The sequence below is a fragment of the Eschrichtius robustus genome, chromosome 12 (genome assembly GCF_028021215.1).
Source record: "Eschrichtius robustus isolate mEscRob2 chromosome 12, mEscRob2.pri, whole genome shotgun sequence".
Lineage (NCBI taxonomy): Eukaryota > Metazoa > Chordata > Mammalia > Artiodactyla > Eschrichtiidae > Eschrichtius > Eschrichtius robustus.
The window spans coordinates 90,345,787-90,489,965 of record NC_090835.1 but is presented as its reverse complement, the minus strand read 5'-3'; positions in this window follow the sequence as shown (position 1 = coordinate 90,489,965).

Genomic DNA, 144,179 nt, shown 5'->3' with positions numbered 1-144,179 from the left:
AACAAAAAAAAAAAAAAGGAAAGAAAAACAACAAGTGTAGGTGAGGTGGAGAAATTGGAATGCTTAGTTATTGCTAGTGGGAATGTGAAATTGTGCAGCTGCTGTGAAAAACAGTTTGACTGTTCCTCAAAACAGTTAAACATAGAATTACCATATGATCCAACAATTCCACTCCTAGGTATATACCCCAAAGTGTTAGATACTTGTGCTCAAACAAGAAGTTATACACAAACATTAATAGGAGCACTATTCACAAAAGCTAAAAGGTGGAAACAACCCAAATGCCCATCAGAATGAATGGCTACACAAATGGTGGTATATCCATACAATGGAATATTATTCAGCCATAAAAAGGAGTGAGGTTTTGAAATATCTACAAAATGGATGAACTTTGAAGATACCATGCTAACTGGAAGAAGGCAGACACAAGAGGCTACATACTGTATGATTCAATTCACATTAAATATCCAGAACGAACAAGTTGACAGAAGCAGAAAGCAGATTAGTTGTTGCCAGGGGCTGCAAGTGGGGAGGATGAGGATTTAAAGGATATGGATTTTTCTTTTGGGATAATGAAAATATTCTGGGACTAGATAGTGGTGGTGGTTTCACAATATTTAATGCCATTGAATTTACCCTTTTAAATGGGTAAAATGCTAGTTTTTGTATGTGTATTTTACCAACCACAATAAAAAAATTAAATTACTGTGTATAAACAGGATTTGCTGATTCATATAATCAGATAGAGCGATAACTTTTTTTAGCTGGTAAAGGAAATATAATGAAAAGATTCTCAACCATACTTAGGTAACACTGAACTCTTCACACTATTGTTTATTGTTCATGATATAAGATACTAATTTTTTTTACAAACAGCTCTAGAAATAGGGGAGGGTCCCGGAGTAGAGAAAATAAAATGTGTTCAAGGTTTATATCTTGCAATCACAGAAAAAGACACTACAATATTTGAAAAAATATGAATTGTCAGACTCTCTTTGAAGTGCTCATGTTCATTTAGCTATTGTTTCAATATTTATACTCTACTATTGAAATGAAAACTTTAGTGATTTCCTAGGGCAAGGATTATGGGTGTATGATTTGGAATAAGGAAAAGAAAGGAGCTATTCAGCAAGATATATACAGTTTTTAAAATATAGATTTATAAACAAAAATCTTTTTTTAAATACATGAAAGACATCTTCTATGAAATGAACATTTTATTTTCTTGCAAAGGAAGGCTAAAATGTTTCATTCCTTGTAAAACATATTGAGAAAACATTGGTTTCTGACTAACTGTTGATTAATTCCTGCATAACATGCTGACTATTTTTAGGGGGAAAAACCCTTTTTTAAAGAACAAGTTGAGTTCATATTAATTAGACTACATCAGTATGGCTTAACCTCTCATCCAGTTCTGCTCTTTTAAATTTCAATAACTGCAGTTTCCCAATCGCTAACTCCATCTTTTAAACATGATATGTCATACTCAACTGCTGTCGTGAATGAAGGTTTCAGGAACATTCTACTCTTGCAGAGGTGTCTTTAATATTCCCATTTCTACCTAGTGGGCATAAAGGCTTGTGTTTTCACACAGAAGTAAGCTATGTTCCCCTGTTTAGATAACATTTATAAAAGAGAGGTGGAAGATAGAGGCTTTGTATCAGATTTGCTTGATATAAATATCTGCATTTTAATTGTAGATATCAGATGAACCTAGTACAAAAAGCAACATTTAGCAACACATTATTGATATAGATTACAGAATGAAATACACTCAGATGGTATATGTTATATGTATATTAAATACAGTATCTGTGTTTCATGAGGTAGAAAAAAAGATCTGGCCCCTCTGTACTTTGGGGCAAATGGGAGGATTGTTCTAGTAATGACCATATGCCTTGGTTTAGCCAATGAAATTTGAATGAACATAACATCTAGATGAGAACCAGTGGACAATTCTTCATCAGCCCTTTCCACCACCATGGCAATCAGAAATGCTTCATCTGGTGGAAACCCCATCATCATGAGTTCTTATTTGAGAACAGTATAAAACCAAGTTTTGACTGAATCAAAATGAACATGTTGCATAAATGAGTTTTAAATCATTAAGACTCAGGAATTGTTTGTTACAGTGGCATAGCCTTCTTTTACTAAAACAATGTATTATAGACTTAAGAGGTATATACAATGTGATATGTAACATATGTAATATGAATGCATTTAGAAATGTATATGAAGTGTTATAATATAAAATATAGTAGTATATGTGTATTCATATATTGTTGTTTCAATGGTAATTTTCTTCTCTCCAAGAAATCGGTGTAACCCTATACTAGAATAGGGATGTGTTTGCTCTGGGTCCTGTCCGTGTGCTCTTCTTTTGACATCAAGTTCAGGATAATTCATGGCTCTATTTCTGTGTACTAGGCTGTTTCATACTAATCAACATTAGACATTAGACATATTACTTCTTGGTACAAAAGCTGACATGTATTATAGAGTGTTCTCATTCTTTAAGTCTGAAATTTTGGGATTTTAAATCTATAAATTATATCTTCAATATTTTATTGAAATTACTGGGGCTGTTTTCTGTTTCTAATTATTGATTTTTCAGAAATTGAAAAATCCTGGAAACATGGCTCTGCTGGTGTTTCTAAAAGTCAGTGGAAGAATGCTTCTTGTGGTCTTTTTGCTGTCTCCTTAGGGTTTTGCTGTTTTCCTGGGATTTTTGTTGCAGGTTGCATTGTCATAGAACCCTGCAGTTTTCCTTCTCTGAAACATCACAGTGGTGATTATATATTTATATGTGCAATCACTTTTTTTAATATGTCTTTCAAGAATTGGGCTGTCAGTTCTAGGAGTATCTGTTTTTAGTTTTTTTGTTTTTGGCTGTCCCACGTGGCTTATGGGATCTTAGTTCCCCAACCAGGAATCGAACCCATGGCCTTGGCAGGGAAAGTGCCAAGTCCTAACCACTGGACCGCCAGGGAGTTCCCTAGGAGTATCTGTTTTGTTTACTCCTTTATCCCCAGAGGCCAGCACCAGGCTTGTCACATAGTAGGTTTTTAATAAATATTTATTAATAAATGACTGAAAAAATTTTCCAAAGTTGATTTTTTTCTCAGCTTTGTGGGTTTTTTTCTCCTTCCAGGGCCACTTTTGTTTACATGAGACTTAAGGGAAAACCTATGGAAAAATGAATTTTGCATGATTAGTGTAGAGGTCTATTGTCCCTCCCTCCATCCCACCTGATTTCATCTGGTACATGATAGCGACATAACTGAAGCATGCGTGTGGTTCTGAATACAAAGCATGTAAAACCACGTAAATCACTTCATTTTTTAACTTTTTATGCTTGTGATTTATGGTGTTGATGGTGAGCCTGGGTGTCAGGAGGGAGTGTTGCATTTGTAATTAGAAAGCAAAACAGATGTTGAAACCTTCGTTTGAAATGATGTTTCCATTATAATAGTCCTCATTGCTCACTGATCATTTTCTAGTTCACCTATTGAAATTCTCACTGAAAAGATCTGGGTCTCAAGACAATGCTCACCAGATGAGGGCTTCCCTGCAGTGGAGCACCGAAAAAATTTTTGATTCATTACACTTATAAAACAGGACCCCCAAAGATCCCATGTGTAAAGGCGTAGAAACAAATTAACACATTCTTTTTTTTTTTCTCTGAGTCAAAGTATTGGATGTATAATCATGTTTACACACTGACTTTTGGACTCTGAGTTATTACAGAATTTACCTAGCTTATTATCTTGATCAACATCCACTTTTTCCAGCTGATCAAAGGACAGAAGAAAGAAACCTGCATCCTCAATCAACCTAACCCTGTTAGGTAAACATTGCTAGGGTAATCAAGTGTATCTCAGCACACTGAGTTATGTGATGAAAAGTACCGTTCATGCTCTCCCTATGGTGCTCCCCAGTCAGAGCGTGGGTCACACAAGGCTGCTCTGACGGAGGCTGAGATGCTTCGGCGTACTTCTGCTTTCCTAACACTGACACCTGGGCAGTAGAAAGGATGTGATACTGTTGATTTTAGTTCGGTTAGGATTTATAAGAGAATGGTGTCATTGAATAGGAGTGGATGTGAAAATAGGGGTGAATATCATAAATAGCTTTAGGCCTATTCATCTCTCTCTCTGGTTCCTTCATGCAGCTCCCACCCCCACGTTGAATATAGGGCAGTATAGACACATCTGGCTAAGGTTGCAAAGAACTTGAGTGATCAGAAATATGGCTAAATGAGGAGACTTGAGAACAAATGCATGCCTGTCTGACCACCTAGAATACGTCACAAGGGCAGGTGCTCGTCTTTCTGTTTGCCACTATATCTGCAGTGCCTAACACAGTAAATGGTAGGTGGTAGGGTCTTAGTAATTGATTATTATTAGACCATCTAACATGCCAGCAATGTTACTCAAAAATAAATGGTCTGTTGCTAGTTGTGAACATTGAGTCAAGTAGACCCAGATTTTAAGCTCCATAAAGCACTAAAAATATCTAGAACCAGATCTCAGATGCAAGTCTGCAGACAAGCTTCTCTTGCCTTGAGGTAGAAACACTTCTTTGTCTGGTTTCACCAATGGAAATAATTGTCCACATCTGAACCTGAACAAGCCAGGCTGCTCCTTCTTCAGATAGAATGCTGCTCTTAGGAAGGAATAAACATCAGCCAGTGAGCAAATGGAGCTACATATGAGATAGGAAATTCAGGTAATGAATTACAGAGCTGCATTGAACAAATCTGCTTTGATGTGACATAGGCACATAAGATGGCAATAAGATGTTGGCCACACCCATTTGATAAAGCACATGGAAAGACAAATTTAACCTTCTAGTGTAAGAGCTTGTGTAAAGTGTATGTGTGCACACATCACTCTTTGATCAGTTAATGGAATCCCCACTAACATACATTTTCATCCCCAAATGGCTGTTAGTCAAGTTTTTCACCTTTTGCTTTACATTCTTTCACAATGCCCCTTGACTTCACGCAGTCACTCTCTATTCTACTTCAAAGAGAGTTGTCTGTTTATTATCCCTATTGTGTACAGAAGAAGAAAAAGAAAAACCTTTTAAATAGAGCACTGCAAATTTGCCCAGAATATATATCATTGTGTAGAAGAATGATGATTTGCAGAGAGGCGTTCTCAATTAGAGAAATGTCTCAAGCTCTGTATCTTTCCATAGGGATGAGCGTTATTCTTCCTCTGATAAAGAGATGTTTGTCAGGTGACACATCAATTTTCAATTAATTAGTACTCCAATTTTTTAGACAATTAGGGCTTCATTTTATTTCAATAAATAAATCCCTAGGTGACTCAGTAAATCATAGGTGACTCAATGCTGTAAAATATTTTAGTGTAAACTACATGAAGCCTGCCTCAAACTTGATAAAAATCAAGGCTTCTTCAAATTAGGGTACCGATCTCGTTCTTCCCAGGCATTGGCACTGTCACTTTATTTATATTTAGATGCTCTAATTGTAACTTGGGAATAGCTAACAAGAGTAAAGGATCCAGCATCGGAGTACTGGCTGTCGATTGAGGATGGTAAAGACTGAGGCCCTGGTTTCCAAAACCCTACTTTTGAGTTGATAGAATTCAGATCAAAAGAGAGGCAGGGAGACTTGTCATTGTGGTTCTGAGGGACCACCTCTGCTTACATATACCACTTAGGAAGAAAAAGCAAAATTGAGTTATTATTCACGGATGTTTTTTGCTTCTCTTATTCCTATACTCTCATCTGAATTTTTGAATAGTCATGGTGATCAGATCCGGACAGGCAGTGTCATTTTTGCATGAGACAATCTGGTGTCTGTCTTATTTGTTTCACCTGGTAGGTCAATGGCTTTCCATCAGCGCCCGCACTGCTGTGCAGGGTACAGCACGTGGCAGCAGGACCTCTGCAGGTGATGGTTTCCGGGTGTTAACCTACAGAAAAATCACTGAAAGTCAGTGCAGATGTCAGAGCTCTAGACATTCAGCTGCAAAAGCCTTTGCAGGCAAGGTCATGGTTTTGGTACTTGTAGGAGAAGCCAAAGAGAAACTCTGAAAGTACTGCCCCCATTGTCCCAGAGGGAGAGCTGACAAAAGTTTGCTGCTCCGTTGCAGAAAAACATTGCACATATATAAAATGTCCACTGCTCCCTGAGACAAGAAAAGAGTTTAAAGTGTGAGTCTGAAGGAAAACAGAAACTACCTCTTGAACGTTGTCCGCACGTGGCAGGTAAATGAATCTTTTCTAAGTGAAGGCCCCTTTGTCTCTTGGGAACCCAGCATTTATTCCTTCATGCTCAGTGATGAGAAATTTCCCCCTTCCAAAATTCAAGCCATCTGCACTATTAACAACATAATCAATCCTAGCCAATAAATCACCCCACCCACTATTCTTGACAACACAAATTCTGTAGTACGTTAAAACACTGTAATAAATGACAACATGGTATGATCTATGAGACCTCTTAACGTTATCCACTTCATCCAGCTGGGAAGATTATGGCTTCCAAAATCTTCGTAATTTTGAGCACTTATGTGTGCTGAACAGACTTTGAAAAATGTGTCAATTTCGTGGGATTTTAAAACCATTCACCCATGGAAGACACACTCAGCTTTTCTTGAAAGAAGACATTGGGATCAAAATGTCTTTTCTGCGGCCAAGCAGTCAGAGAGTTAATAAAAATCAACAATCTGGAAGCTAGTTAATAATGCAAAATGGCTTCTTATAGTAGAAAGTAAAACTGTTTCTTTTTTGGCTTGGCTTATTTTGTATATAGTTCTATTTCTTGAAGTCATGTTTTACAAATGAGATAGGTTGTCTTTTGCTGTGAGAATATATATATATATATATATAGTGGCTTGCAAATATTAAGCCATTAATGTCCTCAGTCTCCTTAGGGCAGACACATTGGGAGCATTCTATTTCAAAAATCCAGAATCAATGTACTAAGCCTCCATCCACGACTTCCCACAATTAAAAAACAATACCTTGTGCAGATTTGCACTGAATGACTCATTATGAATCTTCCTGATTATTTCTTTACCAGGTAACTTTTCTTGAGAATCTACCAGCTTCTGCAATAAAAATAATGTATGGTGATTCCCAACACCAGAAATGATATCCTACGTACACTTATGAAAACCCCCCCGGGGAACTTGTGGATTAACTCTTATCAGTAATAGAGGAGCTATGAAATATTTAAAGGGAGATATAAATAGGTACCTGGAAGCCATCACTAGGCACATAATATAATAGATGGCTTGAAGCTTTGTTTTAGTCCAACTTTGGCATTTCCTCTGCCAAAGTGACAGAGTGTCAATTATGTTGTACAGGTATGCTGCATCAAGAAAACATTATTCAAGAGAGGGATAAAGCCCAACTAGTATGCAAGATGTTGAAATAACGAAACTAGGGAGAAAATTTTAAAACTATAAAATATAGTACAAGTGGTAGAGCTGAGAGGAAGCTCTGTTCTTATGCAAGACTAGTAAATATTTACGTACTGAAGTCAATGTAATTCGTATGCCATATATTATTTATTGTCTAAGGATACACAAACACTTAGGTCATCCACACATAAAGCCATTTTGACAGTTCAGAGCACTAAGATTCAATGCATCAGTCTAGAGATCTTTCTCTTGAGTGACAAACTGTCTAATTTTTAAAATATCTTCAAAGGATGTTTCTCAGAATAGCCCTGCCTGATTCTCTCCAGCATGCTTCATCACTTGTCAATCAATAGATCATTCAGTCAATCAGTCAACCAGTCAATCAATCAGAACTAAATAGTCTCATAAACAATCACTCCAGGGCTTTTGCATTTCGTCAACCAGTGAAATTAAAAAAAAAAAATACAAATTGAGAATTGACATAAGTTGCCAACATTTTGTTTTCCAAACAGGGATTTAAATAACAGAAACTACTAGTATTGTGTGCTTTTACCAGTGCTCAATAAAAGAAAGTATGTTTTAACACCAAAAAAGAAATAGGGGTATATTTCAGATTAAACTATAGTCCTTTCCAAGAATGAAGAGTTGGGACCTTACACTGATATATATGTTTACCCCTGCCCACACACAGTTACACACAAACATACATACATACATATTTTATAGATTCTAATCCACCAATCATTCCATATTATCAAAATTTTATGGATTCTAAACCACTGATCATTTTTTATATTATCAAAATTTGGTTGATTGGTGGTGAGCGGGGTGGTCTGGACATAATTCCAACCTGGAATAGTCTTCTATACGGCCATAGAATGATACTGTAAGAGATTTCCCAGTCATAATTCAATCCTAAAACATCAGCTAAAAGAGAATCTTGGGTTTTGACATGTGCGCCAATTAAGCTATTGTGTCCCAGCTCCAAACGTGCTCTTCTACCCATGGTGAAGCCTATGCTGGGAGTCTGCAAAACTGAGTTTCTGCTTTGCCAGATCAGCCAATAAAGAGCACAAAAAGGGTCGATGGGAATGCAAGGCTACAGAAGCAAAGACAAAAAACTTGTGAGTTCCTATTTGTTTCCCCATGAACTTCCCATGGGCTTGCTGACCACTTGCCCTGAGCATCGCGCCAGCAATGCGTCTTCATCTGGGAAGTGGCAGTTCTGTCCAGTTGAACCTAGCCTGCTGTTTTTCTGGTATTTGCAGAACCAACTTGGTCACACCCCTAGCAGCCGGCTGGAGCCCCTTCTCAGGTGACTCAGTCTCAGGCCCATGAGGCCCCTCTTCTAAGCTTCCAAATTGTAACAACCCAATCTTGTCTTTTTGTTTTCTCAATCCTAATGGAGGCTGCTTCCTGCAGTTGCCACCTCCATGATTAGGACAGGAGTAGGCAAACTACAGCTTGTGCGCTGAACCCTGCCTGCTGCCTGTTTTTGTAAATAAAGGTTTTGTTGGGGCACACCCAGGCTCAGCCCTTGCATCTGAAGCTCCTGCTTTCTTGCTTCAACCATAGTCTCAAATAATCATGACAACCTACTGAGTCCGAACTATCGTCTATCTGGCCCTTTATATAAGTAGAAAACATTTGCTGATTTCTAGAGTTCTCTTTTAACCTTTTCAGTTACCTAACAGCTAACAGCTTCATATCTAATAAACTTTTTTTTTTTTTTTGGTATTAACTTCTCATTGTTCAGACAACTGGGAGAGGTTTCTGTTTTCAAACTGGTACAACATGAAACATTTGCAAAGTTGCAAGAATTTGGCAAGTAAGAGGATTGTAAAAGAGACCTGGGCGGGGGTGGGGGGGTTGGGTGGGAAACAAAGAAAATAAACATAGATTAAAAGGACCTCCCTAAGATTTATGTATACCTATAGCTGATTCACTTTGTTATACAGCAGAAACTAACACACCTTTGTAAAGCAATTATACTCCAATAAAGATGTTTAAAAAAAAAAAAAAGGACCTCCCGGAAGAAGCCAGCAAATCACCAGATTCCGAAATTAGCACATTCCTAGTGCTAAAGAAAACAAAATGAAAGTTTTGTACCAAGGAGAAATGATAAATGGTCAAGAGAAACTTTTTAATTGCAGATACTAAAATCAGATAAACCTGTGGCAAGAATATTTGTGAACAAAACAAGTACCATTGCCATGGAGACAGATACCAACAACAGATCAAAAGAACAACTGAAAATGAACTACAGGTCTACTGAGCATATTTCTTCACCCTAGTAATTTTAGTAGGTCTTATGAAAGTTGGAAATATGGGCTCAGATTACACCTCCATACAAGTCTACATTCCTTTTCTTTATATGGCACTTTTTTTTTTGGTTATATATTTAAAAAGCTATATGAAAATGAGAAAAGAAATATTGGTATCTACTCATTATTTTTATTCCATCTTTTGACAGGAACCCATTAAGGTATAACTAGTGGGAATAGAGTTTCAACATGATATTCCATTAGGCAACTTATTTTGGGCTGCTTATTAAGAAGAAGTGTTGCCTAATGCGCTGCTCTAATGACTAAATCAGGTTTTTCCTACCTGGTACACAAAGAAAGCTTTGTTGGCTTTCGAAAGTAAATGTCAGTCACTACAGAGAGATATCAGTTTGTCTACCATCTCTGGAGATTTTGTTAGCAATACTTCTTTTTATTAGTAGTCACTTTTATAAGACATTAAAACCTTATTAATGTTCTTGGTCACTAATTATTAGAAGGGCCAGCTAGCCTATCAAGATTTTCCACCAGAATTTGTAGTTGTGCCTTACATTTTCTAAGAGGATGTTGTTTTATACATATACACACACATAGGCACACATGTATGTACACACACACACTTCTCAATGGAAAACAATTATTCCTCTTTGATGTTTCTTAATACATGTTTAATGTAAATTGGTAGCTGCTTTGTATTTGAAGCCTGCCATAGTCTTTAATTATGACAAAATATATGTGTATGGTAGAAATTTGCATTGAAAAGAAATATAACAATTGGAGGAAGCTTCCAACATGCCTTTGGTATTTAGACAATTGAAAAATGATCTGATTTAATGATAGTAAAATCCCAGAGAAAGTATTTCTTATAGTATCCTTTCTGTATCAAGGCTGCCTCGCGGTATCAGGGGTTGATCAACTATGGATGGCCCATTGCCTGCTTTATAAATAAAATTTTATTGGAACACCACCAGGCCCATTTGTTACATAGTGTCTATGGCTGCTTTCACACTATGATAGCAGATTTGAGTAGTTGTGACAGAGACTCTAAGGCTTTCAAAGGCTAACATATTTACTCTCTTGCCTTTTGCAGAAAAAGTTTGCTAACCCTGAACTATATAAATCCAGTATTTCTGATTGTATTATTTGACCTCAAACTGTATCCTGCCTTCTTTCATTAGTCTTCAAAGAGCCAAAGATGGGAGATGTAAATTTATGTCTTCCCCAGTTTCAACGTTTCTAACATGAATGCGTTACATTTCATTCCATTTCTGATATTCTGCTGCTGCTGCCTGTCTTGACATCTAAGCAGACTCATTCCCTTCTTCTCCCTCATCATCCATACTCCTTGATGAGCAAGTCTTTCCCTGTCCACTCCCCATGCGTCTTCCTCTTCTCTCTCTTCAAATGGGCGTAACTTCAATTCCTTCTCTAAACTGTTGTAATAATCTCTAATACACTCTACCTCCCTCCATGCTTTGCCTTCTTCACTCCATCCCCCTCCTTATAAATAGAGCAATCTCACCGAATGCAAATTGAACATATCACTTTCTTTATGCAATCCCTTGATTGTTTCTCATCATCTCTAAGAGTAGCTCTTAACTGAGTTATCATGGCATGTTGATATGAGGAGAGCTGTTCCATGTTTGTTTATTCTAGACAGCTAGATAGCTAGGTCTCCCTGGAATTAAAGAACTGAATTTTGAGATTTTTTTTGTTTTTTTGATGAATAAGAAAGAATTCTAGATTATCTCTTTGCTTATCTTCACTCCCTGGGATTTAGACACGTTTTGATGAAGAAGGAGAAAATGGGATGAAGTTGCAATTAGCTCCCCTGGAGTTCTGCATTAATAAAGGCTCTGCCTGTGGAAGGATGGAGCACATGGGAATTCTTATGAGAACCAGTGGTCTATAGGATAAGGCCCAGAATCTTAGCCTGTCATGATCAGATCCAGGACAGCTTTCTCCACGGAATCTCCCATCAGTTCATCATGTGATTATTCTGCCTGGGATGATGATCTATCCCTGGTTCCTTGGCTATCCTTTAGTCTTCATCACGTCTGTGCACTTGGAATGCTGCTTCCTAGGCCTGCAAAGCCCTTCCTCATCTTGATGCTTTAGGTACACCTATGTGCTTTCCAAGACTTGGTTTAAATAATTCCTATTCAAAGGCAGCCTTTTCTGATTTCTCCAGCCAGAGTTATACACATCCTTCCCTGCTCTTCTCAAATACCATGTTTATACTTTGGTCACAGTGACTGCCAGATATTCCCCCTACAAGCTGTGTGCACAATATTCAATTATTAGATTGTCTTCCCTCTAGAGGGCCTCAACTGTTTTTTTCCTGTCTTCTTTACATCTGCCGTGCCTGGGACCCTGCAGTATAGTGGGGTGCCAAAGACTTACTTGTTAAATGAGTGGATCTCTTTACACTATTTTTAAAAATCAGAGAAAACATGAATGACTACTCCTGTAACTTTGCTCTAGCCTCTCCTCAATAGGACTAAAACAGGTGAGAAACTTCACTCACACCCAAGAGTTACGAGTTGAACGCTACATATTTTAAAGCATTGATGGGTGAAGAGCCTTAACTCAAATAAATGACTTCTCAAAAGATGTGACTTCAGACTTCAGTAAGAGAAGTCTTTTGGAATAACATCAATCCTAGCATCATTTGCATTGAGCTGTATCTTCCACCAACCAGGAAGGCCTCTATTCTATATGGATAGAGTGGAAAATTGAGGAATAATTTTGGAGAATCCCAGAAGGTTACATTGCCATATTTACACAAATTCTGAAGTACAGCAGATGCCAGATATAGCAGAAGGGTTTCTCAAGAAAAGTTCGGGAGCTTGTCTTAAATAAAACACACCACCTCCCTCTTCTTAATCCTACACGTATCAGTTGATGAAAATATCATGCTTAAAAAGCATATAACCAGTCACAAGCCAGTATTTTGAACTTTCAGGAATTTTTTTTAAACCAGAGGTTTTGTCTGTCTACATAGTTATTATGTCAACCAACTGATAGTGAAAATTCCAAACAACAAGCTTACATACTGCAATCTTATATGACTGTCTTTATTTTTTTTTAATTGAATTGACTAGCTATATTTTTCTCATGAAGTCACAGGGTTTAATTAGAGCTCATGACCTAGTAACAATGAAATAGCAGGTTTTCACCTTAGAGTAGTTGTCTTAAAAAAAGACAGACAAATCCATTATAGAAATAGTTTAAGAAATTTACTATGAGACAATTCAATCTGAACATGGATTGTGAGTAAGTAGTTGATTCCTGAGTTTTCAATAATGACACAGGAAATAATTAAACTTGATCAGTGGCAAGAATCCTGGGAAACCGGCAATGCTGATGGGGCTATTTTGCCCTCAAAATTTCCCTGAAAACATAGGGTAATGCCATTAGTGCTGAATTTGCCCACCTGTAGCAAAATCGTTTCCTTAGGGTAGAGTAAATGTGAATAGAAACCACAGTGTGATGAAGAAAAATTCTGGGTTGATTTATGTGTGTGGTCTGGCTTGAAAGTGGGTGGCAGAGGTAAGGGGAAAAAAATTAATGACCTTTCCAGGGCTCTTTTATTCCTCTAATTCTATAGCAAGAACTGGAGTGGTAAAATGAGGGCTACACGAAATCATAACAGGGAGTATTATTAAAACGTTCTCATAGAAATGGACGAAGGATGGGAGATTCTGTAGCATAATTTCACTGGAATGACATATATTATATAAATTGACAGTTGGATAGGGGAAAATAGGATAAAGAAAGGCAAACTCTAGAAGTATTTGCCCAAATCCAACAGCTGGAAAACAACCAAATAAGTAAACCTTATTAATTTTATTTAACACAGTGTTCCCTTAGTGCTTACTATATGTGTGACACTTTTCTAAATGCTTTACAAATATCAACTCATTTAATCTTCATAACGATCCTATTTGGTAGGTACTATTCTTATCCTCATTTTCCTGGGGCCCAGAGACATGAATTAACCTGTAGCGGGGCACAGCTAGTAAGCAGTGAGGCTAGGATTCAAACCAATGCAGTCTGGCCTCTGCTCTTAACCTCACGGAAAATGGACTTCTCCAGAGAGAAAAAGAGTGAGATATCCTGGGAATACACACCTCACAAACTGTGCAGAGTGTTGATCTTAGTTAAAGAAGCACCAGATTCATTTTTTTCTAGCGCTAGAGCATTTTCTGTAGAATCCTTCCTCATTTCCCCCACTTGCCATCCGCCATTGATTCTTCTCCAGGGTAAAGAAAATAAAAGAAAAAAGAAAAAGAGAAGCAACAGCAAAGTGATCCAGACAATCTGGTGAGAGTTTTCTTGATTTAGATATTATTTATTAGTGCCATGGCTCTACTAATAGTGTTGAAATGAGAGTTGCTTTAAACAGTTTTTGTGTTTCACAAAGGAAAGTTTCTTCAATTTTTTTTTTTTTTTTTTTTTGAAAAGCTATCTGTGATCGCCCTTAAGCCTTTATCTCAGCAAAGATGCAGGGAAATGAGAGATGATTACCCTTTAGCTGAGCCTGTATATGACTAAAATAGTGCATGGCTCTCTTAATTATCTATTCCTAGGGCTGCAAAATTCTCCATTATAGTGGACAGTGTAACTTCCTTCAAAGTCAACTGGAACTGATGGAGCATTTTCTGTGTGTGAGTGAGGTGGAAACCTGTACAATGTCACTGACATTCTCTTGGTCACCATGCAAGGGACAACTTTCCTTTGTCAGCAAACTTGACACCACTTTTCCCTGTCCTCCTGCAACTTCTCTGACATTTTGTACCTGAGTTTTGGGAAACTGAACTGACTCATTCAGTATAGGGTTGACTCCACTCCAGGTTCTCCATTGATACTGAAGGATAATCAGTTCCTATCATTTCAGGCAGGGTTCTAGTAACTCACATTTTTGAGCCATTCTAGTCTGTATCGTCAGCATGCCTTGTACTCAGCCGCATTGAATGTTGGTGTGGTTCCCTGTCCTTGTGGATATAGCACATAGCAAAGCCACTTAAATGTGTGGCAAAATAGACAGCAAGCTGTGCGACCTAGAATCTTAGCTCTCAATGCAAAGTCAAAATGATTTCTCAAGCAAGGCGTAGGACAAGTACCTTGTAAAGGAAGATGACCGCTCTGTCAGTTTCGTTAGGTAAGGAGTACCTGTGAAAACCTGAGTCTTCTCTCTACTAAAGGAGACTTGTTCAAGGCCCAGTTACAAGGACAAATGTCTCTGATGTCTTGCCTCATCATACGGCCTGAAATGATCCCTACTCTGCCATGAGTGATGCACATCAAGTGCTGTAAGGGTGCAGTTACTGCATACTAAATTTTATTGCAAGTTTGTGTATGTGCGTGTGCATATGTGTGTATATATCACAGTTGCCCTTTGAGTTGATAAATATTGTATGTAATATTTGCTAATAGTTGTTACTATGGTATATAACTTATATGTTAAGACCAGTGCCTATTACATAAAAGACCTAAATACTTATTTATCAAATGCCTGATTGATCTACAAAGCTTGTCCTGCCTCCAGGTATGTTTTTTGGCCCACGGGTGTACTGACATACTAAGCAATACTATTTAAGCTGTTTCCCTGGGTTTAAGACCAACGGTCCATCTTGCCTGCTTCTCTCATTTGTAAAGTGAGGCATTTAGAGAGTATAAAGTTATAAACAACTATAAAGGCAGTCTCTTGCTTGTGATTAAAGAAAGTCACACCTTTAAAAATAGAGAAGATGCTTCAGATGAGTTGGGTATCCCATGTTACTACTCTTTTGTAGCTCTGAAGAATTAAACCATAACTATCTAAATATAAACCTGTTAGATAAGTAAAGATATAACTTTACAAGACACTCGAAAATTTCTAATCTTTACAAATCTCTTTCTCTGTCTGTCCTTGTCAGTGTAGCTTATCATCTCCTGGCTGCATAGTGTAGTGAGAAAAAAAGTGACCTTTAAGGCTAACAGATCTGAATTTCCATTCCAATTTTCTACTTCCTAGCTTTCTGGACTTAGGTAAGCTGCTTATTCAGGGGCTTGGCTTTTATATCTGTAAATTTGATGTAAAATGATTTATTAGCAAGGATATAACAAGAACAGATGATGTATGTCTATACTACTTAACACATAAAAACACATTAACTATCAGTGTCCCTTCCCTTTCCAGTTGTAAATGGCAAGTAGAGGCACTACTCTTAAAACAATTGGGATCTGATTTAAACAACCTGATCACTCTGGAAAACTAGTCTCCAACAAGAGCAAATTCAAGAGAATTTCCTCTCACCCATATTTTCTTATCTTTGATAACTGAGAGACTGAGATATTTGTCCTCAAAGGCAGGAAGTTTGAACAATACATCTGCTGTACTTTGCACCGGGTCTTTATTGGATTATGCGGCCTTACCTAAATAAACAAGAACATACCAGACACATCCTCCCCATTGAGTGCAAAGCCAACCGAGTCAGAAGATCACTTCTTTGTAGTCTGACACACCTTCAGGAAGATCAAATACCAAACCACTTTCCAGCTGCAAGTCCTAAATAGAGCTGACTTTCAGGGTGTGAAAGACTTTGAGTTGAGTCAAAACCTCTTACAGGCTGGGGAAGGGATTAATGACAGTGAATGATCTGACACCTGCTCAGTTCCCAGCTATAACAATACATTTAATGTATTTTTATATAGTTATATTTATTAGTATGTAATTATGATATATTATAATATATAATTTGGTATATAACATATAATAGGATCTGTTTTATTATATTATACAAACATAATTCTATGTTAAAATATATTTAAAAGTATATATATTTATGTTTGTATAGAGATGTTTACACATCTATACACACATACACTTTTTGTTGAGTTATGTATATCCTGGTAAGTTGAATGATCATACTTAAGAAGATGTAATGTAGTATTGTGGTTCACGAGATAAACATCTGCCTATACAATGCTTCTATATTTCAGAACACAAGTAAGATTTGATTTTTCCCTTTCTTAACCTTTCTTGTTTTAGTTTATCGTCAAGTTTTATGGATTCTGTCTACAAAGTGTATCTCATCAACATGAACACCTTGGTTGAGGCCTTAATTTCTCACCTAGCATATCGCCATAGATTTCCAACAAGATTTCTTGCTGCCATTCTTCATTCTCTTCAATCTATACTCCAATTGTAAAATGATCTTTTCAAAAAGTAAAGTTTAGAATAAGCAGGTTAAAGGTTACTTGACCCAAGTTATGGAATTCTCCATCCTCCACCAGAAACATAGGTCCTCAAATATCAAAATGTCTCACATGCCTGGAGCAGAGATGGGACAAAACCCAGCCTTTCCTCCCCATCCAAGGCTGATCCAACATGACAGCAGGGACACTTAGAATTATAGTCAAGAAACATTTTCGTCTCCACAATAATATCCCCATGACCATTAGCTGTTACTCTCCATCTTTCCCCCTTCACCAGCCTTATATAATCCGTAATTTACTTTCTGTCTCTATAAATTCCGTCTTCTAATTTGGGCATTTCATTTAATTGAATCGCATAATACGTGGTCTTTTGTGCCTGGTTCCTCTCATTTACTGTAATGTTTTCAAGTTTCCCCTATGTAGTGGTATGTATCTGTACTTCATTCCTTTTTATTGCCAAATAATATTCCATTGCAATGATATACTATATTTTATTTGTCCATTCTCCAGCTGATGGCCATTTGGATTGTTTCCACTTTTTAGCTATTGTAAGTAATGCTACTGTGAACATGTGTATACAAGTTTTTGTGTGGACATGTGTTTTCATTTCTCTTGGGTTTATACCCAAGTGGAATTGCTGGGTCACATGGTAAATTTAAGTTAAATTTTGAGTAATTGCTAATTTTTTTTCCAAAGTGACTTTATCAATTTATATTCCCACCAGCAATGTTAAGAGGGTTTCAATTTCCTCACATCCCAGCCAACACTTGTTATTGACTGTCTAGTGGGTATAATATGGTGTCTCCTTGTAAGGCTCCCCTTCTTGAAAGGAAAAAAAAAAAAGTTAAATAACTATCCTTTGCTTTGCCACATGCAACCCAACTGCCATCAACAACAATGGTTTAGAGGGTGAATTCTACAGCTGATAGTAGAAGAAAAAGATTCCTAGATGTGGTTGGTGGTTTTCCACTTTCGGAATATATGACATGAAGAACTGAAATGACTAAATGGGAGGCACCTTGTATTTTAAGAATGAAGTCTGCAGCCGAGCCTGATGCATGAATAAACCCTTGTGTTCTTCTCCATGTGTGCCTAGAATGCCTGGGTCTGTGGCTTTGAGCAGGCATATACCTGGGACCCTCATTATGAGAAGAATGATTCCCTTAAGGACAGAAAGCAGAGCAACTTCTTTCATTCCTGCCTCTTCTGTATATTCAGGAAAGCTGCAAATATCATGGAGCACTGTGAAATGAACAGCTGAAGCTGCATGGAAGCCAAGCCACCCCAGAGCAAATGTCCATAGTGGTAGGCTGAGGTGGAGGCTTCCACTCAAAAATCCTTGCCACTCTTGTGTCATGGGTTTCCTATTAGGCCCTAGGATGGGCAGTAGTCAAGAACACCAACAATTTGACAATTTGCTCCACCTATGGACACTGTTCTATGCATGACAGCTTCTTTCAACAAAAGGTTAAACTAATGGTGTCCATTTAAATTAGGGCATAATTCAAATCTCTTGTTGAACCACTACTCAAAGAAAATTACCCAATGTGGATAATTCTTAATGAACCCCAGTTCTTTGAAGCTTCAAGAATAACCAAAACAGGCTTAGGTTAGTGGGTAGCTGCAGAGGCGGTGAGTATTCTAGCTTGGCCATGTTGGAATGTTTCTCAGCATCCAGATGGGCCACTCCGTAGACCCATATTTAAAGTAGCCCAGCACTCTTTCTTAGTCCATATTTTCTGGTGACAAGGAATTCCCTCAAAACTGTACCACTAAGAGAGGATATTGTAATAATACAACAAAACATTGGAACTGAATTACATATGGTCAGTCAGTCAGTCGTCGTGGGAACATAATATGAGAAGACACTGAAACAGCTACAGTCATCCCTCTGTATCCTCAGGGGATTGATTCCAGGACCCCACAGATATCAAAGTCCGAGGATGTTCAAGTTCCTTATATCAAATGGTGTAGTATTTGCATATAACCTACACACATCCTCTCGTATACCTTAAATCATCTACAGATTACTTATAATACCTAATACAAAGTAAACGCTATATAAATACTTGTAAATGCAACGTAAATGCTATGCAATTAGTTGCTGGTATGTGACAAATTCAAGTTTTACTTTTTGTCACTTTCTGGAATTAAAAAAAAATATTTTCGATCCACAGTTCTTTGAATCTACAGATGCAGAAACTGTGGATACAGAAGGTTGACTCTAATGTTCTTTTCATGTTTCTGGACTGCATGTTTTGCTGTCTCCCTTCTCAATGGAGTTTGAAAGCTTTCTTTCCACTCTGCATCTTCTAAGCCTCTATCTCAGTATGCAAATGGGCAGAGACATTGATGTGTGTACAGAAAACAAAAACAAGAGACCAAAGGGAAGCCAATTGAAGTGTTAGACTGGGGGCAGTGGACACTGAGAAGGAATCTAAGGACGAGTAAGAACTGCTAATAGCTTGCTTAAGAGAGAGAATGAACCGTAACAGGGGCAGTTTTAGAACAAATTACACAAGTAGAGAAAGTCTACGGGGCTTTCTTTTCGTATGTAGCCAGGTATGTTTTACCAAACCAGGAGCAAACTCTTAAAGGGACTAATCTAACCTTAGAAATGCATTCTCACTCTTCATTGTTGGTGTTACTATTTAGGCATAAGTGTTCTCTAGCCTTAACGAAATCACTGGGTGTCACTTCTAAGTAATTGTAGTGGAAATACATGACATCCTCCTTAACTTTTACGAAAGTGTAAGACTCTTCTGTGGTATAAAAACATATTGCTTATTTAAGCTGGAAATGAGAGAGATTTAACCTAAATGAATAAATATATCTTTGCAGTTTTATTCAATATTAAGATTCTATATGAGACAGAACTAAATGCTTTCTTCAGAATTAGAGCTCTTCTTGAGGGGGTGAATTCACTCAAGATCTACATTAATACTCTGGAAACACATTGCCTGTCACTTCTTATTGCTTGCTGCTTAATTAAAAGAGATGTCAGACACTTCTGAAAAGGCTCTGGTAAATTGTCAAATTCAACAAAAGAAAGAAAATTTTAGATAAAAAGCACCTTATGTAAATTATGCCTTCCCCCAGCCCAATTTCCTTCCTTCTTCTAACCACTGTTATCGTCATTTTAGGTGACTTTTGTCTGGCATTTAAAAATGAAATGTGATTCTCTGATTCACTCCTTGGCAACATTCCCTGAAATAGTCTGTTAAGTGTTTTCAATTATATGCCAGTCCCAATAGGATCCTGGTAAGAGGTTTTAAAAAGAAATCTAGTACATTGTATTTTGCAGTTTGAATGCTATTCATCTTGCAATAAATATAGATAAATTAAGCAATGTTAAAAAATCTGATCACTTGAAATCAATAAATTTGTATACAGCTGAATATATATTTCAAAAAGTTGAAGATTTTAAAGGGTCATTTCAAATCTTTGCATTATAAATACCATCAGATTTATAAGCAACTACATTGCAAACTATTAAAACTAAAATTATCACTGTAACAACTGGGTTCTTGGTATATTTGGTTATGTGTATTTATTTACTGTTAAGTAGAAAATGCGTTGCTTATTGGCATTTAAGTTGTTAAAATTGTAAGTAAAAAAATTGTTACATAATTGAGGACCAGTGTTATTTGGTGGAAACTGCACTAGTATAAAAAAGAGAACTCTTGGGTCCTAGTGCAGGCTTCACAATTTTCCAAGATGTGTGGCCTCTCACAGAGTATTTAAGTATTTCATACTTCAATTTCTCCATCTTTTAAATAGAGATTATAATATGTGTCCATCTTATGGGACCACAGTAATATTCAAATGAGAAAATTTGAATATTCAAATATTCAAAGGCTTTGTAAATTATAATATGCTGCATAAGTGCAAGGCATCATTGTTTTCCCTTCCAGTTGTGATAGATCCATTGCCACTCTTTAACAAATGATGCTTTAAAACAGATTGTCATTTTCAACTTTTCTCCAACTCTCTTGGCTATGAAGGTAAACAAAGGAGAACCTATCAGAGTCCAATTTGGTTGGTGGTGACATTTTAAATTTGTTGTCATGTTTTACTGACTTCATAATGTGTTTAGAGATATATGACCCAAGGCTTCAGGAAGTAAAACAAGTAGGGAATGGAAATAAAAGGTTGATGGTAGAAATCTAAGATTGAATTAGCATGAAATTAATTAGAAAGTGAAGATTTTTTTATAACTGCATATCTACTTTAATGATTCCTGAGATGTTTATAATATTAAGGCATCATTATACAATATTTAATAGAAACATAAGTGAAAGTTTTAAATGAATTTTTAGAATATTAAAATCAAGAATTTACAGACTCTTACTGTAATTTGTGAAAACATAAATTATCTAAACAAATCGACCCTTGTCAAACTCCTATTTTGATAGATTAACTAGACCGGGAGTGTTATTGCTGGGAAAACACCCTGTTTGGTTAATTTAAAAGAAAGGTAAAATCCTTTGTTATTTGCCATCAGGATAAATGCTGTAATAAGTAATAGTTCTCTGAGTAGTAGCTTCTCAAAAGTGTCATTTCATTCCTTTTTTGCATGTTTCACAAATTTGAATATTTCCCAAAGACAGTAGTATGCCTTCAGCATGAATAAGATGATTATAGGATGACAGGATTTTTCTTGAGAACCATTTCAAGAGTCATTATATATACTTTGTCAACTTGCAGTTGGATGCCAGATGCATTAGGCTATGAGACTACTACTTAAAATAAAACAGAATAAGATAATTATGGAAATTGACCAGTTGCAAAATGAAAAAAGAAGTCTGCACTCCATGTTTTAAGAAATTTATTCTTGCATCCAAGAGCATGTGACAGAAGCTCCACGCTCTACCCGTTGACTTTTCAGTTCTCCTTCAGGTCTCTTATTGATTTCCAGGGTATGAAGATTAGGCAACTGTGATGCGATCTTTGCTTTCATTCCTGTGTGGGTCCCAATAAACAAACCACAAAAATGTGGGGAAAAAAATGTTACTAATTGATGTGCCTTTAGTGTTCAAGTTGTTCATAAACACAAACATTTTATTGCTTTGGTCAATAAAATGAGATCATTAGGTGACTATGGATGTGGATTAATTATTTTTTCAACGAGCAGAAATGAAGGAGAAAGTTATGTTATATTGTCATATGTTCTAACTCTCAGATGTGCTTGAAAGTGGCAAAAAGACATGGAGAACGTTGTTGATTATTTATTGTTTAGTTTATTATTATTGATTAATGAATTATATTATTGTTGATTTATTTATGTATTTATCTTCCTATGACTCCTGAGCTGCCCAGCTGGACTGCTTAGGTTTGGAGCTAGATGAGATCTGGCAAAGCAGGGAGATTATTTATTTATTCAACAGATATTTATTCAACAAATACTATGTGCCAGCCTCTGTTCCACACACAGGTGACAGGAAGTTCATGAGACAGGCAAAATCCCCAAAGTCCCTGTTCTAATGGGTTTTATATTCTAGTATTTATATACTAGAGAAAGCCTTCTCTGGGGAGGTGACATTTGAGCTGAGTCCTGGACAATGAGAAGGAAGAGTTGCTGGAGAGAGAGCTCAAGTAGAAAGCCCAGTGGGAGGAAATGAGGTTGGTATATTTGAGGAACTAACGTAAGGCCAACTTGGCCATAGTATGAGAGTAAAAGGGAGAGTGTTATAAGATGAGGTCAGAGGGCAATTAGCATGGGTCTAGTTGTTTGTGGGAAATACATATTCTTTTCACTTTAAAAGTATGAGTGAAAATATAGTAAAAATTTAATGTAACTAACAACTCATGCCATCACTAGATATTCCCAGCATGCTTTGACCAGCTCCCCTGACATTACCAGAAGATGAAAATGGCCAGTGTATTAGCATGCTCTGCCTGATAGACACTGCTCTGCTGGATGATGTATGAAGTTAAGGGAAAGAAAGGTCACTTGATCTACGTGTTGAAGATATTGCAAAAATTCTGACATGAAGACATATTAAAAATTTTTATTTTCTTTAATATAGGAGAAATAAATGGTGCCTAGAAATTCTGAAGATTTGGTTCTTAAGGAGAGATTACTCCATCTAGACGTTTTTCTATATTAGAAACAGAATGCGAACCATCAGTCTGTTCAACTTTTTTTTCCCCTCAGTTCTTTCTTTTAGGTAGAACTAGATTCTGATTATGGCATCATATTTTTCAAATATTCTAAAATAGCAAGTGTTGCCAAACGGCTTCTAGAATGAAGATTTTTAATCTTGAATTTAAGAGTCGAGGGAAACTTTTTGAAATTGTATAGATAATTTTTTATATACCAATGTATATACGAGTGTAAGATACCAGAAGATTCTATAGTAGAGTAGGCTATCAAGCCTAGTAGATTCTGGAGCCATGCTACTTAGGTTTAAATCCCAGCTCTGCTGCTTATTAGCACGTGACCTTTGACAAGTTACTTCTCTGTGTCACCATCTGTTCATTTCAAAAACGGATATAATAGGGTTACCTATCTGATAGAATTATTGTGATGCTTAAATGATTCAGTGAGTATCTAGCATATAGTACAGTGCCTGGAAACATAATCAACATTTCTTACTATGTGAATTTTTCTGGGAAGAAAGTTCACGCAAAACCCTCTCACCCCTCACCCCAAATAAAGAGAATTAAGAACAACCGTCAGAACACTTCAGGAAAGATGATTTTTTTAAGTGGCAGTAGGCTAACATGTGGAGGTAATTAAAATCCCAATCTGTGCTTGTTTCCTCTCTGAGGATATACTCATTATCCTGATCTTGTTTCAGAACCACTAAAGTTAACATCTTACCTTCCTTTATTATTAATTTCTTTCAGTGTCATATTCAAGATTTTGTTCCAGTAAAAATAGTAATAACTACTTAACCTTGAAACCTACCTCCAATATGGAATTATCTCTCATGAAGGAGAAAAACATTATAGTTGATTTAAATAGAATTTTAGAAATAATCTTTAGTTAAAGCAATTATGGTTCAAAAAGAAGTCCTCTTTTTCCTTTAATTGAACTCCCATGCTGGTATCCTTTTGCTAATTCTAAAACACAGAGCACTCTCCACCAGTAAGAACTACTAACTACTTGTGTCTGTCAGTGTGGTTGGTACATACTGGAGAGAGGGATTTTCAAAACTCTAAAGAGAGAAGTGTTCTGAGTTGAATTTTCTTTTTCCCTTTGACACTTCCAGAGGTGCTCAGGATCATGGCGGGGGTCAGGCGTGTTTCCTAAACCTATGTGAACTGTCTTATCTTTGTGTTGAGTTCTGCACTTGTGATAAAGCTGAAGAGTGCCTGCCTTGGTGCATGCAATAGGCAAAATTTTATAGAAAAAAAAAATGCAGTGAATTGTTGTCACCTCTCAACAGTCTACGTAACATATAATGTAGCCAAAATAAAACTTGTATGCATCCAACAAAAAAAGTCAGAATATTATTTAAAATCAAATGTGGAATATCCTATTTAAATCATAGCCAGAGTTAAATAAGCATTTGTGTGCTAGTCTGGGAGTCTAACATTTATTCATCACAGTTTCTATGAACAAAGGGCTTGCGTTATTCACATCATCAACTTACTAATAAATGTTTAACACACAAACACTTTATAATCAGGGTGATCCCTTAATATAAATCTACATTTCAGCAGGTACTTTTCAGTGCTTTCTCTCCCCGCCCCCCACCCCACCTCTAAATATCCACCTCTCATTTCTATACAGTTTTGGCTTCTGGCAAATCTTCTCATGAGTGCAAAACTTGGTCTCTGATTAGTCTGGCAATGTCTGGCCACATCTGTTCGGTTTGTCTATACAGCATTGAATTAAGGCTATTATCAACAGGGCTCCAAGAAGCAGGATTAAAGCCAATTCGGTACTGACTTCTCCCATGTCCCCCAGTCCTGGTCCTGGACCCAACCAGCTGAATAAATCCCCAAAACCATTAAGGTCTAACTTAGAAATCCATGTGGCTTTCTCTTTGTTTCTGTATTAGCCTTTCCTTTACATCTAAGACAATAACCCAGGTACAGTGGGATGCATTAGTGACGGCACACACTCTGCCTTCACCTACAGGAGGAGGTCTATGCATCATTCATAAAGAGCCTGGTCAGTTAGTTGAGGCTGATCTGGATTCCTTCCAGGACCGAGGTGGTATAATTGATCATTTTAACTAAAGTCAGGGAAGGACAGATTTCATACTCACTTTTGTAAATGGATGACTAACATTGTAGTTTGAGGAGGGAGGTAAGTTAAAGTCTGGCTACTACACAAAACATATCATCCCAAAGCTACACATGGTGACTCTGGAAAAACAGCATTGTTTACAATTGTTGGGATTTCCCATGTGGGACCTACATCAATCAGGGAGTACAGGTTGACAGAGTTCCCAAGGTAGCCTCCCAGCTAGCTAATAGGTATTAGTATTCCTGGTTCTATTCACATACTTGAGTCTAGTCCTTGTTTTTTGAAGGCAGTCAGTTCAATCTGATCTGTCTATCCATGTCACCACCCTGGTGGCATTTGTCTGCCCCATGGAATGACTGAGGAAAGTGAGGTGGGCTGCAAGGAGACAGCTGGAGGTGTTTTGGAACTGAGACCATTTGCTTTTTCCTATAGACTCTCAGCAAGGTGAAAAGGGACCACAACTGAGTCATGGTCAGAGCCTTCTGGTAGAGGGTGATAAACCCATAAGTCAATTAAATTTGATGGATGTGGGACAGTTTGGAAGGGCCATATCAGAGTGTATTCCTTTACAAGGAAGGTTCCAGGGGCAATTTTGAAAGATGAGAAAGATCGCTAATGACCCTCTGTCCCCTTACGTCCCAGATCTATCTGGGTGCTAATTTGGGGGGTAGCCAATATAAAGGACCAAGTAGAATGCACAAGTGAGGAATATACTGTGCAAAGATTCCAGTAAGTTGCTGGGTGGCTTGATGGTGGTGGGTTGCTGAAGAGAGAAGAGTTTGCTCACTGGAGGGATTGAACATTGTAATCCAATCATGGCCCCAATAAGTTTTATGTGGTGAGCGGCCCCCTAAAGTTTATAAAGGTCTATCAGCTACCCCTGTTGGCAGAGGTGTGGTAACACTGTAGTCAAGGCCATGGAAACTGAGGCTTCTGACTTGCCTCCTAACGGGACATTATCTATGTAACAAAAGCTTTGGAAATCGGAGGCGCTCGTGCTATATCTTGAACCAGCTACTGGTGGCAAATGGTAGGGAAGTTTATATCCTTAACACTTCTCTATCTGCTGCTCTTCCCAATAGGAAGAATATCCTCTGACATTTATAGGACAGGAATATATAAGCGTATATCTCATCAGATATAACATTCATATATGGAAACAGCAAAAAATATATTTATATATATTGAGCTGCCATAACAGACACTCATAAGATTACATCAGACTCTCAACTTCACTGTGAACCGTTCCCAAACCACATCAGGTGAATCCAGATCCCTCAGGGACCAGGCCAGATGGTGATTTTGATTTTGGTGCCTGTATCCCATGGATTCATAAAACCTTGAGTCCTTCCTCTCTGCGGGGTTTGCCAACACATTCAGATTCATACGTCTTTAGTCCCCCTTGGAGACAAGCAAACCTTGGCCCTAATCATTTTTCTCCTTAAAGAAGTAAGGTCAGGGAACGGGGTAGAAGGTGATCAGGAGATACTGAGGGAGAGGGTAGGTCTGTGACAGTAAGCAAGTCACAGTGGCTGCTTGTGACTCAACCAAATGAACTTAACAAAGCTTTCTGTCCACGCAAAGCCCAGCATGAGTTTTGGGGACCCCTCGACCCTTCCTTCTCTAGCTTGGAGCTAACCCACTATAGTTTTATGAAAATTGGCAGTAGGCATGAGATTCCCGAATCAGAGACAAAGAACTTTATTGTTCATGGCACAGCAGGCAGCATGAGCTTAATGTTCCCACTGGTTCCTCATGCCCTTGACATCTTACAGGAGTGACTCAGAGGGCCCAGGTGAGTGCTGTGTCCACAGTGGGTTTGTGTCACAGCTGAGGGACCCTGAGCCTGGGAAACCTCAATCAATTAAAAGGAGCTGCATGCAAAGCTGTGTAAACTTTGCTCCAAAAAAGACATTATATTTAGTAAACTAGACAGCAAACAAACTTGCCCCCTGCTCCATAAGGAAGACACAATCTCTATCTTTGAGGGCTCTTCTCTGGACAATCATCCCTGAAAAGACAGACCGTAAGAAAAGGCAATCAGTGAGTCTACTCGCAAAGATGTACAGATAATTCTGAGTGACCCACTGAGAATTATCTTCCCACATACCTAATTCATCATGCAGTTGGGATGATTAAATGAGATAAGATGGCTTTTATAAAGCAATCAATGAATATTAGTTATCGTTATTATGTTGTTATTATAAGTCTTATAAAGGAAGGCTTATTCTTTAAAAATAAAGTTAGTTTAATTTAAAGACATTTTAATCTATTGTTTTATACTCCTTTGTGTAAGAAAAATACGACTCTAAATGCAAGTAATGTTTTGAATGCCAAAAGAACTGTGTATGCCCGGAGAATGTAAAAATGATATTCAAGTCTTAGTAGATAGAAAATTCTAAAGATGGTATATAGGAATTAAAAAAACAGTTCCTGAGCTCTTGTAATAAATGGGTTTATGCATTTTAATATGGTTAAGTTTATCCACAGTTATAACAGTTCTAATTGAATGCTTTAAGTTAATTATATGTTAATAATTAATATATTATTAGTAACATTTTGCTTCAGAAAACTACTAGTTTTTTTTGTATTGTTTCCAGAGCCCTAAGTGGTATTTTTCATGGCCTTATATGTATTCATCCATCTCTTGGATGTGTTACAAATACTTGCTTTTCAAAGTTTGGAAAATATTTTTCTAGACCATCTGCTTCTCCCCATCTCTAACCCAGTCTCCCAGCTTAGTCATAGGACTTAAGGTTTGAGGAAATTTGGGTACTGTTTTTGTAGTACCACTCCTTAAGTGGGCTTAATAGTCTTTTTTTTAAGTTTTTATTATGTAAAAATTACACATATACAAAAATAGAGGAAAGAATACAGTGAACTTGGTTTACCTATAGCTCAACTTCAGTAATTATCAATTCATAACCAATTTTGTTTCATCTCTACTCCCATGGCACATGACGCTTCCCCTCCCTGAATTATTTTGAAGCTAATCCCAGATGGAATATTATTTCATCTGTAAATATCAATATATCAGTAAAGTTCTCTAACACTTAAGGACTTAAAGACATAGCTATAATACCTTAATCATACAAGTAACATAATAATTTCTTAATATCATCAAATATCTAGTCAAGTTCACATTTGCTCAATTACCTTGAAATTTAGTTTAGTTTTATTTCAGCTTAGTGGTTTATTAATTAGTTAACAAGTAAATTTGAATTGGGATCCAAATAAAGGCCCTGTGTCAAGATATATGTCTCCTAGGCCTCTTTTAATACATTTGGCTCTACTTGGCCACTTTTTTTGTTGAAGAATTCAGATCATTTGTCCTGTGGAGTTTTCCACATTCTGGATTTTCCTGATTTTATCCCTGTGGTTGCATTTGCCATAGTCTCTGTGCCCTGCATTTCTTATACCTAGAGACCTGATCAGGTTCAGGTTCAGTTTTGCTTTTTATTGGTTTGTTTATTTTGATGAGAGAAACTCAAAGGTGAAATTGTGTAGGAGGTGATGCTATCAACAATGGATGATCAATGCCAGAGCCATTCTTCATAAGGGCTTACAACATGGAGATATTCTAAATTTATTATTTCTCTAAAAAACTTTCCTCTCATCAACGATTTGGTTCTCCTGCGGTACCACTTATAAAGAAAAGGCAAGATGATTGCTTGCATCTTTTCCTTTATTTACTGGTTCACATAATGAAATAGTTTCTTAGCATCTCAAGTGAACAATTAGTTTTATTTTTTTTTAAGCATCCTTATAAAATTCACAAATTTAAGCATATTTGATTTTCTAGCCAAGGCAGTTTTTATCTTTACTAATGGTTAAATTATTCCATTTTTGGCTGGTGAGAATTTATCCAGATTGGCTGCTATGTCTTTTGATAAAGAAGCATCTTCTTTTCTTGTATAATATGATATCCATGCTTATTTTGTATTTTCTTGCCCCAGATCTGGAATCAGCCATTTCTCCGAGAAGCCTATATCCTTTTATGGGAAATAATATTTATAGGCCATAATCATGACATTTTTAATGGGAAAAAAACATGCAATCTAGTTTGGGCAATCCAGGAAACCAGTAAAATACTGGATTGTTTGATACTAGACAAAGAAAAACAGGAGGAAAGATGCTGGAAGAATGTCTACTTTTCTGCTTTATGCACCAGGTCCTACTACTCATGTCTCTAAAAAGCAAAAGAAGGACTTAAGCCGAATTACATCCTTTGTTTTAGATAGGAGAGCATAGTAGTTGCTGTTTGCCTGAGCACCCATTTATAACCTCAGAATTTTTATTAAGCGAAAAATTCTTAGAATTGCCCTTCAGTACCCCTTTAAAACTGAATTTGCTTTAAGAAAATGTTTAAAAAACCAGTCTTGGTTTCCTATTGATGTGACTGATTTAATAATGGTCCTCTTCATTTCATTTATGCAGCCTTATTTGAACTGCTTGCTCTAGCCCGGTTTAAGCTTGAGACCATAATTTGGTCTTTTTCTGTGGGTAGAATACTAAGGAAAGAGCTGAAGTGAGCAGAGATGCACATTATCCTCTGTGATCCCCAGTGCTGGGGCAGCTCTGCATTTGGTGACCTGCAATCTCAGAGCCCGTGGATGGGCAGCTCCTGGCTTGGATGTGCATTTTGATGAGGCTTCCATGACAAATCTAATGGAAGACTCTGGCTAGCTGATGCGTGGCTGGCCTCCTGCCCTCATTTAACACACAATGCATTCCTCATTTCACATACCATCGTCTATTTATGGATTCTGTTCAGACCCACTCAGAAAATAAGATATACTTTTGGGCTTGTTTAATAAAACTGGACACAGGAAACGGAGGAAAAGAATTGATCAAATTCTCAGCCACGTTTTAGCATACAGATGGTAACTATAGGAGGTGTTGGTGGCAAAAAAAAAAAAAAAAAAGAGTTGATCAGGAAGATTTGCTTGAGTGAATTTTGATTTTGTTTCCAGCAGACCTCCTCACATGGCATTGTTTATGCAAATAGACCCTCTTTTCAGAAACCGTCTGGCTTCAGAAAACCCCTGTCAGTAGAGCATAAAAGCTAAGTTGTACGGCAGCAGTTAGCAGACCTGAAAGGCTGGCTGAATGGAGCAATGGATGCAATATGCAGGCAGGCTGGCAGACAGAGGAGCCATTCTTCTCTGGGTCCCAATGGTATGTAGAGAGGCAGCAGAGCAGACCCCAGAGGAAGACAGAAGAGGCTTGGAGAAAAGGGGCAGTCACCCTTCTGCTACAGAGAAAGAAAAACCTCAAGTAACAGTAGCCCAGGATTTCATACACAAGTGTACTGAAAAGACAAAAACAGATTTCACCCTTTCTACTCCATTTTTAGTGACTCTGATTTATGGAAATATTTTTTTCTTTCTGTCTTTCCATCTTTTACTCCTCTTAGATAAGATTTAGGGAAAGGAAGAAATGGTGTTATTTAGTCACTTAACAAAAAATGAAACAAAGTTTTGCCTGCATTTTCCTTTTCATTTGTATCCTGACTAGCATTTCTTATCGGAACAAATGAGTCAACTTTATTAATATTGATGGCAGAGGTGAAATGGGAAATCTGAGGGTTTTTTCCCTTGGTAATCCGCATTTGCCCTGATAGTGTGTTGGGCACAAAAAGCAGGAAATTTCCATTTCATTGCAGTCTGCTTGTATTTACATGTGTTTATATGCATAAATAGATAGAGCTGTCCATATATATTGCATGTATACTATTCACAGATTGTTCTAAAAATATAAATACTGCACTAAGAACAATGACTTTATAAAAGTCAAACATCAGGGAACAAGGAATCATATCAATTCTGAAGTATGTTTTGGCTCCCATAGAAGATTATTTTATTTGTTTTTCTCTTTGTGAGGAGCACAGCTTTTCCCAGAGAATTTTCTTGAAAGGGAAGATGCATAACATCAAAGTAACTGAGGATTCAATGGACTGAATAACAGTAGATTTAATTTTTCCCTAACATCATTTGTTACAACTTGGTTTAGAAAAAGCTCAAATTTTCCATTTTTTACATGAATGAATATTTTTTCTTAATTGAATACAGCAATATATGTAGTGATATAGATTGTATAATGTAATATAATTGTGTATAAATACAGAAAACATTGATACTCCAATAACAAATATACACTTTTTACTTCAATATACCATAGTTTTTATTGCACCTATTCTGGCCCTGGCTTTCAGAGTATTATTTATTTTTTTGACTAGTGTAGAAAACTGTGCTGATCAGGGATAAAATGAAAAACAAAACCCTAGGCCTATGCTACATAGGAGAAATCTGCCTCTCTTGCTTCTACTCCCTTTTAACAACAAGTTCTATAAGTATTTTTTAAGGGCATTGTGTGATCACAACCAAGAACTTCAAAAAAGCTTTGTCTTTGTGGGGTTTGGAAATCTCCGGTCATTATGTCCACCTTAGAAGCACATCTTTTTGAACTGCTCAACCTCAAAAACAAAGAAGGAAAAAAGTGGTATCATCTGCCTTTCTCAGACCTTCCCTCTTTTCGAAATATTATTGCCTTTCTCTCCTTTATCACCCACAAGAATAACAACAGACATTTTTGGGGGAAAGTTGGGGGCTCTTAGCAAAGGGTTATTTTCCAACTGTCATGAGTTTGGATTTTGCATATCAATAAAAAATTAATAAACTAATTTCAGGCATAGATGACACGGTTAATATGGAAGGCCTATTGTTAGGAGAGAAATAGTATATTCTTATCAGTGGATTTAAACAGCTATTCATCATTTCTAAAGGGCAATTATTTGGAATCCATTAAACTGGAATTCATAATACCCCTGCATACTGAATTTTAAATAGAAATCTGTATTTAGATGAAGGAATACATTAGTATAAGTCATTAGAGCACTGAAAATCCATGACTTGTTCATTTTTCACTCTTCTTTTTTCAGATAATATGAAGCACCAGGGATGTTGGTCCTTTAGTAAAACCAAACTAAAAGGAAACTAGGCACTCTTTTCAGTAGCATTGCTATGGATAGTAATGTTTTCTTTCTTTCTCTCTCTCTCTCTTTCTTTCTTTCTTATCTTCATGTTCCAGTTTTTCTAATTATTTCATATAAAATGAATAATCCCATGGTCCAATCCCCAGTCATCCATAGAAGACTCCTGACTCACATTTCTCTCTGCAATTGTGCCTTCTCTGGCTGCTTAGGCATCTACATCCTGAAAGTTACTGCTTCAGATGAGCATATCCAAGCTAAGGGGAGATCTTGTGCACAATGACACAAATTCAGTTTCCATTAATGCACATTTAAATTATAGAACACTTAAAAATAAATTTAAGCCCCATCATCTTAAATAATATGAAAATAGTGGTTATTAGACCTGTTTTAATACTAGGGTCGGGAACATTTATAGCTATTACATTTAGGTATGCAGAAGTGTGGCTTTTATTGTTGTGAAGGGAAAGTAGAAAGCTTGAGGACCAGACATCTAACCTAGTCAAGCAATATATTTTACACTGTCAACTTCCTTCACGTCCCCTTTTCCCTATATAAGCCATGCTAAATAAATGACAGCCCAGCCTGTGTTAGAATGAATGCCAACTCTGAATTAGTGTGGATTGATAGAAATTTTTCTGGGTGACATCTCTACTATATTCTCCCAGCTTGGACTTCTGTTAACATTTACTTACTAGTTATTTACATTGACTTTTTCAGTAGATATATTTGGCAAAGGGAAAAATTATCAACCAGCAGCTAAACAAGATGAAGATAAGGAAGACCTCGGTAACCTGAATTATTCTCAACAAAACTTTACCAAGCTTCCCCATCCCCCCAACACACACCCTATTCCTCCATTACAGGCACATCTTAATGAGACAGCCTAATGGAAAAACAGTTAAAATAGTAGTCCTAGGCTCCACGTGTGTTGATATGTGCTGGCAACAAATTAGATTTCTTAAAAACACAGCATATGGCCCTATGACTTGCAGCCTCGTTGGGAATGGTGTGAACACAGTCTGTTCCAGCATCCATACTATTAACATTTTTCTTGACAAGAAACTAGGTTTTAAGTAGGCGCACAAGCTTGTACATCTGCTCATATGTGCATGTACACGCAAGCAACCACACGCTGTATTCACATACCTTACATCAGACCAAACCATACGCTAGTCAACATGTAAGCTGGGTAACATTGATTTATAGGCAACAGTTCCTCTTGAGTCACTGTTTGAAGTCTTGGATAATATACAGTCATACTTAAAATGAACAGCAATGTGCTTTTACATGCAAAGGCAACAGGAAATCCAGACAGGGGCTGGAGTTTGTGTTTGTGGCTGCTTTGGACTTCTTCTAGATACACTTTTATGATGTTTGTTTTTCTTCCTCCTAATCTAAATAGATAAATTTAACCTCACTTTCTTAATTCACAAAATAAAATTAAGCACTTGTCAAGCAACTTTTAAAGACTCATTAAATTGTATTTTATGTATATTGTATATAACTGTATATGTCATATTTTAAATAAGATACTACATATATAACATGTGTGTGCGTGTGTGTGTGTGTGTGTTGTGTGTATTTATGTGTATAAAGTGGTGAGCAGATGACCATAATACCTGCACCTATGTGGAGCCTTGTTCTGGTTTGCTAGACTGCTGTAAGAAAGTACCACAAAGTGAATCGCTTAAACAGAAATGTATTGTCTCACAGTTTTGGAGGCTAGAAGTCCAAGATCCAGGTGTTGACTCCTTCTGAAGGCGATGAAGGAGAATTGTTTCCAGGCCTCTCTAGTTTCTGGTGGTTTGGTGTCAGACTTTGGCTTGCTAAGTTCCTTGACTTGTAGGCACGTTTGCCTGACCTCTGCTTTCGTGTTCACGTGGTGTTCCCCCCATGTTCGGTCTGTGTCCAAATTTCCCTTTCTTACAAGAAGAACAGTCATATTGGAGTAAGGGCCCGTTCTACTGCATATGATCTCATCCTAACTAAACTAATTCATCAACAATGACCTTATTTCCAAATAAGTCCACACTCTGAGGCACTGGGGTTTTGGACTTCAACACACAAATTTGGGGGGAATACAATTAAACCCATAATGGGACCTATAGATGCAACCAAGGAGGATAGCCCAACTTGTGAACCAGGTTTAATTAATGGCTTTGGAGGGGTTGGCTTCATTGAAAGCTAAGCTCTCTAGCACCCCTCCCATTCTCAAGAGTGAAATGAGTCTGTCCAGGTGGGCTAGACCCACAGCTGGCTTTGGCCAACTCATGGGTGTATACTTTACCTGAGGCAAGAAGTCACACAAATCATAGTTCAGCCACCACTCAGGAAAACAGTGAAACTGACAGAGATGTAAGTTCCAGCGTGTGTCTTGGAGTGGGAAGAGTGGAAACGGTCAGACTGAGAAGCTATTCTGAGGCCCGGATGCAGACTTCTTGAATTCTAATACATGAAGGGGAGCCAGACTGTCAAGGCTGTGCCTTTCTCTGGCATAATGCCAAGAAGGCCATTTGTATATGACATGACTACACTTTTTCCAAATGAGAATTATGTTAATATTTTGTAGGTAACTTGTTTTTTAAAAATTTATACTAATACTACTACTACAGTTGAAAGTCTATTAACCAGTATATCTTGTTATAAAATAATGAGAATAGAATGCTTCCTTTTTAAAGTGAGCTTACTACATACCTTGTAAATGTTGTTTAATTTCAATCTGTCCTATTTTTTATAGAAATACAATGGATTATCGTCAGATTTCTAATTTTAAATATACAAAATTTTATGCAAATGAGAATTCAAAAGAGAGTTGCACATGATCTATACTTAATGTTTATGAAATGAGTTTTGAAATTGTATTCAATGTACATTAGGGAGCAGAAAATGATAGATGGCCCCATGAAAGATGTGAATTTTTAAAATACATAGTTATTTGGTGAGAGATAGATAGCGGTTTGGGAGAAGCTGCATGAGAAAAATCAAGAAAATTTTAGACAAAATTAAAACATCATTGGAGTGGGTAGAGCAGATTTAGTCTGAGAAGACCTTTTACTCATTGATTAGAATATCCTCTTCATCTAGAAGGCGGGAAGATTGGGTCTTTCTACATAACTAGGGGAATATGAGGAGCAGAGAATAAGCTCTGAATGAATTCCAAAATACAGAGTTTGAAGGAGCATGTTGAATAGTCTTAGAAATAAAATAAGTGTGTTCAGTAAATTATTGTACTATCTATAATGCTCTTTTTCCCTGTGTTGGAATTTTATTCTTTGCATTGTTAATGCCATAGTTATTAAAATTAATGCTACTTAATTAAAATTTTATATGGTTTTACTTTTGATAAATTAGTTATAATCTCAGTCCTATTTAGAGATAGCTCAGTTCTTATTTAAAATAACCGATTTTTTTTAGATCATGAGGCACTTAGGAGAAAATCAAGGGCATCACCTCACAATAGTAAATAACTGCTGGCTGATTCTCCTAAGGCCTGACTACAAATGGCCACACAATTCCTCAACATTTCTGAATAGAGTGATGTGGTCATATCACATAATTCAGTTAGAAATGAATTGGTTTTATGGGTTGGATTATATTCCCCCAAAAGATACCTTGAAGCCCTAACTCCCAGTGCTTATGAATGTGACCTTATTTAGAAATAGATCCTTGTAGATGTAATCAAGTTAACGTGAAGTCATTAGAGAGGGTCCTAATCCAATCTGACTGATGTCCTTAAAAGAAGAATATGTCATGCAAAGAAAGAGGCACACAGTGAGAACGCCAGGTGACAACAGAGGCGGAGATGAGAGAGTTGCAGCTGCAAGCCAAGGTGTGCAAAGGGATAGTGACCACAGCCAGAAGCTAGGAAGAAGCCAGAAGGAGTCTTAAAGGGACCATGTCCCTGCTGACACCTTGATTTTGGCCTTCTAGGCTCCAGAACTGTGAGAGAATAAATCTCTATTGCTTTAAGTCACCCGGTACTTAGTACTCGTTACAGCAGCTCTAGGAAACTAATATATTGGCTTCTGGGCGTTTGGCATTTTGCATTACTAGCTAATGCTTGCAGTTATAGAAACTAAATGCCTATAGAAATGAAATTGCCAACTCCTTGAAAGAAAGTATATGCTTTTTCTGGTTTTGGTTCTACTTTAAAAATACATATTTGCCCACATACACATATTTTAATCCTTCATGTAAATAAGTCATTTCTGTAGTAGTTAAGGGTGTAACAACCTAAGGATAATGCCTGCCTATATATGGTACAATTCAATAAACGGATCAGGCTTGCATAGTCCAAGGTTGGAGTGTGCTCGGGGGTGATTTGTGTGTTCTTTTAAGTAGACACCAAATCTGGACCTGAAAAAGTTAAGTAGATAAGCAACATCTTTCCTCTTTCCAAACTCTTTCTAGATTTTTCCCCGTCCAAATGATTACCATCTCTTCTTCCAAACCCAGGCATCCCCTATCTGCATGCTGCTCTTGGGATTCATAACACTTCTCATGGTGCCTTCCCAAGCCTGTCCTCACATCAAGTGCGCTTTTCTACCTTCCCATTAAGGGCATAAGAATCTGAATTGAAATGTCTGTTTTCTCAGTGAGGCTTACCTCAGCTGGGTGGAAGCAATTTGATTAAATCAGTTTACTTTTAGGAATGAATGGCAACTTACTTGATTTTCCCAAGGATATTTTGAAACAGGAAAGTTATTAACATAAATTAGTCTTTTATTAATTTAGACAGCAGGCAAAACAAAGAATTGTATGGTGTAGAAAGAAATTTTGAAGGAGATGGTCTTTCACATTATTCATTATATCTTACCATTAGATAATAGCCTACTTTAACATAGCATATATTTCTCCCTTCTGATCACCGTAGGCACATAAGGGGAGACTGTGTTGTGAAGATACCCGACAATTTCAGATGAGTATTTAGATTCAGATTTAACATTCATGGAATTTTTAGGATAAAAACATTTTTAGGATTTACAAAAAGGTAGACCTAGGTTTAAATTTTGGAGTCATCTCATAGGACAAAGCTGAGCTAATTATCTAACTTCAGAGCGTCTCAACCTCCTCTATGTGAAATTAAAACTAAGTGACAAAACACATATAAACTGTCTGGCACAGTGCCTGAACTTCATTCATTCAAAAATATTTATTGTGTGCCTGTTATGTCCCTCACACATAATACATAATCAATAGAAGTTGTTTTATTTCCTTTGTTGGCAAGCACACACACAAAATATGCAATAGCATGACATTGTATAGATTGAAACACACATAATCAATTATGTTCAGCAAACTATCAAGTGTCTGCCAATTAGGTTGTTGCTATTTCTTTTTGCCATACCACTTCTAGTTTTGTATATAATTTCCCTTATATGCAATGTATAGTTTATATTATCACATTAATCTCAAAGAGATTCGAATCACATTAAGTATTTACATGAAACAAGAGGTACTTGTCCCCTGATGGTGGTTGGACTCAGGCAGCACTTCTAACCACTTAGTAAGATTTTAATAATTTTTTTAATACAGAATATTTTCACTTGAAACTTACTATAAAGGAAAAGTATTTTTTATTGTTTTTATTAAGGAAATATCTCATATACATGGTATATAAGTTGGAAAAATCTATTTCTTAAGTTTCCGGAGCAATGAAGCTAAGTTTTTAAAAACCAAGTTTGTTCTGATCAATTAACTGAGCTTTAGGAGGTTGCTTCTTTCCATTCCGTAGGAGAACTGTTCAGGAGCTGGCACTGTCTTACTTCCCAAATAAGCTATGATATACAAAGATAAAGAGTGTTTAAGGTCATGATTTAGATTTACCCTTAAGCTTCTATCAATAATTAAGCTCTGACAACCTTCTAGGCAACAGTTCTTTTTGTTTTCAAAGGTTAATTGCAGAGTTTTTCTGTGTATTTCTATCCTTTGAGCAAATATTCAATTAGCAAATTAGTTAGCTAACTCAGTGGATCTGATTATTTGTGTCTGTTTGCTAGCTATAAAAAAATACTCAGAAATCCATCTTTAATGTTTAGACACATATATAATGTGTCTATACTCTAGTATTATGTGGCTTTGAATATGGTTTGTAACACACAAAAAAGATTATATGGTTCAACCAATGAATACCCTGTCATGTCTTTATTTTTATTTTTTAAGTCTGTCCATCTGCTTGCTCTCTTACCATTTATATGTTAATTTAAAAATAAGATAATCAGGAATGCTGATCAGTCAGCATCATCTCTGTAGTTTTCTCCAGACTCTTTGGTTTACACTAATATTGGTCAGCTATGATTTGGGTTGACCTTAGTCATTTCACTTGTTTAGGCCTTAGTTTCCTCTTCTGTAAAATAAAGGGGTAGGACTCAAGATTTTTTTTTTCTGATTTAATTTCCCATCCCATTATTTGAATTCCTGTACTGGGCAGCACTGCTGCGTTCACAGGTACTCTACAGAGGCTCTGCCCCCAGGGATGTTTATCATTTGGACCCATGTTCAGGTAGTGATGAAATCAGTAACAGGGACTAGTGTGGAAAACTCTCATTGGTGGTGGCTTGGGGGACAGCAGACAGTGGGCTAAAGTTTGCTCTGAAAGTTTGCCTTTGGCAACGTAAACATCTATACAGTGTTTGGGACTATTTCTCATCTATTTATGAATAGGACTTGAGGATCCAGCATAAAGAAACAGTAACTTTCCTAAAAAGGTCTTCTCAGGGCTCACACTGGTTCTGAACTGCATACTTCAGGTTGCTAGTTAGACACACAAGTTTGGATGACCTTATTTGATTTTAATTGTCTCCATTTATCAAATTAGTGAAGCCAACGACTGGATCTTTATTTTGCTACATTTTACATAAAGAAGTTTGTTCAACTCAAACTGATATCTCTGTGTGTGTATGTTTACTTAGTCAACAAATTTTTGATGAGTACCTACTATGTTTCAGAAATTACATTAGGTGGGCCTGGGGAGAGGGACTCATACTTTTATCAAAGGAGAGCTTGACTCTTTCCCAGAGTTTGTTTAGCTTACACTTGCAGCAGAGGAAAAATGATCACTTCTGAAGATAACAGCTTTGAAGCCCCAAATATATTAAACTCATGACAGCACTATGTCTCTTTCTGTTTCTATTTCATATTTGTATTCTCTAAATAGGGGTATTTACAGCTCATAATTTTCTAAGCATAAGTATCCTGGTGTCACCTATTAAGCCAAGGTAACTAAATTAATAAAGTTAAACTGTAATAGGTAAAACTTTGAGATTTATAGACTGAGTGTAATAGAATGCACTGAAGATTCAATTGTACTGTTATTATCTTCTGTTTCTGGACACACTTCTGATGACCCTTATCAAACATTAACTCTGTCCTCTCTGAGTATTACCTAATCTCCACAGGAAGTTGGTGGCACTCTATTTTTGCTTTTTATTATTTTAGCTTTGGTATTTTCTCTGGTTTTCATTTGCTGAATCTGAACAGAGCTCAATTCCAAAAAGATTTTTACTAGGTCAATTGTTAGTCTATAATATAAGCTCCATGAACTAGCTAACAAATATCTCTGCTTTAAAGTACTATTGAGAGCACTTTGCCCTTATGGGCACATCTTAATCAAAAGTATTATTTCACTAAAGTTTCACAAAATTCTGCTTTCTCAATCAAGGTACACTGGTACATAAGAACCAAGGAGGAAAATTGAGAAAATGATACCTAATACCAGATTATTCATTTCTGATCTTTATCCTAAAGGCCCAGGAGTCATATGCTGTTTCTTTCTCCGTTTACTCAGAGGCAGGCCCACTAAAGTTTCTTTCTGCCAAATGATTGTGTTTCAAGCACAACTGAAAATTCTGAAGTGAGTGAGACATCTGGTCAAGATCACCACTGTTTTGCGTGGGCCACTCCGTGAGATTAATCCCTACAAATATAAATATTTCCATAAATATTCCACTTCCATAAATTATTATAATTTTTACATACTGAAAAAGAGGTTTATTGTATTTATTCTAAACCTCCCATTGGGGGGGGGGGCGGTGGGTGTGAAGCAGTGTGTCATATGAATCCATGATATAAATATGTTTTATCCTACTGGCACATCAAATTTACCGAAAGAGTTTGGAAAGAAAATAAATGTACTCCTCTGTGAAGCACATAAAAGTATGATACGTAACAGAGAATGCACTACTCACTTAAAGCTTTGAGATAAAAGAGACACCAATAGAGTTCCTCCGATAGAAGTCCTAGAATTTAATCCCTTAGCCATTATCTCCCTTTCCCATCTCTCTGGGCATATATTTATTTACTTTTGTCCCTGCCATTAGGAGTTCTAAACAGGAAAAGTTTGAAGAGTTTTGTTATAAGCAAAGTGTGTGTGAATGGGATGAGAGTAATAGGAACTTTATTGTAATAGTCATTTTTTTTCCTTCTGTGGTGATACTAAGGTTTATCTATTCAAATTAAATATAGTAAGGTTTATCTATTCAAATTAAATAATGTTCTGATCTCCACTGACTGATTTGAGGGTGACATCAAGTTCCATTCCCAATGTAAATAGAGGAAACAGAAATGGCACGGAGGGATAACATTGTTTACTTTTAAAATATAGGACTGCTAACAGACCTCATATTTTCAAAAGCTGAAGAAGTTCACAGAGCCCAAAGCTTGACATAGAATGATCTGTAAGAATGTTTGCCTTGGCAGGTGACGGTGTAATATGTACCTTCTCTTACTCTGTAGTTTTCTCCTGCTTGGAACACACTGGGTCACTTAAATCTTAGCCATCTGTATATGCCTCGTAACTAGCCAGCTCAGAAACAACCTCTTCCAAAAAGTTTTCCTTGACACCCAGAGGCCATGGTAAACGCCACCTATTTCCCAGTCATTATGAGCAATTACTATCATGCATATTGCCTTTTTAGCTCTTAGAATAGTCTCTATCTTATTGTTAATCATTTTGATAGGTTCACAGCTCATGTGTCCCAAGTCTTGTTATATCATTTACATATATGTGTATAATGTATATGACATACATATATACAAATATATAATATATATACACATGATATATAACATGAGTATTTTCTATATCATATCTATATAATATATTTATTTCATGTGTGCCCAAATATCTGTGTAATTATCTATATTGTCCATGGAATATCGTTCATAGGGAGTTAATGATCAAAATGTCCAATAATACAGATCAAGTTAGAAATACATCCAGTTTGTAATATTCCATAGAGCAGTATTAGTTGGGGATACAGATAGACATCTCTTGAAAAATGGCTACTATGGAAAATTAATTTGAGGTATGCCAAGGAAAATTAATTTCACAACATTTATTACAAAAGATTTTAGAGTCTTTTGTATGTTAAATGTGCTATGGATACTTGAAATGAGGGTATAATGTGCAGAAGTTGTCAACCTTATTTAAAAGTAGTAGGCCATCTCCAGTGGAGTATCTTGATTGATGGGCTAGAATTTGATAGGGTAAATTTCAGGAAACACCAGATATTTGGGAAATACTAGAAGGTCCAATTTTATAAGTTACAGCTAAAGATGCTGTAAAAGCACCTCGGTTGATGTTTTAACTCCTGGTCCTGAGTCACTCCATCCCCACACATACAATTTTGAGAGTAGAGACAGTTAGTCCATATATTTGTAACAAATTAGTCATCCAAACCACCTTCTAGAAAATATCCTCCTCCTCCTTCCTGATTCTCTTTAGATGTTTCTGCTTCTCAGACCTCTTAGTGTTTTGCAGGCTATATATACACAAATGACTTGCCATGGGTTCTGATAATGAATGGTTTTCAATGAGGATGCACATGGTTCTCATCATTACTCAGGTTACCATAGTCGTTCATCTGCCATTGGCACCTACTCTCGTTGCAACAGAGCTCTGAGAGCGTAACCAACACCGTGGGGATTACTAGGTTCCCATGTGTCTGTTAAAGTCTTGGCTGTAGCAGATGTTACCATGCTGTGCTTAGTGAGGATGCTCCCATGTGAAGGGCATGTTTGCACATTGTGACAAAAGTTCAATGGGCCAAAGGCATGCTTTGTTGTTCAGAGCCCTCAATATTCTAAACTCATGTTCTCTCTCAACTATGTTAAAAGGATTCTAAAGCAATACTGTCATGTGCTTCCAATATCTTATTGGGTATTTAAAACAGCCCTCTTTCAGTTTCCACTATGAGTTCCTTTTCACTCTAGGTCTCAGATTGTGAGAGCTGAGCTAGAGGACAAATCTGACAGACAAATATTATAAGTGCAATTAACTCCCACTCAACACTTCTCATATGATTGGAGGCATCGTTTCCACACCCAACGTTTCTGTTGGTATCTTCTTTCTCTTGAAATAATTTATTTTCCAGTTTATTCTTCAGGCTGTCACACACTTTGATCATCAATAAGTGTGCTCCACAAGTCTCTGAGACATATCCAGATAATCTATGTTCTTGAGTGCTTACCGTTGGAAAGAAATTTTTATTTAAACGTTAAAGTGTGCTGTATCCTATGATATTTTCTTTCTTTACTTCCAGTTGAATTAAATAGTGTGACTCATCTAAGGCAGGAATGTAAGGTTGAAAACAGAAGATTTTTGAAGACAGTTTCTTTTCCTGCCATTTGTAAATCTAAGCTCAGTGAAGGGAGTTTACTGAATATGTAGGAAAGAGATGGGCAGATGCCTTCTTTGAAGGGAGAAAGACAAAGAGATTTGGGAATAGACAAAGAGATTTTTCCAAGCAAAAGGAAAGGATAGTGATTTCTGAGATTCATGAGGATTTGAGATTCAAGAATGACTTTCTCATAACACAGAGTGGTGGTTGGATTCCAGGAAAATAACTAAACTGAACTCCCAGCCCTGGAAACATCTATCCTACGTGACATGGGTGCTTCTAAATCTTGATGACTATGTGGGCATGGATAATGGTCTTCCCGGGGTAACTAGGGCAGATAAAAGAGTGGAGGACCCAAATGTTTGTCTGTGTTTAAGATCTCTGGATGATTGGATAATCATGAGGGAGGAGCCCCAATAATTATCAGAGTTGAATTTCCCACCAATCTGGATGATGAGAGCTTGGAGTTGAATTTAATCTTAAAGAAACATGGATCTGAGGTGAGACTTGAACCTGCAAGAACAATTGAATTAACTTCAGAGTGCAACCCAGAAACACTGAGAAACTTAATTAGAATCTTTGACCTCATGAAACTTACATCTGATGATCTTTACACCTAACTTAACATCTTCTAACAATGTGAGGTAGTATAAGTCAAATGCCAAAATGAGTACAGAGTGTAAAAAATTTCAAATTTCAAAGCAGGACATACATTTGAGCATAACATGGGAGGAGTCTACAGAGAAAATAAGTGACTTTTCCTGGGCCATAAACAGTGGGTAGGTGGATAGCAGAGAAGAAAGGAGAACGTTTCCAAGCAGTCAAACAGCATGAACAAGACTGTGGTCAGGAAGGAGAATCATGTTTTCCGGGGAGACTGAGGAGACCAGCCTGGATAAGAGATCAAATTGAAAGGATGAGCTATCATATATTTGTCTTTCTCTGTCTGACTTACTTCACTCAGTATGACAATCTCTAGATCCATCTATGTTGCTGCAAATGGCATTATTTTGTTCTTTTTTATGGCTAAGTAATATTCCATTATATTAATATATATGTGGAATCTAAAAAAAAGGGTACAAATGAACTTATCTACAAAACAGAAATAGAGTTACAGATGTAGAAAACAAACTTATGGTTACCTGGGAGTAAGGGGGGGGGGGAGAAATTGGGAGATTGGGCTTGACATATACTCACTACCATATATAAAACAGATAACTAATAAGGACCTACTGTATAGCACAGGGAACTCTACTCAGTACTCTGTAATGGCCTATATGGGAAAAGAATCTAAAAAAGAGTGGATATATGTATATGTATAACAGATTCACTTTGATGTACACCCGAAACTAATACAATATTGTAAATCAACTATACTCTAGCAAAAGTTTTTAAAAAATAAATATTAAAAAAATTTTAAAAAATTTTTAATTAAATTTTTAATTTTTAATTAAATTAATTTAAATTAAATTTAAATTAAATTTAAATTTAATTTTTAATTTAATTTTTAATTAAAAAATAAAAATTAAAGAAAGAAAGAATGTGGAAGCAGATCCACCAAAGAAATTGTTAAGACATGATGTCGGACTTCAGCAACTCACATTACACCATGCTCTCCAAACCTACCTTAGACCAGAGACTATTCAATTCAGCATGTAAATGAATTAAATGAATGAGCTAACAACAAAAATTCATTTTTATACTTTGCTTCATAGACCAAATCTATATAAGTAATAGATATCATTTATAAAGTAAATATGATGTGCTAGGTTTTGTACTAAATGACTTACCTATATTATATCTAATCCTTATTATAAACAAGCATAGGAGGTATTAGTGTCTCCATTTTACATGAGAAAACAGGGACTAAAAAAGATTGAGTGGCTTGCTTTAAATCAAATGGACTGAAAATGTGAAGCTATGAACTATGAATAATGGTCAGAATCACCTCTGGCAAAAGCCTGTACATTTTATTTTAACTATATCATATTTTCTCTAGCATTAAAATATTTTTATAACATATAACAATTCAATAGATGAATTATTGTATTCTGGGAGAACATATAACTAAAATAAATAATTGAAAGTATATAAATAGATGGCTATTTCTTATTTTCTTTCAGCTAGAATTTCATGTTTTATGAATTTTAAGAATAAGATGAAATTAAGCTCTCTGTTTGATTTAGAGCAATGTCCTATAATCAGGTAGAAGGTGTATGAAATTTACATCTATTAACAAAGCCAAATAAAATCAGAAGAGAGTAAAATCTCACTGTGCAGAGTCACAGGTTGACTTTTATTTAATTTAATATCATGGTCAAAAGGAGCAGAATCAGCTACCCCTACAATGTGAATAACAGGAAAAAGAATAGAAAAATAATTGTAGTGGATTGAATGGTGGAACCCCAAAAGATATGTCCATCCAGAGCCTATGAATGTTTATTATTTAGATGTGTGACCTTATTGGAGAAGAGGGTCTTTGTGGACATAATTAAGTTAGGGCTATTGAGATGAGATTATCCTGGGTTAGGATGTCCCTATAAGAGAAAACAATTGTCCCTGTAAGAGAAGAGAAGGGGAGAAGACAGGACAAAGAAGACAAAGCCATGTGAAAGACACAGAGATTAGAGTGATATAGCCACAAGCCAGGGGACTCCTGGAGCCACCAGAGGCTGGAAGAGGCAAGGAAGGATGCTCCCCAAAGCCTCCAGAAGGAACCAGCCCTGCCAACACCTTGATTTTGGATTTCTGGTCTCCAGAACTGTGAGAGAATACATTTGGTTTTAAGCCTCCCAGTTTGTTGTCATTTGTATGGCAGCCCCAGGAGACTAATACAATGACAAGATGCAGTTTAAAATGCAGTTTAAACCACAAGTGCATTTGCCTTAAAACAATTCTCTCTTCTGCAAGGAAAGATTCTAGTCCTTCACCAAATTGAATAGTTTCCCCATGGACAAAACAAGTAAAACAAAATAAGTGAAGAAAACCACATTGAGGGGTAGACTGGGATTGGGTCTCAGTCTGCTCCTAGAAAGTTTTCTTAACTGAATTTTTTTTTGCAAGAGTGGACATTAAGAGGAAGTACCAAAGTTGCCGTAATTCCCTTTTTTCTGGTCGTCAGAGGATTTTGTCCATTGAACATGAAGCTTTATTTCAAGAACGAGTCACCACATGCTTGAAAGTGCAAATATGTATATTTACCATATCTAAGCTCAGGTTTAGGCTGTCATAGCTTTTAGTTTTCCTTCACTTCAGACATAAATACATTTGTATGAAGTAAGTATTGCCCTCATGCTCATTTGGAATGAATATTTGATGATTCAGTTATAAATCACATACAAATGCCCCACAAATAAAGTGTTTATTATAAATTTAATTACTTATGTGGTTTATTTTGTTTTTATGAGACCAATACTTTCATAGTTTTTTAAAAAAAAAATCATAGAAACACTTGATTATGTAATCATCATAAAAAAGAATTAGTATTTTCATAAATAATAGTGCCTACATTTAGAAATAGAGAATTACCAGATTCTGGAGCTCATCCTTCCATGCTACATTTGCAGACTATAAATCACTCTTAAGGTTCCATGAATATTTTAATTATCTTAGCCATTTATTAGAAGTTTTCCTCCCCTTGGATTTAAAACGTGATGGCACATAGAGCAGCCCTCTAAAATCCAAGCCCAAATAATATATTTTCATGTTCACAACAGAAAACAACTCTTTATCTCCTCCCATCTCCTCCCTACTTTTATGCTCTAAAAATGCTTACTTGACTCTAAGTTCACTCCATCCATGAAGCCTTCTGCTGTCACCCTGGTCAGAAATCATTGTTCTCTAAACAAGCTTTATTGTCATATTACTTTAAAAAAAATTACCACCTGCTGCCCTATGGTATAGTGACTTACCAGCGTTGTGCTACTTCCCTATGAAGGTAAAAGCTACTTAAGCAGAGGTGGCAAGTCACTGTCACTTGATCGGTCACCTCCAATGACTGGCATTGAGGTGCCATGTTGAGAAGGAGCTGAAAGCCATGTGCTGACTCAGCAGGAAATAAACAAAAACGATACCACACACAAGAGGGTGTTCGTTCTTTCTGTCCTTCAAGGTGGGACCATATTGCACTTATCTATTTCCAAAACAGCTTAGCACTGGGGAATATGTTTATTTCCTATTGACCCCTTTAAGTTCATAAGAACTTCACCAAAATTAAGCACACATTCTTGATCTCTGGCTCATGAAATTCTAAAAGTCCATCTTCCTTCAGTTGGCTATAACCCTTCTTATTCCGGCTCCCTCAGGTCCCTGATCTGTTTAGATTATGTTTCCTTTCCTTGATTTATACTCCTTTGGATTAATAATGGGTTTCAGATTATTTATTATAAAAACACTTCCAAATGGATTTCTCAAACTATAAAAACACTTCCAAATGGATTTCTCAAACTATAAAAACACTTCCAAATGGATTTCTCAAACTGTAGTTATAAACTGTGAGATAAGCACCCATCTTAGACATCAGAGATACGGAGTTATTGGTGACCCTGTAGCTTTCCACAGGCTGAGCCCCGTCAGCCCTACACATACAGGGAAGAAGAGATCTTGAACACAGGAGGCTATGCATAAAGAGTGCTCAGCGGATTTTTTTAATCAGCTAATTTTTAAATGCATGTGTATATTTTGAGGACTCATACACCACACAGAGCCTCCTTGCTTTTTGTGAAAAATGTAATGCTTTATACTTGAATTATTATATAAAATTAATGAAAACATTGGATCACTGGTCTGTCTTTACATTTTAAGTGAAACATTTGGTACTGAGAAAAAACTGAACTGACCCTGAAATCTGTGGTTTTGAAAAACACTTAGGTATACTGTTTCAAGGAACAATTTGACCTTCACAAGAGTAAAAGGCCCTGTTTTATTTTTCTGCTTTTATGTTTTATTTTGATGATAGCAATTTTTTTGTGTGTGGCAGAATGTGTCTTTTGAATAAAATCTCACTAGTAAGATTTTAGTAAGTCAAAGAAAAATAGAGATCTTTGTATGGATTCAAGATGTACAAATTTAAAAAGGGAGAGTGGAGTGTTTATTTTTTGTTTTGTTTTGTTTTTACTTTTCCCCGGACTTTCAAAGGTAACATTACAACTGTATTGTGTTTGCAACCACCAGAACTTGTTGATTGAGAAGAAAATATTTTATTCATGAGCTTTAGGGTATTTTGCAGGGCGCCGTATGCCCTGGGATTGGGCATTAGCAGAGCATGGCAGGTTGGTATGTCTGTCAGTCTGCTGGACGTTGTGAGACTGAAAAGGATTAGAAATAAGAGTTCTCTGAACAAGTGAGATGAGTTGTATACAGACACACGCACATACATGCATACACATATATACATATATATACACATTCACATGTGTACACACACATACACGTGTGTGTGTATATATATATACATATATATATATATATACACACTCATATATATATTATATAAAGGTTAGAAAGGCAGAGGAAAACAGATAGTATTACAGTTGCAACCAGGTAAGAGAGTCTTAATAGAAAAAATTATTTAAATCAGGAAGGTATGCGGGGATAAAATATACTGTGGCATGAAAAAGATTTAAAGTCTAGGGTACTCAGCTTAGTCAAATGGAGATAGAGAACTCCCAGTGCCATGAGATGTAGATGCACAAGAACACTAGAGTCCAATGGGGTAGAGTTAAGGGTCGATCCAGGAGCGGTTGTTCTTCACTCCTAAGAGATTAAGACACAAAAGTCTTAGCTTTAAGCTAAACCAAGAAACCAGGCAAGACACAGTCAGGATCTACAGTTTGTATCTTGTAAAAGACTCATGGCACCAAGCAGGGAGGTGCAGGGAATGAAGGTTATGCTGGAAGGAAGGCTCAGTGTCACTTTGTGTGACTACGGCTCAGAGTGAGAGCAGCGGTGCCAGCGGAAGAAGCCCCACAAGACCAGTGTTCAGGGAGTGCTTGTGGCGTGCCATCTCCCTAATCTCTGTGCAGCAATGGTTACGGCACAAGCTTTGGAGTCACACCTGAATGTGAATTTTGACTTTGCTGCTTACGAGCTGTTAAAGTAGACAAGATAATGAACCCTTCTGAGTGAGTTTCCTAAAACATAGAGGGTGCCTACTAAACACTTCAGTGTTCTTAGAGCATTAATTGATATAATGGTAAAGCACTTAGAAAATTGCCTGGCATATAATAAACAATTCCCCGAATAATAATAAGAACACCAAATAGCTAAATATTAATACAAGTCTAGATGGAAATTTGAGGGTCAGCAATTTTAGGTAACTAGCCAAGCCACTCAAGTAGTAAACAGTGAACTAGGATTCTAATCAAATTTGTCTACCTCCAGAGCCTGTACCCCTTCAACTAAATCACACTGAATGTGGATATAATTCAGGCCAAATTAAGAGGCCATAGGGAAGAATGAGTTCACCCTTGACACTATCAGTCGCATGGCTACCTTGTACTGATGACTAAATCTTCCTAAATAAAATCTTCTGTCACTTTATGTCAAGATGGATAAGAAAAAAACCAAAAAGACCAAAAACAAAACAAAACAAAACACGGTCAGTAATTTCTAAATTTTATTTGCTTTAGATATTCAAGTGACTTAAAATAATCACTGCAGCATGTGGCACTATTCTTTTGAAAATAATATTGTATAGTATATGCTTTGGATAACATGCACAGGCTAGGTGCTTTTCTTGGGTTTGCACAATGAGATGGGGTGAAAGGGCTATTTCAAACATCTTCAAACAGCTTTCACAGGAGCCAAGTCAAGACTTATCACTGGAAGTTCTCAGTATTTTGTACATGGTTTAAAAGTCTCCCTTCCACACCTCTCTCCTCACCTACTGCCACTTGCTACTTTTCTGACACGGTGTCACTAAAAGTAAATATGGAATCTGAAGGTGGGCAGTCATGAGTGCATGATGCATTTTTCAAACTCTGCCCAAGATCCGTTGTGATACAGTTCTCTGGAGATTTCATGGAATTAGCAGTTTGCACCTAGAGCCTAGTATTTGCCTATTTGTACAGATCACTCCAATGGCAGCAAAAGGAGTTTTCTGTGTAAAACTACAGCAAGGAGGCAGGTCCTGTAGCTCTTCAGAGTCTTACTTTGATTTATGAAGAGAGAAAAATAAGACAATACAAAAAATGCTATGCTAGTCAGAAACCAGTGACGTGAGATCAGGAGTAACACTTTGTTCTGATCAGCGGAAGGTCAGAACTGATCCTCTCTCTCACCCTCATTTTGAGACCATCAGGGTGTAGTTTTGCAGAGGAACGATGAATTGGGGGTTGTCTTAGCTTGCTAGGTGCTGTAGATCTCATTTATTTTATTTTACAAGTCATTTGGCACAATGGTAATAATGGCAATGAAATTAGATTCTTGCTACTTAAAAAGGCCTTCTACTTTGTGCATAAATACTTTGGTCCATGCATTCAGTTGTCAGGGGAAGGCCAAGATCCAGTTACCACCTCTAGTTATAGTAACTTTAATCCAGTAATTTTAGCGGCACAATCAGGCCCATGCATAAGCAGGAGAAGAATTTGCCTATAGAGTGCTTTTTAGAAGTGTGAAAACGATCTCTTTCCCCAGAATATCTTGTCTACCGACATGTAAAAAAAGCATAGACCCTTCTATTAAAGAACCATTTCTTTTTTTTAAAACTGTATGTCCTTATGTATCTTTTAAAAGCAAATATTCTGCTGTTATAAACCATTTACTTATTAATGTGAACTGTACCATCTCCTCTAGGACAACTATCGAAGATTTTAAGTAACAGGAAAGAAGTATATTTGTCTGATTATTCTCCATACCAGACACCACACCCAGTGCATTCTCAGGCACGTGCATTTAATAAGTGATTTTGAATAAAAATTAGTACCTGATAGTACAGGGGAAAAAATAACTTGCAAAATTCCAGGTAGTATGGGATGAGAAACTTGGTGGCAGATAAAAGAAGAATAATTAGAGAGAACATAGGGACAATTGAGCCATTGACAAAGATGGGCAGGTGAACAAGAAATATATCTTGGGCCTGGATGGGCTGAGAATGAGGGTGACCAAAAGGAAAATGAGAGCATCAGGAAAGAAATGTTAGAAAAAACTTCCAAGAGAAAATTCACAGTCTGCCTTAGAACGATCCTGACAGAAGAATTTATAAAATCATGCAAACTGAAGTTTTTCTCAGCAATGAACTCCATATTGACTATTACAACCACACATCTCTCTTCTCTAAGCTGATTCCACTGTGGTATAGTTGATATGGATTATTTTCAAAAGTATCCCTTCTAAGTTTCACATCTTATGAAATATACCAAGCACACATTGTCCCCTTGAAGTAAATGTGCTTTCCGTGGTTCATTAAATCACCACGTCTCATGCATAATTCAACTCCATCCTCATGTACACCTTAGAACTAAGCCACACATCACTAAAACACCATCCCTCTTAACTATTGTGGAATTTGATAAAGTTATATTTTCTTAAACTAAAAGATATTTCAGCAAAAGTTTGCTCAGTTCAGATCTGATGCTTCTGAGGTACTGTCCAGCTTTAGGACCTTCAATTTATTTAACAGTACTCATTTAAAGAGGGTTTAAATACAACTTTTAATCTACCCACCCCCCCCCCACACACACACACAAATAGAATTAAGGATATTCCCCCTTATCATTGATGACTCTGATGAAGTTAATATTCTCCAAGCTGGCTATTGTTAATATTTGGGGCCAGTCAAAATTCATTTGCCTCAAAGAAGTTGAACCATCAGAGTAGCTGGTTAAATAGGGCCTCTCAGCTTTCTGTTGGGATGCTTCTATGCTCTATCTTCAAAAAGGGATAGTTTAGAAAGTTAAGACACCTATGAACCCCCAGTGCCTTGAAATCATGACAGGCCACAGCACTGCAAAGCCGAGGCTTCAAATGGATATCGTGGAAAGAATGTTTACAGGTGAAAATACTTATGGTTGCTATAAACAATCTACATCCCTACAGAACTTATACATGTTTTTTTCTTTCCAGCTTGAACTCATGCTTTCACATCTTATGGTATTCCATGTATTTCTTATCCTACTATTGACAGATCTGTCATATCATGTCTTTTGGTTGAAATAATATGCCTTGCCTTATCACCAACAAGGAAGAGTATATTTAAAAGAAGGAAAAAGTACATTTCAAAGGCCACACAGGATGACTCATTCATCTGTTTAGCATTTATTGAGTGTGTACCATGTGCCATGCAGTATAAAAGGTGTTGGTGAAAAAGATGGGCAAAGTTCTTGCACCAAAGGAGCTGACATGCCATTGGAGAAAGATAGATATTAAAAAACTGCATCAATAAATAAATACGATAATTTTAAAGTGGGTAATGCTAGAAATAAATCAGAGAACCAGGTAGAGAGAGATGGATGAAGTGGCCAAAGACAGTGTCTCTGAAGACAAGTTGCCATTTGAGTAGAGCTCTAATAATGGGAAGAAGTGGGCCCTGAGTTCTTGGGTAATAATGCTCCAGGCCCATGGAATAGCCAAGGTAAAAATGAGCAATCGATGCAAAAAGACCATTGTGGCTAGAGTGGGTTGAAAGAGAAGGAAAATGGTAGGAGATGAGTTGGAGAGGAGAGAGAGGGATAGGAAGGCAAAACAAAGTACAGCCTTGTGAGAATTCCTGATTTATTTTAATGATATGATTTGGGTTTTCCAAAGATCACTCTGGCTGCTGTTTGGGAGTGGTCTGTCCTAATCCATTTGGGCTGCCGTAATAGAATATCATAGTATGGGTGGCTTATTAACAACAGAAATTTATTTCTCACAGTTTTGGAGGCTGGAAAATCCTAGATCAAGGAGTTAGCAGTTTCAACGTCTGATGAGAACCTGCTTCCTCGTTCATAGACGGCCACCTTATCACTGTGTCCTCACTTGGCTGAAGAAGGCAGGGAGGTTTCTGGGTCTCTTTTATAAGGGCACTAATCCCATTCATGAGGGCTCCACCCTCATGACCTAATTACCTCCCAAAGGCCCCATGACTTAATACCATCACATGAGGGCTAAGATTTTAACATAAGAATTTGGGAGAGACATACACATTTAGTCCATTGCATGCTCTTAGGGAGCTAAGCATGGAATCATGGTCACTGGTTATTTTACTTCCTAAATCTTGTTTTTTTTTTTTTTTTTTTTTTAAAGGCTGTGGGAACGGGGGAGGGTTTTTGTTTTTTTTTTTTTAATATCTACTTTATTTATTTATTTATTTATTTATTTGGCTGTGTTGGGTCTTCGGTTCGTGCGAGGGCTTTCTCTAGTTACGGCAAGTGGGGGGCACTCTTCATCACGGTGCGGGGACCGCTCTTCATCGCGGTGCGCGGGCCTTTCACTATCACGGCCCCTCCCGTTGCGGGGCACAGGCTCCAGACGCGCAGGCTCAGTAGTTGTGGCTCACGGGCCCAGCCGCTCCGCGGCACGTGGGATCCTCCCAGACCAGGGCTCGAACCCGTGTCCCCTGCATTAGCAGGCAGATTCTCAACCACTGCGCCACCAGGGAAGCCCAATCTTGTTATTTTTGAGTGTTGCTTCTTAACTCTTCTTTGATGCATGGATTAGTCTGGCTATGAAAGTGCACCTTATTTCTCTCTTCTACTCTATGTAGGGAAAGGGAGCCCAGCCTGCAGTTCTTACCGGTTTTATGTCAGGGTGACAGGGAAGGGAGAAGAAGGTCTTCCCCCTGTCCATTTCACATGAGCTTTGGGCATGAATCTCAAACAAGAATAACCGTCAGATTACAGATTTTTTTTGTGCATGTATGTTACTTCCTGATGCAGGGTAGTGATGTAGGAATAACAGAAGATTGAGTCAGGTTTAGGGTCTGCTCTCCACTTCTTAGTTGCATGATTATTAGAAAGTCAATGAAAATATCTAGACCTCAGTTTCCTCCTCTTCAAAGGGAATGCACCATTTTTTAGGATCAAGTGAGCTAGTGTATGTGACAGTGCTTTTTCGTTTTAAAGCACTATATAAATGTTCGGCACTTTGATCAATGATTATCTAGGTTGACCTCAATATTTCAAGGGATGGAGATGAAAGTTTATTAAGGTGCATTGTCATATACAAAATTGGGGCTGTAGGGTTGAGCTCCTGCCTCTATCCCAAAATCTCCCACACCCCAAAATCAAAGAAAAGTGGGAATTGGAAAGGGAAGGTGATAACAGTCACATTAAAACAAAAGGTTGGAAAGGGAATTTGAAGGTTCACGTAGTCCAGGGGTAGGCAAACTTTTTCAATGAAGGGCCAGAGAGTAACTATTTAAGGCTTTGCTGGCTCTACTGTCTCCGTTGTAACCCCTCATTTATGCTGTTGTAGCATAAAAGCAGCAATAGATTTTTGTTTAAAAAATGCGTGTGACCGTGTTCCAATATAACTTTATTTGTGGACACTGAAATTTATAAATCATACAATTTTCACTCGTCAAAAAATCCTCCTTTTAATTCTTTTTCCACCCATTTAGAAGTGTAAACATTCTTCTTAGCGTGTAGGCCATACACAGTAGGTGGTGGTGGGCTGCATTAGGACCAAGGGCCATAGTTTGCAAACTCCTGATACAGCCCATTCCTCCCTCTCTTTGATTAACTGAGGAACAACGCAACCAACTAGCTGCTAATTTATCTGTAAGAAATACTTCAAAAGATAGGATAATTAGAACTTTGCATGAGAGCACAGTCAAAAAACAAATAATGAAAGAAATCCACTTATATCAGGAATTTCTAAAAGACTTTAATTAAATAAAGAGGATGACTTACAAAGGCTGTGCCACAGCAAATGAAGACTTACACTGGACCTCCGCTGATAAGAGCGTACAGCTAGATTAAGAAGTTCGCTAATTGACACATGTAACTTTATAAAAGATAAATGGAGCTTCACTTGTAGAACACATAGGCTGTGTTGAGATGCACAGACAGACCAAGTTCAGTGTTGCTAAGAATCCTGTCAGATTAAATCAACCTGCAAATATATAATTGTGACATCTTGTTCTCATTGGTACAATGCACGCCACTGGAGTCATTATCTCAAAGCTCTTTCACTCCGAGGAGCATCAGTGTTTAATTATATTCTTTTATGAGACCTCATTTGTAGACATCGTCCTCTTTCAGAGCTGGCTTTGCTCAGGAAAAGTAGGTTATTATTTTCAAGACTGTGCCCAGTAGTACTGAACATTAGGCCTCTCAGCAGTGTCCTTATAGAAAGAGCATCTTGTAGAACCAACACTCTGTGTTCTTGCTTCAAATTCTTCAGCTGTAAGTTGACAGATGAACTTATTTCCCAGTTCCTCCAGGCCTTCGCTGGCCTCAGCAAGGCTCAGAGAAGATGACAGGTTTGTGGTCTGTCCAGTCGAGCAGGTGGGTCATAGTCTTCATAACAAATGGGGGAGAAACAATATCTTTCCATATTGCAGATAAAAAGCTAACGTAATGAATAATTTGAAAATAAGTTTCTAAGAATCTCTGTGAGGAAAGGAATTAGTTAACGCAAGAAGTGAGAGTTACCGAAGACCGGGGTTGACTATGTCCCGTGGGCCAAATCCAGTCCACTGTCTGTTTTAGCAAATATATTTTTATTGGATCGTAGTCATGTTCATTTGTTTATGTATTGTCTACAGCTGCTTTCTTGCTACAGAGTTGAGCAGTTATAACAGAGACCTACGGTTTGCAGAGCTTAAAATATTTACTGGCCCTTCATAGAAAACTTTGCTGACTACTGCTAAAGTGTTGAAATCGCAAAGTTAAAAATATAAACGCATTTAAGTTTGACAACATTCAAGGATTTTTTCAGAATTAAATTCTAGCATGCCGTTTTCTTTTCTTTTTGGCCACGCTGTGCGGCTTGTGGGATCTTAGTTCCCCGACCAGGGATCGAACCCGTGCACCCTGCAGTGGAAGCTCAGAGTCCTAACCACTGGACCACTGGGGAATTCCCCTAGCATGCCATTTTCAATTTAAAGCGAGATATGGTGTCTAAAGTGCTTTTGCTCCCCTTTGTTCATCTAAATTAACAGTAACTAGCAATGAATTCTATGTATTCGACTGGTATTTTAAAGAAAATCCAAGTAAAGTTCTTTCTGGGTATACGCACTCGTGTGTGTGTGTGTGTGTGTGTGTGTGTGTGTGTGTGTGTGTTTAAGAGAAACAAAGAGATCTGAGTTTTTCATTTTAAATTGAAATAGGAGGTATATACTCATGCTGCCAGACATAACATCCCCAACCTGCATAGGCCTGACAGTTCATCAGTAAGCAGCAAGCATGGGAGGACATGAAGTTTCAAAAGTAAGAAATTCCTCAGATGCTTTAAGAAAGAACCAGTACTTTCCCTTATGTGGGACTTCTTACTTTTCTAGAATCACTTTTGAGTAGGAGTTGTGCTATATACCACACTTGTTTATGTCCCCAAAAGTGGTGTGAGGGCCTACTCAGGAGAGGGATGTTATGGATGCTGGTGAACATGTCTCATAGGTAATTCTAGAAGTTTAAGATAAGTCAAAGTTTAAGATAAATCTGCAAGATTACAAGATAAGTCAAACAGATTTATCCTTTTTTTTTTTTTTTTCCAGAGATGGTCAATGCATACTACAATATACTTAAAGAAAATAATCTGGTTCAATACAAGGTTGATTCAGCAAAGAGAGTACCGATCTTCTGTAACTAAATTCAGATATAATTGTTTTCTGTTACTCTCCCCAAATTATTTTTACATGCATACCTTGTTTAAGAGTACCACCTACACTGTCTCTCCCAGTCCGCACACAATTGGAAAGTGGGACTTCATTTGGCAATTATTAAAAAGCTACCTTTAAGACTGGATGCATATGACATTTTTAGAGTGCCACAGATGTGGTTCTATTTCTGAAAGGAAACTTCCTAACTAGAATCCATTCATCAATGCCAAATTAAACATTGTGGTCAAGTATAGCACAAAAATACAAAAACATATATAAGCATCTTTTCTAGAAATTCTGATTTTTATGATGACTTTTTGAAAGTTCAAAAGCAATCTGAATGCCCATCACCTAACCCACTGAATACTTACCGTTAATTATGATTTACTTATAAAGGTCTTCTGTTAAGTGAACAAGGGCTCAGTATGTAGAATGGCAGCTTGATTTTCCTTCTTTTGACATCTGTTCAAAATGAGCTATGATATCATCAATCATATTAACTCTGTAGTATTGTGTTATTCCTTGGTGTTCCCAGATTTCATCTGACAACTTTTCCTAGGATTCAAACCATAAATACTTCCTCCAGAGACTGTAATGAGAGGTACAGATAAAAATCCAGGGACTGGAACTGATTAAAAACAAAAAGTAAGAGAAACCCATAGTTTTACACTCCCTCTTTCTCCAACCACAAAATTAATTCTTCACCATAATTTCCCACAAGTATAAGAAACCAGTAGAAAAAAAATAGAACCTGAAAATCTAAAGAAATATAAGTTTAGTTACCAGAACTAAAGAATAGAGAAATTTCTGGAACAATATTAAATTTATCCCGAAATGATGCAAAGCACTATGAGAAAATATGTATTATCATCAATTTGAGCAGAATGTAATAATCTGCACAGTGGTAACTAAGTATTATACTTTAGGAATAATGATTTTATCACTTTAAGAATAATGAAGTACATTATTGACAATTTCTAGTGGTATTCCCTTTATACAAGGAAAAATGAATAAAATAGTTTTGTTTAAAACAATGACCTTTATGGGAAAATAGTAGTGTATTTTCTCATACTTAGAACATTTCTATGTCTCTTTTTGGATATCTACACACAACCCAAAAGTACAGAACTCAACTCTCAATTAAATGTCAAAGTGTTGCATGCATTTTTTTTAAAGCTACTTAATGCTTATCAGGATTATAAACAGCAACATAGCATAAGGAGCACTTTGTCATAGTAATTTATCTATATACTGAATTTAACAAATTTGGCTGAGTGATTTTCACGCAGTTTATATTAAATAAACTTATACATTTTTATTATTACTTACACATTTGTATCATTACATTACAAGGTAAGCACTCTAAGATCTTTGTGAGGAAACTAGATCATTTTCACTCTATTTATGTCTTCTTCTTCTTGAGCAGGGTGCAGCTACGCTGGCGCTTGTGCACAGCCATATGACTGACCACTGGCCTATTGAATATGGTTGGGTAGCAATCATGTCCACCATTCCTCGGCTTGGCCCATACAAACTTACCACATGCAATGCTCTACATTCTTTCCTCTTTCATGGTGACCTTGGAAACTATTTGTGGAACATGGTGGAACCACAAGGTGCCATGGGATCAGCTCTCTGAAACATGGAGAAGAGCCATTTAGCAATCAGGGACACTCATTTAGGGCTTTAAGTGAGCGAGCAATAAACCACTGATACTTGCAAGTTTATTTATTACAACAGCTAGAGTTACCTTTGTTACTACAAGTTTAGACTAATTTAGATGTGATTCAGAATTGTTTATTAAGTCTGGATACGTGTCTATGGAAATGTTGGACCAAAGTTATTTACTAATAATTTCCACAAAGGAACTCAAGTCATAGTGAAAAGTCCACTTTCCTATGATCTGCTAGCCAGCTTTGATATGAGGAAATTGAATAATTTGAGAACAAAAATAACAAAGAAATAAAACAAAGCTTAAGGACTGACTTCTACCACCAGCTGCATCATCTTTCCATGGTAGAAGTATGTTGGGAGAAATTCCAGTTACTCACAACCGCTGCTTATATACAAATCTCAGAATTTTTTGAAACTTAGTTCTTAGGTTCAGACCACAGGAAGTAATTGGCTTCCAAAAGAATGATTTCCAGTTCTGTATAACTTTTGCATCACACTTAACCCCTAGTATAATTGGCCTTTACTTAGTTGAAGGTAGTGACCATGAGGGAGGAAGGACGAACTCAAGTTTCATGACCCAGCCCACCATTCTTCTGTTCACATAGAAATACACCTTCTTAGACATGCCAGCATCCTTTTTTTTTTTTTTTTTCTGCAAGCACTCTAGAAATAGTTATAGAAAGAAGTAAAAGTCATAGAAGACAACCTCAACAAATGCAGATTGGCATTGGGAGAAAGATAACAGTGAGGTACTATACTCCAAAATCCCTTTGGAGCATCTGAAGTAGAGTTATCATAATGTAGTTGATAACTTTTGGGCTGGTGGTCAACCCACAACATGCCCACTCTGGGAATGTCCTCCCCATTCAAAAGAGGTTTGTTTCCAGGACTCATGTATGTACCTTGTGACTCTACTCCTGACCACAATGCATTGGATCAGTTAGGCAGATAAGATTCTCCCTCCAGGGATTCTGGGATTTACATACAGCAATAGCATTAAGTCTGGGCTATAACTAGACATGGTGGTGTGTAAACTGTAGTGTCTAATAGAAAGTGGTGCCAGGCTTCAAAGGAGAATGATTCAGGCCTACAGATGACAGAATCTGAGCAGGAGAGAGCGAGAAAGAGTCAGAGAAGGAGACAAGGTGACAAAGACAGAGAATGAATAAATGAATGAGAGGGAGCCTAGATTACTACTGGCTTTCTTCTTCCTGGTTACAGACTCTCCTCTGGAACATGGTTAGCTTCTGGATTGGCCCAGAATAAAGGTGCAAATGAATGGCATAGTCAAGGCTCCCCAGTACAGGCCTGTTCTGGCTAGTGATAAATTATGCCTTTGATAAGCCTTTCTCTTTCAACTCCCCCTTTCCACCCTTATAATGTTTTTTGTTTTTTTTTTTTTTATCTCTGCTTTACTAATTTTTCAGCAAGTCATTTCCTACTTATCTGTGAAGATCTGGATCAAGTATCACCTCCTCGGTGAAGTTTTATCAAATTCTGTTAGACAAAGTTAGTCATTTCTGCACCTGTGTTTTCATAGTACTTTCCACATTCCTGAACTATAACTATTTGCTTATGCAACTCTCAGCCCTCAAACTGGGAGTACTTGTGGGTGAAACTGTAATATACTTTTCTTTGAATCTCTAGACTCTAGCACTGTCTGGCACATAGTAGGTTCTCAATAAATATTCATGAAATGAATGAATCAATGCTGTCGATTTAGTTAGTGTTACTTCCTTTGTGATGTCTTAAAATACCAGGACACTCTTTAAAATGTTGTGTGCACCCTCAATATTTTGAACAGAACCTTTTCTTTCTAAGGAACTCTGGCTCCTTGCCCTCTGTCCACACACATCTTGAAGCAGGAGCTTTTCTAGAATACTTCTTATTCTATAATTAACATATTTTCATAAAAAGTGTCTTAATCCTACCTATAGCAAGTAAGGCTTTACATTCCAAAAACACTACTAGAATTAGTTTACATTTTGAGAAATTATATAGGAAAATTAATTTGAAAAACTTCAAAAATACCTATGATTTAGATTTATTAACAAGAGGCCGTCTACTTTATTGTTCAAGCTAACAAGATTTGTTAGTTATATTATGAAGCATCAAACTGATTTGAAGAAAAGTATGGATTATAATAGAGATTTTTAGAGATCCAGATAAGCCTAAAGTATATTATCAGAATAATGGAGTGAAACAACTTATATATCCTAAGTCTCAGCAGTGTTATGTCTTTATCACATTGGAATCAAGATTTTCAGGCTCACTACTGTTAATCCAGGGGGTAGATATAAATACTTAGCTAAAATCCATGTGTACCTAGCATGGCTATAGGACTTTAGCTTTCTCCTTGTTACACAGAAGCATGAGCTATTGGATCACCAGAGTTTTTAACATCTACAGAGGAAAAAAGAAAGGAAGAAAAGCAAAGGAACTTTAAAATTTCTGCATGTATGTGTCTTTCTGTCTCTCTCACGTATATATATGCAAAACTGTATGTATAATATATACATGTATATATAATCAAGTTTATATGTGTGTGTGTGTGTATATATATATATATATATATATATATATACACACACATATATATATATATATATATCCAAAAGAGCTCTTCTAATTTTTTTCTTCAACCTTTCATAAGGTGAAATTTCATCAAACCCCATCATGTGACTCTCCAGGAACCTCACTGAACGGGTCTGACTCATCGTCTGGGAATTTTAAATAGGCATGTGCTTCCATGAGAGTTAATACTTAAAAATACACATACAAACTGGCAGTGAAAGAGAGAAAGAAAGAAAAAAAAAAGAAACTCAAGTGAAACTTTTGCTTGGCACAAACACTCGGGTCAGACACTGGCCACTCCGTATTTCACAGTTAATTACCAGGTGGTGTTACCGTTAGAGTGAAGGTGGTGGCTCAGTGCTCAGGGGACAGAGGCATTAAATCTACAGTTTATATCGTTAAGTCAGCCAACTCGGATTAAGCAGTGAAAGGAACTGCCCCTGACATAGTTGACCCTGATTCCCCTTTGAGATACCAAGTTTTCCTCAGAACCAAGGGCTGTGTCTGCCCACTAGTGGTCAGATGGCAGAGCTGGTACCCAGACATTCCCTAGAGGGTTTAATGCCAAGCTCTACCTGGATCAGTGTGGGAATGACAGTGGTCACCTAGTCTGATTTTTAAGCCAGGATTTGGGGATCTGTCAACTCAGTTCTGTCAGAGAAGTTAGAATAACACATCCTAAGTCAACTTCAAGCCAAAAGTTCTATTTGCAAGATTTACTTAAAACTCTTATTGATGGCGAGTTTGCAATAGGAACTGAGATTTCAAATCTATTACCAAAGGGATCAATTGTGTCAATAGCACCTAGTACAGTCTAGCGACTTTCTTCTCTTTCTTCCCAGATCTTCATAGAATACCACACTGGGATACTTTCCAGTTTGAATATCACTGAATGTTCTTCCATTGTCAATGGAATTAGTTTGAAAAAATTTTGGTTGGAATTAGAACTCTTCTGCCAACTTATCCCATCCTATAATTTCATCATTGTCTCCATTAAGTCCCTAAACAATATCTCTAGTCTAGCTAAACTCAATTAAACACTGTTCTCAGCAGAATTTTCAGTCTGTCCTCCACACTTGGCTCATTACTGCCCACTTGAACTATCTACCATGTTCTACCCATACAAGTATCACCTTTGATTAAAGTCAAATCCAAGTTCATCATCAAACTCTAAAATTACTACCACAACATGTACTAATTTTGTGGCACTTGTTGTAGCCTACTTTCATTGTTGTATTTGTGTCTTGAATAATCACCAGATATATACCTTCCCTATAGGAATTATGTCATATTCTCTTTTTCACCCTCATAATGTTTAACAAAGGTATTTTCCTTATAATAGGGTATCTACAAATATTTGCTGAAAGTAAAACACAGAAATAAATTAGTTGTTTAATTTCCAAGTCAAGACACAAATCTGGCACCATTTTAGTGTGGTCCAAGACAATGTGACAAAGCTAACTCTCCATGGGCTTAGTTTTCTTTATCACCTCTAAGAACTTCCATCTTACATTATGAGTAGGAGGCCAGTGGATGGTTTACTGACTTCCTGGTAAAGCATAAACTTTCTCTGACCTTGAGTATTAGAGTTTATAATATGCAAAATGTCTCAATGTTTTAACATCTTTTCAAATAAAAATTTGAGTCCTGTGAATATCATTGGAAAATTTAAATACATTTTTTTACAAACATGCTATCTGTTATAAATGTTAATGAATTTGACATTTTTCCTTCTAATGTGTAGCTCTTAGTTCCTCTCTCTGTACCTCAAATACTGATTCAAAGAGTGCCTTGGTTTGCTCATACGCTTGTTTTGTTTTTTTGTTTTAAAACTTTTCCCTAGAGTTTACCTTTAGTCCCATTTTCTTAATTGTTCAAGATGATTTGTCAGCTTTTCTTCCTTCCAATCCTTTTCTTTCCTAGTTTAAAGAAAAGTCCAAGTTATTAACTAACAAAGAAAAAATCTCAAAACCATTTTGCCTTTTTCTCTAAATTTTCTCCTTAAAATGAGTTTGCCTCTTTCATCACAATGAATCATAACAAAAGAATTATGCTCAGAAAATTCCTATAATTTAGTTCTTTCCAAATATAAGATGGAGTACTTCTAGTCATTTGCTTGTTTCCTTTTCTTTCTTTCTTTTTTAAAATCTCTCTTTTTAATTATGTATATAGCTATTCCTTTCTCTTAAAATCAATTCACTCCAGGTACAGCCGTTGTAATATGCCTAAAATTGAAGTTGCCCTCAAACAATTCCACAAGATCCAAGCTATCTTGTCAGCTTCTTCAGGAGCTACACATTAAAGTTTCAAATCCAAACTTGGAACAAAAGAATAAAACAATTCCCTACGTTTGATTATACTGCCTCCAAATAAATTCACTAGAAAATATATCAGAGGGGAGAATTAACTAAACAGTCAAGCTAGGAACTGCCAAGAATTGAGCCATTGTGCTTTTTAATCTCTTCTCTCTAAAATATCACCAGAAATCATACTTCAGACATGGGAGAAAAGAGGTAACTGTTATACAGGGAATAGTTGATAACATACTATGGAGGTGAAGGATTTTTTTGTCATTTAACTCTTTGAAGAATTTATCATTTTGTTATTATAGAACAGTGTTTTCAAAAACATTGCAATTTCTTCTTTCATTCATAAGACATTTATTGAGCATCTTTTATGTTTCAGGCCAGATGGTAGAAACATGTGGGAGTATCTGGAAAATCTGTCATCAGTAATAGCTGTGACTCTTTGCAGACCGAGGGATGTTTTATGTAGATCTTTCTTAAAATATCAACTGTGACCAGACAGATAACCAACTACTACACATTATTTTCTAAATCATTACTTTTTAATCTATTTACTTACTGATTAGATCCATTGTTCACGGAAATATGGTATAGTCATTGAGAAAACCAAAAACACTTGAATAACTGATATGTACATTGGCATCTATCATTGCTTTGTGTGCTATCCATTATACCCATTTAGAAAGAAGGTAGGGTTAGTTAGAAAAAAAACAAAAACAAAAAAATTTTAAAAACAGAAATGATATAAGAAAAAAAGACCATGATAATTTTTCATGATAAATACATAACAAAATCTAATCTTTCTGGCACATTGGTGGCTCAGGAAAGTGAGAACAATTTGAAGGCTCCCATCTTTTAGAAATATTTTATGACACTATCTACCTTAACAGGTTGGAATCAAAAGGAATAAAGTACCTGTGCAGAGATTTTCCTTAAGGCATATTTCTCCAATCCACAAATTAAATAATAATGTGACACAAAAGAAAATAGCGATGACAGATAAGGGCTGTCACAAATAAGTATAATGTCCCAAAGCAGGACATTAAGGTAAAAATTGAGCCTTATTTTTGTATATAGGCCAGAGCAAAAGGGTTCCGTTATCACCCAGGCTATGTATTATACTTTTTCTTTTAAATAAATTCCTATATAAGGCTTGTGTTGCACGTGTAGACACGATACATGCTATGACAATTGTGGAATGGAATAATAGAGACATGCTTTTCAATTTTTCATAATACTTATTTTGATTTGGTCACATGAAAAAAACTTCCAGGAAAGCACTAGAGGATGGTTTTAAATTCATTCTCCTGTTGATTTTGTTGACAGTGATAATTTCTTAACTACATGGTTAAAACCATGGAATTACAAAGCTGGAGGAGAATTCAGTTATCATTTAATACAATCCTCTGTTTTACAAATGGGGAAATAGGGGACCAGCATGTTTCAGTGACTCTCTATAGTGTCCTATAGCTAGCTATAAAAAAATTACAATCTAAAGATTTCTTTAAAGTCACAATCTAATATACTTTCTATAACATCACATTTCCTCCCTGATGTTTTGGTGGTAATGAAGTTTGATTCAGTATTTGGTGTGAAAGATTTTAGGTAATGTTCTTTCATAATGCATTGATTACTATAACATAAGATCTATGGCTTCTAGATCAAGTTCAATCACAAATTGTACCAAATCTTCTTCAGTGGGTGGTAGTTCCTGGTATAAAGGGAAGTTGGTATAGGTTAAAGAGATGGGCAGAGTCACAGTGCCTGTCTTAGCTCAAGCTGCTATAACAAATTACCATAGACTGGGTGTTTTAGACAACAAACATTTATTTCTTACAGTTCAGGAGGCTGGAAAGTCCAAGATTAAGGTGCCAGCCAATTTGGTTCCTGGTGAGAACACTCTTTCTGGTTTGCAGATAGGCATTTTCCTGTATTTTCACATGGCAGAGAGAAAGAAAAATCTCATGACTCTTCCTCTTTTGATGAGGGTACTAATTTCACCATGAGGGCTCCCCCCTCGTGACCTAATCTAACCTTAATTACCTCCTAAAGGTTGCACCTCCAAATACCATCACACTGGGGATTAAGTTTACAAATAGGAATTTGGGGAGGGACACAAACATTCAGACCATAATAGTACCCATAGAAGAAAATTTTCAGCATAAGTCAAATTCAGGTGGATAAAAGATATGACAAAATGCTTAATGTACAAAAGTATTGTGAATGGCTACAAAATTCATACATTCCTATAAAAACACTTCCAGCACACTACCACAAAGCACAAATGACCATGGATTCATAACGGGAAAGAGGACTTTCTTCTTCACTCTTGTCAAAAATTTTAAATTCACACTTTTATAATGTATTTTTAAAAAATAATTGCTATACATTCTTCTTTTTTCTGGATGTGACAGCAATACGTGCTATCTGCAAATGTGTTGAAAACCTGAAAAGAAAGAAGGAAATAAAAATCACCTATAATCTCATCATTCAAAGATAAAAACAATTCTAACATTAACTATTTCTAATATTTTGGGATATGCATAGCATATGTATACTTTTTTCATGAGGCAAAATAAGCGAGTTCTAATTAAATAAGGACTTTATGATAATTTCATTAACATTTCTCATGAAGAGGGTAAAGTTATATAGTAAAGTCTAGTGCTGAGATGAAGACATGTTTTGCTTTAGAAAAGAGATGGGAAATGTCACGTATACTTACAGCAGTGCTTAAGAATTAAATATTTAAGTATCTTAAAGTGCTGTTGACCAGCCACTCCCAGACTTAAGCCTCATGGCTGCTTTTTCAGTGTTGACTGGACAGATCTTCACCAGTCAAGAGCTTTTCTCCCCACTGATTACTAATGAAGTTGGTCAGTAGCAGTGTACTTAGTGTATTTAGATTAGCTGCTCAACTCTGAAGTATTCTCTGAGATAGATGCTTTCCTCCATCCTTCCTCAGGCAGCCAAAAAACTTCCACTGGCTTAGTCAGTCACTTCACCTCAAGTAATCTTTGCACTCCTTAGAATTCCTTTACATCAGACCGACTACAAATTGCTTCAGATACACAAATGAGACACCTTTTGAAAGAGTACAATCTAATTGAAACTGTCTTGAATGTCTTTATTCTAGACAGCATCTATTACAATATCTATTTTTAACTACACTTCATATTTTCCCATTTTCAAGCTGATTAAGATTAGAAGCGTGAAGAAAAATCATACCTTTCATATTTTAAATATCTGGGGTAATGTAATGGACAATCCTTAAGTGATCTTAAATCTTAAAATGGTCAGCTTAAAAGATTTCATAATAAGAAAGTGAAAACACAATGAAAATTTGAGAGCACATGTATTTTCTGTCTCTTGAAACTGATAATATAGAGGAATGAAGGACTGAACATTAAAACATGCATATTTTTTCAGAATATAAAAGGGTTCTTTTTTTTTTCTCTTGGCTTTGTTCAACTTTTATTTTTAAAAGTATTAATTTAAGCCCTTTCTCGCATTTAAGGCAGGATGCTAAAATCACAAACGGTCAGTATTTATTGGAAGTGCTACTATGTGAGTCTAGAATTCAGAATAATTTAGTACAAGCTTCAGAATCAAGTTTCATTAGCAATTCTCAGTTCTCCCTTGTTCTTGTTTTTTTAACACTTTCAACTTGACATTACTGATTCTAGGTCATTCCTCACTTTCCCTCCAGAGAGACCACTTCTCTTTCCTCCAAGCTCACTTCTCCTTACAGCCCAGCTCCTTAGAGGTCTTAATCTTTTGTTGTTGTTGTTTTGAAATTCATTGTTTATTATACAAATAACACATGAATAAATTATCACAGTGAAAGATTCGAGCCATACAGAGTCAGGCAGAATAAATGGTATAAATCACACTCTCGTCAACCATACTATCAAGTTCCTCAGCAGAGATAATCCCTTCTAATAATCCAGGGTGAGGCTTCTTATCTTTTTTCTGTTCATGTATGTATACACATATTGCTTTAAACGTAAGTAAAACCATAGTACATACCTTGTTCTGTGACATGTTTTCTCCCTTAACAATCACCTTTGGAGTTTGGTCCTGATTATTACATAGTCCTCTTTCTTTTTAATTGTTGCATAGCATTTTATGATAATTGATAGTTTATATTTTATTTGAAAGTCTCCTTTTATGGACGTTTTGTTCTTTTCTAATTTTTCAATAGCTTAAAAACACACAACAAAACTTATGTACGTTTACTATTATGCACATATGTTTCTTTGGGATAGATTATCTGGAATCAAATTCTGTATCAAAACATGCATATTTAAATTTTGATAACTGCTGAAAAATTTCTCTGAAATTATTTTGCATACTATAACCACTATATGACAGCATACATTTAAAAAAAAATCTTTATCAACACAGAATATTAATGCTGATATTAGTCACGGTTTCGTCAGGATAATACAAACCACATCAGTTATTTTAAAAGGGAGAATACAATAGAGGGAATTGGTTAAACAGATATTGGAGGAATGAAAAGACAAAATAACAAATAGGAAATGTAAGTCACAGCAGGAAGCAGTTACCACCCTTTTTCAATTGTAGGGAAATGAATGGAAGATATTGAGATTATTATCATCTAAAAGCTTGGAGTGTATGAACCCTACAGAGCTGGGACCCAAACTACTATAGAGGGAGTATCTACCAAGTTGGTGCTGGGACATAAAAAACCCGGACAACCATGTCCAAATTGCAGGGAATGTCTAGATAAACACTAAAAACTAAAACTAACTGCTCTACTGGAATCAACTTCTATTTCTTGGGTGAAGAATTATAGTTGGAGCAATGTTGAGAGGTTCAGGAAGTAAACAGGAAGAAGCAAATCAATCTGAGAATGGCAGCTAAACTGAAGAGAGTTCCACAGAATCTAATTCACAGATGAAATCAGTGACTGTACAATGGAGGAAGGTGCTAGAGCAGACTGAGCCTTATAAAGTCTCAAATCTAATAAACGAAAGCTCTCTTTCAGTACAAAGACTGACATAGAAAAATTTCTATGACTTTAATCCCATTTGAGAAAGACAGAGACAATAGGGGGAAAAGAGATCAAGATTCTGCCAACTTTTTCAGTGAAGAGCCAGCCAGTAAATATTCTAAGCTTTGCTCGCCATACAGTTCCTGTCATAGCTACTCAAATCTGCCACTGCAGCATGAAAGACATCAAAGGCAATAGGTAAGCCAATGGCTAGAGCTTCCTTCCAATAAAAGTTTATTTCTGAAAACAGATGGTGGGACAAGTTTGGTCCTTGGGTAAATGAGTGGGAAAGGGACAGGAGAGATACTTCTCAGGAAGTTTAAAGACAAACCTTTATTAATGTTTAAAGCAACAAAAGAAGGAGCTGTAAAGTACAGAAAAACTTATCTCACTTTAAAAAAGGAAAGAAAAGGGGGATAAAAAAACAACAGAACAGGATTTGTGATCAAATCCTATCAAAAGTTATTATAAGACAATGAGAATAAAGTAGAGAATAATACACCACTAGGCAGTGAAACCCCACTGAATGATATACCCAGAACACCATATATATATATGTATATACATATATATACATACATATATATACGTATATAATATTTTTAAATGAGAACAAATAAATATTTTTAATTTATTAATTCTTAAATATCATTAATTTCTTTGATCACCTTTTAAAATATTAGATTATAGTTCTCTGGGCATATCAATCTGTGGGATTTCATTGTCTAGAGGCATACTGTGGTGATCATTTCATGAATGTATACTTACCTCCAAAACTCATTAAGTTGTATACATTGACTATGTACAGCTTTTTGTATATCAGTCATACCTCAATAAGGTGGTTAAAAAAGAAATTAAGAATAAAAATTTTTTAAATCTATAAAAACAAACATGAGAAAAATTCAGAAATTAGGTATTTGAAAAGGGGAGATTGGAAGAGAGGTGATGGATCCAAGAATAGGATCAGAAGTTAAAGAAGAAACTTGTGAAATAAATACTAAATAAAAATAACCTAAGAGACAATAAACAGAATTGTAATGCAGATCAGAAATAAATGAAAAAGAAATGAAGGAAACCGTAGCTAAGATCAATAAAACTAAAAGCTGGTTCTTTGGGAAGATTAACAAAATTGATAAACCCCTAGCCAGACTCATCAAGAAAAAAAGGGAGAAGACTCAGATCAATAGAATTAGAAATGAAAAAGGGGAAGTAACAACTGACAATGCAGAAATACAAAGGATCATGAGAGATTACTACAAGCAACTATATGCCAATAAAATGGACAACCTGGAAGAAATGGACAAGTTCTTAGAAAAGCACAACCTCCTGAGACTGAACAAGGAAGAAATAGAAAATATAAACAGACCAATCACAAGCACTGAAATTGAAACTGTGATTAAAAATCTTCCAACAAACAAAAGCCCAGGACCAGATGGCTTCACAAGCGAATTCTATCAGACATTTAGAGAAAAGCTAACACCTCTCCTTCTCAAACTCTTCCAAAATATAGCAGAGGGAGGAACACTCCCAAACTCATTCTACGAGGTCAACATCACCCTGATACCAAAACCAGACAAAGATGTCACAAAAAAAGAAAACTACCGACCAATATCACTGATGACCATAGATGCAAAAATCTTCAACAAAATACTAGCAAACAGAATCCAATAGCACATTAAAAGGATCATACACCATGATCAAGTTGGGTTTATCCCAAGAATGCAAGGATTTTTCAATATATGCAAATCAATCAATGTGATATACCACATTAACAAATTGAAGGAGAAAAATCATATGATCATCTCAATAGATGCAGAGAAAGCTTTTGACAAAATTCAACATCCATTTATGATAAAAACTCTCCAGAAAGTAAGCATAGAGGGAACTTACCTGAACATAATAAAAGCCATATATGACAAACCCACAACCAGCATTGTTCTGAATGATGAAATACTGACACCATTTCCACTAAGATCAGGAACAAGACAAGGTTGCCCACTCTCACCACTATTATTCAACATAGTTTTGGAAGTTTTAGCTACAGCAATCAGAGAAGAAAAAGAAATAAAAGGAATCCAAATTGGAAAAGAAGTAAAACTGTCACTGTTTGCAGATGGCATGATACTATTCATAGAGAATCCCAAAGATGCTACCAGAAAACTACTAGAGCTAATCAATGAATTTGGTAAAGTAGCAAGATATAAAATTAATGCTCAGAAATCTCTTGCACTCCTATACACTAATGATGAAAAATCTGAAAGAGAAATTAAGGAAACACTCCCATTTACCACTGCAACAAAAAGAATAAAATACCTAGGAATAAACCTACCTAAGGAGACAAAAGACCTGTATGTAGAAAACTATAAGACACTGATGAAAGAAATTAAAGATGATACAAACAGATGGGGAGATATACCATGTTCTTGGATTGGAAGAATCACCAATGTGAAAATGACTCTACTACCCAAAGCAATCTACAGATTCAGTGCAATCCCTATCAAACTACCAATGGCATTTTTCACAGAACTAGAATAAAAAATTTCACAATTTGTATGGAAACACAAAAGACCCCGAATAGCCAAAGCAATCTTGAGGAAGAAAAACAGAGCTGGGGGAATCAGGCTCCCTGGCTTCAGACTATACTATAAAGCTACAGTAATCAAGACAGTGTGGTATTGGCACAAAAACAGAAATATAGATCAATGGAACAGGTTAGAAAGCCCAGAGATAAACCCACACACATATGGTCACCTAATCTTTGATAAGGGGGGCAAGAATATACAATGGAGAAAAGACAGCCTCTTCCATAAGTGGTGCTGGGAAAACTGGACAGCTACATGTAAAAGAATGAAATTAGAACAATTCCTAACACCATACACATAAATAAAATCAAAATGGATTAAAGACCTAAATTTAAGGCCAGACAATATAAACCTCTTAGACGAAAACATAGGCAGAACACTGTATGTCATACATTACAGCAAGATCCCTTTTGACCCACCTCCTAGAGAAATGGAAATAAAAACAAAAGTAAACAAATGGGGCCTAATGAAACTTAAAAGCTTTTGCACAGCAAAGGAAACCATAAACAAGACAAAAAGACAACCCTCAGAATGGGAGAAAATATTTGCAAATGAAGCAACTGACAAAGGCGTAATCTCCAAAATATACAAGCAGCTCATGCAGCTCAATATCAAATAAACAGACAACCCAATCAAAAAATGGGCAGAAGACATAAATAGACATTTCTCCAAAGAAGATATACAAATTGCCAACAAACACATGAAAGGATGCTCAACATCACTAATCATTAGAGAAATGCAAATCAAAACCACAATGAGGTATCACCTCACACCGGTCAGAATGGCCATCATCAAAAAATCTACAAACAATAAATGCTGGAGAGGGTGTGGAGAAAAGGGAGCCCTCTTGCACTGCTGGTGGGAATGTAAGTTGATACAGCCACTATGGAGAACAGTATGGAGGTTCCTTAAAAAACTAAAAATAGAACTACCATATGAGCCAGCAATCCCACTACTGGACATATACCCTGAGAATACCATAATTCAAAAATGTACATGCACCACAATGTTCACTGCAGCACTATTTACAATAGTCAGGACATGGAAGCAACCTAAATATCCATCAACAGATGAATGGAATAAGAAAATGTGGTACATATATATGGTGGAACATTACTCAGGCATAAAAAGAAACAAAATTGAGTTATTTGTAGTGAGGTGGATGGACCTAGAGACTGTCATACAGAGTGAAGTAAGTCAGAAAGAGAAAAACAAATACCACATGCTAACACATGTATATGGAGTCTAAAAAAAAAAAAAAAAAAGGTTCTGAAGAGCCTAGGAGCAGGACAGGAATAAAAACGCAGACGTAGAGAATGCACTTGAGGACACAGGAAAGGGGAAGGGTAAGATGGGACAATGTGAGAGAGTGGCATGGACATATATACACTACCAAATGTAAAACAGATAGCTAGTGGGAAGCAGCTGCATAGCACAGGGAGATCAGTTTGGTGCTTTGTGTCCACCTAGAGGGGTGGGATAGGGAGGGTAGGAAGGAGACGCAAGAGGGAAAAGATATGGGGATATGTGTTTATGTATAGCTGATTCACTTTGTTATGTAGCAGAAACTAACATACCATTATAAAGCAATTATACTCCAATAAAGATGTTAAAAAATAAATAAAATAAAACAATTGGACAACCATAAAAACAAAATATATATGTATATATATACATATATATATATGAATCATAAGTGTTCCTGAAAAAGAAAGCCAAAGCAATAGTATGAGTACTAAAATGTATGATTCACAAAAATTTTCCTGTCACAAAAAGCAATCTAAAAATACATATTGTAGTGCTCCTTATGTACCTTGGGAAATTGAGCCATATTGCCAGTGTCATCAAGATTCTTGGATTTAAAAAATATTTGGGCACTTAGACCAAAAGCAGACTAAGTCTTTGATAAAAGAAATAAAACTATATTGTCACCACACTTTATACCAGATGTCAAAGGATTTATGAATTTAAGATATTCAAGCAAAGATAATGTGAGCTGGGATTTTGTGTTCAGCAAAAATGACCTTCAGTTCTAAAGGTCATAAACAGGTCATTATGAACGTTCAAGAACTCAAGAGATACTGTTCCCTGTGTCCTTCCTAAGGAATCCCTTAGAGAACAAGCTTCGGAAATGAAACCATTGGAGAGGCATCAACCAAAGATCTGGTGGGTTTTCAAATGCCACACAATTGTAGAACACTAAAGAAAAATAGAAGTTCTTAAAAACAAACATTAAAAAGGCAGATTATTTAAACAATAGTCAGACTAACAGCTGAATTTTCATCAGAACCAATGGATTCCAGAAGACCATGGAATAAAACAATGTTCTAAGGGGAAGTAACTGCAACCATGAATTCTATCCTCAGGGAAAATATCTCTTAAGAATGATACCAAATAAAGCAAACATTTTTAGGCAAACAAAACCCACCAGAGTTTGCCACCAAAAGATCCTAAGTAAAGGGATTTCTAAAGGCAGAAGAAAATGAATCCAGATGGGTAGTCTGAGATTTAAGAAGAAATGACATGTATCTTTTACAAAGAAGGTGGTAAATGTGTGGGTGAATCTAAACAAATACTATCAAACATTAATTGTATAATGTAATGATAATACTATCTTGTTTTAAAAAAATGTAAAACCTCAGGATAACGCTAAAACACTGCATGAAAATTGCAACTATGTCAGAGAAATTTGAGAGTAAGATGGGGTGGAGAACTGCATGTATTGAAAAGTAATTGTGATATACTAGGGTATTCCCTTTATCATTTATAATTTATACATATTTTATAAAACTATATTCTATATTTTTATATTAATAAAAAGCTGATTTGGGGAAAAAACCCTATAAGTCTCAATAGCTGGTTCAGATCAGTAATGGCATTCTTTGGAAATGTTACTGAAAGAGATATTTCTTTCTAAACCTATTGTCAAATTTATTAGCTATGATATGTTAATAAGGAAGAATGATTTTTTTCAAAGATCCTGATGTGTTTCATTCTGTTCAGGCTACATGTAAGAAATAGAGAAGAAAAAAAAAGTTTATCTTCCTTTTTCCTCTGGAAGTTACAGTTGGAATAAAACTGAAGTCGAAGTGATATAGAGTATTCACTGCTTTCCTTATTAGCTATGCAATTCCCCCTGCTAATTTCTACCCTTTCTTTTCTATATATTAGATAATTACAGTCATTAGTATTACATTGTGGTAAAGACACTATCACGATCATAGTTTCACATGAACATTTTCATGGTACCTAAAGTGAAAAAATGCAAAAGTTTGTCCTCAGAGAGCTTTAATATAGTGATAAGTCAGCGCCTGGTATGAGAAGGGAGGAGCAGAAGACAATGAAGAAGGAGAGTGGAAACTTTAAATGTAAATGAATGTTAATCATGAAAAACACTGATTAAAGTGTAATGATGTAAAAGTTAATCTAGCTACTGTGCAATTAACTCAAAATTACAACCATATATTGTATGTGTAATCACATCCTGAGAAACATATTACATTTTAAAAAATGAAACCGCTTTAACAGGATGCTTATGGGAGTCTGCTGACAGATAGCTATACCAATTTGAGAATTAACTTTTTAAGGCTAGTTCACGTTTTGTGTTCCTAATTAATGCCTACTTAATTTTTGATACATTCTATATTAAGTTCCAATTAAATGCTGTGCAAGCTCTAGGAGTGGAACAATCTCTAAACCTCAAAAACCATGTGATTTTATCATTAAATCGCTGCAAAGAATTCAACTAAGAACACCACTTTCTCACTAATACCTTAATAAAGCTACCCTTGAACAAAATTAATATAAAATAAAATGTTATTGGCTATGATGACTTAGTGAATTCAGGTGATCATTGTGATGATAGTTTCTAATTATACAGTCACTTACAAAAGTTTCTTAAGATAACTTGCACAAATATAATAATTTCTGTAAAGTCCCATCAGATACACTTAGTTATTCCCTCATCTGTAAAGGAAAGTACTAGAGTCCAGGGTTGAAATCCTGTCATCCTTTACTTTCTGGAAGCTTCATTTTACCTTTCACATTTACTTCTTCAATCCATTTGGAAATGATTTTTATGTGAGGTATAGATCAAAATTCATCTTTTAAAATATGGATATTCAATTTGCCCAACAGCATAAAATCCCAAATGACCTGCAATGATAGTGTCATCATAAATTAAAGGTCTACTTGTATCAATAACTTTGAGTTTTTTCTTGAATAAGTATTCTGTTCCATTTTTCTGTTTATCCTGCACCAATACCACACCATTTGTTTAGTACAACATTATACCAAGTCTTGATACCTTGTTAAAAAGTTTTTCTCACATGGTTCTTCTTCTTCAAGAATGTTTCAGACATTCTTGGCACATTGAATTTTAATACAAATTTTAGAATTTTTTGCCAATTCTCACACATTAAAAAATTTTGTGGGATTTTTATTGGGATTACACTGAATCTTTTAATCAATTTGGAAATAAGTGGTATTGTTGCAATATTAAGTTTTCTAATTCACAAGAAAGGCCTTATTTCCATTTATTTATATAATCATTAATTCCTTTCAACAATGTCTTATTTTTGTGTATAGAGGTCTTTTTTTTAAGTTTTTTTTTTTTTTAACCCCACATTTGTTTTATTTATTTATTTTTGGCAGTGTTGGGTCTTCGTTTCCGTGCAAGGGCTTTCTCTAGTTGTGGCGAGCGGGGGCCACTCTTCATCGCGGTGCGCGGGCCTCTCACTGTCGCGGCCTCTCTTATTGCGGAGCACAGGCTCCAGACGCGCAGGCTCAGTAGTTGTGGCTCACGGGCCTAGTTTCTCCGCGGCATGTGGGATCTTCCCAGACCAGGGCTCGAACCCGTGTCCCCTGCATTAGCGGGCAGATTCTCAACCACTGCACCACCAGGGAAGCCCCAGGTCTTTTAAATATTATGTTAGATATATTTCTATGTATTTGATAGTTTTGGTACTTTTGTAAATCATACCAATTTTTTAATTAGTTTTTTAAAAAATTTGCTTGTTGCTGGTATATAAAAAATCAACTGAATTTTGTACAATGAATTTGTATCCAGCAACTTTGCTGAACTCTTATTAATAACTAGAACTATTTATTATTATAATTTATCTGTGGAGCTTTTGTAATTTTCTACTAATACAACCATATCATCTGCAGATAAGGATAGTATTATTGCTTCTTTTGACTCTATAAAACTGAAGAGACAATATTGAATGAATAGGTGATCCTGGGCATCCTTGCCTCATTTCCAGTCTCAGGGATAAAAATGTAAATATTTTACTGTTAATAAGCAATTTTTCATAGAAGTTTTGTGGATACACTTTATCAGATAGGATATGCTTCTGTTCAAATTTAGCAGAAACTTCAAGATATTATTCAAAGTGGTTTTTGTCAATTTATACTTCTTCAGTGTGTAAGAGTTTCCATTTCATCACATCCTTGACAATGTTCAGTATTGATAGTCTTTTCCTAGTTTGCTAAAAGTTCTACCATGGGTATTGATTCTTAACAGATTTTTTTTTTCTGCATCTATTAAGATGATAATGTGACTCTTGCCTTTATTTCATCAGTCTGATGAACTACACTGATTGATTTTCAAATGTTAATTCATCTTTGCACTTCTGAAATAAGCCTAAATTTATCATGATGTACAATATTATCCTTTTTAATATATTGCTGAATTTTGTTAATATTCTGCTTATGATTATTTCATCTACGTTACTCAGTGAGATTTCCCATAATTTTCCTTTCTATGGTATCATTTCAGGTTTTGATTTAAAGGCTATGCTGGACTCAAAGTATAATGAGAAAAGTTGTCTCTTTTTCTATTTTTTGGAAGATTTTTTTCAGGTTCATTTTTCTATAAATATTTACTAGAATTCATTGGAAAAACTCTCTGTGCCTAGAGTTTCTTTTTAGAAAAAGTTTTAAATAAAGATCAAAAAATTTTAATAGTTATTCGAGTTTCCTATTTCTTTTTGTGTCAGTTTGAGAAGTTGTTTTTTCAAGAACTTTTCTATTTCATCTTAAAATTTCAAATTTATTGACATGGAATTTTCCATTATATCTTACTATGATGTTTTAAAAAATTGTAGGTTCTCTAGTGATGTCACTCTAACTTGACATTGGTCATTGGTGCCTTCTCTCTCACATACATGTGCCTGTGAACACACACACACACATGTCACACCAGGGGTTTACCCGTTTTAATTTTAATTTTTTGAAGAGGCAACTTAATGCCTGATTGTTTCTTTCCATTGTATTTTTTTTAACTATTTTATTAATCTCTGCCCTTTTATATTTCCTCTACTTTTGGGGGTTTAACTGGACATTTTTTCATAATTCCCTTGAGGTATACTTATTTAATTGTTTTTTTTTACCTCTCTTCACTTTCAATTACATGAATTTGAGGCTATGTGTTTCCCTACAATCACCGCTTTAGCTACATCCATTTTTAATGTTCTTTATCATTCAGATCAAAATAATTTCTAAATTTCATTATGACTTCTTCTTTGATGCATAGCTTATTCAAAAGCATGTTGTTTAATTTTCAAGTATTTAAGATTTTAAAAATTCTCTTTATGCTATTTATTTGTAGCTAAATTCCACTGTGATCAGAAAGCATAATCATTTGATTTCAATCCTTAATAACTGTTGAGACCTGCTTCATGGTCCAGTATGTGAAACAGTTTTGTAATGCTCCATGTGTATTTTCAATTATGAGTGCAGAGTTCTTCACAGCTCAGTTTTTGCTTTATATATATATTTAGCTATGTTACATAGTACATAACTTTTAGAATTACTATATTTCTTAATTTAAACCTTTTATTATTATGAAGTGTTCTCTTTGTCTGAAATAATGCTGTTTTCCTTAAAGTCCATTTTATTTGGCATTAATATGTCTATACTGGCGTCCGTTAAGTTAGTTTTTATGTGTTTGATTTTTGCCTTCGTTTCAGTTTCAGCATTTTATATGAATTTCTGATAAGCAACATGGAATTAGATTTTGTTTGTTTTTAATGAAGTCTGATTTTCATTTACTTTTTAACATACCCACAATTTGGCTTTCATATCACAACATTAAATTATCTTGGCCCAATGGCCTCCATGTCACCCAATCTACCATATGCTCTCCAATTCATAGATTTCTTATCATATATTTAATTGATATTGCTGACCACTTGTTGAATCTTGAAATTCCCTCCTTTTTGGCTTCAGATACACCATACTCCTCTGGTTCTTCTCTATACCTTCAACTGTTCCTCCAACTGTTCTTAGGGTCTCCTTGTGCCTCTTCTTTGGACACTATGGTTTTCTAAGTGTTCTGCTTTTAGTCTGTTGCTCTTCTCATTCTGTTGTTCTGCTGTGAGGTATTTATATTGTGCTCATTATCTTCTCCATGATGCTGGCAACTCCCAAACATATATCTTTATAGATTTTATTTTCCTTAATACATTTTCAGCTATAAGTACTATATGGGAACTTTTATTCTGGACATACCTCTCTCACACAGTGCGTGTAGATATAGACCTGCCAGGAGCCCTTGTTTTTCTAGAGTTTTCCTTACCAGTGTTGGATAATATTTTTATTCTGCGCCTTCTTTTGAAGTGCATGCATTTCTGTCTGTTGACTTATGCTTCTTCTAGATACAAGTTGCAACTTCCTCTAAAGATTACGGTAACACATGTCTGATCTTCCCATAGGTGTTGTCTCTATATTTAAATAGAAATATTTTACCTTTTTTTTTTTCTTGCTGTTCTTAGAGCAAGTGCATTTATGTGAAGTGGTCAAATGATTCATGTGAATAAAAGGAAAATATTTGACCTCATTTAAGTTCTAGGCATGGGATTCCAGATGGTCACAATTATTGCTGTGGGAAATTTTGCCCTAGAACTTTTTTAAAAAAAGGTTTATTAGGGCCCACATTTGTCATCAACTTTCATGAGAATCACAAGTTTTCTGCTATCTGAAACATTTGGCCTAATTTTAAACCAAAAGTCTGGTGCACTGTAGGTGTTTTTATTTATGTAAATGATCTAAAATTATAGTTTTATGCATATTTTCAGGATGAAACATAGAAATTTCTCCTGATTTTAATAATATAGAGTTATAGCCTGATGAACAGATTACTTTAAATAAGTATAAATTGATTTAAGTCTCCTAATTATTCTCCTAGATATCCTCTTGCTACTACCTCAAACAAATCTCTATTAAGAAGTAAAACTTTTATTAATTACTATTGAATGCTGAGAAAATGTTCTAAGGCAATTATTTCTTTGTCAGCCAGACCATTGTCTAATCTTCCTTTCAGCTTAAATGAACTATACTAGAGCAGGGACTTGTTTTAATGACCATAGCAACTCCCAATAACTAGAATGTTCTCTACTACGCAATTAGCATTAGTAAAGGCTTGTAAAAGAGAATGAATATTAGCATCCCAAGAAAAACAAAAATAATGCCAATGTTAGAAAGATCTTAAGAGGTCTGTTTACCAGGAGGTTTAACATAAAATTTTATTTTTACTTTTATTATGTCAGTTGACTAAGGTGATGAGGGAAAATGGAAGGAGAAAGAAGATATTTTACATGGCTTCATATCATCCATTCCCCATCAGATAAGGACACTAATATTCATTATTAGTTTCTTGAGATGAAGAGTGAGATTATGCTGTATTAAATTAAAATATGACCTTTTTTTGACAATTGATCTGAGAATTTTGACCTGGTTGGCTGGATATCTATAATAATGGGTTAAGGATAAAGGACAATTAACCAGGTCTTTGTGAATAATGCTGGATTATCATAGCCCTTTGTAGCCCCAGAGAGTCATATTCACAGTATTAACAGAAAATTCATGGTCTTTGTCACCTCATAAACCTGGTTTACATTCTTTCTATATTCCTTGCCTGTTGAGTGAATGTAGCCAACTTACATAACCTCTTTGCAGATCTGCTAAAAAATTAGGTAAATAAGACTAACCTCAAATGGATTTGAGCTGATACACAGCAAATGTGGACATTCCAACTTACCCCATGGGGAAAATGCTCTATTCAATTAATAATCAATAAACATTTGTTGTAAAGAATATGATTGGGAATTCTCCCAATGAACTTATCTCACGTGTTCCCAAGTGTTTTGTCACTAGGCATATATGTGAGGTGCATGTTTGATTATGACATCAAGAATTGGTATCTCCATATCATGCAAACAATATAAATAAATGTTTTACTGACCTTTTATCGGGTCCTCATTTCATATAAAACTAACTTTCTACTACTAACTTCTGGTTATATATTTTCTCTTTGTCAGTGGAAGTCCAAAGAGATTGAATTTGTACATTAAGATAATATAATTAAAGATAATTAAGTAACTATAGAATGATTATTCTGGCAGAATCATTCCAAACAGATTGCAAAGGGAAATGAGTACAAGGAAAATATTAGAACAAGGAAGTAAGAGTCAAAAGTGCACCTAATATATTTTATCAGTATTCATATGTTCAATGTCCTGGTTTATTTCTAATAGAAAAAGTCCACAAAGATCTATATATCTTTTTCTACTGTTTTGTAGATAATCCTATATATAGACTTGGTGGACTTGGCATCTGGATGGGTAGGATTTGCTTGAGAAATGCCAGAATAAAAGTCTCCTTTGTTAGTATCTTCAACAACTTTAAAACTGGACTTTGACATCTCAGCCCTTGTTAAGAAAGACTAAGAACCATGGTATAAAGAAGAAATCATGAGGCAGTTCCATATGTCTGTGAGTGGGAAGAAGCACTTTTATTAATAAACAGGTCTTTAGCCTCCAGGGCCCATTTCCACAGCAGTCAATTCACTTAGAAAAATAAAATGTCATTTAATTGGCAGGAAAATTGCTTAAATTTTGTATGACAAACTCTAAGAAATATATTCTGTCGATGGAAAAGGACAGAGAAAGGATATAAATTAAATGTTAATTAAGAGGATTAAAATGTAATCATATACAAAATTCATCTAGCTCCTTAGTAATTGACACAAAATTATATAAATTTGGGATATGTAATCACAATCAAACTAATATTATAAACTTAAAAAAATAAATTGCTTTAAATTGATGCTTAGGTTCCATTGTGTTGACAGCTATCTACTGACTCTGTAGAGAACACTAATTTGATAGGAATGACTTGCATTTAAAAGTCAGTTCAGATTTTAGGTTAATTGGCATCCACTTAACTTGTGAAGTCTACCTTGTTAAATATAAATTTTAAAAAATTAATGCCAATAGAAGTGAGAAAACCATTTGACACAAGGCAGCAATTAACTATATAAAGCCAAAATTCAAGATTCTAGAAGTTGGTAAAGATGCAGACTCCTTTACTTGCCCTTGAACTTACAAATCAATCATATGTCAAAATGAAATGTAGGAAAATAACCTGCCAAATAGTATAAAAGGGAAATCAGAAAATCCAGGAGAAATGGAAGTACAAGATTAATATAGAAATGAATTAAATAAATGTTGAAAAAAGGCAGATACCCTCAAAAACGTTGAATTTGTTATTGTTTAGCATCTATGAAGATTCTTTTGTCTTTTATGCAACATGCTTTTGTTAATATTGTTATATTACATAGTTAAGTATATTCTAATCTAGAGGATGATGTTAGTGAAAAGCTTTAGTACTGTTTTGTAATAACATGACTCTTCCCTCCCTCTTTATTTTCTGGATCTTCTATATTTCAACTCAACACAAGTTCATTCATGGTCTCTTGCATTTGAAGCACTGAAGTGTTATAGGGGATATCTATCTCCTAATTCAACTGTCTATATAATTGACATTTGAGAGGGTTTAACAATTACTAGAGGACTTTTTCAGCAGAAAATTTCTCAAGGACAAATAGGGACAAATGCAAGCAAGACTAAATCAGGAGAGATGGTCTGGAGCCAAGAATATCAGGACATTGGTTGAGGGTGTCCAAGGGAACACAAAATAGTAAAATATAGAATCTAGATGGAGTTTAGGGATCCAAAAGTGATGGGGTTTTTATTCATTTTGATGTTGCCTTAGGGCCCTGAGGTTGGGACAGGTTAAAGAATTTATGAAATGGACAGATTTGAAATGACAATTAGGGCAAATAGAGTTCTATCCCCTAAGGAACTCTCAGTGTAATGGTGGACATGTGGTCACCCTTGTCCTGCTTTGTTGACGCTTCAGTCTGCTTGAGGATAGATCTTAGCTCTGACGCTTGCTCCATTCGACTTTGGGCAAATTACTTGAATTTTCGGCAATCATGTTTAAAATGGCAGGGACTTCCCTGGTGGCACAGTGGAGAAGACTCCGTGCTCCCAATGCAGGGGGCCCGGGTTCAATCCCTTGTCAGGGAACTAGATCCCACATGCATGCCACACCTAAGAGTTCACATGCCACAACTAAGGAGCCTGCATGCTGCAACTAAGGAGCTGGCAAGCTGCAACTAAGGAGCCCGCCTGCCACAACAAGACCTGGTGTAACCAAATAAATAAATAAACATTTAAAAATAAAATAAAATAAAATGGCAAAGATGGTAATTGAGAGTCTGAGAGCACAAAAAACCATCTTGTATGATCCAGAAAAAATGAGAACAGAACACTGAGAACACAATTTCAACTTGAACAGACTCGAAAAAATGCTTTAAATCATAATATCAAAACATAAACATAGCACAGAGAAAAATAAATCATTCAATATTAACATCTCTGAAGTTTCCATATTTAAAAGGAAAAAATACCTGCATCAACAAAGGAATGAGAATAAAGCTGGCATAAGAAGTCTCATTGACAACTTGGCGATATGGCAGGTAGTAGGTGTTGGGGGTGGGGAAGGTGTCACTCTAATGCACTGAGGGAAAATTATTTTCAAATGAAAATTTTATACCCAGCCAAAAGGTTAGTCAAATGTGATAGCAAAGGCATTCTTAGATATACAATGACTTCTCACATATCCTTTTATAAGGAGTATATTAAGGAGCTTCTCTAGGAAAAATAAGGGAAGAAATCAAGAAATAGAAATCCAAGGGGAAAGAAATGGTATAGACAATAACAAGCAAACAATATAATTCAATCAATCAAAAATGGCTATAGGGAAGAAGGGTGGGAAAAATTTTTTAAAAGGAAATATAGAATACAAGAGTGGATAAGAATCTATATATCTATTTCTGTATCTATATTTTATATATATACTCCAATTTAAGAAGAAAAAACCTAATTAGAGCAATATAAGCAGGAAAGATGCTTAATAAGATATAAATCCATTTTTGATAAAAATATTTTTATTAAACTAGGATAAGAATAAAAATTCTTTAATCTGACATAGGACATCTCACAACAACTGTATACATATGGTTCATAATAATGGGAAATGGTAGAGACATTCCCTTTAAAGTCATGACAGAGGCAATAAAATCCAGAGTCACCTCTATTTCCAGGACATAGCCAGCGAAGGACAAAAGAAAAAGAACTATAAGTGTTAGAAAGTAAGAAAACGTTGTATTATTCACTGCTGATTTGACTGTATACTAAATAAAAACAAAAATATACAGGTAGATTATTAGAACTAATAAGAATAACATAGAAGCCAAGGCCATGAGGTAGAAAACACAGGAGAGGGAAGGAAAAAGAGACAGAAACACACAGGAAGTAGGAAATCTTAATTCACTTCTTTCAGTATGTGCCAGACTAAGTAGACAGGTAAGGGTGTAAAGCATTTTTGTCATGTAATTAATATGGTTCCCATGATCGTTACATTAAATTCTGCACCCTGAAGTAGAGAATACACATTCTAGTTTCCATGGAACCATTATAAAAACATGCCATACATTATGCCATGTGAAAAACCTTAATACATTTCAAAAAAATATGGAAGACAACTGTCTTAGTCATTGAGGGCTGCTACAAGAAAACACCATGGAGTGGGTGGCTTAAAAAACAAACATACATTTCTCACAGTTCTAGATGCTGAGAGGTCTGAGATCAAGGTGCCAGCTAATTAAGCTTCTGGTGAGAGCCCTCCTCCTATCTTGCAGATAGCTGCCTTCTCTCTGTGTCCTCAGGTGGTGGACAGAGAGAGAGAGAGAGAGAGAGCGTGCAGTCTCTCTGGTCTCTCTTATAAGGTCCCATCATGATGACATCACCCTCATGACCTTATCTAAACCTAAATAACTCCCAAAGGCCCCACCTCCAAACACTATCACATTGGGAGTTAGGGCTTCAACATGTGAATTTTGGTTACAAATATTCAGTCCATAACAATAACATTCTCTGTTCACAGTGCAATAAAACTAAAATTTAATAACCAAACATTAAAACACTTACCCATGGGAAAATTTAAATGTTCTCCTTTAAACTCCTCTGAGTGAGAGGCTATTCAAGCTGGGTATGCAAAATATTGAGAAAATATCAATAATGAAAATAGTACCTGTAAGAATGTACAACATACAGCCAAAAACTACACTCAAAAGAAAATGTATAGTGTTAAATTCACCAGTTAAAATTAAAATTAAGTATCTGAATCAAACATTTAGAAAAAGAAAAAAATGATCTAAATGAAAGAATAAAAGAAGACAAAAGGAAGAAATAAACAGATAAAAACAGATATAAATAAGTTAGAAAACAGAAAATTAGTAGAATAAAAATGTTAATTTTTTTGAAAAAAATACACCCTCAGCTAAAGTAGTTAAGGAATAAACAGATGGTGATGGGGGGAGGGGTGGGAGAAGGAGTGGGAAACGTGCCAATCAACCACATAAGAATTTTTATGTAGAAATAGCCATCAGATCTAGAGACATTTAAGGAACAATCCTAAGACAGCTTTTAAAAAAACCTTTACAATTACGTCAAAACCTTATTAAAATGGATACAGTCTCAGAAGTTATAAACAGAGCCATTTCCACAGAAAATTTCTATAGAAGGTAGGGAAACTTTTCAACAAGCTGATTTCTCCAACATCCCAGGCCAGAATGGTTTCATTTTGAATTCTATGATACCAAAACTTTTAAGAGCATATGATTCCAGTGCCATTTGAACTTGTCCAGAAAAATAGGAAAAGACATAAAGCTTCCAAACTTTTTTTTAATCATATTAATAGATCTAAGAAAAAAAAAATCATGAATATCTCTGTATATGCTGAAAAAGGATTTGAAACATTTCAAACCATTTTTTGGTTTCAAAACACAATTATGTCTTAAGATGTTAAATTATATGTCCATATCAGCGTTAAAAGCCAGCTCTATACTTGATGGAAAACATTAAACATAGTCACGCTAAAGTCAAGAATAAGGCAAACTGCCAGTATCAGCACGAATACTCAACTTTGTTCTGCATATACTAGCCTCTAGGCTATTTGAAATTACCATGAGAATAAAGCTACAAGAATAGAATTAATAAATTAAGATACAAAATTTATAAGATTAAATTTATAAATTAAGTTCATATTTATCCAAAAAAACCCTTATATTCAAAAAGATATAAGGGCCCCAATATTCATTGCAGCATTATTTACAATAGCCAAGATATAGAAACAACCTAAGTGTCCTTTGATAGATGAATAGATAAAGAAGATGTGGTATATATATACACAAACACACACACATATACATACAATGGAACATTACTCAACTGTGAAAAAACCATTTGTGACAACACGGAAGGACCTAGTGGATATTATGCTAAGTGAAATAAGTCAGACAGAGAAAGACAGATACTGTACGACTTCACTTATATGTGGAATCTAAAAAACAAAACAAAAGAACAAACATAACAAAATAGAAACAGACTCATAGAGAAGAAACTAGGGGTTGCCAGGGGGAGGAGCATAGTGGGATGGGTGAAGTAGGGGGAGGGGATTAAGAGGTACAAACTTCCAGCTATAAAATAAATATCATGAGGATGTAATGTAGAACATAAGGAATAAGGTCAATAATACTATAATAATTAATGTGTATGCTGACAGATGGTAACTAGACTCATAATGGTGATCGTTTCATAATGTGTAAAAATATTGAATCACTATGTTGTACACCTGAAACTAATATAATATTGTAAGTCAACCATACTTCAATAAAAATATCAGTTCATATATACAACTGGCATTCAGTTAAATTCTATAATGAAAAATAGATCCCATTTATAATAGCAACAAAAAGATAAACTTCTTTGAAATAAACTGAAAAGGTATGCAAGACCTATACAAGGAGAACAAGAGACTTGAAAAAATGAGAAAGCACACTATTTTCTAGTTTTGGCAGATGTAACATGGTAAAAAATATATCAGGTCTCCATAAATTTACTTATGAAATTAATGTGATTCCAGTAAAATACTACTAGTTTTTTTTTTTTTCCATTTTTTTAGCCAGCAAATTTATTTAAAGTTTTATAATATCAGAGAATCGTTGAAAGAAAAAAGAGAAATCCTGGAAAGTGGAGGCTAGCCTTACCAGATATTAAAATATAATACAAAGCATTAATAGCTAAAACAATGTGGTAACGATGCCTGGATAAACAAACCAATGAAACAGAAGGTCTGTTGGACTTTTATAGAAAATGGACTTGGGGTCCATTTGGTATAAAATACAAAGAACATCTCAGATCACTGGGGGAAAGATGGAAAAGATAACTAAAAAAATGAGTAATGACAAGATTCATAACCTGTACTTACACTTGGATGAATTCCCAGTGAATCAAATGTTTAAAAGAAAAAAATGAAGTAATAAAATTAGTAAAACAGAACAAGGAATAATTCATTGTAAACTTGGAGTGCAAAGACCTTTAAATTATGACTCAAGATTCACATGCCATAAAGGAAAAGATTGATAAAATTGAATATTTAAATATTGAAATTAAAAAAAAACCCTTCTAGATGGAAAACAGCAGCAGCAATAACAACAACAAAATAACCCAACCTATCAATATAGTAAAGGAACAATAACAAAAATAAACTAGTAAAACATTTTTGCAGCTCACATCACAGACAAAATTTAATTCTTCTTAATGTATCAAAAGCTCCTACAAATTTAAAAGGAAAAGAACGATAGTCCAATAGTAAACTGAATAAAATATATAGAGAGATATATTAAGAAAAAGAACTAAAAGATGTTAAACCTTATTCATAATAAAAGAAATGTGGATAGGAGACACCAATTTTCACATATCAAATTAGCAAAAGTGCAAAAGTTAAATGACTTACTCTGTTGACAAGGGCAATCAGGGACCTCCACGTGTTTCTGGTAAGAGTGCAAATTCTTATGAACCTGATGGAGAGCAGTTTGGAAATATCTATTCAGTATTAAAACGTACACATTTCACACATGTGACATTACATATACAAAGCAATTTTTGCAGCACCATTTCTAATGGCAAAAGATTAGAAACAACTTAATGTTCATCTACAGTGGACAAGTTAAATAAATGATTGTGCATCCCATACATAGAATACAGTTGAAAATAAAAATGAGAAATCACTTCTATAGGCTGATACAGAATTATAGGCTGGGAATATTGTTAAGTGAAGATGCAAGAAACAGAACAGTGTATACCGTATGCTATCTTCTGGTGGGTGACAGGGAAGGTGAAAAAATGAGAATATATTTGAATTTGCTTATAAGCTCAGAAATAAGTGTTGGAGGGACAAACAAGAAACAATTATAATGACTCTGAGCACAGGGATGTCAAGAGAGGGTTTGCTTGGATGTTAAATAGGGCTGAGAAGGAGAGAGTCACTTAAATGTGTAACTCACGTAAACGTATTACTTATTCAAAAAAATTATTAGAAACTAAATATAGCAAAGGAAAGTTTGCAGACATAAAATCCTAATAGCATTGCTACTGAGTCTAGAATATTGCATAGAAATCCACCAAGGAAACAGGGTGGCAGGAGTGAAAATGCATTGTAGACGTTTAAGGTGATCAAAACCTTACGTAGACATGCCTGGGTTCGTGGAACCTGAAGGTTTTCCAGCCTGACTCTGCCCACAAATCCTGGTGAATAAGAAATCCTCAGCCACCTCCGACTGAAGCACATAGAAAGTCTACCTGGCTTTAGAAATATCAGTCTTCTATGAGTACCATTTTTATTCTTGTGAGATGAATACCAAAAATAAGACGAGATTTGGGGAAAAAAAGTTAGATCTTTATTTATATAGAAATTATAATATGAGTGCATCAAGGTCCAGATTTTGTCTACAAAATCAATAAGGTAAACCACTCAATAGTATGAAATGTTCTGAGTTCTTTTCCCACATGTATGATAAATTTAAGGCTGAGCAATATTTATTTTCCCCCTCAGTCCCATTTGTGATAAGTGGCAAACATTTGCCAAATGATGGAATCAGTTCCAAAGCATGGAATCACCTTCCATCTCTTATCCTCTTTCAAATTCCACAAATGATATCTCAGCAAATCCTACCTATCATACCCTTTCTAAAATCTTCTTATCACTTTCCCTACCTTTGCACATTCCCATTGCTACTACCTTACTTTGCTACCTCAATAGCTCCCATCCAGACCCTTCTCTCATTTTTTCTCATCCAAATTAATAATATCCTAATGCATTTTCCTTTCTCAGGTTTCTTCATCCTCCCATTTGAGAACGCTGTCATAGGAAATTGTAGGGAAGATTGATGACGTTACCAGGCTTACGTATTTTTCTGAGGCACCCAGTGACTTATTGAGACACTTTCTAAATTCTTTTCCCACATACATTTTTTTTCTTGTATTGACTGCAATACCAATGACCAGTAATGCCTCATAAACGTGGACTCTACTACTTAGAAATGTGTTACCATTCAGGTAGACATAGAGCTAAAGTTCTCTTTGTACTTCTTATGTAGAATTTTTTCCAAGAAAATTAACAGTATCATCAAGACTGCCTGGGTAATTTCTAGGCTATTTAAGAGAACAAATTGTTTTCAAGCATTGGTAGGCAATGCAGAAGAATCTATTTACATTTAAATTATTTCCTAATTACAAATCATTATTAGCTATTAACTAAGAAAAGTCACTTAAAGACAACCACTAAGCAACACTTTGCTAGACTTGTTCTAATTATGGGGACTGGAGAATAATAAAACCAAGATTAAAAATAGTTCAAAATCCATATTTCTTTTCATCAATTCAAATACACCTCCCCTCATTTCCACTAAGCCAAATGCTTGCGGTTTCCTTGGACCTACAAAATATCTCAGAACAAAATAATACGTATAAGAGGAAGGCTGATCAATTGTCTGAATTCCAGAAATCAGTTCCCTCAAGGTTACTCCCCAACTAGACTCTTTCCCTGGATTTTTCAAAGCCTATAATCAGGGAGGTAGAACAACACAATCTCAGAAAAGACAGCTGCAGGCATAAGCATTTGTTTTCACTTTGAAAACATGTTTTGGGCTCCTGTACAAGTCTTTCCAGAATTACTCAAAGATTTCAGAACAGAAGAGAAACAATGGCCCAAATTACATTTGATTTAGCACATAGTTCTTCCAGTCTGGACAGCCAAAAATCAGAATAGATGTCTCATCATCTACCATAGAGGTCAATGTAATGAAAGAAGGAAGAGAGCTCTGCTTCAGTCCTGTAATTCTATACAGGAGCAGTATTATTCCAACAGATTTCAGTGGAGAAAAGAGGTATCTCAGGTTCCATGTCACAGAAAAAATATAGAACTGAAATAAAATTCTGGTTCTGACATATATACTCCTTCCTGTGGCAGGAGTCATGCTTACTTTACAGAATTGGTGAAAATGATGAGAGCTAATTCTTTATTTAAGTGGTTTGCACACTGTGTAGTACTCTCTAAAAATAGGTGATATCAATACTGGCTGCCAGTGGACACTGCTAAACATATAGACCAAGAATGACAAGCTAATTGATAGGAATTGATAGGACTTGGAAATTATCTTCTCAAGTGGTTGTATAAAGACATGACAAGATATTTCTTAAAAAGGGAATGCAATATGTGCTCTATAAACACGTTACATGAAAATTGTGTGCATGTCATATCCAAGATCGCATTTTCACTAATATATTTCTATAGATTTGGTGGCATGAGAGCGTAGGATGGATGAAGAATGACCACGTGGAAGTAAGTGATTTCTAATGTTTAGCTTCTGTGCAGAGTGGTGGGTTCACCCTTCTTTGATATATTACTAAAACAGTCAAACAGATAAATAGCACCAAGCATGGCCCAATAAAAATCTGTCGTGGATGAAGAAGTAGGTTTCATCCAATTCTGTTCACCTGACAGACCCTTATAATATGTCAGCAAATTATTTAAGAAGGGCATTGTTACTCTTATCTACCTTTCAACAAAGCTCAAGAAAGTCATTAGTGTCTGTCAACTGTCAATAAAGCACTTGAATTTCTTGAATTCTTTGATTCCTTTACTAGAGATCCCGTGCTTCTCAATGTCCCCCAAATAGACTAGCAGTTGTAATAAGCTAACAAATACAAGGCCTTCATGGTGGCACTATGAACATGAACTTCCCTAATGAACGTTCTAACTGTTCTGTGTCTGAAGGCATTAGTCCCTATTTGGGTCTTCAGTCTGAGAATAAAACATCCTGTGAATTCAGTCAATTGGATCAAGAAAAACTCTTTAATGAAGTCATGAGTTAAGCCAGTGGTTTTAAGTAATTTAGCAAAACCATCGATTGAATGACCAAATTAAAAATTTGCTTTCAATAGATTCTGTTGACAGAGTGGGTGTTGTGCTATTTAGCCTATTGGTGATTATGTGCCAAATACTAGCACCATGCACTCATGTGCCTCTATTACGGACATTGTAAGGAATAGCAGGACAGAGAAGAATGCTATTACCCAGAGTTCTCATAAACTCTCTGAATAGAGCCTTCTTGGTTTTTGGCTGCCTGATTTGGTCCACACTCTCAAGGCTTGTGGGTGTTTTTGTTTTCCTCCTTTTTTGCCAGAGATCACCTGGCTTCAGAAACATGACCCTCAAATAGATAAGCAACAAGGATATATTGTATAGCACAGAGACTTACAGCTATTATCTTTTTAAAAAAATTTTTATTGGAGTATAGTTGATTTACAATGTTGTGTTAGTTTCAGGTGTACAGCAAAGTGAATCAGTTATACATATATATATATCCACTCTTTGTTTTAGATTCTTTTCCCATATAGGCCATTACAGAGTATTGAGCAGAGGTCCCTGTGCTATACAGCAGGTTTTTATTAGTTATCTATTTTATATATAGTAGTGTGTATATGTCAGTCCCAATCTCCCAATTTTAACTGTTAATGGAGTATAATCTACAAAAGTACTGAATCACTATGCCAGACACCTGAAACTAATATAATATATAAATCAACTATATTTCAATGAATTTTTTTAGAAAGCAAACAAACAAAAAAACCATGACCCTCAAAATAATTGGGAATCTGTTCAATTCAAGAGGTAACAAAATTATTTTTATCTGACTCATTTGTGCTCAGTGCTTGTGCAATTATTTCTAAAGCATTCCTTTATATTAGCTTTCATAAATTTTTACAATATATAATGCTAATCTCATTCCAACAAGTGGCTGGGGTGACAGAATTTTTAGGACACAGTCTACTGAAATATTGTGAAATAGGCACTGGAAGCTAGGAAGAAACATGAAACAAAACCCAAACCTAGCCTTCTGGTTGTCTGTACGATCACCAAGTAGAAGAGAGAGACACACTCTAACTCTTTGCCTACACCATAGCCAAGATTGAAAGTTAGTTCTAGAGTATTCAGCTGCACTGTCAAGCCCAATGCTTCATGGGACTGAGACTTAAAAATGCCCTGCCAGCGATCTTCTGAAGGAAGGAAAAAAGAATGTTTATGGTATTTCCTTTTTGGAGCTTTGTAATGCACAGACTCTTGAAAGGCTCTGAGAAACCCTACATAAAGAAGCCTGCTAACTTTTATTTAACCCGGAATCTTTCTGAACATGTTTGCAATGTAATCCTAATTCCTTTGGAAATGGAATCCTAATTTATCAAATTCCCATGACACTGCCTTTTGTTGGAATGCATGTTGGGAAATACGGGTTTATACATAGATGATTTATACTCCTTAATATGATAATGAGAAGGTGTGAGAGGGAGCCCTTGGTATGGGCAAACGGAGAGGTAAATAGCAGCCAGTGGACAGCCTGCAGAAGCTACTGGGGAGAGAACCAATTAGTAAAACAAGACCATCATTTCTACTGAAGAACAAATAATTGTTCTAATACTTAGTCATTGACATATTGTGTAAATGTATATGAAAATTTTAAGAGATTACCAGAAATGCAAGATTGTATAAATAGAGCAGCCTTTTAAAAATACGAAATGATGTACTCACCCTTAAAAAAGAATGAAATCTTGCCATTTGCAACCATATGGATAGACTTGGAGAGTATTATATAAAGTGAATTAAGTCAGACAGAGAAAGACAAATACTGTAGGATTTCACTTATATGTGGAATCTAAAAAATAACCACAAACTAGTGATTATAACAAAAAGGAAACAGACTCACAGACACAGAGAACAAATTAGTGGTTACCAGTGGGGAGAGGGAAAGGGGGAGGGGCAAGACGGGGTAAGGGATTAAGAGGCACAGCTATTATGTATAAAATAAATAAGCTACAAGGATATATTGTACAATACAGGGAATATAGCCAATATTTTAAAATAACTATAAATGGAGTATAACCTTTAAAAATTGTGAATCACTATGTTGTACACCTGTAACATATAATGTGGTAAATCAACTATACCACAATTTTAAAAATTTGAAAGGTATTCTTCATTTTTCTAGAAAGTTTTGTAAGAATGTCTTTGAAGAGTTGATCCAGAGAGAAATACTCCCCTCTTCTTCCTTAAAACTCTTGATTTTTGTGCCACGCCTAAGTAGTGACATTTCTCTTTTGTGCCTCTTCGCGTCCATGCTCTGAGGGTTTCATACGGCCCACTTCTCTTGTCTCACTAACATCCTCGTCTTCGGGCAGCCATGGTCCATGGTAATGGAGCGTGGAACTAGCATGCTCTGGTCCCAGAAGGAATGCTGGGAGCACCAAGGAGAATGCCAAGCACTTCATTTGACACTCTCTCTGTAAATCTTGCATATTTATGTAAGCCACTGAATAGAATGCAAACAAAGGGGTAGATGGTTAGCATATTTTTGGAGTAGTTGTTTCTTTCCAAAGTAGAGATTTAATGTCAAGGCTCTTCTTGGAATTTAGGGCAAAAGTGAAACGGATGGGAAATGTGTCCTGTTGTGTAAATGCTGTAAATATTTAACATTACAAATGCGTATCTATGAATCACAAAGCAATATGCCAAATTAAAACTGCTTATTTATTCTTTGGCCAAAGATTGATTTTCCTGAAGTATGAGGACTGGTTGGAAGAGTTATGAAGAGGGGAGAGCATGGGTATGAAAGAGAGAGAGAGAGAGAGAGAGGGAGAGAGGGCATTTTCTCTTTATGAATTTATATTTTCCATGAGAAAAGCATTCCAGTTCTGACTCAGAGAGAGAACAACTGAGAAGATTATCCTTCCTGGAAGCAAAGCTTTGATGTGTTTAATAATAAAGGGTCTGTGTCTGCCACAGAACTGAAACATTCTGAATGTCTACTGCAAGGAATAACTTCTTCACAAACTTTGACACTGAAAGTTCTCTATCCTGAATCAAAATATATATATAAATTGTCATATATAGGCACAGTAATATAGGCTTTCATAAAATAATTTAGTAATAAAGTAATAGCTATAACTCGCATTGAAATGACAATGTAGGCAACATTGACAGATGGTAAATACACACTGGGTGAAAATTAGGTGATCATATATAATCACACAAATGAATGCATAGACTGCCCCTTAACTCCTGCAGCTCTGATAATTTTGCTGTAGCTCTCTCTCCAAAGCAAGCATTCAACATATCATAGCCCAATTTTCCCTTTTTTTCCAAGGCTCTTTCACTAGCATACTTGTTTGGATGTATTATTTGAAAATTACAAAGAAAAACTTGGTTCTCTGAAACATGTTGAGATCATGAGATAATAAGAATGACTGGACTAAATTGCATTAGGATTTAAATGGTCAACTGAGCATTCCCATCAGGGAATCTGCAGGATGTTTTGACATACACTGGAGTTCACAGGTGGCAGCAACAGTATCTGGGGTCTTAAGACTCTGGGTGTTTTTTTTTAAAAGTGATGAGACTTATAGTGATATAATTGGAAAGCCAAAAGTTGTAGATCACGTAGGTCTGAGCAAGCAGTCTAAGAGTATATATTCACACTGTGTCTTTTCTGGGATATCTAGACTATCTTAGCTTGAAGCTAAACTCATATGTAAGCTGTAGATCATGATCCTTTATATCCTTCCATTCAAACAATATCTGGGAATGGTCTTCCCAAAACATAGATTGGAAATGACACTCATAGCTAAATGCTCTTCCAGCTATGATGCTACTTTCCTTCTGTCACCATGACAGGAATTTTCTTACTCAAACACATTTCTGTTTTTATTAAGTAGATATTTCTTGCTTCGTGGTTAAGAATACTTGGTTTTAAGACATTACTTCTTTAGATAATCTGTGTATGAGCTTTGGGAAAGTTTTTTTTTTCCTCTTTAAACCTATTTCTCCATCTGTAAAATATGGGTAAAAGTATCACACATTTTAAGGTGATTAACGAAAAGAAAATTCATTCAAATTATTGAGCACATGTTGGTATACAGAAAATAATTTTTAAAAAAATATAAGCTGTAATTGTGATCTAAACTGGATTTTGAGAAAAAGTGATAATAATTGTACTGGCAGAAATGAACTGGTTCTGTACTCAAATTGAGCGGAATCCAGTTCTATACCCGGTAATAAGGCCATAATCTCCTATAAAAGGAAGGAGATGAACAAGAGAAACTTTTAACTGCTCTCTATCCAAGGATCACAAATATCCTGTCTCTGTTATTTATATACAGTTAGAGGAATGTCATTGATTTACTAAGGATTGCTGACCATTAATTTCACGTATAAATCAGGCATAATATAATGTGCATATTATTGAACTAAAAAGTCATATAAATGCTGCTCTTATGCCTAATGTTTTCACTGCTCCTGACATAAACAAAATGAAAAGTAGAAAAGACTAGGATTTGTATTTTATCAAATTGCAATGCAAAGCCATTGCATTACTCTGAGAGTAAAGCCATTCCTTTCGTAGTTCTTTGCTGACACATGGACACACACAAAGACCATTATGACACATACATTCTACATAGTATTTTCACTTATAATTTGGTCCATCAAATATTTCTGTAATATGCTCTGTAGTGCTTAATTGGGCATTTTAAAGAAATAGATTATTTCAGGTTTACTTCATTTAGCCCTTGTTGTCATATATTGCTCAACTTAAAGCCAGAAAGAAACAACCAGTTTTATGACAATATAAGCAAAGAAACAAAAGAAGGATTGAAATCACCATGAAAGCTCAGTACTTTCCTCCTAATTCTTTGTATGTGTCAACCACGAATGCCTTGGTTTCCTTTTGATGGCTCGTAATTGAGTTATGTGCATACCGTAGAGGTCCATCTCCATGTAAATCTGACTGGCTATGAAGGGGAGACTCAGAACTCTGCTCTCAGAAAGCCAAAACATTGTTTTATGGAATCTGATCTAGTTCTAGAAATCAAATCCCACATATGAATTTTGACCACCATGGAATTCCATGACTTCTTAACCGTGCTCTTCTTTTCCCTTCGAAAGCCTGGAGAATATTGTACAGTTAAAGGAATGGGCTACCCGAAAAGACTTTTCTTTCAGCTTGATCTTCTACCCTGCCCCTGTGTATGTAATCTGTGTCCCTGACTCTCTAAACTACTTTCTGGGATGCTGGGCAGAGAGAATGCCTGGAGTATAGGGATTGTACCAAAGCCACTGAGGTCGCTTTATAAACAGACTGTGTTTAAAGGAGGTTTTAAGAGCTCCTAGGAAATGTGAAACCCACTGAGGTTCTGCCCAGGGAAAAGACACCCCCAACTCCCTATTCTCTCTTGCTCAATCCATGGAAAAAGATTCAATCAGACAAGTTGCTGAGTTTAAGGTCAAATTGAAATTCTTTTCCCACCTCTTTTCATTTTTTCCAAGCCAAACATTTCACTGGCTGCAGTGCAGAGAGCATAGAAGTTTATCCTTACTTGCCCTAGAAACCCTGTTATTTTCATCTTAAATAACCACTCTCTGGCTTGGAGCTTTTAACCCGCTACCGAGTGAGGTTTCACTGGATTTGCTCTCCTCTGATTTGTCTCAATTTGTACCATTTTAATTTATAGATACACAAGCCAATGTGTTGAATTTTGCTTACCTACACATAACCAGCCATCATACTCTACCTATAAGATTTCTCCACAGCTAAAACCTCAATTTTCACCTACTCTGTAGCAGAAGTTCTCTAAAGATGGTCTCAATTCTATTATCTTTCATTTTATCTTTAACCTATTCTGACCAGGTCTTTGCTCAAATTAATTAATACTCACTCATGTAAAAGTCACCAGTGACTTCCATCTTACAAAAACTAAAGGTCGTAAATGTAAACTCTACACCTATGAAGCTTCTAGAAGAAACATAGGAGAAATCTTTTGTGAACTTGGGTTACTTAGGCAGAGATTTCTTCGATATGACAGGAAAAGCCTAATTTGTGGGAAAAAAATGATCTTTTGGACTTTATCAAACTTAGAAACTTCTGCTCTTTGGAAAGCACTATTAAGAGAATGAAAAGACAAGCCACCGACTGGGAGAAAATATTTGCAAAGCATATATCTGATAAAAGTCTGGTATGCAGAATACATAAAGAACATTCATAACTCAATAATAAGGAAACAAACAACCTGATTAAAAAATGGGCAAATGATTTGAACAGATACTTCACTGAAGAGGATAATAAGGATGGCAGATAAGTACCTGAAAAGGTGCTCAGTATCATTAGTCATTAGAGAAATGGAAATTAAAACCACAATGATATATTACCTTTTAGAATAGCTAAAATTAAAAGAAAGGAAAAAAAAAAACACTATGGAGCAAGTAGAACTCTCATATAATATATTACTGATAGGAATGAAAAATGGTTCAATGACTTTGGAAAATAGTTTAGATGTTTTTTTTTTAAAGAGATAAACATGCAATTACCATATGGCCCAGCATTCCGCTTCCTAAGTATTTACCGAAATGAAATAAAAACCTATGTTCACACACACAAAAACTCTATGTGAATATTTATAGCAGGTTTATTTGTAATCTCCAAGAACTGAAACCAACACTCAACAGGGGAATGGATAAACAAATTTTGGTTTATTCATACAATGGGATACTACTCAGCAGTAAATGAGTTGGAACTACTGATACATGTAATATGATGAATCTCAACTGTTTTATGCTAAATGAAAGCAGCCAGATGTAGAAAGCTACATACTGTATGATTCCATATATATGTCATACTTGCAAAAGTGGAGGGGCAGGAAACAGATCTGTAGCTGGGGATGTGGAAGGTGTTTGCTACAAAGAGGCACTGGGAATTTGGGGTTCTGATGAAAAGTTCTATGTCATGATTATGGTGGTAATAACAGAACTGCGTTTGTTTCTCAAGACTTACAGAAATGTACACTAAAAAGGATGACTTTTACTGTACTTATACCTTATTTTAAAAATAAGGAAAAAAATCCATCGACAATTACTTCATAAACTTCTATAAAAACTGATTACCATTCGAAAATCAATACAGTGGTCAGTTCTAAGTTCATTCCTTATCTGACCTCTCAGAGCATTTGACAAAGGTGATCACTTCCTTCCTTCATGAATTACTTTTTTAAAAAAAAATTTAGCTTCACAGCTAACACACTTTTCTTGTGTTCCTTCTGTATCACTGGCTGCTCCTTCACAATCTCGTTTGGTGGCCTATCATTTTCTCACCTCATCTGTGACCACTGTCCCGTTCAGTCACTCTGCTCCAGACACACTGGTTTCCTTGTTCTTCTTCAAACCAGCCAAGTACCTTCCCTCCTCAGGGCCTTTGCACTTCCTAGTCCATTAACAGAGAACACAATTCTTTGCAAAATTTATTTTCTATTTTTAGGTTTCTGTTCAACTGATTCTGAAGGAGGCTTATCTTATCTAAAATAGCTGCCCCCCTCACACCCTGTCTTCCTATAATCCCTTTTATTGAATAATCTGTTATTATATAGCACTCACTTATCTGGAATTATCTTTGTTTTCTGTCTCCCATCCATATGGGAGATACACTTCACGAGAGCAATGGCTTTACCTGTTTCCTTGCTGTACATCTGATGCGTAGGACAGGGTCCACATAGCAGAGTCTCAGTAAACACACACACACACACACACACACACACATCTTCTATCCTTTACTACTTGCTATAAAATTCTCCCCTGCCCCTTCACTTACCCTGAAGTAAATTACTGACATATTGAACCTTATGAAATTGTGAAATTGTCACCATTTGATCATTTTGGAACTACAAAATGGTAACTTGGTATGGTTCAAAGTAGCACTATTGTATTAAAAAAATAAAGCACATGAATGCACCAATGACACATTAATTAAAATAATATAGGTGTTAGATAGGAGAGGTCAAACGTCATGAACAGAATATTATTACATATAAATAAAACTTAGCACTGACACTGTGATGCCTATACCTTTCTGTGAAAGTTTGTAAGCCAGCAGAGAGTGACAGAGTACCTGCTTCCTGGGTGATAAGAAGAAATGAATGGATTTCACACTGACAGCTTGTTAATCCATTACCTGGCAACCACAACGTCGGAGACCAATCCCCATTTTCAAAAATCCATGTTCTCTCTTGAAGTCTTATTTAAGTAATATCTATGCAATCTACGAATGAAGCCAAACCAGAGGCATGTATAAAAATCATAATGGCATTCACTGACAGGTATTAGCTCTTTCTCTGCTAATCCAGAGAAAGGATTTTTTCATTTTTCTTTCCAGCACACCAGCTATTATTAAATTTAAAAAATGCCCAAAACTAATGCTTTTTTTCTCTTTCTAACAACTGAAACATATAATACCATGCTATTTGCACATTACACTTAATTGCAAATAGTTATCGACAGCATAAATCTTACATTAGTATGCTAGCCTCAACGAGATCTATTTGTACTTCCAACCTTTAATATCGCAGATGGTTTAATACTGAATGATCTTTATTTTTCAGCTACTTTTATAAGTTTTCTTACCCAAAGTTTTTCCAGCAGTTTTGTAAGTTTAATAGGTCTATTGATGTCTAAAACCCATCAGCTAGAGACTTAATGTAGTTTATATTCACACTGTAGGTTTGTCAATTGGGCATAAGACTAGAAATTTTCTTCGTATTCCTTCTTATTTTCTCCCATAGGCTAATGCAATTTATAAGCGTATGCCTTTTTTGAGTATACTCAAAACCTGATGTTTATGCTTTTGGAAAATATGTCAATAATCAAGTGTACTCTTCTGATAACTCCATTTATACACACAATCATTAAGCCATGCTAGCTCAGTCAGTGATACAAATGGTCCTTCTACTATGAAGATGTTTGCACATGTTCTTGGTTATTAATTATACACTGGATGAACAATGAATTATTAATAGCAAGAGAATCAATTCAGTTGAGTGATATTTTTGCCAGTGAAAGCAAGTCAGAGTTCTTTAAAAATATACAATAAATATCTAAAATTTCATCTCATATGACTGTTTTTACTAGACAGTTTTGAAAAATCCCAGCTAAATGAGTGGTTAGCTTAAAAATTTCACTATAAAGGCATTGATTAAAAATTCACAAGGGAATTACTATATAACATATTTTTAAATTAGTGTTAATAAATTTGAAGTTTGTAAAGTGAATCTGTATTTCTATAAAACATTTTTCTATGATAGCACATATAGAATATATATGTACATACGTACTTGTGTGTACGCACATGCATTGGTGAAGAGAGAGAGAAGCAAATGGTAATAGCATGGTCTAAAAGATCAATGTCCAATAATAAAGGACAAATAAGATGATTAAGTCTGTTGGGGGAAAAAGAACAATGCAAATATAGTCACCTTATTTGTCTGTTATTATTGGACATTGGAACATGTTGGACTAAATTTGCACATGTGGGTACTTGGGAGGAGTATGCATTTTAACTCACAGTTTTATTTTCCTTATCTTTTCAAACTACTTAGATTTTGTTGTACAAAGATGTTCAAAACAAAAGCAGGATAGCTTAGTAAAATAGATGTTAATAGAAATGTTCATAAAAGAAGGAAAGATAAAGAATTTAAAGTGCTTTTTGAGGCAACTAATAGATCTTTATAGCATATTCCAATTCCCATTTTGGGGGGAATCCCTACATGAAATAAAGACACTATATCATGTTCTCTATATCTAATTATTATACACTCAGATTTTTCAACTTGGCAGATATTGCCTATTTTGCTGTAAAAGATGTCTCCCTTGATTCTTAAATCTGTTAAGGTTTGGTTCTATGCTAACAACAGTTCTCAATGCTGGCTGCACGTGAATATCTGCTGAGCAGCTTTTAAATAAAACTGATATTTACACTGCTCTACAGAGCCATTAAATCAGAATTTCTGAGGAGTGAGACCGGAGAAGTAGTATTTTTTAAGTATCCATATTAATTGAAGTAAAATATGCATACAGAAGAATGCAGTTACCATAAATGTACAGCTTAAGGAATTATCATAAAATGAACACACCTGTGTTACCACCACTCTGGTAAAGAGAGCATCGCCAGAGTCCTAGAAACCCCACTCATGCTTCCTTCTAAGTAGGCACTAGTACTTTTTAAAAGTTCTTCAGCAGATTCTAATGTGTATTCAAGGATGAGAACCACTCTATTAACTGCTAATTGTTTTCTATACCAATGTCTCATTTTGATTGAGTTGTGAAGAGTGGGAAATAAATAGTTTTTAAATACATACTCTACGTTGATTATACAAACATGATCTTTTATCTTTAAAAGAACCATTTAGAATTGCTAGCATTACATCCTTTCGTACTAATGAGGAAGTAGAGGCTGAAACAGATGGTGTAATTTATGAAAGTGGTTCCATTAAAGTGGGGCCACTGGAGCGTAAACCCCGGTCAGCTTAGTGGTTCCAAGTTCAAACAGGATCACACAGACTTAGGTTTGAATACCAAACTCTACCACTTCCTAAATGTGTAACTTGAGTCAACTGGTTCGGTTTTCTTATCAATAAGAGATCACAATGTGATCTAACTCATCTAATTGCTACAAGGATTATATGCGAATAACTTGTCATAGTGCCTTGTAAGGATTATCATGGCCTGTATTAGTTTTATATGAGTCCAGCCCCAACTTTTCCCACTATCCCAAGCTGCTGCTTCTAAAAAGCCAAAAGTGAAGGAGTCCAAGCTCATGACTTCTGGCCAGATCCTTAATACTATGATTATTTGACTTAATTTCCATGAGGAGAACGTGATCATAATATATGCACTACAGTGTGTCCCCAAATCCTGAAAACATGGAGGAATCAGGACACTTATTATGGCTTTTTCAGAGTCACGATTAGAACAATTGATTTAAATTTAGAAGGACTTCATCTGAAAAGGTGTCCATATATTGAAGAAAAACATATTAAAATATTCATTAGAAATGAAACTGACATGCTGTTTTATAATAAATTTATCCTACATTTCTTCCCTTTTTTGGAATGAAGGTGATAGATGGATAGATAGAAAGATAAATAGATATCTAGCTAGCTAGATAGAAAGAAATATATATCTATATCGTTATAGATAGGTCAGGAAATGAGGTTAGTTAAAACAAATGATGGGGATTTCCTCTCCTGGTCTCCTGAGACTGAGTTTACCAGCCCACTTAAGCTTTAGAAAGTCAAGAGATACTCTAGATGAGGGAAATAACATTACATCGCTGTTCTCCTTTCAGGTTTGCAAACAAAAGCTGGATACAGCAAATTATCTAAGTCTGAGCCAGATACCTTTGCCTTACCAAATTACAATGTTGGGGAATTTCCACTACAGTTCTGGGGTGTGCTTTGTGAATAAGCTACTTCCAAATTACCTCACTTGATTTACTCTCACTGCTAACCATGTCTCTCTTCTAGGAAAAAAGAAAAGAGAAAAAAGAGGAAGAAATGAGAGTGGTGAGTGATCTTATGTGATATATATTTACCCCCTACTTTGTAATGTGAGCCGATAAGGATGAACAGCTTCCTTAAAAATTTCACCAGTTACATCAGGCTTGCGCTCTAGGAATTTCATAATTAGAACAATATACTGATGGAGAGAGCTGTGGCTAATGGTCAGCAGAGCTGTTTTAGACCTGACTCTGACATTGAAAAGTCGGTCAAGCCCTTTAAGCTTTGGCCGCCTTATGTGTAAAATTTTTGTTACCTCAGTTTCCCAACGTGATTTGACTTTGGAAGGATGAAGACAAAAGCTGAGATGTCACAGGACTTTAATGGTGTTATTTGGGGTGTCGTTGTTTACTTGTTTGTCTTCAAAGCTTTAGGTTTATATCTATATTAAAGCAGGAATTTCCTAGACAAGGCAATCTGAGACTGGCCAGGTAATCACAAATTCACTGTAATATTTCAGTATCAGTACATTTTAAGGGCAGTGATATCCACTCACAAAGAGCTTTCAGCAAGTTTCAACTCTGACTCATTTTCCCTGAACTTACTCACTTTTCCTTTTCTTAAATTTTTATTATTTTAATCTAATAGATTAACTCCTAGATTTAACATCAAGTATTTACTCTTAATATTATATATTATTAGATAATATTTGTTTAAATATAGACGAAAGTCTCAAACGAGAGCAACTGAAAAAACTTTATCAAATAGGAGTTTATGGGACTAATGAAAACTTTCCATTTGAACCATTCTATCATATTTTCAGAACACAACTAAGTTGTACTAAACTATGATAAAATTCCTCTTGAGAGGAATTTATGTCAAGGATAACGATGGATGAAAAGAATAAGAACAGAGATCTAAAAGCTCTTTGGAAAGGATTGATTGGTTTTCAAACGTAAGCTGTTAGTATATAGTTGCTGCTATTTGAGAAGTATCATTTGACTAATTCCAGATGAAAATATGTAATAAATGATAATGGTCTTAGCATAATACCAAAGTTTGCAATCAATTTAGTAAACATAATTTATTACAGTAACCCTTTTAGGCATAATTTAAGGTTTAACCTTGTTCTGTTTTGGTAGACTTAAGTTACTAGGGTATACATCCTCGTACTGAGTAAAGATTGTCAACTGAAAAAAATGCACAACCTAAAAGTTGAGAATTATGTTTTATTTGGTGGACAAAACTGAGGACTTAAACCCCGGATGCAGCCTCTTAGATAGCTCTGAAGGACTGCTACAAAGAGGTAAGGGAGAAGCCAGGATATATAGGAGTTTTTGCAACAAAGACTGGGTAGTCGGAGCTTCAAGATTACTGGTAATGAAAGAAAACCAGATATCTCAAGTCAATGAATTTAGCACTTTTTGTTGTACGGGAAGATGCAAGAGTACTGGGCTCATTGAAATCATTCCTTTGATATGCACCTTAGCTATCTAGGGCCAGTATCTTGTTCTTTCCTATCCTGGGTTCCCTCAGGGTGCATCGTTGGGGGTGGCTACAGTGGCTTGATGGCTGCAACATCCTTTGTTTACTGATATGGCAGACAACATTGTTCATTCACAAGGTCAAGTTGATGGTGAGCCATTGAAAATCAGACGATTATACTATTCTTTGGAGTTACAAAATCTATCATCAGTCATACATCAGTCATACAAATCAGTGTTTACCAGTGTTAGTTTCTCATTATGTTAGTCTAAAGAAGGCTTTCTCAACTGTGGCACTATTAACATTCTGGGCTGGATAATTATTTGCTGTAGAGGGTTGTCCTCTGCATTGTATGAAGTTTAGCAGCATCCCAAAACTCTACCAACTGGATAACACACCCATTTGTGGCAATTAAAAGTCGCCAGACATTGCCAAATATTCCCTCAGGGGTAAAATGACCTCAGTTGAAAAACACTTTTCTAGTGTTTCATCCCTCCTCAATGATTTTATGAGGGGATATATATGACAAATTCTGCAATAATATAACTCTCGCTTAAAGATTCACATTTAATATTAACATCTTAAAGATTCTGAAAAGGCTTATTGCAATGAAACCAATTTACTTTTGTTTAATTTAACATTTCCCAAATATTTTGACTACAGAATCATCCGTATCTCAGTAATTGCTATTATAAATTTCTGTACTTTGTTACAAAACACACTGGAAAATCCTGGTGAAATTGAATGTCTACACAAGAACTTGATTCACTTAGAAGAAATCCTTAAAGCTTCAGAGTTCTTATTAAATGTGTGATGTATTTATATACCTTTAAGTTAAAAAAGTCATAATTTAAATAATAATAACAGCCACAACATCAACCATAGTAAACTAACTGAGTTTTGATAGCACATAATGGTTTACAAAAGTACTTGGCAGGTGTGAAATAATAGAAAATGCGTATATTGGTCTCTGCCCCTGGGTCTGAGAAAATGTGGGTCTGACGCTAACTCCAGGAAGATAGTGTCAGAATTGAATTGAACGATAGGACAACCAGCAGTCACAGAGAACTGCTTGATGTATGGAAAACCGACACATCCAGTGTCAGAAGTGAAGTGTGATAATAGTGTGAGGGTAGAAGAGAAACACACAGGAAATGTTTTTTCCTTTTACAGCAGGCATTTGTTATTTCCTTTTCAAGACACAGCTATTAGTATCATTCTTGTTTCACGAGTGAAGAAATAGTCTTAAGAATGTGGAGTGACTTGCCCAGGGTCTTACAACTACAAGATGGAGAGGAGAAAATCAAACCATATTATCAGATTCCACACTTTTGGTTTCCTCCACACCCATCATAGTATACATTGTAGAGGTAGTAATTTCATCATATTGCTACCCCTCTCTCACTGGGTACCAGCCATGCAACTCAGTTGAGATCATATTCCCTTGCCCCATCTCCAAGGGTGAGTAGCTTCATCAAATCAGTTTGAACCCATCCCGTATTCACAATGACTGGTTCAGTGCCTAAAATATGTAGAATATAGCATTTGAATGATTCGTTTAGGAGTCCACAGTTAACCTAAGTTGGTCTTGTTAAAGAAGGGTCTAGGACTTTAGCAAAATTTAGGGGAAGGAAAGTTTTGTGGTTAGGTCGAGCAGATGGTCAGGTGAACAGATGTGAGGACTTTGACTGCTGGAGCTTTTTTTTTTTGCTGCCATGTGGCAATCTCACCTGCATAGAAAGGCAACATTTAGAGGACAGAACCAGAAATTCCGGAGTAAAGGATACAGAACCCCATCCGAACTGCCTAAAGCCAGATCTACCATTGGATGTTTTCAGTCATCCAATATTTCCTTTATTGTTTTGCCCACTTGTGTTTGGGTTTCTGTCAATTGCAGTAGAAACTATTCTTAGTAATACACCTGAAATGGAAATAGTAATAAATGGCATGTCATTTCAAAAATTATCAGTAGAAAAAAGATAATATTTGATCTAAAATTGTTAAATAAATTTAAAATCATCATGTATTTATATTACAACTCGTAACTTAAATGGGTTTAAGCTAGATTGCTGTTAATCACAAACTCTAAAACAGAATGAAAACAAATTCCAGGTGATATGGTTACATGTGATTAGTATGATAAATCTGAAGAAATGCTACAGACAACCAGCTAACTGCCAGATGTAAAAAAAAAAAAAAAAAAAAAACCGGGAGAGAATGGCATGAGTGTAGCTTCTAAAAGGAGAAAAGTCAGGGTGAACAAAGAAGTTAGTATGTAATGCAGTGTAATGGTATTTAGGAAATTCATCTGAAGCAGTAAGAAAAATAAGATATCGGTTGCATTAGTTTTGACAACATAGATGAATGCTCCTGCTTAAGTATTTAATTTACTGTGGAGAAGTTGGAATTGAGGAAGAGATTAAAATCAGTCCAAATATTTTTCCAGTTTCTTCAAAAATAGATTCTTATAAGAATTGTTTCTCTTTCAATTCCATATCTAAGATTGAGTTCAGGCAAGAGAAATATTTCTTTATTATTTCTGCACCTAAAAATTATTCTAATTTGGCTAGCTTTCTGTTCTTTGAAGTTCAGACACATTCATCGTAGTGGATAACAAAGAATGCTTCTTTAAATATTGTCACATGCCAGTACCATTCAAAAAAAATGCCCAAGGTGTCACCAACTGAATCCCAGATAAATTGCTGACTCTTATCCTGGAAAAGCTATGAAATAATAGCTACCAGTAGCTACTGCTTAGGACACTAAAAGTGAGCTTTGAACAATTCTGAACTCATCCTTATTGTATTAGGTACTAGTTTTCATTTACAAGGGAAAAAAAAGGAAAAAAATAAAACAGCTTCTAGTAACAGGGAAGAGGATTATTGACATGGCCGCTTTCTAAAGGAGTCTCAAAAAGAAAGGTATTTCTGGATGCACAATACATATAAAAACCACAACAGAAGTAAGTTGGGGATCTTTATTGTACACCCTGCTGTGCCAACAATATGACACAGATACTCTCCACAAGCCTACTTTTAATGTGCTATGAAAAAAATAGTTTCCTTACCCCTAACTTTGTAATTTTTCGCTACCTAATTGATCTGCTTACTCATAGTTTCTGTTACCTCGTAACTTTGGCAAAGTCCATCATGTCTTTCCAGCTGATTTCTATAATATTTAACTTTTGTTCCTGCTGCTAAATGACTCATTGCCCTAGAATTTCCTAGTTCAAGAGAATCTCACTGACTGAGCTCATCTTTTGTGAGTCAGGCCACATCACAGTTTCCTCATCAGCTTTTGGATTGAATGCCCTTGAGTGTAGTTGGGGATGACAAGAAGGTGGAAAACTGTGCAGTAAGAGTTTTGTGAGGTAGCTTATCCTGGTAAGGAATGTATCCATGGAGAACAATGTACTTGTCGAATACAGTTTAGCTCTTGCTAATCAGTAGAGCAAACTTCCTATATCCTCCCCAACACAACTGCAAAGTTGCCTCCACCTAACACATTCCATCTATCACACGCATTGTACATACGCCCACATCTTGCAAATAGAATACTGTTAATCTTGTGTCAATTCCATTTCCTGCCTCTAGAGGCGATGTCAAAAGGTCCTATCAAAAATGGCTTGGTGATCTTGGAGTCTACTGGGTAATGGTCATGACCATTGATCTGAAGCTAGACTATGAATTCTGGTTGTGATATTTAATATCTGGGTAAATTGTGTTAAGCTCTTTATTTCTCTGTCTCCTAATCTACAAAATGAGTATGCTTCTCACCTACCCTATAAGATTTGGGGGAGGATTAAGTGGATCAATATATCTAAAGTGCTTCAGAGAGCACTTGGAACATGGGATGTTAGCTATTATTTTAAAAAGCGCTATTGAAATACATTCAGTTTTTATTTGTCTCCTCTCTGCATCTGTAAATTGTGTACTTAAATACCACTAAAACACTAATACAAAATAACAGTAAAAACCTAGAACTGTCATAACAGATAACTTTTATAAAGGAGAGAAATGAGAAGAAACCTTTACTTCTCAGGACCTGGAACTATGTACTGTTCATTTGTTCTGGTCCTGAACAAATATTTCATTTTCTAGGATAGTTCACTAACTTCGAAACATGTGGCTCCCAAGGTTGGCACTATAAGACTATTTATTTTTGGACGGTAAGACATGAACAAGCTGAGTAAATGAGAATGACACCCTGAGGAAATAAGAATGACACCCTCTATATTTTATGATCATCCTTTAGTATAATTTAGGTATTAGTGATAAATAGAGCATTCAATCTTATAATCACTTAGACATTTCCATAAATGCTCCAAAATTAGGTTGTGTGTGTGTGTGTGTGTGTGTGTGTGTGTGTGTTCAGACAAAGAGAAAACACAATAGCATTCAATGGTTATAGCTTATTCATGTCAACATGGTAAGGCCTGTTGGTTTGCCCCAACTGATGTGAGGTCAGATAACTACACTTTTCATTAAAGTTAGAACAATATAGAAGAATGCACAACACTTGCTTATAGGTCTCCTATGGATACAAATGCAATCATTAGAAGGTCAACTTGACCACAGATATCATTCCTACTGGTTTCCTGAGGAGTAAAACCTACATGCAAAGGTAACAGCACCTTAGCTTCTTTTCTCTGCCCCATCTGATACTAAATGTTGCCAAGATTCACGAAGGTTCTAAGGGTTCACATGTGATGCAACCATTTGACTTCACTTATAGTTTCAGGAAGCATTGAAGGCCCAGACAGAAAGCAGTTGGCTTACCGCCATCCCCATGCCCCAGAAAAGGGCATTTTTATTTCTATTACATTCCATATCCTTGGACTGTCCTTCACCAGAATTAAGAATTTATTCTTTTAAGCTATGGTAGTATCAGGGACGGATGGAAGCAAAGATACAAAAAACACCTGGATTATATTCTACACATCTGATGCTCAAATATACCCAAACAAGACTTAGATTTTCCCCATTCCTTTTTTACTGTATGTCTCAATAAAGATGCCAAGTATAAAAACAAAGGCACCTCTAGTGCATTAAAGGCATTAAATAGTCATCCAATGCTAATCCTTCCTTTTTGACTACTGATCAAGACTATTTTATAGGAAAATGATAAAGATATCCACCATACTTGTTAATAAAAATTCACCGACATGAAATAGATTGAGGAGCAGAAAATTAAAGCTGGACCCACTCAGTCTGTATTGAGAATACCTGACATGAGAATACAGTCCCAGTGACCTTTTCACTATCTCTGCTGAATTGACTTCGAATGGTTCCTTTCATCCCCATGTAGGAATGAACAAACCACCTCCTGTGGAGGCTGAGACTTACATGAGGTCTCTCCCTTGCTAAGATCCTTGCTCAAAAGAAAGGTCATGAAAGCTGCATACTGATCACATTCTAAACCTTTTCACCCAGGCCCCAGTGGAAGCCTGGATTAATGAGACTGATAAACTCTGATTTACCCATAGGACAGTTAGAGAAAAACACCCCATGGTGACCATTAAAGGCCAATAGGAGAGCCCACGGCAGCCCTCAGCTCTCTTAACTGGCTATTGTACCAAAGACAATTTTGAATCCAATAGCCAATGTCAAATGTGCAAACCTTCCTTTCTTTCTCTTTCCTGGAGTGAGAAGGGGACACCATCAAAAGGGTAAAAATTTCCAGAACAAAGTGATATGTCAAAGGTTACTGGAATATTATACTTATCAAACTTATTATCAGTAAAGTATTTTTATCCATACCCTCATTGGGACAGTTTCACGTTCAAGTGACCCATTTTTGTTACACGGTATCTCTAATGTTTCCCTTTAGTTCTTCAAGTTGGGTGAAAATGGCTATCAGTCATAAAATGTTCAAAATATTTGGGGAAAAGAAAAATTCCATTTTGACGGAAACCCAAACAATAGATGTATGTTGTTTGTTCATAATGAGAACATATTTGACATATGAGAAAAATGGCTCCCCAAAGATGTCCATGTCCTCATTCCTAGAATCTGTGACTATGTTACCTGACATGGCAAAAGGGACCTTACAGATGTGACTAAGTTAAGAATCTTTTTTTTTAAATAAATTTATTTATTTATTTTTGGCTGCATTAGGTCTTCATTGCTGCACGCGGGCTTTCTTTAGTTGCCGTGAGCGGGGGCTACTCGCTACTCTTTGTTGTGGTGCGTGGGCTTCTCATTGCAGTGGCTTCTCTTGTTGCAGAGCACGGGCTCTAGGCGCGTGGGCTTCAGTAGTTGTGGCACGCAGACTCTGTAGTTGTGGCTCGCAGGCTCTAGAGCGCAGGCTCAGTAGTTGTGGTGCATGGGCTTAGTTGCTCCGCGGTATGTGGGATATTCCTGGACCAGGGCTTGAACCCATGTTCCCTGAACTGGCAGGCAGATTCTTAACCACTGCGCCACCAGGGAAGTCCCAGTTAAGAACCTTGAGATGGGGAGATTAACTTGGATTTACTGCGTGGCACTGATATAATCACAAACTCAGGCCTTATAAGTGAAAAAGGGTAGCAGAAGAGTCAGAGTCAAGGGAGGAGATGTGACAACTGAAGAGAAGCTGGGAGTGATGCTAATGCTGGCTTTCAAGATGGAGCCAAGGAATAAGAGCACCCTGTAGAAGCTGGAAAAGGCAAGGCCAGGAATTCTCCCCTACAGGCTCCAGAAGGAATGCAGCTCTGCCAAAACCTTGATTGTAGACCAATGAGACCCATTTGGACTTCTGACATCTAGAACTACAAATTAATATGTTTTTCTAGTTTTGATCCACTAAATTTGTGGTGATTTGGTACAGCAGCAGTAAGAATCTAATACATTGTCTAATAACTTTATTATTAAATCCTTGTAAAGAATCTATGGGACAATATATAAAAACAACCTAATTTATTGCCCATTGTTAAAATGATAATTAACAAATCTTAATTGACCACCTCTTACTTTTCAAAGAACTAGGCCACCTTTAAACTCACTGAAGACCCATGACTAAAATATTAAATTATTTCCTACTTATATTCAACCTGATCCATGTTATCTGCCTTAAAAGTATTTGCAAATTTATCATTTTTTTAAAAATCTAGTGATCTAAAGTTAAGCTTTCTATATTTAATATGTTACCTAGTACCTTGTTGGCAATCAATAAAACAGTATTCAAAAATGAAAGATAGTGTCTAAATTGGTGTTTTATTTTGAGATAGGCTATACAGATCTTCTAATCCTTTGTGGTTTCTAAGAACTGAAACTAGTAAATTCACAGTTAAAAAAGAGTTAGGTGACTTTTTAAATTCCTCAAAATTGAATGAGTTATTTAAAATATGTACTGGGCGTAAACAAAATGACCAAATAATTATGCTTGTATTTTTATTTTAAAAGAATCTAATAAGAATGAAACGTTTCATTATTGCATCAAACTTAGGAAATTTCAAATATTGCTTTTAAATATCATGTATATGAACTCAGAAGTGTAATGACTGTTAATTATCACTAGTTTATATAAAAAAAGAAGCTTTGATATTTTTATCAGGAGAGACAATGCTTTTAATTCCCTTGCATTTGTTCAAGAAAAAGTCTAACCTCAGACTACATCTGTGCATTTAGAGATAACAATAATATTCTTCCTAACATCAAGGACAAAAGCAAATATGGGAAGCTCCAGATGGATACAGAATCTATAAATTTACACACTTTCATGGGGGATTAGCGTGGGAATAAAGAATGCTTTTTTTCTATACTATAAGTTTTGACTAAGAGGGTCAGTAAATCTTTGCTAAAACTTGGAATAATTATTTGGAAAATTTTAGTATGAGAAACGTGAAGAAAAATAATAATTTGGTTGCAACCAGAGTATTTGGCCTGGGTCCCATTTGTAACTAAAGGCAGCCTAGTAGATGTCACACTTTCACAACTGGGCAAACTACCTTCAGCACTACAAGTGGGGTCCTAGTTGCCTATTTAATTGAGGCAAAATCTGGCAACAATGAATTTTTTTTAACTCGGGTATATGTGCCTAGAGTAAAACATTGGTTACTTCTAGGAACTTTGTGTTTATTTTACATGCTTTCAGATTACAAAACATAATACATAAAAATACACACAATTATGATCATAAAGGAGATATTGTTTTGAAATCTGTTTTTTCCACCTGATTCCATATGTCAAACCTCCCTTAATGACATTAATTTGTTTCTGAATACCTCACTGCTATATCAAAAAGCGTTCAATGAAAACATATCTCTCTTCATTTTACTGGGGAATTTTTGCTGACAGAAAAAATATTTCACTTGAATAAGTTTAAGTAATCAACGATAATTTGGAAGTAAATAAATACACTTTGTACGTAAAATATAATGCAGTGAAGATTTATTTTACTCACCTGAGGAAGAAGAGACCTGCTGGATGGTGGTGGGTGGTACTGGAGGGGTGTGAAGTGCTGCTGTTTCTTTTCTACATTATTTCTTCACCAGATTTTCTACCTTATTGGTCCCGTGGTCATCTTGCGCTCCAACTACTTTTACAGATAGAGTTGTAGTGCAGAGAAACAACATGAAAGCAAATAAAGTTCAAAAATGAGAGCTCTTCAAAACTTGAAGTCGCCTTGATGTGCAAGGGCCAAATAGGCATATACCTTCCCTTGATCAGGCTTTTGGGCAAAAGAACTCCAAGCAAAACATTGTTCTTTGGGCCCATCTGAACACGGGACACAATTTAAATTTGTTCCATGCAACGTTCTCAGACCAGAACCCATTGTGTCAAGTAAACTCTCTCTGTCTGAAACAATTATGTTGAAATATTTCTTCTTATAGCATATTTATTTTAGCAAGTTTGGGGATAAATTCTTTATTACTGAAAAAGCGCGGGTTATCTGAAAAATGGTAAAGCTTTTCAAGTACTATTAGGAGAAAAAGTTATTAACTGAAGAGTCTTTATGTGAGATAAGCATATTGCAAGTATAATTAGTTAGAGATATTACCAAAGGTATAGATCATGGGCTTCTCCCGCAGGAGCCATCCAGTTTAGAAAACAAGATGATAGTCAATCTATGTATAATAGCAACTGTGAGAAAAGTTATCTATGATATACATGAAGGAAATTTTGAGGGGCAATGCAGCCATTAGATAAAAACTTTAAAAGAAAATGTTCATAACCTTAGAACTAATAGTTCTACTTCAGAGAACTTATTTTAGAGATTAGAAATTTATGAACATATACGATTATTGCTGTGTTCTTTGTAATAGTGAAAATTTTAAAACGATCTCTGTGTCTAAACAGTAAGGTATTTGTTAAGTAACTTAAGTACATCCATATACTGGGATAATTCAAAGCCATTGAAACATATCTTAAATGATAGTTCACACATGAAAAATGCACTGATGTGTTGCTAAGTTAAGACAAATCAGATCACGATATATTCAAATCAATCTCAATTTTGTAAAATATCTCTCTAAGTGTTGATTTTTTCTTAGAGAGGTTTGAACAGAAATAAGCCAAATATTCACTGTAGTTTTCCCTGCTGTGAAATTTTGGACGATTATGTCTTCTTTATTATTCTTTTCTGTATTCTATGATTTTTTTTTCAACACATAACAATACTTCAAATTTTTTTTTTTTTAACAAGTGAGACATTCGATTGGAAGTGGTTTTTAAGATTAGCCTAATGTAAGAGAAGAAATAGGCTCAGGTAGGAATTATGATTTGAAGTAAGGTAGGTTTAAAGGTATCAAGGCATTAATTAAGGAGCTGGTGGTTGAAAAGGAGATTGGGGGTGGGGAGGAGGAATTGCAAAGAGAAAATTTAACCAAACTACTCAGTGAAAAGTTAGGCACATGCTGAAATATTAGTAGTTGAACAGTTATTTTTAAATAGAGAAGGAAATGTGTAAATTCTGGTTTTGTCCCAAATCTTCCACTTTGGTTAGATGGATGGTTCTAAAATCTCTGGACTTTCTAATTATCTTAAGAGCAAAGATTAAGTATTTTTTTATTGGGAAGTTCTCTGAAGGAGCCATTAAGGAGCCTTGCTCAAAGTGATTTGTAATACTTGTGTGTGAATTTCATCATTGGCAAAAGCTGCCACATCATATTGTCTGTGTGGACATAACTGAGGAATTCTGATGTTGGCCAGAGTTTTGGGTTAAAAATATAAAGTGCCCTGTTGCTCAGCCCTATTATGTACTCAATAATAAGTACCGTTCATCTTCTTAAATTATGTTTTCTGAAAGTAAATAGATGTAGAATTAATTAACTATTTATAAAGCAGTCAGCTGTACTCGTAGATATACATATAATATTCTGAATCCAAACCCTTAGAATAGGGAGATTAGGATTGACATATATACACTAATATATATAAAATAAATAACTAATAAGAACCTGCTGTATAAAAAATAAAATAAAATTCAACCCTTTAGAATACATAAATATGGGATAAAAAAGCATCCACAAATGTACAATTTAGAGATGGTTTTGGTTCAATATTTTATTATACGTTAAAATGAATTTAGTGTATTTTAAGGTCATTTCAAATATTCAGTGTGTAGAGGTTTTTTTTTTTTTTTTAACAGGAATATAATAAATACTGTACTGAGACTTTGAATGCCCAAAGTTCATAATTATCTCAAAGAATCTTTTCACTCTAGGCCACCTGGAGGCTAAATTTTAAAGTAGGGGAAGTTTGCATTTACCATTTCCTTCCTTATTACCTTTCACCTTTAGGAATGAATCTATTACCCCAGACACTGAGCTAACCTACACTTTCATACACAGCCTTTTCTTCTTACCTGTGAAATAGTTTTTTTGTCTATTGCACAGGACTTGGTACCATGCTTTCCTGGTAGTCCTGATTTAAGGGTAATTGCTCCTCCCTCCTGAGTTCTAGCCATTGTTCTCTGTTTGAAATGGGATTATTCACATAATGAGTGATTGCCCCTCACCACCAACCATGCACAAAGCATGATGTATGAAGACTTTAGCTCTTACACACTTCACATAGGATCAGAAGTTGCCTGAAATTAGTATGCCATCTTAGCTACGTAGACTGGCTTTGAGTGTAAAAATGAGAAATTTTCGTCAGGTGGTTGTAGCTGAATAGCCTTGATGGGTTTCCATGCAAGTGGAGTGGAGACTTTAATTAAAATTTCATGGAAGGCAACACTATTTTGAGTAATTCAACTGATGTTACTTTCTTCTATCAAACTGATCTCCAACTGCCCAAGACATCACTGATAAAGTTCATTTTCCTCTAGTTCCCCACCATTCTTGCCTTCACTGGCTTTTTCTACTGCAGTTAAGGCGGAGTTATCCCAGGGGATCAAGACATCATTCCATTTATTGCCTTTTCTCTCATTTCTATTTTCCCCTTCTTAAAATTAATTTTATAGTGTTAGTTCTTTAAAAATAGCCTCAGGTACCCCTGTGTTTTCTTTTCTAAACCATACCAATCCAAAAATAAACTAACAAAAATCACATACAAAAAAGAGGAAAGCCCAAAACATATTTAAAGATGCAGTTCAACAAGGATAGAATGATATCTTGATCCCCTGGGATAGCACACATCTGCTAGTATAGCTGACTGTTTAGTTCACCTTGTAAATTAAATTTAACCAATGGAACATTGGTATAGGTGACTAATGAAAGATCTATGTAGAAACAAAATGACATATTTCCAAATTTATGACTTTGGCTTACAGGTGTCCCTGTGGAAATCTTGAGGGCCTGTCATAAGGGAACAAAGGAGCATTGTACATGAAGTAGGATAACTGCCTGCACAATTGATCTTGAACAAGCCATCTCAGTTATTTCAGTTCTGATGGTGTGTTAACTCATAAGGTGAAGATGAAAATGAAAAGCAACCAACCTGGATTAAATAAACCCCAATTTCTTAAAAATACTCAAAGGTATATTATTGACACTAAAATAAAAAGTACAATTCCTCTTTTGCTAAAAATTATTATGTACTTTGTTACTACCTGCAGGTAGAGCTTGCCGTATCCCTGGTTCCCAAGATGTATGAGTGGAGATGAAGACACTGACTTATGAGAAAAATGAGGGATTTGCCCAATGTCACCTAATAACTTAATCAATAGGGAAAGATAGCAAGCAAAACACAGCCCCACTTTCAGATCCTTGGCAGATACTCAAACCATAAAAACCAACATATGGAGTATGCGTATATGCATGATCATTAGCTAAAATATATATTTATAAAGGAATCTTTATTCTCTTATTTATATATTTATGTGCATATTTGATATCTTTTTTCTAAGAAATATGCAGAATCCAAGTATTTCAGAACTTTTAAGATTTCCTCAGCATTTATGTTGTTTGTAAAGCTTGATTCTAGGAATATTTTCTCCAGAATCCTGTCTAGTGAAATTATCTTATTAGAGAGTATGATAATAAATACACTTTTCAAATAAAACCCACATGTAAACACTTCACCTATTTCCTCAGAATCAAACAGTTAAGTTCTTACATCTCATAGGTCATGGTGCTTGGCACTAAAGTCATAATGAAACAATAGACATGGACTTGCCCCCAAAGTTCTTACAGTTTACTAGGTGAAATGGCATTTATTTATATCCTTGAGAAGTTCCACACCCAAACACACAGAAACTTCTTTCAGTTTCTGACATTATCTACATTCCTACATGTAGAACAAGACACAACTGGCTAGCACACACTAATTGTCAAATGGGCAACATGGAAAATAAAAACAAAACTGAAATAGAAAAGAAATATACAAACAGTTTTATAAAAGGCCTCACTATACAGACATAAAGGATTTTAAAGGTTCAAGAAGTGAACTTGTACGAAACGTGGAGGCAGAGTTTGAATCCTGTCTTTGGCATAACTGTCTGAGTTTTGAAGAAGTCATCTAACCGCTACCACTGTTTCGCAATGGTGTTGTTATTGGCATTTGGAGCAGGATAATTCTTTGCTGGGTCTGCCTGAAAATCTGCGGGATGTTTACCATCCCTTGCTCTTGACATTAAAGGTCATTACGACCTTCCATTTTTCTTGACACTATACCCTCATATTTTGCAATAAATTGGATAGAAGTTAGCGATGGGATGGGTGCTATCATCTTTGTTGAGAACCTCTATTTTTTAACAATTATCCACCTGTTATTCCCTCATTTATAAATGAGATTTTTGTTCACAGATTAATTTACTTCCCTTTGTTCTGAATTTCTCAAATTCCCTACAGCTTACAACATAAAGTAAAATCGCAAAGATAACTTTTAGAATCTTTGTGGTGGTGTTAATATTTTGTTGTTCTTTTTCTTGTCCCACAGTATGATCATTATATGTAAGACATGTTTTGGTGAGTGTTGGAGAAGAAGGTGATGCAGCTAGAAGCAAAGCATATAGTGGGATAAGAAAAAAAATGTAACCTTCTATGTGACGTTCATTTCTCAAAATCCCTCTTATCCTTCAAAGCCCAATACAAATGTCAAGTCTGAAATACTTCATTTCATCCTCTGCCTTTTCCCCCCTCTCTTAGTGAACTTATACTGTGTTTATGCCATGAAACTGGAAATAACAACAAATTTATTGCATCATACAGCAAAACTGGGCTCAATAAAACAGGGTAAATTTTAATAAGATAAATACTAAATCTTACCACGAGTCTAAAAAATTAACTGTTTAAGTGCAGAATAACTTAAGTATTGATCAGCTCCATATATCGAAAAGACTATGGAAGATTCTTAAAAATTCGATAAGCTACAACAGCTGAAAGAAACTAATTGTGTGTGCTAAAATAAAAAGGGACCAGAGAAGTATTTTCCAGACTTCAAGAAGATAAGGTTCTTCTTGCGAAAATCAGGTCAAGTTTCTAACCCACCATTTATATCTTTCAGAGGATCCCTGCCCCTCCCTTGTTGCCTGGTGGGCTTCTATCTCTGCCTCAAGTTCTTCATGTACCAATGGAAATAGAAAGGCAGGGACTGTTAAGAACAAAATCTTGAGTAAGCTAAAGTTGATCTTGGATAGCTGCCTTTAACCTCTCTCTCTCTCTCTCTCTCTCTCTCAGTAGGTTTTATGATTTTATATCCACTTTTTTGTGTGAAATTTAATTTAGTCATATTCTAAGACATCCTCATTCATTTTGTGATTGAGCTCCATCTTTCTCAATGGAAAGGAGATTAGGTTGAATACATAAAGGTAGATGACCTTTACCCAGTGATGGAATTGTGAGAGAGATTTATGATCGTGAAAGGATTCATGTCTACACAGAGGGCAAAGCCCAGCATTTCCAGTCTCTGCCACTGCCTAATTTCCTTCTGCCACCTTGCTCTGCTGCAATGTTCAGTCATTGTCTTCTTTGGTATGTTTCAATTGACAGGAACATTTACAAATGAAATCCTTACTAAAGGTGAAGTAAAACAATTTTCTCCTTCAAGGTCTGAATTTAGGAACCTGTCTTTTCTCATAACAGCTGATGACATCTCTGGTGTCTGGGAACAGAAGGGAGAATCCATCTGTTGGCAGGAAGAGAAAAAAGAATGTACACATGGTGCTGTATATTTGCAATTTTTTTTTGAACACTAGAGACAGGAAATGTTTGAGTTAAAGTGCTAATAGTAAATGTCTGGGTGCGTGTTCTTTATTATTGCATGTAAAAGTTGCATTTAAAATGAACTGAGAGATGACACTTTAGTCAGTTTTTTCCCAAAAAATCATTTTTAAAAATATTATCTATATAACTATTAAGGTTAATGACATGTTGGAAAAACTAAGCTAGGTATACAGTGCTCTTTAAAATCATCACTGGCATTTAGTTTACTTCCACTCTCATTTTAGGTTCCTGGATGCAGAGAGAAATACATGAGATATGCCCACTAATTTGGAGTTTAGGATATCTCTTTTTATGTTTTAGGTGCTTTTAAAGTTATTAATCTTGTCTTAGGAGAAAACTATGTGTATACAAGACCCCCCCCCCAAAAAAACCTGACTGAATCCGCAGAATAACCTAACCTGTCTGGCTTCTGTGTATCAGAAATTCATTATCACCTAAAAAAATTGGCTCTTGTGAACAGCCTGGGTTGGATCATTTTAATGATGTGTTACAAAATATAGCTGAGCTGCTGTAAACAATCTCTCCTTTGTTTAAAAGAAAGAAAAAGACATAGAACAAGAACAAGTAAAAACACTTCCCACTGCAAAGCGATCACTCTTAAAAGCAATTCATATACTTCTTACAACATTCCTCTTTGACTAGCCCCCAGTAGGCACACACACCCAGGGCAGGGTGTGTATGAGTGTATGCACACGCACGTCTACCTCCTCAAAAACACTATTGAACTTACTTGCTATATTTTACTACATGTCCAAAAAACTATGATTCTTCAAAGCTCTTTTAACTTATTTTAAGGCTGAAAAAATACAAATGGCCTATAGACTTAGAAAGGATGGAAACCCTTGACTGGTCAGGTTTGCTGTAGTGAAAATGGCACTGGACTCTCGGTTCTTCAGTTTACCAGCTACTTCAGGAAAACATAAATAAATAAAATTTATCACATAGATTTAGCGGGATTCATATAAATAAACATATAGTTGGTACACTGCAGGTGCTTTATACAACAGACATTGGTTGAGTCTGACTCTAATCTATGGTTCATTACAAGAATCCAAGCAATAGTAGTTCAAAAGGTATCTCATCATTTGGACCAGAAACCAAACAAAATGTTGAAAATACAGATACACACACGTAGACACACATGTAACCTTTAAAAAGGAACTAAAGCAAAGAGCTCAACTTTAATTAGAGGGAAAAAAGACATTCAAACCATGATTCAAATGAATTACTGGGATCTTTAAATATGTATCTTCTTTTATAATATACTCTAGCCCAATGGCGTGATGGTCTTGAAGTTGTTTCTCCTGCTCAAAGCTCTCCTTTAAGTAAAGAAAACCAATAGACTGAAGCTTAAGCTTTACTCTAGTTTTCTCTTCCTAATACCTTCCAGTTTGGCATAATAATGAGGTGGGTGGCAGAAGAGTTTATTCAACAGAGAAAAGCACCCTCTCTGATCTTTTAAATTTCCTTCCTTCTACTAATTTTAGGCTTAGTTTTTTCTTCTTTTTCTAGTCCCTTGAGTTTCTAAAGTTAGGTTGTTTATTAGAGTTCTTTCACTTTTCTTAATATAGGTGTTTATTGCTGGGAACATCCCTCCTAAAACTGCTTTTGCTGCATCCCGTAAGTTTTGGTATGTTGTATTTCTACTAAGCCCCCAGGAGAGGCAATCCTCAGACCACAGTTTGTTATGGTTCTTGGAAGAACCACCTCTGCAATACCTTTTAGAGTTGGTTCTTGCTGAGATAACTAGTGTCAATACTGTATTACACAGTTCTTCCTAAGATGTTTTACCAGGAGTTATTAGTTTCATTATGGGAAGCAAGTGTACACGACACCAAATGGAGTCCACTTTTACATGTATTCTCAGCCATACTTTGCTGTGCCCTGAGCCAGAGAAGGCACAGAGATCTGACGAGTCCTAACTGGCTCAGAGTAAGTTCTTGTTACTAAAGGGCGCATTTCCAGATTTGGAGCCTTAAGTCCTTTGATAATTCCTGGCAATGTCCAATGTTAGACTATGCATTGACACAGCCACTTGACCAAATACCTACCTCTTATCCATCCATAGTTCACAGAGGTACAGGGAAGGTTATTCCCAGGAACATTGATCGCCCCACTTTTTACTCAGCAGGCTTTTTATGTAGTGACTATTTTCTTCCAGCTCCACTGAATAGAGTATCCAGAACCCAAATAACAGATTTAGTGCTCCAATACCTTCTTCTACAGTGATTGTTGACACACTCTTCTGTAAGACTTCCTCCTCCATTTATGTTGCCATCCTCTCCCTAGTCATTGTCATCTTTTGATTTCCAGGTCCCTTCTCCACATTCACTGCAGACTTCGGCTCCTGGTGTATGATTTTCTCTTTCCTATGTACTGATACCATCCATCACACACTTCTTCACACATCCCACATATTAGCCCCATCTTTAGTTCTTGTTACTGTTTCCCACAACAGCATTTCCAATATTCATTTCTCTCTTTGACTGCCCAAGGACTAGGATTTTCGTTATACTCAAAAAATTCCTAGTCTCCTATTTCACAATCCCATTATGGCTTTCCAATCCCATTAATATATCTGCATCCTCTTGCATATTTTCCTCCTCTCCTGACATCTTACAATGAGAAGTTCTGCCTCCATCCAAGATTCATAGCTTTACCTGAACCCTGAGGCCGTCAATGCCTGCCTTCGTGACTCACTGACTATCTCTTCTCTCATCTAAAATAACAACCTCTCTATCTCTCTCTCTCCTCTGGATTATTTCCTTCAGCATATAATCATGCTTAAAACACTCCCACTTAAAATTTTGCTCTGATTTTTTTTTTAACAGACACACATTTCTCTCCTTCCTTGAATAACAAAGCTACTAGAAAGAGTACTTTGAACTTGATACTTCCAACTCTAATTCTCATTCAGTTTCTCATCTGATGCAAGGTGATTTCTGCATCCATCATCCCATAGAATCTGATCTTGTCAAAATCATTAAAGATTCTAGCTGCTAAGTGCCATGGGAACTTTAAAGTCGTTATCTTGAACTTTCTGAAGTGTTAGCACTGTAAATCATTTCTCCATTTTAGAATCTCTTCACAATCTTCTCGTTCATCACTCTTGCCTGAATTTTCTCTTCTCTCTGACCACTTCATTATAGTTTACCTTTTTCTGAGACATTCACAATGGGCATTTCAGGCACTCCAGTGTGATACAAATGGATTACAGTTGTGCCAGAGATAGTGGTGCTACAGAACCGACTGTGGGTGTGGAACAGTAAGAGTCTCCAGGGAGTTGACTCTGGTCATGTGTTATGTAGACAATTGTTCATTTTCACTGTAAGACATAATGTTGAAAAGCTTGGGAACGAGTGGTCTAAACTTTAAGAAGTTGCTGGTTGCAAAGGTTTGAGTTATGGTCTTCTTTAAGATCCTTTTCTCATTCTGCCAGCTCCTCCGCAGTGATCTCCCTACCCCTACATGTGGATGATTTCTATATGTAGTTCTGAGCCACATTCCAGACATGCAGATTCAACTACTTCTTCTCTAAACTAATTTGTTGATATTTCAGGCATCGCAGATTCTTTGCAGTGTCCCAAACTGAACTCATTATCCTTTCTCCCAAAAGTAGATCTCTTAGCTAAATTTTGCATATTGAGATTGACCCAGTTCCCTAACCAGTTGTCCAAAGTAAAGATCAAGGATCATCCTTTCCACTGTTTCCTTTCTCTCCATCACATCTATTGATCATTATATCCTGTTCTTTTCACATCTAACCTCACACATATTTTAATAAGTCAGCCTCTGTCTTAAAGATCCATCCATAATTTCCTACTGTAGGGAAGCAAATCTAAATTATTTTTAGTGATACACAAGACCCTTCCTGGTTTTGTCCCCCACCAGTTCAGTTTTATTTCTCATCATGTCTCTTCTTCCTTTATCTGCATCTACTCTCTAAATTCCAGCCACACACAACTTCTTGAAAGTTTCCTGGTATATCATGTTCACTCACTCTCACTTTTGTCCTTTGTGTATTCTTTTTCACGTGTTAAGTCATCTTTATTTTTCAGGGCTTACCTAGGCATTCTTCAGCTTGTCTTTCTTGACAAATTTCCTACAGCCTCCAAAGTACCCCGAACTTCACTTAACCAAAGTATTTGACACCCTATGGTACAGTTTCTATCTACTTTCATGGCTATTCAGTTAAATTGTGATATGCTTAATGGCAGGGAAGGTGCCCAATTCATCTTTGTATCACTTTCTTTTACCACAAAACCAAGTGTTATGGGTTGAATTGTGTCCCCTCCACCACTGACTAAAGGACGTGTTGAAGTCCTAACCACCAGTACTCCCAATGTGATTTTATTTGTAAATAGGATCTTTACAGATTCAACCAAGTTAAGATGAGGTCATTAAGGTGGGCCCTAATCCAGATATGATTGGATTATATTTCCCTTACAAAGGGCGGGGGGACTTGGATACAGGCACACACACAGAGGAAAGACTGTGTGAAGACGCACAGAGAGAATGCCACACGATGATGAAGGCAGAGATTGGAGTGATGCCTCTGCAAGCCAAGGAATGCCAAAGGCTACTGACAACACAACAGAGCCGGAAGAGGCAAAGAAGGATTCTCCTGCAGGTCTCAGAGGGAGCATGGAACTACCAACACTTTGATTTCAGACTCCTAACCTCCAGAGCTCTGAGACAGTTTCTGTTGCTTTAAGCCCCCCAGTTTATAGTAATTTCTAGAAATGGCAGCCCTAGGAAAGTAATAAGGAGCAATAACAACATCTTGAATAAATGAATGGGCAGCCTCTCCCCTCAACATAAAATATTCAGAACTACTGGATGTTTGCAGCCTCTATTTCTGTAATTTGGTCAGAACAAGCTATGACATTTTTTTGTAAAATCCTGGTGATACCGTTCATAATACTTTCCTGAAGCAGCTGTTGCAATTAAATACATATAAAACACGTAAACAGAATATTAATGCTCAAAAATATTATTATGACTATTATTATTATTACTATCATCATCATTGCTACTGTTATTATTCCGTGTGGCGCCTGGGAGGGCATATTCACATTCAAATATCCAGGTCTAAGACATGGGTCCCCCAAGATCCCAGACCTTGCACCCTATGCATGCTTTCTGTGTGACTGATCTGCCGTGAGACTTTCCTCCTGTCAGAGGCCAGGTACACACTATCAGCCACCCCTGTGTTTGGCTTTGGATCACACTTTTTTCCGCCGAAGAATGAGTCCTGAAATTATGTATAAGGAATGGAAAAGAAAACAAAACAAACACAGGATTCACTTTAGATTTGCTTTATAAATACCTACTCAAGAATGACTTCTTTCATGAAATAAACTTGTCAAGAAAAATCCAAATTTCGGAACATACATAAGAGCTGATTATTCACATCATATATGCATATTCATTTTCCAGAATTTCTTTAGCAAGGTATAGAATTTATTTAAAGTTGTATAAAAATATTAGCATACTTAGAATTTCTTGGTCTGATATCTAATCCACAGAGACAATGCAGTGTGGACATCCAGGCCATAGATAAAAATGTTGATGATCTTGCAGGTTTCTTTCTCTCCTTAGAAGTATCTCCTCCTTCCTTTTAGGATCCTGTAGCTGAATACTCTCCTAGTCTCGAACCCCTCAGCAAATCCTGATTATAGGATTGAATCTAATGATATAAAAATTCTAAGTTATAAATGACAGGTAAATTTAAAATTTAAAATTTTGGTCATTTCCAGGAATGGTTAAGATGGATAACCATCAGATGGTTCTTCAGGTATCTTCATGCATGTGAGGATATGAGAAAGGGACATTAAGGTCAACTTGACATTAAGTTCACTTATATTGGTAGCAACGAGTGAAACACTAACAAGGCAAATGGCACTGCACTGGTTTGGAGCACCTTATGCAGTTCTCCAAACCACTCTCAGGCACCAGGGGAGAATCCAATTCACTAATTTCTACATATTCTAGGTGGTTTGTAAGTGTTAAAAAGGAGGAATTTTCTCTAATACCCAATATCCTGATTTTTTTATTCTTTCAATAAAGCTAGAGAACTGGCAAGAATGAAATGCTTTACAGATATACCTTGAGAGTCATAAAGAAAAACAAGTGAACAAAAAAGTTGAAAGGAAAACAAGAAAAAATCCTCATCGAAAAATAGATTAGAAGGTTGGTTGTAATTTGCTGAAGATAGTCTGTGGCTTGGAATAACCTGACTTTGGAACTATTCATGGAATGTGGTAAAATCTTTGATACTAAATAAATAAAGTTTGGTGGAAAAAAAAAGATAAAGAAAATAAGAGTAACAAAACACCTTCCAGCTGGCTGGTTTTATTGGCAGCACGCAAAGGGTGAATTGGTGGTTTATGCAACCAGGAAAGGGTGTTTGTGAAAGAAGAGATTAAGTAAGCGATTAGCAATTTCAGATTGATCTCACATGGCTCCCTTTCCTTATATTCTCACCAGCACTCTTCCTTTTCAAGGCCTGTCTGAAATTATCAGTAACACTGCCGAATGGGAGGGGATCTTGTCCCCACCTGCAGAATGATATTCTACTTTCTTTGGGGTTGGATGTATATTATTTTATGGATAATTGAACTATTATATATCACTTCTGCATATCATTATGCATCATGATTATTTTTTCACCAAAATAATAAAAGAAATGAAGACGGTAATTTGCAAACCATGCTGCATATAAGCAAGAAACTTATCTTTTGGAAGGGTCAGCTGAACCATGAATCATGTTTTTTAGAAGAACAATAATTTCTTCAAGGGGGGAATATTCCATTTCCTGAAGACTCTTCCAAACACTGAGAATATCATAGTCATCGCCGTAGTAGTAGTAGTAGTAATGATATTAACAGATACCTGGGTTTATTTGATTCATGGGTGAAGAAAATACCTTAAATCCTTTCTATTCTTTACATACTCATGTTAAACTACCACCAATAAGATCACAAATATGTGATATTTGTCATCTCAAAATTAATAAGAGTAATATTAAAGCCATCCTTCCATTTCATGTTTACATAAAATAAATACCCGCCAATGGTGGAGATCAGTATTTCCGAGTGAAGTGGAGGACTGGTACTGTTGACACGTTGGGCTGGACAGACTGGCCCAACTCAGCATCCCTACCTGCGTTCCTGCCTCCTGCCCAGTAAATGCCAGGAGCCTCTCTATCCCGAAGAATTAGGAAAACCAAGAAGAACTGCCCCCCAACACACACACACACACACACACACGCACATGCACACGCACACGCACATTTGTAAACATTTCATAGATAGATGGTACTACTCCGCTTTAGAGACAGAGATCTAGAATTAAAAAAGCACATTTTCTTAAAATAGGAAAGAGGATTCTCAAGAAGAGTATGTACCTCCCCTCCCCCACTCAAACATTACATCAAGCTTAGAAAAATCCCTTCTTCTTAGTATCAGCCACGTTACCAGAACAGGGGAATTCGTTTAATATCTGGCACAGATTAGGTGTTGAATGCATACCAAATTTCTTTCCTCATGTCTCTTTTTCCAAGAGGAGGAAGTGAAGTAAGGAAACATTTCATGTTGAAATATTTTGGTTATGATTTTTTTGCTCATTTGGAAAGGGTAGGTCATTTTCTTACCCATCTGCTTATCAAAAAGTAGGCTGTCCACTCTTGTTTTGTCACCTTGATGGTCAAGGCATAATTTGTCTCATGTTCTTAATACAGAGCCATCCTTTTCTAGACAAGTTGCAGGCAAATTTCAGCTGCAGGAGTTATCAACCATTAAAGGAGGCCATGTACAGCAAGGCACCAGCTCTTTGCTGACTGATACAGCCTGCTATTTTATTTTTGGAAAGTAGCCTAAAGCTATTATGGCTCTCGGTTTTTGACAGGCATCACGTATTGCTATTTCAGAAGAAAATTTAACTTTAAAAATCAACTAGCCTGAGGGTTTGGAATCATACTTAAAGTTTTAGTAAGTTGTCAAAAAATACTTTGCAGTATTCATTTATAACTGGACTAAACTCTCTGCAAATTAATATGCAAACCGTCCCGGCCCCACTTACAGTTTGTTATGCAAAAATAGTTAAAGGACCAGTTATCAAGTTTATTACTAAGAGAAGTAGGAGGTGCTACCTGTTTATTCTCTTTGTGTTTGACAGCAACTTACTATCCTGAATATATTTCTGTCTAGAACTAAACTGATAACTGATATAGACCTTCTTTTGGTTGATTTCAATTTGACTGTGCAAATGAAATTCTCAGAATAGACCCTGAGGTCTATTTTTACAATAGACCTTTACAATAAAGATTGTAATTATCCATAGGTCACTCTGAAACCTATTTAGCATCCAGAGAGAGAGACAGAGAGAGAGAGAATCCTATAGTTTAGGTGGTGATAGCAATCAGTGACTTAGCCATCTACAAAGCAGGCATCAGAATTGATTATTTGATCTCTGTCATTTGGTCATATGCGTGAACTAATTAAAAATATTGATTATTTGGTTAATATTGATCTGGGAAGCTAGTGGGTCTGGGATAGAATGATGGGACTGTGGGTGGTTTGGATTAGGTCTAGGAGAAATGTATAGTGTCATCACAGAATTTTGTAGACTCATTGTGTTAAAGTGAAACAAGCGAGACTTTTTTATATCTGTTAGAGCTTGTTTTAAAGTCTTCATCTTCCTCTTATAAGCTTTGTAACTTTGTATAGGACTTTTATACTGTCAGTCTTTTTATGTAAAAAATTCCGATAACATCAATCATGATAAAAATAATGATGATAACGAAAATAATATCTGCCTCATTGCATTGTGATGGGGATTAACAAAATGTATCAGAAACAAGTTCTGGAATTGTTTCTGCCTTGATTAGGCATTTTTTCCCCTGTTTACTCATAGTTGGAACCCAGGGTTAATAAGTGGCTCAAGGAAACCGCTAGAACTTATTTAGGCTATTCAGGCTAACAAACATATGGTCAAAATACCCATGGAGTGATGTTTGGCTAGTAGATACCAAAGTTAGCCTTTATACAGCTTGCCAGAAGACAGAAAGTGGACATAAAAGTCAAGTACTTTCTGACTTGCTGGAATAAATCCTTGGAAGATATTTTCTAAGATGTTTAAAAGTTCAACTAAAATGCAAAATTAACCTTGTACAGTTGTATTGTCAGAATGAAAAAAGTATATGTAAAATATATGAATAGCTGAGAACCTCATAGGAACCAGATCCCTTACAGCTCTCTGAGATATTCTGGAGAGGCACAATGAAAGTTCAGCTATATTTTAAGAGGTGGTTAAAATTAGAGAGGAGAAGCATAGAGTAAAGAAATTCTAAGGAGTCTTGAATAAGGAGTTCTAAGGAGCTCTAATTCCTGGATAAGAAATTCTAAGGAGTCTAGTCCTAAACATACAAACATTTAAGACCTGTTTCAGGGATAAGCCAAGTTGTTTGGAGTAGAAGGTTCTAAATCATTCCTATGAGAGAAAATGGAAAGATAATTTGGAAGTGGTTTTTGAAGTCTCAAATGCTCTGTAAACACTATATCTTCAAAGTTTTTGATTGTGATGAGAATGGAGCATTCAGAAAACTCATCAATGACGTACTGAATGAAGGGGAGGCAAAAAACTAGAGACATGAGCTAAAGAACAATTTACTGTGCACTACGAATAGCATGTATGATTTCCTTTACAACAACACAAAATCTGAAAGTGGTAAGCAATAGATAAAAAAATAAAATTGACAAAATATTGATACTTTTGAAATTGGATATTAGCTACTTGGGAGTTTCTCTTTCTGTGTATGTTAAAAATTTCCCATAATCAAAGAATATAAATAAATACTTAATATTGGCATTTCTTAAACCTATTTGTGTCTTGGACCACTTTGAAAAGCTAAAGAAGGCAGTTGATAATCTGTCCAGAAATATGCATGCATTCAAAAATATTTGTATACATACATTTGCACAAGTTCATGACTCTCTGTTCTCCCTTAACCTCACCCTGACATCCATCCATGCGCCTCCTGGCTTCAACAGATTTCTTGTTTATATACAGGAAATATCTCCAAATCAAGGCTCTTGGAAACTTTAGACTGGGACTTCGAATCTTCAAGTGCGGTTCATGGCTCTCATTCCTCAAAGCTCGGCTTTAACTCAGTTCACTTTTTTTTTTTTTATTTTAATTATTTATTTATTTATTTATGGCTGTGTTGGGTCTTCGTTTCTGTGCGAGGGCCTTCTCTAGTTGTGGCAAGCGGGGGCCACTCTTCATCGCGGTGTGCAGGCCTCTCACTATCGCGGCCTCTCTCGTTGCGGAGCACAGGCTCCAGACGCGCAGGCTCAGTAGTTGTGGCTCACGGGCCCAGTTGCTCCATGGCATGTGGGATCTTCCCAGACCAGGGCTCGAACCCGTGTCCCCTGCATTGGCAGGCAGACTCTCAACCACTGCGCCACCGGGGAAGCCCTAACTCAGTTCACTTTTACTTTCTACTCTTCCCAAGCACGTTCTGCTCTTTGTCACACAGAACTTTCTCAAGGGTAACGGTGCTTCTCTCATCCGTGTACTGTTTAAAGAAAGACAGGGAGCCAAGACCAATTCAAAGGAAAGAAGTGGTTTATGATACCATGCTATAAGGCCACAGAAATGTTTATGTTAACAGAGGCATTTTCTAAACTCCAGTGAAAGGAATTTAGTAGATCTCTCAACAGCTAATTGGTATTACACATATCCAAACTGATTATTGTTCTATAAAATGGAAGCTATGTTGGTAAAAGCTAGGAAAGGAAGCAAACCACCCTATCAGTTAATAACTCATATTTTGGAGTGACAAAACCCAAAACTCAGTTTCATACATTAATTATCTTTGAGACCCCAAGAAAATCACTTATTTCCATGAGCTTCCATTTTTTTCATCTGTAAACTATGTGATATATAACTCTCAGTTGAAAAGATTAAAATGCCATAGTATTGATAATACGTCCAATTAATAGTGACAGTGAGCTGATATTTCTAACCAGGGCTTGTACAAGTTTTTGTGTAGTACTCAAGATATTATTTATCTGAATAAAGCCCTCAAGCATATCAACAATACGGCATCAGGCATTGCCAATATGTTTATATAACATCATCTCCTTTTCAGAATGTCTCCTTAGGATCACTGCTTTCTGTACTGTTTTGTTTTGTTTTGTTTTTTGCACCTTTCTAAATATATACCCTGATCATCTTCCAGTCTCTAACCTCTTACTCTATAAATGAATCCTCAGGATCCCATGCAATCTTATGGTTTTAATTACTACCCATACAGTGCTGAGTCCCAATTAAAAAAAAAAAAAAACTTCACCCCTTTATTATCCCCCGAGCTTTAGACTTGGAAATGCAAATGTTGAAAAGTCAACATTTCCAGAACTGAGCTTCTATTCCCTATCTACCCCCATCCCTATAACTATTATCGCTCTTGGATTTTCCATCTCAGTTAAGGTTATCGCTAACCATCTTGTGAGACCTGGTAAATCCTCCCTCCCTCACCATCCAAACTCAAACAACTCTTGCTGAATCTTCCTCTAAATTTAATTTTTTGTACTCTCTACCCTCATCTATCTCCCTGTTGCTACTTCCTCAATTCAGAATGTCATTGTCTCTCCAGTAGATTTCTGAAATAGCATGTTGGCTGGTTTCCCAAACTCTCTTGTTTTCTCCTTTTCCCATGCCAACATCTCTCAACACATGGCTCATCTGAAATGTGAAGCTGGTCTTGCACTCCCCTGCTTAAAAGTTAGTTTGGCATAAGTGGCCACTACCATTGACTGGCCTCCATCACCTGCTCCTCCCTGACTCATATTCTACATTTGGACAAAACCAAAAAGCATATGGGTTTCTCTCACTCAGGGATATTTTATATCTCCTTGCCTTTCATCTTAATATTCTGGGTGTGTGAAATCTTCCCTTTCACTTGTTTTTCTCGTATAGTAACTCATCTTCATTCTATGATATTTTTTCCTTCCCTAACTCTTTTGCAAAAGTTATTTCATTGGCTGGAATAGTTGCTTAACTCTGTACTTCCATTGCACTGCATAGCTCTATCATAACTCGAATTATTTCTGCCTTTCCAGTTAGACATAGCTCCTCAAGAGCAAGGATTTCATATTATTTACATTTTGAACTCCTATTATGTAGCATGTGAAGAACCTAGCAAGTGTTTGTTGTGCAAAATTAAACATGGTCTCTATATTCATAGAATATTTTTAAAGATGCAGTAGCAGGTCAAAACTTTAGGAAAATTTGAAGTAATAAGAATTTTCTAAATTTAGTATATACTATCATCAACACTTATTCAATGAGTTTCTTGAAAAATCAATGATATTCCCTGAAATGATTTTATTCTTTATCAACATGAGAAAGCTGAAGCTAGAGTAGAAAGAATGGCAGGAGGTAGAGTCCAAGGAGCTTCTGGTCCCCAAATATTTCCCCAGAATTACCTGAAATTAAATACTTTGCATGCTTTGGAAGTTCTACCAATTAAAGATCACTTTTGGCTCATAGAGGGGCATCAGTCATTAATTCATTTGTGTAAACTGAAAACCAGAATATTTTCTTCATATTAAAGACTTGAGATAATATTGGTTAAGGGGAGAATTTTGAATATAGGTAACAGGGAAAATGAGGGAGTATTTTTTTCAGATGTGGGAGCAGGGAGAGGAGGGACAGATCTAAATGGAGTGACAGAATTGGGCAGGATTTGAGTAGACTGGTGGCACCATGGGGGTTCTCCTTGCGGTGCTGTGGCAATGGTTGTGCAGCTGGCATTGTTTACATACAGTCTGTGAAAATTGAGCTACCTCCGTAGCTGTCATTGGTGGCTCTGGCTGGGCTTGAGGAAGGAAAATTACAAGTTACTAAAGCAATGCAGAACCAGAGTGCATGGACACAGAAAAACAGACCTTGTGATCTTATCCACCTTAGTGTCTGCATGCTGCCTTCTGGTAGACCAAAGCGTAATATATGTAATAGCAAAATCAATTTTTAAAGTGATAAAATTTCTTAAATTCAGTGTGTATGCACAAGAACCATCAAAAAATGAGCTGTCAGAAAATCTCTGTTGAATGAACACTGGGCATATAAGCATTTTTTTTTTTCCTTTGGCAGATGGAAACAACTAAGAATAGAGGTTTCTCCATCCTGAGAGGTCTCTCATTGCTATCATGTTAGATGGGGCAAATTTGGCTGGACATTTACTGAGGAAATTGAGTCTTAAAAAGAAAGTGAACCTATATTTTGAGTATATTCTGACCATTATGTTAAACTTCTCCAATCAAAAAAATACACACTAGCTATGGCAAGTTATATTATTTTTCCAGTTGGTGGAATTCTTTATAAGTATAGAAAAAGAAACAGGTAGTTGAAACTAGAATCATCATAGAAAACCTGGAGTATATTGTTGCCTATGTTTTCATGCAGAAAAATTTTCGTAGTCTATCCACTAAAAATATTTTATATTTTATTGGTCCTTTTAATATAACGCAGTCCATCTTTCCAGAGTTAAACAGTTTCTTAAACCGGAAGATTAAAAAAAAAAAAAAAAAGGAAGATAATGGCTTTGCATTTTGAAGTTTAGAAACCAGTGTCAGTGATGAAATAAGAACATGTCATGACATTATGTTCTGATGGTCTTTAGCTCTTGGGCACCGATGAATTTATAATCAGAAAGACACCTTTTAAACAATGAAGGGCTTCAAGCCAGCCCTTCATATAAAGTTACTTTTATTGCTCTTTTCTATATTCTAAGAGCCAAAAATATGTTTGATTGAGTGTTGAGAAGACAGAAAATGTCTGCCCAGTGCAGAGAAAATCCAGATAGTTTATGGATTTTTCTGAGAAAGTTTACCTGTAACTGTGGCATCCATGAAAGCAAACAAATATTCTATCCTCGCTATTGAAATAATTTTGAAATGAAATATTTTGGAATAGTATGCTTCCTCCTCAGAACTGCCCTCAATAATTTAGTTAGGGGATGTGATAAAAGGAAATAACTAGTCTCAGCAAAATTTGGAATTAAGAGAAACAGACTTTCTATTATTTACCTTAAAACTAAAATTTACCAAAATAAACTTAGAGAAAAAAATGTTCAATAATAAGAAATAAGAGAGGACATAGCTAGAAGAAATCAGAGGTATTAATATTTTTGGAAATTCAACTTTCCCAATGTTTTGCTGTATATTTAGGTGAGATAAACATTTTCAGAAGGAAAAAAAAAAGACGCATTCTGGCCTTCTTTAAGGCTAAATAGAGCTGTTAAGGAACCATTTCATCAACACATTAGTTCCCAACCAATCTGGTCCTTCTGAAAGAAGTAACTAGTCAAAACATTTCATCAGCAGCTAATCAAGACAGCTAATGCTCTATGTAGGAACATACTTCATGACCTGGAGTAGTTTAAATTAATCTTATATGATTGACAGCTGTCAACTTTCACCTAGCTTGTGGGTTAAGAACAAAAACAAGAAACCAAAGATTAAAAACTCTAACTCACGATATTATGCCAGTTTGTTTTCTAGAGTATTTTAAACACTGGCTTTTTAAGAAATTGGAAGGGTATATTCAACTTCTACAGTTCAACATTTTCAGCAATTTTAATGGATTATTTCTGTAGAGTTAAGTGTTCTAATGGATAGTAATCTGAATATATATTTAAAATGAATACAAAATTTGATACACATATTCATTAGAGTCAAGGCCAAGTCTGAAAAACATTATAGCTAAAGAAACAGTTGGGTAAAATTAGATGATGAAGGCCACTTCTTAAAGGACACATCCAGGATAGGAAAGTACAAGGCCCAAGTTTAGTTCCTTACTCAGTTTCTGAGTACTGTGAGCTTAGTTATGCCATTTAAACTTGATTTTTTAAATTAAATTTAATTCAATACAATAAAAATATTTAAGTCCAGTAATCTTTACAGTGTATAAGTTGAACGAAAGAAGCTTTAATGTCCACTCAAGCTTGGTGATTCTTCAACCAACTATTAAATAAAGCCTAATTATGTCTGTGCAAATGATTTACATTTGAAGAAATCTGCATCCCTTACCCAAGGTTCAGGACCCAATTTGCATTTGTCAGATATACTTCTATGTGAGGAAGATCATTTAATATACATTGGCATTTTTCTGGTTTTCCATTAGGAAAATACCAGGATATGTTTAGCCTAACATCAAAACTTAGCTCTAGAACAAAGCTTTTCACATAGAATGTAATAGGCGTTACTATATGCTGTTGAATTAATGAATAAGAATAGGGAATATATGCATGCAGTAACAACTCTTTTGAATCTTTAACGTTATTAATTTAATCCTCCAACACTTATTATTGATGATTTAAGGTATTCCTAAACTGTATTGGTTAGCAAAACCAGTTTCCTCGTTGAAAGTCTTAACTCTAACTTTAAAATGTCATTATTCATGTGGATGAAGAGAAAGACACTTTTTACTTCCCATAATTCCCCTCAAAAAGCACTGGGTCAAAAAACTGAAGTGTCTGTCCATTGAAACTTTGTCATGGGAAAAACTTCACCTCAGGCTTGATATGACATTTTGGATGTCAGTTTTTTAGCAGGCATGATAAAAATACATTAGGCTAATAAACCTAACAATCTTTTTATTATTCGTAGAAGCAGGAGAAGATAATGTTATTTTGCTTACAGTCTCTGTTGTCCTTCTCCTTTTTTTAACTTTATTTTATTGAAGTATAGTTGATTTACAATGTTGTGTTAATTTCTGCTATACAGCAAAGTGATTCAGTTATACACATATATACATTCTTTTTCACATTCTTTCCCACTGTGGCTTCTCACAGGATATTGAATATAGTTCCCTGTGCTGTACAGTAGGACCTTGTTGTTTATCCATTCTATATAAAATAGATTGCATCTGCTAACCTCAAACTCCCATTCCATCCCTCTTTATGCTTCTATGCCATGACAATGTATAGTAATCATTATATTGAATTGACATAATGCTTGGAGCATAATCTTAAAGCTATTTTGTTTTTGTTTCTTACCAGCCTTTTAATTTTATTCAAGTTCCTCATTCTTCTCTTGTCCTTGGATGGAAAGTTGCAGAGGTTCTAGAACCTTACTGGTTGCTTTCAGTTGCAAAAGAAAACTTGACTTTATGAATAAAATATCCCACCCATCATCAGAATCAAATTTGCAAACTTAATTAGGTGTGAAGGTGTCTCTCTTGCCCCCAGCTCAGGCCTCCACAGATGTGAAAATTGCCATGAAGGAAAGAACGAATGGGCATCTTCCTTCTTTCTGCTACCCCCCAGAGCTTCTCTGCCTTCAGATGGTTCTGCAGTGTCTGACCCCTGAAGTTGGGACACAGGGGAAGCTGAGGAGAAAGGATGGCAGGAAGTCCTCAAATAAACAAAAACTCCCCTGAGCTCGTGTCAGTGCTCTAGGCCCATGGCAGGAGTTTAAAACTTACTTTGCCCTGAGATTTGTGAATTCTTTGGAGACCTTTATGTGTTTCCTCCACACCCCACTTCCACTCATCTAAGGAAGTTTCAAGTCTAGTTCCCTTGAGTATGGTAAATGTCCTAGAAATCCAATGACACTTCCAATGTGCTTCTGCCAGGTGGCCCTGTGTACAAGAGAAGTTTCAGAATCATCTAATTTATTCTAACTGCTATTTCAAAAAGTTTTTTCCCAATCTCGTGCTAGCACTGTCTTTAAAATGCGCTTCACTTGAGATTTCAATTAAGCATCCTCTAACATAAATAATACTAGGAAGTTTTCCTCTCTACCTACCCTTGTTTACCTAGAGATAAATGTGTTTGGTGACTAGTGTCTGAGAATTTACGAAAATAATTCTTTGAAACATTATTATGTCTGCCAATATCTTATTATAACATTTTATATGGTTTATAATTATGTAAAACCAAACTAATTGGAATGTAAAACGATATATCTACAGATGGCCTTTGGAACTTCACGTTGAAATGTCCTACATTAGACTTTTCGTGTATTATAATTAAAACCTATTAAATACTCTCATCCCAGTTTGAGGAGAGAGGCTTGTTATTACTTTTTGCATTTAACAAAATAAAGATCAGAACTGTTTAGTTATTTACCTATACATTAAGGAATTCAAGACTAGGAAGTACATTTTGGGGAATTCTGAAACGGCATTATCCACTATGGTAGTCACTAGAAACATGTAGCTATGTAAATGTAAATGTAAATTAATTAGCTTATACAAAATTAAACATTCTAGTTCTTAGGTGCACTAGCCATGTTTCAAGTACCCGAGAGTTATAACTGGCTAGAGACTACCATGTTAAATAGTGCAAATATAAAAAAAAAAAAAAATTGCACCGTTGTAGACATTTAAATTGAATAGCAGGGCTCTGAAGACAGATGCCACAATTAAACCCAACACGTGGAAGCAGATACTCTTCTTGTCAGAGGAGGCAGAGGAATGTTCCAGAGCTGTTCAGGATGGACCCTCTAAGGTAGGATTGAGGGCTTGCACCATACAAATGATGAGATGCCTTTTCTGGAACAGCTCAGCTTGCTTCAATGATATGATTTAGGAAGGTTTCAAGTTGGATAGTGCATTACAGAACTGGTTCTGCTCGATTACGAGGCTATAGCTGTTAGGAAATTATCTTTGTATTACTAGATGTAGACCTAACTGCCTCAGAAAAGCTGAAAGAGAGTCTTAAAAGAGGCCAAGTAAGGACTTGACATAGTGCAAATTGAACTCACTGATAAATGTTAACATTTATTTTTGAGGGAAACTCACTTGACTTACAGGTGTGAGATATTTCCATTTTCTTTTCCTGTGTCTTTAAATTGGTTATAATTTAGACCCACAGTCATTTATTGGGATAATGAGATCTTCGGTCCCCATGTGTTAAGATGTCACTGGAACTTTACTAGGAAAGTTGTAATGCATCTTCTCTTTTTAAAATTTATTTATTCTTCTTTGCTTTTTAAAATTGATTTCTTTTATTTCAAAAGAGCAGGAAAGGATGAGGTAAAACCTGGAGACAATGAAAAAATATATCCTGTTTGTTTTCTGTACAAAACAAAAGGTTGGGGCTATTTTTTTTTTTCAAAATAAAGCAAATAATTCTTTGGTCATCTATAATAGGGCAGAGCTATTTTGAAGAGTTTGATGTCATTTCTACATCCCTCAAGGAAACAAAGGGGAAAGTCAGAGGAAAGGGAAAAGGCAGCTTTGATAAGTCGTGCCAGCCACTAGGCCCCAAGAGTGAAGCATCCTGTTTTTATCATGTGGCCGAAAACAGTGGAAAAAAATTTATTGCGATCAATGTAATCCATTCTTCTGTTATTTCACAGTTACCTGCCATAATTCCCTAAATAATCATACTAAGCAAGAGCCTTTTTGGTGACAACTGTGAAACAATGGGTCAGTCTGTATAAAGGTCACCGGAAAATTACAGTTTGAGGTGGAGAAAGAATGGTGACGAATCAGAGACACTTCATGATATGAATAGCATTCAGAGCCTTGAATGTCTGTCGCCACTAGACTTTATGTCAGTCCTATCAATGCCATCAATTAATATAATACTTCCAATTATTGTGAAAGTCAGTGGAATACACTACACATAAAAAATAATAGAAAATATAATGTGTTCATAAAAATAAAGAATTCCTTCCAAACAAAAATGGCTTCTAAATGGACTTTTTGTGGTTCCTAGGATTGCTGTATCTATTAATCATTCAATCATTTTAAAGGACTTCAAGCAAAATGACCTCAGAGATTGCTACCACTTGGAATTCATATCCTTTCAGACGTCTTATCTCTGGGTATCCAGGTGCAATCCTATAGCATTTAGCAACATAGCATCTATAGGATGTCACTTCAGCACAAGTACGCTTGCAGCAATTATAGAAGAAAGAGCTCTTCACCTGTCTATATATCAGACTGGTTTTCTAGCACATCCTCCACGCTGGGGCAGAAAGGGGTGAGCCCAACAGCCTCTCTGGATTTTAGTATATTTAGGAATAATTTTGAGGCAAAGTTCTAAGGTTTTTTCCTTCATGAATATGGTTCTTTAATTAATATAAGATTATTAAACATGGAATCATCTAGTAACTAACTTGCATTCTTACTGTCTTTGTCAGGACTTGTAAGAAATATTTAAAAATCCAGTCAATTACCCTAATGTTTGTTTTACTTGCTGCCAAACATCTGGATAATTTAAACATATCCAGATAAAATAATGTTTTTCAATGATTTTATATGAGTTGTGTAGACACAGCCTCACACTGCAGGCGAGATGAATTGATATAATTCTGAAGAGCTATTTACACAATTAAGCCTCTATCAAGAAGGAATGTGACTTCAACCTCTGTCCTTTGGAACACATTATGATTTATATGAAATTGGTTTACTATTTTAGAATCTCTATGTATTGTTTTCTTCCATTACGGCTTCAAGCCTCCCAGTGAATTGAAAAGATTCAAGTACTTAGAATCCCAATGGATTGCCACTGGGAATGAACAGAAGGTCTCTCTCTCTCCCTCCCCCTCCTTTTTCCTGTTTTCAAGTTCCAGGGCCAGATATATGGCTGTGAGACAACACAGAAGCAGTGTCAAGAAAACCATTTTGCTCAAGGGACCTGGCAGTTGAACTCTTCCCAAATGCTTTTAAAAAGAAAAAATACATATATATTAAATGCCAATTTTAAACAAATCCAAAGATTTGTGGAGCCCTTGTTCACCTCGTGATGTTGCTGGAGACATGAATATACACCAAATGAGCTAAAAGATTATGAAAAGTCAATGCTTAAAGTCTCTTGAGTTTTCTAACAAGAGATCTGGGAAGTTTAAAAGCCTATCAGGTTCCCAGAGATTATTAACTCTGGCCTGCATTTCAAAGTATATCAAGCGCTGTCTGCTTTATACCAAACAGAAGGGAATGTACTACCAGACAAAGCAGACAGAACTAATAAGAGCTGTAATAAATCAAATTAAGAAATATTTATTGAACATCTCTGTATCTCCAGCTTTGAGATGTTAGGTGTGTGATAAATATAAAATATAAATGAAAAAGGTCTGTGGTCTCAAAAAGCTTAAATGAATTTGGAGAGATAAGATAATTGCACATTAAATAAATAATAACGCAGAATTTGGAAAGCAATTCCAAAGGAATGACTCAAGAAATATCATAAATAATAAAATGAACCAAACCAGGAACATAAAAAAAAAGTTATGTGAATTAGGCTAAACAGGCAACTTCATTAAAATTTTGCTGTGGGGAATAATGTTGGCCTTCAAGGTATAGATATTTATACTTCTTCAGAGACACCATGCTTTGGATGAATCCTGGGCTTGTTCCCCATTTGATATGTTTGCAAGGGCGTTGGATGGCCCAAATGGCTATAGCCAGTAGGCTCATGGAATGAAGTTAAAACTAAATAATAAAATTAAAAATATTCTATAGTCAGGCCACTGAATTGCAGTGTAGGGGGAAATGGACCATTACATTGCTCTTGAAAATATCATAATATGACACAATAACTACAGTTTCCATTTAAATTACTAGACTTACCTGAATTATCTACCAGATCTGCCCATCCTTCAAAAACCTCTGAAAGGCCAAGCTTTATAGCAGTTTCCTCTTATTTCTTCTTCCTTACTTTTGCTAATTATACTTATAAAGAAAATCCAAAATTATTTTAACTAAGGTAAATTAAGCATGTCCCTATTCTCTCTGACCTGAAGGCACCTAAACTGCCTCTGATGTAAATGAACCAACTCCTTTTGACATTCAGTTGGTGCTATCATATCATATGAGGTGCGACAAAGACTTTAAAGAAAGAATAATAAATAGCCATGAGACCCAGTATAAAGTAAATAAACAAGTGAAGTATTTTTAAATGAAGAAAGACTTTACAAGCCCAGAATAAATTAACTAACACAGAGAAAGAGAGACAGGTGGGGAAAAGGCCAAATCCCTTATCTTGGAGCAAGAGGGATCAAAAATTATTATTTTTTTTTTACAGATTTTGGTAGTTTAATGTGGTTCTAAGAATGGTGTTAAGACATTCAGCTAATCTCAAGTAGAACTAAAAATAGAATGCTTACCTCGAAAGTCCCTACTGAACACAAAACTGAAAGAGAGCCTACAGCAAAATAGAAGACACTGAAAAAGCAAAGAAAGCAGAATTAAAGCATATACCAAGATGGAAAAGTTTTAAACCAAACACAGTATATCAATAAGGGATTGGCAGGAGAAATGCGAAAGTGGGTAATTTAATAAAAGTGCTATTTAAAATGTATGGGCAGGTTTAGGGACATCAACAAGGTAAAGTCAGTATCCTGGAGCTAGCAACGTCAGAGACCTTTTCCACCTAAAAGCCTAAAAGTCAACGGGAGGAAACAGTTACCAGAACTCAGAAAATGGGTCTGGAAAGGGAGCCTTTTGCAGGCTGTGGCATTTGGTGGAGAGACAGAGCAATCACTGAGGCCCAGCAGGAATGAACTAGGATAATAGCTCCTTGACCTCACTCTATTCCTGTTCTGCCATCCCCCGTGATAGCCTTCCACTGATGGACTCAGTGGGAAGCCAGAGGGCAAGAAGTCTTTGATGTGGTTCGTATAATTCAGCCTCCTGGAGCACAGAGCAGTAGAAATGGTGGAGAGTTGATCTGGAGGAGCAAAAAAGAAGATATCCAATGCATACAACAGTTACAGAAATAATCGTAACTTGGAGTAAGGTTTTTTAGAAAAGACAATGATCTACATACAATTGAGCATTTAAAAAAATTGCTTCATTGAGATATACTTCACATTCTATAAAAGTCATTCTTTTAAAGTACACAATTCTGTTATTATAGTACATTCAGAGTTATACAACATCACTCTATGTATAAGTTTTTAACATTTTCATCACCGCCAAATGAAACCCCACGCCTAGGAGGAGTGACTCTCCCGTTTCCCCTTCTACCAACCCCTGGCAAACACTAAGTAACCTACTTTCTCTCTCTATGGATTGCCCTGTTCTAGACATGTTCTATATAGGAAATCCTACAATATGTGGTCTTTTTTGGTCTGGCTTTTTAACTTAACATAACATTTACAAGGTACATCCATGTTGTAGAAGGGATCACTACCTGATTCTTTTTATGGCTGAATAACACTCCATTGTATGAATAGATCACATTTTGTTTTTCTATTCTTCAGTTTATGAATATTTTGTTGTTTCCCCTTTCGGACTATTATGAATAATGCTGCTATGGGCTTTCATGTGCAAATTTTTGTGTGGCCACGTTTTCAATTCTCTTGTGTAACTATCGAGAGTGGAATTTCTGGGTCATATGGTATCTCTATGTTTAACATTTTGAAGAACCACCAAAAAGTTTTCCAAAGAGCTATACCATTTACATTCCGACTAGCAGTACACGTGGTTTCCAGTTTTTCCACATCCTTGCCAATACTTGCTATTATCTGTCTTTTTTAAAACTTTTGCCATCTTAGTAAGTATGAAGATGTATCTCATGTGGTTTACATTTGCATTAATGACTAAAATTGTGTATCTTTTAATGTGTTTCTTGGCCATTTGTTTTTTTTTTTTTTGAAACATCTCTGTTCAAGTCCTTTATCCCCTTTAAAATTTGGTTATTGTCTTTTTATTCTTGTGCTCTAAGACTTCTTCATGTATTGTGGTTACAAGTCTCTGATAAGATATATGATTTGCAAGTATTTTCTCCCATTCTATGGATTTTCTTTCTACTCTCTTGATGGTGTCCTTTAAAGCACAAAAATTTTTTAATTTAGATAAGGTCTAATTTTCCTAAATTCTTCTTTCATATTTTGTGCTTTAGATGCCCTATGATGTCTAATCCAAAGTCATGAAAACTTACTCCTGAATTGTATAGTTTTATCTCTTTAATGTCAGTCTATGGTCCAGTTTGGGTTCACTTATGAATATAGTGTGAAGTAAAAGTCCCAATTTCATTCTTTTGCATGTGGATATATCCAGACATCCCAGCACCATTTGTTGAAAAGATTTTTCTCCCTTGAATTGTTCTGGGACTCTTGTCAAAATAAATTAATGATTAGTGTATAAGTTTACTTCTAGACTCTCAATTCTATTCCACTGATGAATATATCTATCTATCTATGTATCTATCATCTATCTATCTATCTATCTTTATATCCATCATCTACCTACCATTTATCCTTTTTTCATACTACACTGTCTCAATTACTATAGATAGTAAGTTTTGAAATCAAGAAGTGTGAATCCTCTAACTTTTTTTTTTTCAAGATAGTTTGGCTATTCTGGGTTTCTGGCTTACCATATGAATTTTAGAGTCAGTTTGTCAATTTCTTTAAAAAAAGCTGGAAGGAATTGTATCGAACCAGTATATAAATTTGGGGAGTAGTATCTTAACAATAATGTCTTCCAATCTCTGAGCATTGGATATAGTTTCAATAGTTTATGTTTTCTTTAATTGTTTTCAATGATGTTTAACAATTTTCAGTGTGTACACAGGTATATACTTATTTAGTAAAATTTATTCCTTAGTATTTTATTCTTTTTGTTACTGTTGTAAATGCAATTGCTTTCTTAATTTTATTTTCAGATTCCTTGTTGCTAGTGTATAAAAATACAATTTACTTTTGTACATTGATCTTATATCCTGAAATCTTGTTGAAGTCATTTATTAGTTCTAATTGTTTTTCATTGGCTATCTTAAAATTTCTATATACAAGAGAATGCCATCTGCAAATAGTTTTACTTATTTTTCTCAATCTTCTTTTTCTTGTCTAGTTGCTCTGGCTAGGACATCTAGGACAAAGTTTTATAGAAGTGGCAAGAATAGATATCCTTGTGTTGTTCCTAATCTTAGGGAGAGTGTTTGGTCTTCCATCAGTAAGTATGTTTTTATCTGGTTTTCATAAATGGCCTTTGTTAGGTTGAGAAAATTCCCTTTTATTCCTAGTTTTGGGGCATTTTTGTCATAAACAGTCTTGGATTTTATCAAATTCTTTTACTGTATCAATTGAGAAAATCACGTGGGCTTTGCTTTTCATTCTACTGACATGGTGTATTACATAATTGATTTTTCACAAGAAAGGAAGAATGACTCCAGGGGTGGAAACTCGCCACATGGTATTGTTCCCAGGATGTGAAATCAAATGGAGTGTGTTTGACTGGATTTTGAAATTGCCTGGGACTAAGGAATCCTTTTCTTTTTTTCTTTTTTTGGTCTCATTTTGAATGGGAACTATAACTGTTATTCTATGCTTTTTCCACCTTTGTATTTATGGAAAAGATATCTTATATCTTAAGTTTCACAGGTTCACAGGGAGAGAAGAACTGTACCTCAGGATAGATTATGCCCAGAGCCTCGCCCATACTTGTTTTAGCTGATAAAATTTTGGATTTCTGATATGATAAAATACAGACAAGATTTTGAACTTTGAAATGATTCTGTAATGAAATGAGACTTTGCGGGGGGATGTTAAGATGGAGTAACTGTTTTTTGCATGTGGAATAGATGTGAATCTTTGGAGACCATTGGAGGACTGTGATAAAATAATTCTCTTCCCCCAATGGCTATAAGCAAAAAGAAGAAATAACAAGTGTTGGCACAGATGTGGAGAAAAGAGAACACTTGTGCACTGTTGGTGGGAATATAAAATATAAAATGGTGCAGCCACTATGGAAAAGAGCATAGAGGTTCCTCAAAAAATTAAAAACAGAACTACCATATGATCCAGCAATCCTACTTCTGGGTATTTATCTGCAAAAAATGAAAATACTAACTTGAAAAGGTATGTGCACCCCCATGTTCACTGCAGTATTATTAACAATAGCCAGGATATGAAAACAACCTAAGTGTCCACTGATGGATGAACAGATAAAGAAAATGTTTTATACATATATATATATATATATATATATATATATATATATATATACACACACACATATATATATACATATATATGTATATGTATATATATATAATGAAATATTATTCAGCCATAAAAAAGAGTAAAATCTTGCCACTTGTGACAACATGGATGGAACTGAAGGGCGTTATGCTAAGTGAAATAAGGTAGAGGAAAACAAATACCACATGATCTCGCTTATATATGGAATCTAAAACAAAAACAAAAGCATAACTATAAAACAAGTTCATAGATACAGAGAATAGATTGCTGATCACCAGTGGAGGTGAGTAGGGAAGGTGGGAGAAATGAGTGATGGGGGTCAAAAGGTATAAACTTCCAGATGTAAAATAAATAAATCATGGGGAAGTAATATATAGCATGGTGATTATAGTTAATAAATACTGTAATGCATATTTGAAAGTTGCTAAGGAAGTAGATCTTAAAAGTTCTCATCACAAGAAAAGAATTTATTTTATAACTATGTAAAGTGTGATGGATGTTAACCAGACTTACAGTGATTATTTCACAATATATGGTTGTTTTTAAACTTTTTATTTTTTATCGGAGTATAGCCAATTAACAATGTTGTGATAGTTTCAGGTGCACCGCAAAGCGACTCAGCCATACATATACATGTATCCATTCTCCCCCAATCTCCCGCTGCATCCAGGCTGCCACATAACATTGAGCAGAGTTCCTTTTGCTATACAGTAGGTCCTGGTTGGTTATCCATTTTACGTATAGCAGTGTGTGCACGTCGACCACGATATACAGCTGACCCTTGGGCAATATAGGGGTTGGGGCACAACCCCCGACCATGCAGTCGAAAATCCATGTATAACTTTACAGTTGGCCCTCTGAACCCACGTTTCTGCATCCTTGGGTTCAACCAACCCTGAATTATGCAGTATTATGGTACCTATTTGTAGAAAAAAAAATTGTGGGTGGGTTGGCAAACTTCTTGAGCCATGATAGTTTTCAAAAAACAGAAATACAAACATACCCTATACACACATATGCACATACACACATATTTAAAAAAAAAAAACAAAACACCCATGAGGGGGGGAAAAGAAGACATAATGGAGTTTACACTGAGGTCAGAATTGCTGTGCAAGTGAGAATGTGCTATTTGGGACTGTATTTTCCAGAGAAAATAGATCTTATGCATTTGCATATGTGTTCACCAGAGAGAAGAAATTTTTAAAAACTCTTTGCTGCATTTGCTGCCTGGGAGTGTTTAACCCAACCTCTAAGGAGCCCCTGTCTCTTACGGAGTAAGAGTCACTTCTGGAAGTGTGGAGAAGATTGATGGTAGCCAAGCTTGGATTAATTCAAAGTTTCTAGTTCCGTGAGTGAAACTGGATCCCTGGGGACTTGGAAATTGCTGTGGGATTTTCAAATAAACAGGCTTTGGAACCACTGATACAAGCTAATTGCTAACAGA